The sequence below is a fragment of the Zingiber officinale genome, chromosome 7B, assembly GCF_018446385.1.
Source record: "Zingiber officinale cultivar Zhangliang chromosome 7B, Zo_v1.1, whole genome shotgun sequence".
NCBI classification, from domain to species: domain Eukaryota; kingdom Viridiplantae; phylum Streptophyta; class Magnoliopsida; order Zingiberales; family Zingiberaceae; genus Zingiber; species Zingiber officinale.
Genome location: NC_055999.1, coordinates 22,765,399 through 22,909,577, shown reverse-complemented (window position 1 = coordinate 22,909,577; position 144,179 = coordinate 22,765,399). Strand labels below are relative to the sequence as shown.

The following is a 144,179-nucleotide window of genomic DNA, read 5'->3' as shown; positions in this document are numbered from 1 at the left end:
GTCAACAAGGTTGTTGACTTGCCAGACTGGTCCAGGCGCCCGGACCAGAAAGTTTATCACTTCGCCAACTATCGCGATCCGTTGTGATGTGGATAAAGCTCTGATCTCATGGCCAGGAGCCCAGAACCCTTCCAGGCGCCTCGATCAGAGCTATAAATACAACTCTGATCTCGTTAGCTAAACATAACACTTGTAAATGATTCTTCTTCTATTTAGTTTTGTAATTGAGTGTTTAACTGTTGTAAGAGGCTTCTTCTCCTGAAAGAGATTTATAGTGAGCTTTCAACATTTTGGATTAGCAATCCCCTGATTGCAAAACAAGTAAATCTCGGTGCCTCTTTTATTTTGTTAATTAGCTTTTTAATTCTTTTGTACAAATGTTTATTTTAATCAATCTATAAGTTTTGAGAAACGTATTTTTTATTTGTTATTATACAGGGTAATTCACCCCCCCCCCTCTTGTCGTCCGCAAGGGACCAACAAATAGTATCAGAGCAAGGACGCTTCAAAAGAACTAACCGTCAACTGAAGCACAAGAAATGACCGCAGCTAGCATCTACCCACCAGTGTTCGAGGGGAGTTCGCATTTTGAGACGTAGAATGGAGGTATACTTTAAAAACGATTTCAATATTTTACTAACGATTAAGTACGGTTTTGATATGCCCAAAAGCGAAGAAGGAAAAGAATTTGAGGAGTATCGATGGACTGAGAAGCAACGCAACGATTTTATGGCAAATGGTAAGGCTGAGTTCCACTTTCTGAGCGTTCTGCCTACTCAGGATCTCGACAAAATCGGAAACTACAAGAGTGCAAAAGAACTTTAGAAAAAGTTCTGGAAGCTCTATGAAGAACCAAAAGAAGCTGAATCCAACTCTTCGATGGACACCGAGTTGTTGTTAGAAGAATCTAAGACCTAGGAAATTGCCGGAATAACACTTATAGTCGAATACCTACTTGAAAGGAAAGAAAGCTCATCCGAGACGAGCATCGATGAAGGGGGAGAGTCTTCGGAAGAAAACAGCGATGAGGGGGAGCATCTATCGACGAAAAATGATATGGTAAGTCAAGTATGTAAACTTCCTCCAAATCAATTGTCTGAGTGCATTAAAATGATAAGTAGATCGTTGTGTAACACCAAATCTAAGTATGTAAAATCAAAGAAAGAATATGTATGCCTAAAAGAAGAAATTGAGAAATTAATATATGAAAAATAAAATTGAAAGATAAAATTAAAATGCTAGAAAAAGATAATTTATGCTCAAATCTTTCACATGCTCTAGAAAGAAATTTCAAATATCATCGAAAACTTAACTAGTATTTTAGATACCATAAAGGTCAAATTGCAAAAGTAGAAAGATAATCTATTCCTAGAAATTTTTTGATTAATCTGGTTGGAAGAAACCTGCATTGGGTTCCAAAATCATGCCTAAATTAAATTTTTACGCATGCCCTATTTTTTAATTGAATTAAAGTTTTTTGTCTAATGTTTTCAAATAAATTTCTTTGTATGATTTCTATTAAAAATTAATTAGATATTATTTTTTTAAGAAAGGTAATTTCATCTCTTATCTATAGATTTTTTTTAGAATTTTCTATTTATTATATTATTTTGTATAAATTTTCTAACAAAAATAATATTCTTCAATTTAAAAATATTTTTCAAAGTTATCATTGTGCACTTTATTTTTTTTGTGAACTCTTATCATGTTATCGATCAAAGAATTTTTTTTTTTGAATTTTTTTAACCATTGTATTATTTTTCTATGATTTTTTCTACAAAAGTTATATCTTAAATATTAAAAATTTAATTTTCATTCAATTTTTAAAAAATAATTTTTCTGTAAAAATACTTGCTCTATTACATTTTCAAAAATATTTTCACGATTTTTTGAGCCTAGAAACTATTTTTAAACATTTTTTTTTAAAAAATTAACTTTTTGTAGAAGATAAATTATTGCTTAAATCAAATCCATAATTTTATGAAAATTCTTTTCACAACTTTGATTATGTCAGTTTTACCGCTATAAAAATTTTCAGAATTTTTTCATAATTAAAAATATTTTTCAAATTAATTTTTCTAAAATTAGTTTATAAATTGTAAACATCCAGATTTTTTGAAATTTAAACTTCATAATTTTTTGGATGATAGTCATTATAGTATTATCCCTTAGACTCTATTTTAAATTTACTTCAAGTTATGTTCACAGCTTACCCCTATTTTTAATGTGATCAAAGGGGGAAAATTAGATGTTAAGTTTAGGGGAGGGTATATTTTTTTTTTATTTTTGCTCATTTTTTCTTTAATGCAAAATATGTGCTTGCCATTTTTACTCTTATTTGTGTTTTAGTTTACCCTAACTTAAGTTGCTCACATCAAAAAAGGAGAGATTGTAAGTACCCCGTGGTAGTTTTGATGTGATGAACCAAGTCAAGTTAGGTCCTGTTATATTTTGATGCCCTGTGTCTGAGTGTGCAGAAACTTAGGAGCACAGGAGGTCGAGTGAAAGACACAGCTAGCAAGAAGGATGACACGGGAGAGAGTCGACATGCTCGGTGCATTTGAGGGACGAGACAATACGGAAGAGTACGCTGGCAAACAACAAGGAGGCGCACGGTGTTTCTGAGGGATGAGAAGCCGGAGTGAAAGGTTGTTCGAGAAGGCCAGAAAATAGATTCGGGTGGACCCTATTCCGGATGGCCGAAATCACCCAAGCGAACGGAGCCAGAGCGAACAGAGCTGAAGCGAACGAAGCTGGAACAGGAGGCAGTCAACAAGGTTGTTGACTTGTCAGACTAGTTCGAGCGTCTAGAACTGATCCCAGCGCTCATACCAGAAAGTTTATCTCTTCGCCAATTGTTGAGATATGTTACAATGTGGATAAAGTTTTATCTACGCCTAGGTGCCCGGAACCCTTCTACGCGCCCCGATCAGGTTTATAAATAAAGCCCTGATCCCAGTAGCTAAATAGAACACTTGTAAACAATTCTTCTTTTGTTTAGTTTTATAATTGAGTGTTTTAACTGCTGTAAGAGGCTTCTGTTGGTGCGGTTAGCACTAACTGTCTAACTCAATTTTTGATGAATGACAAATTAGGTTAAGTTAGGTTTGTCATTGTCTAACACTCTGATCGAGTGTACAGGAGAAGTCCAGACAGGTCGACGGGCTGACCGGATGTCTGGCACGAAACCCAGCTAGGTCGACGGGTTGACCGGATAGCTAGCATGAAGTCCAAATTGGTCAAAGGGCTAACCGGACATTTGGCACGAAGTTCAGCTAGGTCGATGAGCTGACCAGATAGCTGGCATGAAGTCCAGACGGGTCGAAGAGCTGACCGGACGTCTGGCAGGTAAGTAAAGGTAAGTCACTAGAGGGGAGTGACTGTGAGGACGCGTTCCCGGGAAGGGAACTTAGGCGCCGATCCGACTTAGAACCATTTCGGAACTCTAAGTCGAGATCTTGACTAGATTTCGATCTCGGAGAGACAAAATCTAATTCATACTCTTTATGTTAAAATTATAAACTGTGCTAATACTTTGTTTTGCAGGATATACATTATATATTTGCCTCGGACTAACCTTGTCTTGCAGGAGAAGGAGTTTCTGGAGAAAGGTGGTCCGGGTGCCCGGAGGTAAATTTTATCCTAATCACGACGTCGACACGCAGAGCTCGCTGGTTGGGCCTGCTACGTCACACCAGGGCGCCCAGAAGGGATCCGGGGCGCCCCGGGCCTCCTATATAAGGAGGGTTAAAGGTGGAGCTCAAGAAACAACTCAGAATTGACAATCTGCTTCCTCGTGCTCCTGCGACGCTGTGATCTTCGACAAGCTTTATTTTTCTGTTCTAATTCTTTTTATTGTCGGTAATTTTCTTTATTAGCAATCTTGTACTGAATTTGTAATCTATATTCGAATTGCTAGTGAATTTTTCAACGAAAGTACTCAACGAGTACGGGCCTTGGAGTAGGAGTTGACACAGGCTCCGAACCAAGTAAAAAGGTTCTGTGTTAGCGTTGCATTTACTTTTCCGTTGTGTTCACTCTTTTCGAAAGATTTCGATATTCACCCCCTCTCTATCGACTTTCACGATCCAACAAGTGGTATCAGAGCAGGTACCGCTCTGATTTAGTGTAACTACCAATCAGACAAGGGGGTGATCTGTTTTAAAAAAAATTTTCTTTCAGATTTCAATTTTTCGTATAATTCCAAACTGGTATTATTACCTTTTTGGAAATTTCTTTCCGTTGTAATTAAATCTAAATTGGTGCAACACCAATTTAGTTATTTTTTTTTATTTCTTCCAGCACTACTAATCCAAGACCAAGTCTTGGAACCACTCTTGTTTGTTCTCCTGTGTGCAGATTAAAATGTCGCAGCTTGAGGGCTTCAGCACAGTGCGACCTCCCCTGTTCAACGGGGATGATTTCCTGTACTGGAAGAAGCGGATGGAGGTGTATCTCAATATGGATTTTGACCAGTGGCTTAGCGTCACAAAAGCCTACAAACCGCCAGTTGATAACTCCAGAAATCTGCTTGATCCAGAACAATGGACGACAGACATAAAGAAGAAAGCGTTTACGGGAAACAAGGCGATCAACACGTTACAATGCGGATTGACAAGGGAAGAGTTGAACCGGGTAGAACCGTACCAGAACGCTAAAGAGTTATGGGACAAATTGATCGAGCTGAACGGATTGTTGGTGCGGTTAGTACTAACGGTCGAACCCAGGTTTTGATGAATGCCAAAGGGGGAGGGATAGGTGGTTAAGTTAGTGCAACAAAAATATCAAATTTAAAATCTAACTTAAAAAAACCCTATAAATGCTTGTTTTTACTTGCATATTTTTTCACCAACTTAACCAGGTTGTCATTCCATCAGAAAAGGAGAGATTGTTGGTGCGGTTAGCACTAACGGTCTAACTCAGGTTTTGATGAATGACAAATTAGGTTAAGTTAGGTTTGTCATTGTCTAACACTCTGATCGAGTGTGTAGGTGAAGTCCAAACAGGTCGACGGGCTGACCGGATGTCTGGCACGAAGCCCAGCTAGGTCGACGGGCTGACCGGGTAGCTGGCACGAAGTCCAAATGGGTCGAAGGGTTGACCGAACATTTGGCACGAAGTCCAGCTAGGTTGACGAGCTGACCGGATAGCTGGCACGAAGTCCAGACGGGTCGAAGGGCTGACCGGACGTCTGGCAGGTAAGTAAAGGTAAGTCACTGGAGGGGAGTGACTGTGAGGACGGGTTCCCGGGAAGGGAACTTAGGCACCGATCCAACTTAGAACCATTTCGGAACTCTAAGTCGAGATTTTGACTAGATTCCGGTTTCGGAGAGAAGGAATCTAATTCATACTCTTTATGTTAAAATTATAAACTATGCTAATACTTTGTTTTGCAGGATATACATTATATATTTGCCTCGGACTAACCTTGTTTTGCAGGAGAAGGAGTTTCTGGAGAAAAGTGGTCCGGGTGCCCGGAGGTAAATTTTATCCTGATCGAGGCGTCGACACGTGGAGCTCGCTGGTTGGGCTTGCTATGTCACACCAGGGCACCCGGAAGGGATCCGGGGCGCCCCGAGCCTCCTATATAAGGAGGGTCAAAGGCGGAGCTCAAGAAACAACTCAGAATTGACAATCTGCTTCCTCGTGCTCCTGCGACACTGTGATCTCCAACAAACTTTCCTTTTATGTTCTAATTCTTTTTATTGTCGGTAATTTTCTTTATTAGCAATCTTGTACTGAATTTGTAATCTATATTCGAATTGCTAGTGGATTTTTCAACGAAAGTACTCAACGAGTACGGGCCTTGGAGTAGGAGTCGACACAGGCTCCGAACCAAGTAAAAAAGTTATGTGTTAGCGTTGCATTTACTTTTCTGCTGTGCTCACTCTTTTCGAAAGATTTCAATATTCACCCCCCCCCTCTATCGACTTTCACGATCCAACAACTCCTCCACCTGAAGGAGATTTATAGTGAGCTTTCAACGTCTTGGATTAGCAATCCCCTAATTGCAAACTAAGTAAATCTCGGGGCGTCTTTATTTTGTTAATTAGCTTCTTAATTCTTTTGTACAAGTATTTATTTTAATCAAGTTGTAAAGTTTCAAGAAAGGTATTTTTTTGTTTGTTATTTTCCAAGGTAATTCACCTCCCTTCCCTCTTGTCAACCACAAGGGACCAACAAATTGAACAAGGGGTTGCTTAACTTGGGTTGCTCACATAAAAAAGGGGGAGATTATTGGAACCCCAGGTTGTTTTGATTTGATCAAATAAATTAAGTTAGGTCCTGTGGTGTTTTGACCCTATGTCTAAGTGTGAAGGAACTTAGGAGCACAGGAAGTCGACCGGAAGACGCATCTAGCGAGAAGGGTGGCACGGGAGAGAGAGCCGATGGGCTCGGTGCGTCTGAGGGACGAGTTGCTGCGAAAGAGTACACCAGCGAACGAGAAGGGAGTGTTGGAATGTATACTAAAAGCCTAACTTTTGTAAACATTTATTTTGAAATAAAAGAATCATATTTGGTCAATATCTACATTTATTTGTTAAATGTAATTGTCCAATTAATTTATATAGTAGATAACATGGAGCGTGGTGTCACACTCAGAAGATCATGTTATCGGTTCTTTATAAATTATAAACAGTTGCTCACGACTAAGATGGAAAGGAACAAACCATCGGAATAGTCGTAGTGTAATTAAGTATTAGTTTATCTTGATTAATAAATTACACTGGTACACTCTAAGTGTATTGAGTAGGACCATTTAGGTCAGTTCTTTTTATACTGACTTAATAAAAGAACTAGACCTTAGTTATTATGGAAGTGTGTGCTCTTAATCCTAATATAATAATAAGCACATATATTTAATATTTATTTCTTTGACTTATCAAAGGGTGAGGTTTAGCTTGATAAATCAATATGCCTGATAAGTTGGAAAATAATATTACTTATAGTGTGTGTTGTTGATTATAGAAGGAATCTGTGTTAGTTATCTAGGTTGAGAATGTCCCCAAGAGGAGCTCATAAGGATTGCCATGTTAAACCCTGCAAGTGGACTTAGTCCGACATGACAATGAAGTTGAATGGTACTACTCTTGGAACTAGATATTAATTAAGTGAGTTGTCAGTAACTTACTTAATTAGTGGACATTCGTAATCTTAAACACAGGGAGACTAACACACTCATGATAAGAAGGAACCATAATGTAATTTGGGATTGGTGCGGTAGTGCGATAATAACTCTCTAGTGGAATGAGTTATTATCGATGAACTTGAGTTGTATGTTTAGGGCGAGCACGGGATACTCAAGCTCATCAGAAGGCCAAAATCAATTTCTCCTCTAGGTCTCTGTCATAGCCTCAAGTCCATCCAAATGTAAGGCTCTTCTTGGTGTCCAAGAAGTGGGCCGGTCCAATGCTTGGTGACCAAGCAAGGGCCGACCACATCCTCTTCTATAGGGGCCGGCCCTTTGCTTGGTGACCAAGCATGAAGGGGCCGACCACAATAAATAAAAAAGGGAGGGTTGTTTTGAATTTTTAAAATCTTCTCTTTGTAGAAAACTATAAGTTTTAAAAGAGAGATTTTAATTTTCAAAACTTTTCTTATTTGAATTAGGCCACATGTTTTAATAGAGAGTTTTAAAAGTTTTAAAACTTTCCTTTTTTAACGATCCTCATGGTTTAAGGAAAAAAAAGAAGATAAGTTTTAAAATTAAAATTTTCTATCATCATGTTAAAAAAAGGAAATTTTATAAGAGTAGTTTTAAATTTTAAAACATGGTTTTAATTTTTAGAACTTTCCTTTTTTAACTCCTACTTTAGGAAAGAGAGCTTGTAAATTTTATAAGAGGATTCCTCTTGTAAAATTTTAAAAACTATATTTCCTTTTTCCCTTGATGAGGTGGCCGGCCACCTTGCTTGGTGCCCAAGCAAGCGGCCGACCATAATTAAAAATAAAAATCATCACAAAAATTAATGTTGGTGATTGATTCAATCAAGAGGAAAGAAAAAGAAAAATAAAAAGGAAAAAGGAAAAACTAGAGGATGATTTTATTTTTTGTAAAAAGTTTTTCCTTATTTTCCTTGGGCAAGTAATATAAAATAAGGGGTGAGGGGGCTTCATGAGACATAACTCTTATTCTTTTGCTTGGAGACCCTCTTGGTGTGGCCGACCCTCTCCCTTCTCATTTCCCTTTTGCTCTCTTCTCCTTGGTGGTGGTGGTGGCCGGATTTTAGAAGAAGAGGAAGAAGCTTTTGGGTGGTGTTCATCTTGGAGGATCGTCGCCCACACGACGTCCAAGGCGAGGCGAGGAATACGACAGAAGATCTCAAGGTCATTAGTTTACAAAGAGAAGGTATAACTAGTAGTTTTCTTCCACATCATACTAGTTATTTTCTTTGTAAGAATTCTAAATACAAGAGGCAATTAGATCTAGTTTATCGAATTTATTTTTCGAGTTTGTGTTTTCTTCTTTTTTGAATTTGTGATTCGATTGTTCTTTTTGGTTAACCTAGAGTTATTTAAGGAAATTAAATATTAGCTTTCCTTAAAAGGCTTTGTCTAGGCGCAGTGGTGGTTGCTCCCATATCCAAGAAGGTCATGTGCCTCGCCATGCAGTCCTGGAAGCTAATTTTAGAAATTAATATTTAATGGAATTAATAACATAGGTGGATTTGAATCAATAGTGTTAAGTTTCGCTTGCGGTTCAAATCTAAACCATTAAGAACAGATAAGTTAAATTTGGAATCAATGATGTTAAGTTCCGTCTGCGATTCCTAATTTAACTTCTAAATAACACAATAGGTTATTTAAGGAAAGGTTCGACACTTGTACAAAAATTTTTTTTACAGTGGAACCGGTACGTTTTTCCTAGGACTAACCAACAATTGATATCAGAGCTAGGGTATCCTCTATGTGTTTAGAATTCAAATAGGTTATGCACATGTCATGCATAATTTAGGCGGGATAGTAGTAGGATGTGCTAACTCTTTGGTTGCAGGCTCCAACTATTATGGCTTATAGATGTTGTGTGTGATTGGACCCTTGGACATGTCAAGGGCATTATTTTGTGTGCATGATTGTATGTATTAAATACAGCAGGAGCTGTATTATTTTTAGAATTTTATTTTTTTTGATCTAGAATACATGTACATTCCCTCGTGGAATATATGATCGATATATGTAAAATTCTATTTTTGTCGTAGATCGGATTCTTGCGAGGCGTGGTACTTTTGGAGCACCAGAGGCACAGCGGAATAAGAAGCAAGATGGATGCGACGACTCGACCCGATGGCGGTGGCTAAAGATGGCAGCAGCTAGGTGTTGGTTAGTCCTAAGAAAATCGTACCGGTTCCACTGTACAAAAATTTTTGTACAAGTGTCGAACCTTTCCTTAAATAACCTATTGTGTTCTTTAGAAGTTAAATTAGGAATCGCAGACTGAACTTAACATCATTGATTCCAAATTTAACTTATCTGTTCTTAATGGTTTAGATTTGAATCGCAAGCGGAACTTAACACTATTGATTCAAATCTACCTAAGTTATTAATTCCATAAATATTAATTTCTAAAATTGGCTTCCAGGACTGCATGGCGAGGCACATGACCTTCTTGGATATGGGAGCAACCACCACCGCCTAGGCAAAGCCTTTTAAGGAAAGCTAATATTTATTTCCTTAAATAACTCTAGGTTAACCAAAAAGAACAATCGAATCACAAATTCAAAAAAGAAGAAAACACAAACTCGAAAAAACTATTTCGAAAACTCTAGAATCATATGCCTCTTGTGTTTGGTATTTCCATAAATAACTATACAAAGAAAACTAGTATGATGCAGAAAATAATTACTAGTTATACCTTTCTTTGTAAGCAAAATAACCTCTTGATCTTCTACCGTATTCCTCTTTTTATCTCGGACGTTGTGTGGGCAACGATCTTCCGAGACAAGAACCACCAAGCTCCTTCTTCACCAAGCTAGATTCGGCCACCAAGAATTCTCCATGAGAAGTAGAGGTCCGGCCACCACCACCAAGCTCTAAGAGATGCAAGAAACAAAACCTCCTTTCTCTCCTTCTCCTAGCTTGAACCGGCCACCATCAAGAGCTCCAAGAGGGGATAAAACCGACCACTAGAGAAGAAGAGAAGAGGACAGGGAGAGCCTCTAAGGGCCGACCACACCAAGGAGAAAAAGAGAGGAAGAAAAGAATAGAGTTGTTAGCCATGAAGGCACCTCTACCCCCTCTTTTATATTCCTTGGTCTTGGCAAATAAGGAAATTTTAATAAAAACTTCCTTAATTCCTTTGCCATGAAAAATAAATTTTAATTGATTTAAAATTAATTCCTTTTTCAATTTCAATGGCCGACCACTTATTTCCCCAAAACAAGGAGAGTTTTAATTAAAACAAAAATTAAAACTTCCTAATTTATTTTCAGAAATTTATAAAAAATTTCTCCAATAATTTTTCTCTTCATGGTGGATTATAAAAAGGAAATTTTATAAATTAAAATCTTTCTTTTAAACATGTGGATAATTTTCAAAAAGGAAAGTTATCTCTAAAAATTAAAATCTCTTTTCAATCTACAAATAAGGAAAGATATCAAATCTTTTCTTAATCTTTTGTAGAAACTAATAAAAGAGAATATTTAATTTTTAAACTCTCTTTTAAATCATGAACATGGTTAAAAAGGAAAGCTTTCTTAAAATTTAAAATCCACCTTTTAATCTACAAATAAGGAAAGATTTTAAATCTTTTCTTAAACTTTTGTAGAAAGCTATAAAAGGAAAGATTTAAATTTTTAACTCTCTTTTAAAACCATGGAATCCACATAAGAAAAAATTTATAAATAAAATCCTTTTTAATATGATGTGGCCGACCACATCATGCTTGGACTCCAAGCATTGGCCGGCCACCAACTTGGCTCAACCTTTGGGTCTTGGTCGGCCCTAGCTTGGGTTCCAAGTTAGCTTGGCCGGCCCTTATAGGTTGGGTAAGAAAGTGAGTATGTGGTGGGTATAAATCTCTATATACAAGAGGCTACGATAGGGACCGAGAGGAGGAATTGGTTTTGGTCTCCCGATGAAATTAAGCTTCCCATGTTCGCCCCGAACACACAACTTAATTCCATCAATAATAATTCATTCCACTAAAGAACTATTATTGAACTACCGCACCAATCCCAAATTACATTTTTGGGCTCCTTCTTATTATGAGTGTGTTAGTCTCCCTGTGTTTAAGATGTCGAATGTCCACTAATTAAGTGAGTTACTGACAACTCATTTAATTAATATCTTAGTCCAAGAGTAGTACCACTCAATCTTATCGTCATGTCGGACTAAGTCCACCTGCAGGGTTTAACATGACAATCCTTATGAGCTCCTCTTGGGGACATTATCAACCTAAATCACTAGGACACAGTTTCCTTCTATAATCAACAACACACACTATAAGTTATATCATTTCCCAACTTATCGGGCTTATTGATTTATCGAACTAAATCTCACCCATTGATAAATTAAAGAAATAAATATCAAATATATATGCTTATTATTATATTAGGATTAAGAGCACACACTTCCATAATAACTGATGTCTTTGTTCCTTTATAAAGTCAGTATAAAAGAAACGACCTCTAAATGGTCCTGCTCAATACACTCTAAGTGTACTAGTGTAATTATATAGTTAAGATAAACTAATACCTAATTACACTACGACCTTCCAATGGTTTGTTCCTTTCCATCTTGGTCGTGAGCTACTGTTTTTAATTTATAAAGAACCGATAACACGATCTTCTGTGTGTGACACCACACACTATGTTATCTACAATATAAATTAATTGGACATCTACATTTGGTATATATAAATGTAGACACTTGACCAATGTGATTCTTATAAATGTTTATACAAAAGCTAGGCTTTTAGTATACACTCCAACACTAGGGTTGGAGCACATGGAGGACAGTAACAAAAAAAGGTCATAATAGTTGGAAAATAATTTCCATATTTATTGCTTTTATTTACTGTGATGTGTGTGTATGCATGTGATGTATGCTAGCATAGGTTAAAATCCTCATTTTTAAATAACTAAGTGGGAGAGGGATTTTAATAAATCCCATGGTCTCCATTACTGGTTTGTAAGTGATGCAATAAGCTTGCGTGTTGGCTCTGAGTGCCTCCCTCCACAACGGATGGGTTTGTTGCGGATCACTAGATCAAATTTCTTTAATGGATGGTTATAGGAAATTATTTAGGAGCGTGTGATCTTCTCCAACTGAAGGGGCACAATCCTATGGACTTAGTATCAAGTAATGGTATACACTTAGATGCATTCAATAGTATCCTCCCCAACAGAGTCACTGCTATTGTATTGTGTGACCAAAGTGAAACCAACTATTAATTTTATTTGTCATAAAGTTAGGATGACAAGATAATAAAATTAATGGGTTACACCCTCTTACAAATGTTGAATTTGTATACGTCCACACTAACGTGGCATGCAATATTCACGGTGATTTGAGGTGTTGGTTAATTTAAAATAGTATTGTTTGAGGAATCAATATTATTCTAAATTTAGAGTCTTGACCAAAGTTTATTTTTGTGATTCTTAGGATAACTTTCAACCCACTGGTCATTATACTGAAAGAGAACAAACTTACTGGTCCCAACTATATTGATTGGAAAATAAACCTGGACATTGTTCTTACTGCTGAAAGCTATAAGTTTGTACTGACTGAGGTTTGCCCTGATGCACCTGACGGTGACTCTACCCAGAGGAGATTGAGTATCATAAGAAATGGGTAAAATTTGATGAGATGACGCGGTGTTACATTTTGGCATCAATGTCAAATGTATTACAACATCAGCATCAAGATTTACCAACAGCTTGTGATATAATGAACAATCTCAAAGAACTCTTTGGGCACCAAAGTCGGACTGCTAGGCAAGAGGCAATGAGAAAGCTAATGACAGCCACCATGTCTGAGGGGACACCCGTAAGGGATCATATCCTCAAAATGATGGCTTATCTGAATGAAATACAAGTCCTTGGAGGAGAAATCGATGGGGAAACCCAGATCGATATAATCCTCCAAACGCTACCCAGAAGTTTTGAGCAGTTCCGCCTGAACTATAACATGAACAAAAGAGAATATACGTTGGCGGAACTTCTGACAGAACTACAGGCAGCAGAAGGAATATTTCGTCACAGTTCTCAGATTCATTATGCTGAAAATAGTTCTACTTCTAAGTCGAAAGGCAAGAATAAGAAGAAACAGGTCTTTTCAGCAAAGAAAGTGAATAAACCTCAGGGACAAAAGGCTGGAATGAAGAAGCCGAAGGGCAATTGCTTCATCTACAAGCAGTCAAGACATTGGAAGGCGGACTGTCCTCGTAGGAATCAGAATAATAAAGGTATATCTCATGCTCTAGTAGTTGAAACATGTTTAACGGTGTTATCTACCAGTACCTGGTATGTAGATATGGGAGCCACTGATCATGTCTGTAATTCTTTGCAGGGGTTCTAGGAAACCTGACGACTATTTGAAGGAGAGATAACCGTCTACATGGGTAATGCTACTAAGGTGGCGGCTGTTGCAGTGGGAGACGTCTATTTATCTTTTGATAGGAATAAAAATTTGATTTTAAGAAATTGTCTTTATGTACCCAATTTTAAAAAGAATTTAATTTCAGTTTCTAAATTGTATTTGGATGGATATTCAGTTTCCTTTAATAACTAATCTTGTCCGAGCGCTGAGTCGACGGACACTGGGGGCGTGGCACTCTCCGCTATCTCCGACTAGTGATGTGGATCTCCGGCAAACCTGCAAAGAAGCCGAGCCGGGAGGGGTTTCCCGGTGATGACCCTCCGACGCTCAAGTCAGGCAGTGAAGAAGGAGAGGAGCAAAGTAACACTACTGTGGCTACAGTGATGAGAATCGCATACCTCCGTCGAAATTCGGGGGTCCTTATATAGGACCCCGGGGAGGCGTGGGCACGCTTCTCGATGCGTACACGCTTCCCCAAACATACCTTAGTAGGGTTGTGTCAGAAAAGCATGCCTGACGCCATTCCGCAATCGTCCGAGCATATCCCTGAGGTGACGGTGGAAACTTCCACCGTACGATACTCTGTCCGCTCCGGCCGCCGACCATGCTGTTTGTCGGCGGTAAATGTCTCGAGGACGATGTTACCAGCTGTCCCTTTTGTCCCTTTGCGCCTCTTGCCTGTTCCCGGGCCGAGCGGACCAGTCGCTCGGCGCTCATGTTCTCCGGGAATGCGCATACCTCAGACCTGGCGGGGAAGCCCTGCTCATGTGCTCGGATGGGATTGTGCCTTATTGTCCTGTGGCTCGGCCGAGCGGCCTATCCGCTCGGCCCAGAGACTCTTTCACCTTGAGCATCGGAAACCTGACTCCTGGCCGGGCTGTCTTTCGTCCGGCCTGTGAGACTCCTGGCCGGATGTTCGGTCGGCCGGATGCTCGGTCGACCTGCCAGTCCACTCGGCATGACCTCTATCCGCTCGACGCGACCTTGGGTTTGACCCTCTTGACCATTGACCTCCACGTGTCATTGACCTCCCGCCAACGAGGGTCCCCCATTCTTACCACCGGATCACATGCCTCCCCCTCAAGTCTAGTCAAAGGAGGCGCTAAGTCCGACTGACTGGACGATGAGTTTGGTCAAGCGACAGCCATCCTGCCACTCCCGAAAGTGTGCCTCCGCTCAGCCACTATTGGGTCGAATAGCGCCGATCGGCTAATTGTCGAGGGCTGCCCAACTTGCCTGTCGACGGCCTGTGATGATGTCCGTGGGATCTTCTCGGAATATGTGCAAATCTCCGCCATTATGGTTGAGCACGCAGGTTCTGCCTCGTGATGGGGCTCATTAAATGCCCTCCTCTGACCGAGTGCCACGTGGCGCATGCGACGTGGCGCTGTTGACATCATCGTACGGTCGCCGCCTTACGCCCGATGCGACGTTCATCAGTTTGAAACGGACGGTTGAATGCGGGCCTCGGGTTATGCGACCTGCATCCGAAGGCTCGGGCGGATCGAGCCCATCCTTATAAAGCTCTCGTCGCCTTCTTCCGCCACACTTTCATCGTCGCGTGCTCAGAAGCCTTTTCCTGCGCTCCTTGCTCCGGTGACCTCATTCCTCGGCTCTTCGGCGATCCCTTGCCCTCTTCTTTCGATCCTCATCTTTTCTGTAAGGTTCTCTGCCTTTCTCTCTTCGGTTCTGTGTTTTCTTTGCGTTCTTTGCCGCGTTCTCGCCTTTTGGTCACTGTTCCGTTCATCTCCCTCGAGCCCTTGTGTTTTCTCCCGATTTCTGCCTCCTCCACTATTCCGGCGATGGCCAGCTCTTCCCAGCCCGCGGACCTTGCTCCCGGCCCATGGTATACTACCATGGAGTCGTGGTTCGATCGGCGTGATGCCGAGAGCCTGATTAACACTTTTGGCATCCCTTCTGATTTCGAACTGATTTTACCTTCGCCTTCCGCTCGGCCGCACAAACCTCCGCGTGACGCTTTTGTCTTTTCCGCGACCAATTCACAACCGGTCTGTGATTTCCTCTCCACCCCTTCATCGTTGAAGTTTGCGACTTCTTTGGCATTCCGCTCGCCCAGTTGGTTCCCAACACTTTTCGCCTTCTGTGCGGAGTTGTGGTATTATTTAAGATACACAACATTCCCCTCCGCCCGAAAGTCTTCTATTATTTCTACTATCCCAAGCAGTCTGAGCCGGGCACTTATTTGTTTCAGGCTCGGCCTGGTTTGGTCTTTTTAGATAAACTGCCCTCTTCCAACAAACATTGGAAAGAGAACTACTTTTTTCTTCGTATCCCCGGTCGGCTTCCTTTCCGGGCCAAATGGCAGGTCGGACCGCCCACCTCCCCCGAACTGAAGAGGTATAAAACCAGACCGGATTATCTTCAGGCAGCCAATATGCTCGCCGGTCTGAAGCTTGACATCAACAAGCTTCTTCCTGAAGGCGTGATGTATATGTTTGGCTTGAGTCCGAGATGGACCCCCCTCCCGAGCAGCTTTGGTAAGAAATTTACTTGTGCATTTGCCTTGAGTTCTAACTGATTTTCTTCTCTTTTCCTTGCAGCGAACATCGCAATGGAGTCTGTACTGTTCGGGATCTTGAAGAGAAAAGCGGCGGCGCTCGAGGCGGCCGTTGCCAAGGAAATGGAGCAGTTGGGCCTCGCTCCGATCGGCTCTCACGAGGGTGAGAGTGAAGCAAATGCAGGGGAGTCGGCCGCTCAGGCTTCGCCTGCGGAAGCGACGGGTGGTGCAACTTCCAGCAAGGGCCCTTCCGTTCGGGAGGATGACTCTGAGCCGGACGACGAACTCCCCCTCAACCAGAAGAGACGGCGTGTTGAGATGTCACTCCGTTCAACCACCTCCACAGTGCAAGCGTCCGAGCGGACGGGCACCGCATCTCCCCACGGCAAAGCGCCATCGGTCGAGGCGCTCTCCTCCGACCGGACCCCCTCCCAACTGGATCCGCCTGCGGACCCCATCAAAGCGGTGCCGGTCAGCTCTCTTCCTCCCGTACCCCGCCGAGTCCGCCGCTCGGGCATTCTGTCCTCGATGTCCAACCCGGCCTCCGATCCCTCGGCGTCCGCTCACACGACTCCGGGCCAACGCCGCACTATTAAGGCCACCCTGCACCTCCCCACTGAGACGTTTATGGCCGAGTCAGATCAGCCGACGACTCCTGAACACATGATCACTATCAAGGGGCCCCTTGCTGAGATGTGGGTGGACGCCTGAGCCCGTGTTGCCATGATACTGCTCGACAAACTGGCTGACATGTTGGTTGCTACTTGGAAAACCTAGAGGTTCCATTGTACAAAAATTTTGTACAAAGGTCTGAACCTTTTCCTAGCTACCATGTGTTCTTTTAAATTAAATTTTGGATCGCCTGCGGAACTTAACACGTTTGATCCAAAACTTAATCTATTTATTCTTTTAGGTTTTGACTTGGATCTCCTGCGGAACTTAACACGTTCGACCCAAATCACCTTAAGTTATTAATTCCATTAAATATTAATTTCCATAATTGGTTCCCAGTACTGACATGGCGAGGCACACGGCCTTCTTGGATATGGGAGCAACCACCACCGACTAGACAAAACCTTTTATAGAAATCTAATATTTAATTTCCTAAAATAACTTTAGGTTAACCAAAAAGAACAATCAAATCACAAGGAAAAGAAAAAACAAAAGAACACAACATCGAAAAACATATTCGAAATTCTAGAACGTAAGCCTCTTGTATTTGGTATTATTTCCATAAATAACTAGCATGATGCGGAAAGAAAAATTACTAGTTATACCTTATAGAAAAACCTCTTGATCTTCTACCGTATTCCTCTTCTAACCTCGGACGTTGTGTGGGCAACGATCTTCTGAGATGAGAAACCACCAACCACCTTCTTCTCCTCCTAGCTAGGTTCGGCCATAAAAAAAGAAGCTTCACCAAGGACGAAGAATAAAACACCAACCAAGCTCCAAGGGATACAAGCTTTCTCTCCTTCTTCTTCTTCTTCTCCAAGTAGTATCCGACCACCACAAGAACCCCAAGCAAGAGATAGGTTTCGGCCACCACAAAAGAGGAAGAAAGGAAGAGGATGGTCGGCCACAATAATTTTCTTCAAGGATGAAGAATTTCGGCCACCACCAATGCTCCAAGGGATGCTAGAGACGAGACTTGCTTTCTCTCCTTCTTCTCCTTCCTTGATCCGGCCACAAACAAAAGCTCCACCAAGAAGATAGGTTTCGGCCAACAAGAGGAGAAGAGAGAAAGGGAAGGGCCGGCCACCACACCAAGGAAAAAAGGGAGGAAAAATAATAGAGGTTGTTACCAAGAAGGCACCCTCACCTCTTCTTTTATATTCCTTGGCCTAGGCAAATTAGGAAATTTAATTACAAAATTTCCTTAATTCTTTTGCCATGTAAAGAAAAATTATGTTAATTAAAACAATTTTCTTCTTTTAAAAACAATGGCCGACCACTTTAAAAATAAAACAAGGAGAGTTTTAATTAATTAAAACTTCCTAATTTGTCTCCGAAATTTTATAAAAATTTCTCCAATAATTTTATCCCTTTTATAATTGGTTTATAAAAGAAATTTCTATAATTTTAATTTTTCAACATGTGAATAATTTATAAAGAAGAGAAATAAAATATCCTTTCTAATCTACAAATAAGGAAAGAGATTTAATCTCTTTCTTTAATCTTGTAGAGACTTATAAAAGAGATATTTTAATTTTAATCTCTTCAATAAATTATATCTTTCACATAAGAAAATTTTAAAATTAAAATTCTTTTTAAATTAAATAGGGCCGGCCACCTAAGCTTGGGTTCAAGCTAGGGCCGGCCACCCATGAACCAATGGTTTGGCTGGCCCTAGCTTGATCCTCAAGCTAGCTTGGCCGGCCCCTATAACATGGGTATGAAGGTGGGTATAGGTGGGTATAGTACTCTATAAATAAGAGGCTACGATAGGGATCGAGAGGAGGAATTGGTTTTGGTCTCCCGATAAAATTAAGCATCCCGTGTTCGCCCCGAACACACAACTTAATTTTATCAATAATAATTCATTCCACTAGAGAACTATTATTGAACTACCGCACCAATCCCAAATTACATTTTTGGGCTCCTTCTTATTATGAGTGTGTTAGTCTCCCTGTGTTTAAGATATCGAATGTCCACTAATTAAGTGAGTTACTGACAACTCATTTAATTAATATCTAAGTCCAAGAGTAGTACCACTCAACCTTATTATCATGTCGGACTAAGTCCACCTGCAGGGTTTAACATGACAATCCTTATGAGCTCCTCTTGAGGACATTATCAACCTAGTATCTCTAGGACACAGTTTCCTTCTATAATCAACAACGCACACTATAAGTGATATCATTTCCCAACTTATCGGGCTTATTGATTTATCGAACTAAATCTCACCCATTGATAAATTAAAGAAATAAATATCAAATATATGTGCTTGTTATTATATTAGGATTAAGAGTACACACTTCCATAATAACCGAGGTCTTTGTTTCTTTATAAAGCCAGTATAAAAGAAACGACCTCAAATGGTCCTACTCAATATACTCTAAGTGTACTAGTGTAATTATATAGTTAAGATAAACTAATACCTAATTACACTACGACCTTCCAATGGTTTGTTCCTTTCCATTATGGTCGTGAGTTACTATTTATAATTTATAAGGTACTGATAACATGATCCTCTGTGTGTGACACCACACACCATGTTATCTACAATATAAATTAATTGAACAACTACATTTATCATAAATGTAGACATTTGACCAATGTGATTCTTATTTCTAGATAAATGTTTATACCAAAAGCTAGGCTTTTAGTATACACTCTAACAATCTCCCACTTATACTAAAAGACTAAGCTGCTATATCTGCTACCATACATCTGATTCCTAATCCTTCAATATGCCCATCAAAAGCTCTTTCCTTAAGGACCTCAGTGGAAGGATCAATAGGTCATCACCTGATGCAATCTAGGCAGCAACAACTTCTCCTCGTTTATACGATTTCTCGTATTGGGTGGTACTTGCGCTCTATTGTGTTTACTTGCCTTATAGACTTATGGTTTCTTCGAGTTTGCTACTGCACCAACATTATTACAATAAATTGTAATAATCTTTGGATAAACCAGAAATCATATCTAAGTCTATCTTGAGGTTATTGAGTCATACAGCTTTTAATGGCTACCTCAGAGGCTTGCCATATTCTAAGCTTCTATGGTGGAGTCCAGAAAAAACACCTATGCTTATCACTCTTCCATAGTTATGACTTTACCTCCTAAAATAAACACAAAACCCCGAGATTGACTTATTATTGTCCCTATCCGATTGGAGGTCAAAATCCATACAACCCATAGGAACCAAATTAACTGCCTTGTAAGCTAGCATGTAATCTTTAGTGCCTCTAAGGTACTTTAATATATGCTTTACTGCAGTCCAATGTCCTTGTCTAGGGTTACTTTGATATCTGCTAACTATGCCCTTGGCAAAACATATTTCTGTTCTTGTGCATAGCATACATTAGGTTGTCTAACTGCCGAAGCATAAAGAACTGCCTACATGTCCTCAATCTCCTTTGATGTCATCGGAGACATCTCTTTAGATAAAGACACTTCATGCTTAAAAGGTAAGAAACCTTTCTAGGAATTTTGCATGCTTAAAACGAGCAAGGATTTTTCCGATGTATCAAGCTTGGGATAAATATATTTTTTCTTGCGATCCCTTATTACTTTGATCTCAAAAATATATACATTCTCCCAAGTCCTTTTTATTTGGACAACCATACCCTTACTTCTGACAACATTTTGATATTGTTTCCAACTACCAAAAATGTTATCTCCGTATAGTACAAGAAATACCACCACGTTTCCATCACATCTTTTGTATACACAAGACTTTATCCGTTTACTCAATAAATCTATAGGTCTGGATTACTTTGATAAACTGGATGTTCCAAGACCTTGAAGCTTTGTATCAGTCCATAGACTGATTGAGCTTGCACACAAGAGGCTCTTAGCACTTTGCAATGAACCCTTCTGGTTGCTTTATATGGATGCTTTCTTCAAGACTTCCATTAAGGAATGTTGTCTTGATATCCACTTGCCAAATAGATAAAAGAATCCGGATAGACTTAAGCATGACTACCAGTGAAAAAGGTTTCCTTTTTCATCAAGCCTTGCTTTGAAGGTTTCTACCTTCCTGTCTATCCCTCTTTTTCTATTATAGACCTTTTACACCCAAAGGCTTTTACACCACTTGGTGGTTCTACAAGCTTCCAGATTTAATTAGAATACATATATTCTAATTTTATTATTCATTACTCTTTGCCAAGATGCTTCATATTTATCTTGGAGTGCTTCGTCATATGTCCGGAAATCAAGTTCATGTCCTTCAGGGATCGAGTTCAAAAACTCTCCCAAAACATGAATCTTTTAAGGTTGCTTAACAACCCTCCCACTATGACAAGGCATTTTCTGCAATTGTGTATCATTTGTGATACGTGTTGCAGTTTTCTTGTGGTATCTCATCTTGTACAATTGGTACTAGATTGGACATGTCTTTTATTATTTCCTTAAGAACAAATTTACTTATGAGCATGTGGTTCATTATATAGTCCTTTTCTAAAATCAGTCATTGATGCTATCAATGACCTTCTGATTTTTAAGACTATAAACTTACTTTTGTTTATCTAGGATAACTTACAAACAAGTGAACTCCTATCCAACTTATCATTATCTCTCTTTAACATATGTGTTGGATTACCCGAATCCGAATATGCTTCAAAATAGGCTTACGCCTATTCAGCAATTCTATATGAGTAGACAGTTATGACTTGGAAGGCACTATGTTCACTTTCATTTTCAGAGTTTATCCTTAAAACAAATTTGGTAATTTTCTGAATAACTCATCATCTATCTAATTATTCCATAAGAGTTCTTTACCTTCTTTCTACTACACCATTCTGTTGGGGTGTACCAGATGCAGTTAGTTAGGATTGAAAACCAACTTCTGATAAGTGACTCCTAAAATCTCTCAAGAGGTACTTGCCACTACGATCTTCCATAGTGACTTTTTACTTTATTCCTCCGCATCAACCTTGTACTCTTTGAACTAATCAAAGTACTTAGTCTTGCGGTACATTAAGTAAATTTATTTATATCTTGAATAGTTGTCTATAAATTAGACAAAATATTCAAACACTACCTCTTGTCTGGATAGTCATAGGATCACACAAATCAGAATGAACCGATTTCAACATATCTTTGACTCCATACCCCTAGGACTTAAAAGCTTCTTGGTTATTTTTCTTCCAAGTAAGACTCGCAGGTTGGAAAGATTTCCACTACTAATGAGCCCAAAAGTTCATCAGCTACCAATGAATCCTACTCAAGTATAACCTAGCTTTAGATGCCAAAGATATAATTGGTTCATTTCCGAAGGTTGATTTCTCTTAAAATTAGAAGATGTGTTACTAATTTGCATCGTGGGAGTTATTGGATTATAAATTGTCAACCATCATACCAGAATAGATAACTTTCCTATTTTTCTTGATAACAACTTTGTTATCAAAATAGACACAATATCTATAATAGTTTAGAAACTGAAATCAGGTTCTTTCTAAACTTGGTACGTAAAGACAATTACTTAAAATCCATATTATATTCTTATCAAAGGATAAACATCTCCCACTGCAACAGCTACCACTTTTACAGTAGTGCCCATGTGGACGGTGATTTACCTTTCATTTAGTTGTCGGGTTTCCTGGAACCCTGCAATGAATTGCAGACATGATTAATGGCATCTTGTATCTACACTCCAGGTTCTGGTAGATAACACCACTAGACATGTTTCAACTAATGAATTAAATACACCTAAATTGTTCTTAGTTCTAAGAAGACAGTCTACCTTAATGTCCAAGTCCTATTTCCAATCATTACAATTTGGGACTACTAAGTCTTTTTCTATAGTATGACTACTAGGGATTGACAAACATCCTAAGAATCACAAAAATATTTGGTCAAGATCAACTCCTTAAAATCTCTATGAATTTTGTGTATACAAAATCGAAGAGGAGATTTTATTCATTAATTTTATTATCTCGTCAACTTTACTTTATGAATAGTTAATAGTTGATCAAATATTTGGTCAAAAACTTTTGAATTTTAAAAAAAATATTGATTCCTCAAACAATATTATTTAAATTCACCAACACCTCAAACACCGTGAATTTTGCATGCCACGTTAGTGTGGACGTATACAAATTCAACATTTGTAAAAGGAGGGTTCTACCCATTAACTATCTTGTCAACGTATCTTTATGACAAATAAAATTATCTCAAACACCGTTAATTTTGTATGCCACGTTAGTGTGGACGTATACAAAATCAATCATTTGTAAGAGAGGTTTTAACCCTTTAATTTTATTATCTTGTCAACCTAGTTTTATGACAAATTAATAGTTGGTTTCATTTGGTCACACAAATAATGGCAGTGACTCCGATGGGGAGGATACTATTAGATGTGTCTAAGTGTATACCATTATTTGACACTAAGTCCATTAATAAGATTATGCCCCTTCCGTTGGGGAAGATCACACGCTCTTAATTAACTTCCTATAGTCATCCAAAAATGGAAGTCGGTTCTAGTGATCCACAAACAAGCTCATCCGTTATGGAGGAAGGCACTCAGAGCCAACGCGCAAGCTTGTTTGCATCACTTACAAACCAGTAATGGAGACCATGGGATTTATTTAAAAATCCCTCTCCCACTTAGTTATTTATAAATGAGGAATTTTAACTATGCTAGCCTACTAGTCATGTATACTAACATGCACACACAGCACAATATAAAAGAAATAAATAGAAAATCTAATTTTCAACTATTATGGCTTTTATCTCTAGTTGTCCTCCGTGTGTTGTCATCCCAAGCTGCTGCCATATTTGGCCACCGCCACCGGGTCTAGCTGTCGCATCCATCTTGCTCCTAGTTCCGCTGCGCCTCTGGTCCTTAGAAGGTTCCACGCTTTGCAAGATTCGATCCGCGACATAAATAGAATTTTACATTTTGATCCTATATTCCATAAAAGGAATGTACATGTATCTAGATCAAAAATAAAATCCTAATTAAACTAAATACAGCTCCTGCTGTATTTTAATACAATCATGCACACACATATAAATGCCCTTGACATGTCCAAGGGTCCAATCACACATAATAATTAAAAGCCATAATAGTTGGATCCTGCATCCACAAAGTTAGCACGTCCTACTATTAACCTGCCTAAATTATGTATGACATGTGCATAATTAACCTAATACCAAATACACAGAGGCAAAACCCTAGCTCTGATACCAATTGTTGGTTGCTACTCGGAAAACCTAGAGGTTCCATTGTACAAAAATTTTGTACAAAGGTCTGAACCTTTTCCTAGCTACCATGTGTTCTTTTAAATTAAATTTTGGATCGCCTGCGGAACTTAACACGTTTGATCCAAAACTTAATCTATTTGTTCTTTTAGGTTTTGACTTGGATCTCCTGTGGAACTTAACACGTTCGACCCAAATCACCTTAAGTTATTAATTCCATTAAATATTAATTTCCATAATTGGTTCCCAGTACTGACATGGCGAGGCACACGGCCTTCTTGGATATGGGAGCAACCACCACCGACTAGACAAAACCTTTTATAGAAATCTAATATTTAATTTCCTAAAATAACTTTAGGTTAACCAAAAAGAACAATCAAATCACAAGGAACAGACAAAACAAAAGAACACAACCTCGAAAAACATATTCGAAATTCTAGAACGTAAGCCTCTTGTATTTGGTATTATTTCCATAAATAACTAGCATGATGCGGAAAGAAAAATTACTAGTTATACCTTATAGAAAAACCTCTTGATCTTCTACCGTATTCCTCTTCTAACCTCGGACGTTGTGTGGGCAACGATCTTCCGAGATGAGAAACCACCAACCACCTTCTTCTCCTCCTAGCTAGGTTCGGCCATAAAAAAGAAGCTTCACCAAGGACGAAGAATAAAACACCAACCAAGCTACAAGCTTTCTCTCCTTCTTCTTCTTCTTCTCCAAGTAGTATCCGACCACCACAAGAACCCCAAGCAAGAGATAGGTTTCGGCCACCACAAAAGAGGAAGAAAGGAAGAGGATGGTCGGCCACAATAATTTTCTTCAAGGATGAAGAATTTCGGCCACCACCAATGCTCCAAGGGATGCTAGAGACGAGACTTGCTTTCTCTCCTTCTTCTCCTTCCTTGATCCGGCCACAAACAAAAGCTCCACCAAGAAGATAGGTTTCGGCCAACAAGAGGAGAAGAGAGAAAGGGAAGGGCCGGCCACCACACCAAGGAAAAAAGGGAGGAAAAATAATAGAGGTTGTTACCAAGAAGGCACCCTCACCTCTTCTTTTATATTCCTTGGCCTAGGCAAATTAGGAAATTTAATTACAAAATTTCCTTAATTCTTTTGCCATGTAAATAAAAATTATGTTAATTAAAACAATTTTCTTCTTTTAAAAACAATGGCCGGCCACTTTAAAAAAACAAAACAAGGAGAGTTTTAATTAATTAAAACTTCCTAATTTGTCTCCAGAAATTTTATAAAAAATTTCTCCAATAATTTTTATCCCTTTTATGATTGGTTTATAAAAAGAAATTTCTATAATTTTAATTTTTCAACATGTGAATAATTTATAAAGAAGAGAAATAAAATATCCTTTCTAATCTACAAATAAGGAAAGAGATTTAATCTCTTTCTTTAATCTTTTGTAGAGACTTATAAAAGAGATATTTTAATTTTTAATCTCTTCAATAAATTATATCTTTCACATAAGAAAATTTTAAAATTAAAATTCTTTTTAAATTAAATAGGGCCGGCCACCTAAGCTTGGGTTCAAGCTAGGGTCGGCCACCCATGAACCAATGGTTTGGCCGGCCCTAGCTTGATCCTCAAATAAATGTTTATTTCTAGATAAATGTTTATACCAAAAGCTGTCCTCGATGTCCAACCCGGCCTCCGATCCCTCGGCGTCCGCTCACACGACTCCGGGCCAGCGCCGCACTATTAAGGCCACCCTGCACCTCCCCACTGAGACGTTTATGGCCGAGTCAGATCAGCCGACGACTCCTGAACACATGATCACTATCAAGGGGCCCCTTGCTGAGATGTGGGTGGACGCCTGAGCCCGTGTTGCCATGATACCGCTCGACAAACTGGCTGACAGCCATATGCAGCAGTCCACAGGGGTAAGCCTCATTTCTGCTCTTTTATGTAGTCTTCCCGGTCAGCGTTTTAACACTTCTGTGTACATCAAAGATGGGTGGAAAACATCGCTGTCGCCAACCGCTTGCCCATGGTGGAGGAGGAGCTGAAGAGACTGAAGAGTCCGGGCGGCCCGTCTTCTTCTCAGGGCCATTCCTATGCCGAGCTGCAAAAGGAGCTGGCCAAGACCAAGGAGCAGCTAGAGGCCGAGCGGAAGAAGACGGCCGACCAGGCATACATTCTTGACCAGCTTGAAAAGTAGGTCAAAACTTATGACCGCAAGATAGAACTAGCAACCACTCGGAAGAATACCGCTATCTCCAATTTGGAAGCGAAGAATGTGGAGGCCCGCGCCCTAGAACAGTGGGTAAAGGAGTTGGCGGATCTGCTGGACCGCGAAAAGAAGGGTCGCTCGGTCGAGGCGACGGCTCTCAAGGACGATTTGAAGGCCTTGCAGGAGACTCTTGATGCTTCCCGCACCGCCTTCAAGGAGTACCAGGAGGCAGAACCAGGCCGTGTCGCCACCTTGAGGCAGAAGTACATCTGCTCGGCGGAATTTGTTGAGAAGGTCTGCGATCGGATGGTCATTGCCTTCGAGTTGGCCATCACCGCCACGACGGACTATCTGAAGTCCAAGGGTCAGCTCCCTGAATCCGTGGTCATCCCTGCTACGGAGCATGCGGTGCTTCTCACCACCATTCCGAAGCATGTTTTCGATTATCTTGAATGAAGTGTTTTCTGTACTCCACCCGATCGGCGAACTTATAACTGTAATTTTGGAATGCCAATTTTTGCTCTGTTATCTTGAATGAAGTGTTTCTTATAACTGCACCGCTCGGTCGAATGACCTTCATTCCGCATGGAACTTCTGTTAGTTTTTTGTTGAAGTGTTTTTCTCAACTGCGCCGTTTAGTCGAACGACCTTCCATTCCGTTAGCTTTTCGCTGGTCGGCGCAAGTAGGCGCACGCCATTTTTTATTCTTGTCCTTAGGATCAAGGCTCGCTGATCATCGGCCCTAGACGTTGGGCCTTAGTATATCTGCGCGACGCTGTCCCGTCTGGGAGGTTTATAGTCGCCGGTTCAACTCTAGAGTTTAACGTCGTCACTCGACGGTCTTCCGACCGGGGGTTTATAGTCGTCGGTCCGACTTTAGAGTTTAACGTCGCCGCTCGACGGTCTTCGGACGGGGGGTTTATAGTCGTCGGTCCGACTCTAGAGTTTAACGTCACCGCTCGACGGTCTTCGGGCCGGGGGGTTTATAGTCACCGGTTCGACTCTAGAGTTTAACGTCGTCGCTCGACGGTCTTCGGGTCGAGGGTTTATAGTCGCCGGTCCGACTCTAGAGTTTAACGTCGCCGCTCGACGATCTTCGGGCCGGGGGGTTTATAGTCGCCGGTCCGACTCTAGAGTTTAACGTCGTCGCTCGACGGTCTTCCGACCGGGGGTTTATAGTCGCCGGTCCGACTCTAGAGTTTAACGTCGCCGCTCGACGGTCTTCGGGCCGGGGGGTTTATAGTCGCCGGTCCGACTCTAGAGTTTAACGTCGCCGCTCGACGGTCTTCGGGCCGGGGGGTTTATAGTCGCCGGTTCTACTCTAGAGTTTAACGTCACTACTCGACGGTCTTCGGACCAGGGGGTTTATAGTCGCCGGTTCGACTCTAGAGTTTAACGTCGCTGCTCGACGGTCTTCGGGTCGGGGGGTTTATAGTCGCCGGTTCGACTCTAGAGTTTAACATCGCTGCTCGACGGTCTTCGGGCCGGGGAGTTTATAGTCGCCGGTTCGACTCTAGAGTTTAACGTCATCGCTCGACGGTCTTCATGGAGTTTTGCCATTCGGCGACAAATGCTCATATCCTTTGTCTTTTTTAATTTTTTACTCCTGCAGCCAAAGGATACAGACGAACAAGGCATACATGAGATAAACTACACCGGCGCACCTTTTACCCCGCTCGGTACGGCTGGAGATGGTTTGAGCTCCACGGTCGTTCTAGCCGTCGTCCGTCCTCATCTTCCAGATAGTATGCACCCGATCGAAGCTTCTCGACGACTCTGAAGGGCCCCGCCCAGGGAGCTGCCATCTTACTTACATCTCTGACCGGCTTCACCTTCTTCCATACTAGGTCGCCGACCTGGAATGCTCTGGGAATTACACGTCTGTTGTAATTCTGCTTCATTCTTTGCTGGTACGCCATCAGCCGAACGGCTGCTTTAGCTCGTGTTTTGTCAACTAGGTCCAACTCCAGCTGTCTTCGCTCGGCGTTGTCCCCATCGTAGTTCCGGATCCGATCAGACTTGACTCCGATCTCGATTGGGACGACCGCCTCGCCCCCATATACCAAGTGGAACGGTGTTACCCCCGTTCCTCTTTTGGGGTTGTGCGAATGGCCCATAGCACGCCGGGTAGCTCGTCCACTCAGCTTCCTCCCATGTGATCGAGCCGAACCCGAAGTATTCGCAGGATCTCCCAATTGGCTACTTCGGCTTGACCATTGCTCTGAGGATACGCCACGGAAGTGAAGTGTTATTCGATGTCGTATTCTTTGCACCATTCTCCGAGCTCCTGACCAACGAATTACCGCCCGTTATCCGAAATGAGCCGACGAGGAATGCCAAACTGACAAATTATATGCTGCCAGATGAACTTTTTGACCATCTGCTCGGTTATTTTGGCCAGTGGTTCGGCTTCGACCCACTTGGAGAAATAGTCGACCGCCACTAATAAAAACTTTTGTTGCCCGGTCGCCATAGGAAAAGGCCCCACTGAATCCATACCCCACTGGTCGAATGGGCAGGACACAGTAGACGCCTTCATCTTCTCCGTTGGCCTATGGGAGAAGCTGTGGAACCTCTGACAGGAAAGACAGGTAGCGACGGTCCGAGCGGCGTCTTCCTGTAGAGTTGGCCAGAAGTATCCGGCTAGCAGGATCTTCCTAGCCAACGATCGCCCACCCGGATGGCCTCCGCAGGATCCTTGATGTACTTCCTGGAGAATATATTCTGCGTCTTCCGAGCTGACACATTTCAGCAGCGGGCGGGAGAACGCCTTTTTGTAAAGTTGGTCCCCAATGAGTGTGAGCTGGCCGTCTCTCCTCCTCAGTAGCTGGGCTTCCTCCCGATCGGACGGCGTGGCCTCCGAACGTAAAAATTCTATAATGGTTGTTCTCCAATCGCTCGGGAATATGAGGCCTTCCATCCGGTCAATGTGCGCCACTAAGGACACCTGCTCAATTGGTTGTTGGATGACGATCGGTGATATTGAGCTAGCGAGCTTGGCTAATTCATCCGCTGACTGGTTCTCGGCTCGGGGGATCTTCTGTATAACAACCTCGGTGAAGTTAGTTCTGAGCTTTTCAAAGGCCTCCACGTAAAGTCGGAGCCTTGCGCTGTTTATCTCGAAGGACCCCGAGAGTTGCTGAGCGGCCAACTGGGAGTCAGAGTACAGTATCACCCGGTGGGCTCCCACATGTTGCGCGGCCTGTAGGCCGGCTATGAGGGCCTCATATTCCGCCTCGTTATTTGCCGCCCGATAATCTAGACGGACGAATAGGTGCATCCGCTCCTCTTTAGGAGAAAGTAGTAAAATACCTATTCTGCTCCCGAGCCGAGTGGACGATCCGTCCACGAATACTTTCCACAAAGCTTCGGGCTCGGGATTCTGTACCTCAATTACAAAATCTGCCAAGTACTGCGCCTTGATCGCCGAGCGGGGTTGATATTGGATGTCGAATTCACTGAGCTCTATTGTCCACTTAATGAGCCGTCCGGACACCTCAGGGTTTAGGAGTACTCTTCCCAGCGGGCTGTTTGTCATAACGATGATAGTATGCGCCAAGAAATCCGGACGGAGCCTCTGTGCGGCCAGGACTAGGGCAGACGCGAGCTTCTCAAGACCAGTATAGCGGGACTCAGCATCTTTTAAGATATGGCTCAAGAAATACACTGGCTGCTCCTCTCCACCTCCCTTTACCAGTGCCGAGCCGACAGCATGCTCGGTTGATGACAGGTATATACGGAGTGGCTCACCCACGTTTGGTTTAGCCAGTATAGGTAGTGAGTTAAGATAGGCTTTTAGCTCTTCGAATGCCCGATCACACTCCTGATCCCACTGGAACTTGGTGGCCCGGCGCAGGATCTTGAAAAATGGCAAGCTCCGGTCGGCTATCTTAGAGATGAATCTTGACAACGTCGTTATCCCGCCAGTGAGGCGTTGCACTTCCCTCAGATTCTTGGGAGGCGGCATGTCTTGCAATGCTTTCACCTTGCTAGGGTTTGCCTCTATGCCCCGCTCGGTCACGATATATCCCAAGAAGCGCCCGCCTTTTACTCCGAACAGACATTTTTGGGGGTTCAACTTGACTCCATACCTCCTCAGTGTTCGGAAGGTTTCCTCTATGTCTGTACAAAGATCGGCCGCTCGGAGTGACTTGATTAGTATATCATCCACGTAGACTTCCAGGTTGCGCCCGATCTACTCCCGGAATACTTTGTTCATCAGTCGTTGGTAGGTAGCCCCAGCGTTCTTGAGTTCGAACGGCATCACGTTGTAGCAGTAGGTGTCGTCCGCAGTAACGAAGCTCACTTTATCCTGATCCTCCTGAGCGAGCGACACTTGGTGGTAGCCCTGGTAGGCATCCAGCATGCATATCAGCTCGCACCCCGAGGTAGAGTCTACCAGCTGATCGATCCGGGGCAGAGGGTAAAAATCCTTTGGGCATGCCTTGTTTAGATCCTGGAAGTCGATGCAGACTCTCCATTTGTTGCCTGGCTTGGAGACCAGCACCACATTGCCGAGCCAGCTCGGGAATTGCACCTCCCGTATGTGGCCGACCTCCAGCAGTTTCTCAACTTCAGCTCGAATAATTACATTTTGTTCAGCGCTGAAGTCCCTCTTCCTCTGCTTCACCGGCCGAGCGTCTGGTCGGACGTGGAGTTCATGCTGCGCTACGCTCGGCGAGACCCCCGGCAGTTCATGAGTTGACCAAGCAAAGACATCGCAGTTTCGCTGGAGACATCCGATCAGCTCCTCCTTCTGGCCTGCCTCCAGGTCGGATGCTATGAAGGTCGTGGCCTCCGGTCGGGTAGGGTGGATCTGTACCTCCTCCTTTTCTTCATAACCTAGAGAAGGTGGCTTTTCGGTTATAGCGTTTACCTCGACTCGTGGCACTTTCCGAGCGGATTTAGCCTTGGCTCGGACCATCTCTACGTAGCATCGCCGGGCTGCCAGTTGATCCCCTCGGACTTCTCCAACTTGGTCTTCTACTGGAAACTTGATTTTTCTGGCAGAAGGTGGAGACGGCCGCTCGGAACTCGTTGAGGGTCGGTCGCCCCAAGATCACATTGTACGCGGAGGGAGCGTTGACTACGATGAAGTTAGAAGTCCGCGTTCTTCTGAACGGCTCCTCTCCTAGCGAAATAGCCAACCGGACCTGTCCGACCAGCAAAACTTCATTACCGGTGAACTCGTAGAGGGGGGTTGTCATCGGCAGCAACTCGGCTCTGTCGATTTGCAATTGGTCGAAGGCCTTCTGGAAGATTATGTTGACCGAGCTGCCTGTATCAATAAAGATGCGGTGAATGGTGTAGTTAGCTATTACCGCTCGGATGATGAGGGTGTCATCATGTGGGACTTCGACTCTCTCGAGGTCCCTAGGCCCAAAGTTGATCTCGGGCTCATTCGTCTGCTCCTGACTGCAGTCAACTGCATGGATCGTGAGCTACCTTGCATGCGCCTTGCGTGCCCTGTTGGAGTCGCCTCCGGTCGGTCCTCCGGCGATGATGTTGATTTCACCCCTCGACGCATTGCCTCTATTCTCCTCCTCCCGAGCGGATGGTCGGGGTTGTTCATGCGATGCCCGAGGAATGGCCCTGTGTTGCTGGTTATGCTGCCGCTCGGGAGATCTCCTTTCTGTACGTCGGCCAGGACTTTGGTGCTGACGTCGTCGATTCGGCGAAGGTTATCGACGATGATAGCTCCTTGGTGTAGGATGAGTGATTGGGGGGAGGCTCCGATAGTCGCGGGTGTTGTGAGTGTTGGTTGCTACTCGGAAAACCTATAGGTTCCACTGTACAAAAATTTTGTACTAAGGTCTGAACCTTTTCCTAGCTATCATGTGTTCTTTTAAATTAAATTTTGGATCGCCTGCGGAACTTAACACGTTTGATCCAAAACTTAATCTATTTGTTCTTTTAGGTTTTGACTTGGATCTCCTGCGGAACTTAACACGTTCGACCCAAGTCTCCTTAAGTTATTAATTCCATTAAATATTAATTTCCATAAAAGGTTCCCAGTACTGACGTGGCGAGGCACATGGCCTTCTTGGATATGGGAGCAACCACCACCGACTAGACAAAACCTTTAATAGAAAGCTAATATTTAATTTCCTAAAATAACTTTAGGTTAACCAAAAAGAACAATCAAATCACAAGGAAAAGAAAGAAACAAAAGAACACAACTTCGAAAAACATATTCGAAATTCTAGAACGTAAGCCTCTTGTATTTGGTATTATTTCCATAAATAACTAGCATGATGCGGAAAAGGAAAAACTACTAGTTATACCTTCTAGAAAGACCTCTTGATCTTCTACCGTATTCCTCTTCTAACCTCGAACGTTGTGTGGGCAACGATCTTCCGAGACGAGAAACCACCAATCACCTTCTTCTCCTCCTAGCTAGGTTCGGCCAACAAAGAGGAAGCTTCACCAAGGAAGAAAATCAAAACACTAACCAAGCTCCAAGAGATGCTAGCTTTTTCTCCTTCTTCTTCTTCTTCTTCTCTGAGTAGTATCCGGCCACCACAAGAGCTCCAAGGGAGAGGGAGAGGTTCGGCCACCACAAGAAGAAGAGAGGGAGAGGATGGCCGGCCACACCAAGGAACAAGAGAGGGAGAGGAATAATAGATGTTGTGTCTTGTGAAGGCACCCTCACCCCTTCTTTTATATTCCTTGGCCTAGGCAAATTAGGAAATTTAATTACAATAAATTTTCCTTAATTTCCTTGACATGATTTAATTGAGAGAAATAAAATAAAATTTCCCCAATTAATTTCAAGTGGCCGGCCACATCATTGGAAAACAAAAGAGGACAAGTTTTAATAAACAATTAAAACTTCCTAATTTGTTTCCGGAAATTTTTAAAAAATAAAATTTCTCTTTAAAATCTCTTCATGGTTGATAAAAGGAAATTTCTATAATTTTAATTTTATCAACATGTGAATAATTTTTAAAGAAAAAATAAAACATCTATCCAATCTACAAATAAGGAAAGAGATCTAATCTCTTTCTTTAATCTTTTGTAGATCTTTTACAAGAGAGATATTTTAATTTTAATTCTCTTTAAAATATATCTTCCACATAATAATAAAAATTAAAATTAAATTTCTTTTTAATTTTATTTGGCCGGCCCTACTAGCTTGGGTTCGGGCCGGCCACCCAATTTTATACCTAGGCCGGCCCTAGCTTATTCCCAAGCTAGCTTGGCCGGCCCCTATTGGGTGGGTATAGAAGGTGGGTATAGGTGGGTATAGAACTCTATAAATAAGAGGCTACGATAGGGACCGAGAGGAGGAATTGGTTTTGGTCTCCCGATAAAATTAAGCATCCCGTGTCGCCCCGAACACACAACTTAATTTTATCAATGATAATTCATTCCACTAGAGAACTATCATTGAACTACCAATCCCAAATTACATTTTTGGGCTCCTACTTATTATGAGTGTGTTAGTCTCCCTGTGTTTAAGATATCGAATGTCCACTAATTAAGTGAGTTACTGACAACTCATTTAATTAATGTCTAAGTCCAAGAGTAGTACCACTCAACCTTATCGTCATGTCGGACTAAGTCCACCTGCAGGGTTTAACATGACAATCCTTATGAGCTCCTCTTGGGGACATTATCAACCTAGTATCTCTAGGCCACAGCTTCCTTCTATAATCAACAACACACTATAAGTGATATCATTTCCCAATTTATCGGGCTTATTGATTCATCGAACTAAATCTCACCCATTGATAAATTAAAGAAATAAATATCAAATATATGTGCTTGTTATTATATTAGGATTAAGAGCACACACTTCCATAATAACCGAGGTCTTTGTTCCTTTATAAAGTCAGTATAAAAGAAACGACCTCAAATGGTCCTACTCAATACACTCTGAGTGTACTAGTGTAATTATATAGTCAAGATAGACTAATACCTAATTACACTACGACCTTCTAATGGTTTGTTCCTTTCCATTCTGGTCGTGAGCTACTGTTTATAATTTATAAGGTACTGATAACATCATCTTCTGTATGTGACACCACATACTATGTTATCTACAATATAAATTAAATGAACAACTACAAACAAATGTAGATAATTAGACCAAATGTGATTCTTTATTCATAATGAATGTTTACAAAGCTTAGGCTTTCAGTATACACTCCTACAATCTCCCACTTATACTAATGACTAAGCTGTCATATCTTCTACCATACATCTGATTCCCATTCCCTCCACATGCCGATCGAAAGCTTTCGCCGGAAGGCCTTAGTGAAAGGATCTGCCAGGTTATCTGCTGATGCAATCTTGGCGATGACAACTTCTCCTCGCTTCACGATATCTCGTATCAGGTGGTACTTGCGCTCTATATGTTTACTTGCCTTATGGGCTCGTGGTTCCTTCGAGTTTGCAACTGCACCACTATTATCACAATAAATTGTGATGATTTTGGGCAAACCAGGAATCACATCTAAGTCCATTAGAAAATTCTTGAGCCATACTGCTTCTTTAGCTGCCTCAGAGGCTGCTACATACTCAGCTTCCATGGTTGAGTCCGAAACGCATTTCTACTTAACACTCCTCTATGAAATGGCTCCACCTCCTAAAGTAAACACATAGCCTGATGTAGACTTACTGTTATCCCTATCTGATTGGAAATCTGAATCCGTGTAACCCACAGGGAGCAGATCGTCTGCTTGGTAAACTAGCATATAATCTCTAGTCCTTCTCAGGTACTTTAATATATGCTTTACCGCAGTCCAATGTCCTTGTCCAGGGTTACTCTGATATCTGCTGACCATGCCCACGGTAAAACAGATATCGTGTCTCGTATATAGCATTGCATACATTAGGCTTCCCACACCGAAGCATAAGGAACTGCTTTCATGTCCTCTATCTCTTTTGATGTCTTTGGAGACATCTCTTTAGATAAAGCTACTCCATGTCTAAAAGGTAAGAAACCTTTCTTGGAATCCTGCATGCTAAAACGAGCAAGGATTGTATCTATATATGAAGCTTGGGATAGACACAACATTCTTTTCTTGCGATCCCTTATAACTTTGATCCCAAGAATGTGTGCACATTCTCCTAAGTCCTTCATATCAAATTGTTTGGACAACCATACCCTTACGTCTGATAATACCTTGACATTATTGCCAATTAACAAAATATCATCTACGTATAGTACAAGAAATACCACCACGTTTCCGTTACACTTCTTATATACACAAGACTCATCCGGACTTTGAATAAATCCATATGACTGGATTACTTCATTAAACCGGATGTTCCAAGACCTTGAAGCTTGCTTCAGTCCATAAATGGACCGATTGAGCTTGCACACTAGATGCTCTTTGCCTTTTCAATGAACCCTTCGTTGCTTCATATGGATGTTCTCTTCAAGACTTCCATTAAGGAAAGTCGTCTTGACATCCATTTGCCAAATCTCATAATCCATATGAGCAACAATGGATAAGAGTATCCGGATAGACTTAAGCATGGCTCGTGAAAAGGTCTCCTCATAATCGATTCCCTCTTTTGAGTGTACCCTTTGCAACAAGCCTAGCTTTGAAGGTTTCTACCTTCCGTCTTCCCTCTTTTCCTTTGTAGATCCACTTGCATCCAACGGCTTTTACACCATCGTGGTTCTAAGCTCCTGACCTTATTAGAGTACATAGACTCTATTTGAATTCATTACCTTTTGCCAAGATACTGCATCTATATCTTGGAGTGCTTCATATGTTCGAGGTTCATGTTTACCCGGGATCAAGTCCGAAGACTCTCCCAAAAACATGAATCTCTCAGACTGCCTAACAACCCTCCCACTACGACGAGGCACTGTCTGTGATTGTGTATCATGTGTGACACGTGTTGCAGTTTCTTGTGGTAATTCATCTTGTACTGTTGGTACTAAAGTAGACGTGTTCTCTCTAAGTTCTTCTAAAATAACTTTACTACTGGGCTTGTGATCCATTATATAGTCTTCTTCTAAAAACTGGGCATTGGTGCTAACAATGACCTTCTGGTCTTTAGGACTATAAAATAAACCTCCTTTCGTTCCTTTGGGATATCCCACAAACACTCGAACTTCTGTACGAGATTCTAACTTATCAACATCGTTTCACATGTCTTGGACTACCCAAATCCGAATATGTCTTAGACGGGTTTTGCCCATTCCACAATTCTATGGGAGTAGAAGAACTGATTTAGAAGGTACTAAGTTGAGAACGTATACTGCTGTTCAGAGCATATCCCCAAACGAATTTGGTAATTCCGAATAACTCATCATTGATCTAACCATCTCCATAAGAGTCCTATTCCTTCGCTCGCTACACCATTCTATTGGGGTGTTCCAGTGCGAACAATTGGGATTGAATCCGGCCTCCGATAAGTAATTCCTAAACTCTCCTAAGAGGTATTCGCCACCACGATCGATCGTAGTGTCTTGATACTTTACCTAATCGTTTTTCCACATCGACCTTGTATTCTTTGAACTTATCAAAGCACCGGACTTATGACGCATTAGGTAAATGTATCCGTATCTTGAATAATCGCCTATGAAAGAGACAAAATATTCAAAACCTCCTCTTGCATGGACGGACATAGGACCACACAAATCGAGTGAACCAATTCTAACACTTCTTTGGCTCTATACCCTTGGCCTTGAACGGCCTCTTGGTCATTTTACCTTCTAAGCAAGATTCACAAGTTGGAAAATTTTCCAACTCTAATGAACTTAAAGTCCATCGGCTATAAGCCTCTGAATCCTACTTAAGTTAATATGACCAAGCCTTAGATGCCAAAGATATGCTTGGTTCATTTCTAAAGGTTCTTTTCTCTTATTAGAATTAGAAGATGAATTATAAATTTCCATGTTTTGCTTTGTGGAAGAATTTGATTTAAAATATACAAATTGCCAACTAATGCACTAGCAGATAATCACTTTATTTCTTTTAATAACTACATCATTACTGAATAAACTGAATATCCATCTAAAAATAGTTTAGAAACCGAAATTAAATTCTTTCTAAAACGGGTACATAAAGATAATTTCTTAAAATCAAATTTCTATTTCTACTAAAAGATAAGTAGGCGTCTCCCACTCGCAACAACTGCCACCTTAGTAGCATTGCCCATGTAGACGGTAATCTCCCCTTCGAGATAGTCGTCGGGTTTCTCGAACCCCTGCAAGGTGCGAGACATGATCATGGCTCCAGATCACACACCAGTCTTGGTAGATAACACCGCTAAACATGTTTCAACAACTAGAGCATGAGATATACCTTTGTTTTGGTTCTTACGAGGACGATCCGCCTTCCAATGCCCTGACTGCTTGCGGATGAAGCACTTGCCCTTCGACTTCTTCTCCAACTTTAAATCCCATACTCCGAGATTTATTCACTTTCTTTGTTGAACCGACTTGTTTCTTCTTCTTCTTTCCCTCGGTTTAGAAGTAGAACCATTTTCAACATAGTGAATTTGAGAATTGTGACGAAATAATCCTTCTGAAGTTCTATCGGTAGTTCCCCTAATGAATAAATCCTCTTATTCATATTATAGTTCAAACGGAACTGCTCAAAATCTAGGTAGCGTTTGGAGGATCATATCGATCCGGGTTTCCCATCAATTTCTCCTCCAAGGATCCGTATCTCGTTCGGATAAGCCATCATGTTTAGGATATGATCCCTTACGAGTACCCTCTGCATGGTGGCCATCATTATCTTTCTCATAGCTTCTTGTCTAGAAGCCCTATCCCTGATGACCAAAGAGTTCCTTGAGATTGTTCATAATATCATAGCATTGGTAAATCTTTATGCTGATGTTGTAATATATTTGACATTGAAGCCAAAATGTAACACCGCGCCATCTCATCTGCCTTTACCCATCTCTTATGATATTCAATCTCCTCTTGGGTAGATTCACCAGTGGGTGCATCAGGACAAGGTTCAGTCAGTACAAATTTATAGCTTTCAGCAGTCAGAACAATATCCAGGTTTCTTTTCCAATCTATGTAATTTGGTCCAGTAAGTCTATTTTGTTGAAGTATGATGGACAGTGGGTTGAAAGTCATCCTAAGAATCACAAATAACTTTTGGTCAGAACTCTAAATTTAGAATAATATTGATTCCTCAAACAATACTATTTTAAATTAACCAACACCTCATAACACCGTGAATTTTGTATGCCACGTTAGTGTGGACGTATACAATTTCAACATTTGTAAAAGGAGGGTTTTAACCCATTAATTTTATTATCTTGTCAACCTAACTTTTTGACAAATAAAATTAATAGTTGGTATTATTTGGTCACACAAATAATAACAGTGACTCCGTTGGGGAGGATACTATTAGATGTGTCTAAGTGTACACCATTACTTGACACTAAGTCCATTAATAAGATTATGCCCCTTCCGTTGGGGAAGATCACACGCTCTTGATTAACTTCCTATAGTCATCGAAAAATGGAAGTCTGTTCTAGTGATCCGCAAACAAGCTCATCCGTTATGGAGGAAGGCACTCAGAGCCAACGCGCAAGCTTGTTTGCATCACTTACAAACCAGTAATGGAGACCATGGGATTTACTTAAAAATCCCTCTCCCACTTAGTTATTTATAAATGAGGAATTTTAACTATGCTAGCCTACTAAACTTGTAAACTAACATGCACACACAGCACAATATAAAAGCAATAAATAGAAAATCTAATTTTCAACTATTATGGCTTTTATCTTTAATTGTCTTCCGTGTGTTGTCATCCGAAGCTGCTGCCATATTTGGCCACCGCCACCGGGTCTAACTATCGCATCCATCTTGCTCCTAGTTCCGCTGCGCCTCTGGTCCTTAGAAGGTTCCACGCTTTGCAAGATTCGATCCGCGACATAAATAGAATTTTACATTTTTGATCCTATATTCCATAAAAGGAATGTACATGTATCTAGATCAAAAATAAAATCCTAATAAAACTAAATACAGCTCCTGCTGTATTTTAATACAATCATGCACACACATATAAATGCACTTGACATGTCCAAGGGTTCAATCACACACATAATAACTAAAAGTCATAATAGTTGGATCCTGCATCCATAGAGTTAGCACATCCTACTATTAACCTGCCTAAATTATGTATGACATGTGCATAATTAAACTAAATACCAAATACACAGAGGCAAAACCCTAGCTCTGATACCAATTGTTGGTTGCTACTCGGAAAACCTATAGGTTCCACTGTACAAAAATTTTGTACAAAGGTCTGAACCTTTTCCTAGCTACCATGTGTTCTTTTAAATTAAATTTTGGATCGCCTGCGGAACTTAACACGTTTGATCCAAAACTTAATCTATTTGTTTTTTTAGGTTTTGACTTGGATCTCCTGCGGAACTTAACACGTTCGGCCCAAGTCTCCTTAAGTTATTAATTCCATTAAATATTAATTTCCATAAAAGGTTCCCAGTACTGACGTGGCGAGGCACATGGCCTTCTTGGATATGGGAGCAACCACCACCGACTAGACAAAACCTTTAATAGAAAGCTAATATTTAATTTCCTAAAATAACTTTAGGTTAACCAAAAAGAACAATCAAATCACAAGGAAAAGAAAGAAACAAAGAACACAACTTGAAAACATATTGAAATTCTAGAACGTAAGACTCTTGTATTTGGTATTATTTCCATAAATAACTAGCATGATGCGGAAAAGGAAAAACTACTAGTTATACCTTCTAGAAAGACCTCTTGATCTTCTACCGTATTCCTCTTCTAACCTCGAACGTTGTGTGGGCAACGATCTTCCGAGATGAGAAACCACCAATCACCTTCTTCTCCTCCTAGCTAGGTTCGGCCAACAAAGAGGAAGCTTCACCAAGGAAGAAAATCAAAACACTAACCAAGCTCCAAGAGATGCTAGCTTTTTCTCCTTCTTCTTCTTCTTCTTCTCTGAGTAGTATCCGGCCACCACAAGAGCTCCAAGGGAGAGGGAGAGGTTCGGCCACCACAAGAAGAAGAGAGGGAGAGGATGGCCGGCCACACCAAGGAACAAGAGAGGGAGAGGAATAATAGATGTTGTGTCTTGTGAAGGCACCCTCACCCCTTCTTTTATATTCCTTGGCCTAGGCAAATTAGGAAATTTAATTACAATAAATTTTCCTTAATTTCCTTGACATGATTTAATTGAGAGAAATAAAATAAAATTTCCCCAATTAATTTCAAGTGGCCGGCCACATCATTGGAAAACAAAAGAGGACAAGTTTTAATCAACAATTAAAACTTCCTAATTTGTTTCCGGAAATTTTAAAAAATAAAATTTCTCTTTAAAATCTCTTCATGGTTGATAAAAGGAAATTTCTATAATTTTAATTTTATCAACATGTGAATAATTTTTAAAGAAAAAATAAAACATCTATCCAATCTACAAATAAGGAAAGAGATCTAATCTCTTTCTTTAATCTTTTGTAGATCTTTTACAAGAGAGATATTTTAATTTTAATTCTCTTTAAAATATATCTTCCACATAATAATAAAAATTAAAATTAAATTTCTTTTTAATTTTATTTGGCCGGCCCTACTAGCTTGGGTTCAAGCTAGGGGCCACCCATGGCCGGCCCTAGCTTGTTCCCAAGCTAGCTTGGCCGGCCCCTATTGGGTGGGTATAGAATGTGGGTATAGGTGGGTATAGAACTCTATAAATAAGAGGCTACGATAGGGACCGAGAGGAGGAATTGGTTTTGGTCTCCCGATAAAATTAAGCATCCCGTGTTCGCCCCGAACACACAACTTAATTTTATCAATGATAATTCATTCCACTAGAGAACTATCATTGAACTACCGCACCAATCCCAAATTACATTTTTGGGCTCCTTCTTATTATGAGTGTGTTAGTCTCCCTGTGTTTAAGATATCGAATGTCCACTAATTAAGTGAGTTACTGACAACTCATTTAATTAATGTCTAAGTCCAAGAGTAGTACCACTCAACCTTATCGTCATGTCGGACTAAGTCCACCTGCAGGGTTTAACATGACAATCCTTATGAGCTCCTCTTGGGGACATTATCAACCTAGTATCTCTAGGACACAGTTTCCTTCTATAATCAACAACACACACTATAAGTGATATCATTTCCCAATTTATCGGGCTTATTGATTCATCGAACTAAATCTCACCCATTGATAAATTAAAGAAATAAATATCAAATATATGTGCTTGTTATTATATTAGGATTAAGAGCACACACTTCCATAATAACCGAGGTTTTTGTTCCTTTATAAAGTCAGTATAAAAGAAACGACCTCAAATGGTCCTACTCAATACACTCTGAGTGTACTAGTGTAATTATATAGTCAAGATAGACTAATACCTAATTACACTACGACCTTCTAATGGTTTGTTCCTTTCCATTCTGGTCGTGAGCTACTGTTTATAATTTATAAGGTACTGATAACATCATCTTCTGTATGTGACACCACATACTATGTTATCTACAATATAAATTAAATGAACAACTACAAACAAATGTAGATAATTAGACCAAATATGATTCTTTATTCATAATGAATGTTTACAAAGCTTAGGCTTTCAGTATACACTCCAACAGTGAGTTGCTGACTGATGGAGCGAACAAAACATGGGAGTCCATATCTTCCCTTTCGGTTTAGGCTGATCGACCGCTACTTGTTGGACGGCGTGCGACCTCTGATGAGGACGGGCTACCTCCGCGCGGGGTCCTCTCGGTGGTTGATAATTGGAAGGCGGCTTCCGCTCGGCAAGAGCTGCTGGCTCGGATGGTGCTTCCTTTTTCCTTGCCATCTGAGCTTCCTCCACGTTGATGTACTCGTTGGCCTTGTTCAACATATGGTCATAGCTGCGGGGCGGATTTCTGATGAATAAACAGAAGAAATCACCGTCCACAAGCCCCTGTGTGAACGCATTCATCATAGTTTCTGAAGTGACCGTCGGTATATCCATGGTCACCTGGTTGAAATGCTGGATGTAGGCTTGGAGCGACTCCTTCAAGCCTTGTTTGATGGCGAACAGACTGACGCTGGTCTTCTGGTAGCGCCTGCTGCTCGCAAAGTGATGTAGGAAGGCCGTGCGGAACTCTTTGAAACTCGTGATGGATCCGTTCGGTAGCCTCCGGAACCATCGTTGTGCCGATCCAGAAAGGATGGTAAGGAACACCCGGCACTTTACACCATCTGTATATTGATGCAAAGTGGTTGTGTTGTTGAACTTACCCAGATGGTCGTCCGGTTCGGTGGTCCCGTTGTATTCCCCGATCGCCGGGGGCGCGTAATGCCTTGGTAGTGGGTCGCGCAGGATGGCCTCGGAGAATTGTCTATTGATCCGCTCGGGAGACAAGTCCGTCCGTGGCGCCTTGCCCTTCCTTGCGTCGCGGAGGGGCGCCTCATCGGACAAAGAGCCCCGGTTGAGGTTGGCTTGCGCGACTTCCGAGGGCGTTTGGAATAAAGCCCGATGGAATGGTATCGGGGCGGGCAGGGCCTCCACTTGAGTGCCAGTCGACCCTTTGTTCTGACCCCATATTGAGAGCTGCTCCGGCCGGTCATCTGGTGCCGCCCGACCGCCTGACGCCGACGTTGCCTGTTGCGCTATCCGATCAGCTTGAGTCTTCTGCTGTTGCTCGACTATCTTGGCCGCCCGCGCTTGGATGAGCGCGTCTAATTCTTCGGGAGAGAGGGTTACCATGAGTTGGCGTCCAGCTTCTTCCATCGTCTCTGCTCGAATTCAGGAACGTTCCCATAGACGGCGCCAATTTGATCCTGTCCGAGCGCTGAGTCGACGGACACTAGGGACGTGGCACTCTCCGCTGTCTCCCACTGGTGATGTGGATCTCCGGTGAACCTGCAAAGAAGTCGAGCCGGGAGGGGTTTCCTGGCGACGAACCTCCGACCTTCAAGTCAAGCAGTGAAGAAGGAGAGGAACAAAGTAACGCTACTGTGGCTACAGTGATGAGAATCGCATACCTCCGTCAAAGTCCGGGGGTCCTTATATAGGACCCCGGGGAGGTGTGGGCATGCTTCTTGATGCGTACACGCTTCCCCAAACATACCTCAGTAGGGTTGTGTCAGAAAAGCATGTCTGACGCCATTCTGTAATCGTCCGAGCATATCCCTGAGGTGACGGTGGAAACTTCCACCGTACGATACTCTGTCCGCTCCGGCCGCCGACCATGCTGTTTGTTGGCGGCAAATGTCTCGAGAACGATGTTACCAGCTGTCCCTTTTGTCCCTTTGCGCCTCTTGCCTGTTCCCGGGCCGAGCGGACCAGTCGCTCGGCGCTCATTTCCTCCGGGAATGCGCATACCTCGGACCTGGCGGGGAAGCCCTGCTCATGTGCTCGGATGGGATTGCGCCTTATTGTCCTGTGGCTCGGTCGAGCGGCCTGTCCGCTCAGCCCAGAGACTCTTTCACCTTGAGCATCAAAAACCCGACTCCTGGTCGGGCTGTCTTTCCTCCGGCCTGTGAGACTCCTGGCCGGATGTTCGGTCGGCCGGATGCTCGGTCGGCCCGCCAGTCCGCTCGGCATGACCTCTATCCGCTCGGCGCGACCTTGGGGTTGACCCTCTTAACCATTGACCTCCCGCCAACGAGGGTCGCCCATCTTTACCACCGGATCAGTAACAATGTAGTTATAAAGAGAAATAAGGTGATTATCTGTTCTGGTGCATTGGTAGGTAATTTATATATTTTAAATCCAATTTCTCCCACAAAGCAAAATATGGAAATTAATAACACATCTTCTAACTCTAATAAGAGAAAAGAACCTTCGGAAATGAACCAAACATATCTTTGGCATCTAAGGCTTGGTCATATTAACTTAAGTAGGATTCAAAGGCTTGTAGCCGATGGACTCTTGGGTTCATTAAAGTTGAAAAACTTTCCAACATGTGAATCCTGCTTGGAAGGTAAAATGACCAAGAGACCTTTTAAGGCCAAGAGGTATAGAGCCAAAAATACGTTAGAATTGGTTCATTCTGATTTGTGTGGTCCTATGTCTATCCAGGCAAGAGGTGGTTATGAATACTTCGTCTCCTTTATAGACGATTATTCAAAATACGGATACATTTACCTGATGCGCCGCAAGTCTGAATGCTTTGACAAGTTCAAAGAATATAGGGCTGATGTGGAGAAACGTCTTGGTAAAAGTATCAAGACACTATGGTCTGACCGTGGTGGCGAATACCTCTTTGGAGAGTTTAGGAATTACTTATCAGAAGTCGGGATTCAATCCCAATTGTCTACACCTGGTACACCCCAATAGAATCGTATGGCAGAATGAAGGAATAGGACTCTTATGGAAATGGTTAGATCGATGATGAGTTATTCAGAATTACCAAATTCATTTTGGGGATATGCCCTGGAAATAACAGTGTATATTCTGAATATGGTACCTTCTAAAATAGTTCCTTCTACTCCCATAGAATTATGGAATGGGCGTAAGCCTAGTCTGAATCATATCCGGATATGGGGTAGTCCAGCATATGTGCTGAAGGGAGATACTGACAAGTTGGAATCACGTACAGAAGTTTATCTGTTTGTGGGATATCCTAAGGGAACGAAAAGTGGTTTATTTTATAATCCTAAAAATCATAAGATCATTGTTAGCACCAATGCTCGATTTTTAGAAGAAGATTATGTAATGAACCATAAGCACATGAGTGAAATAGTTCTAGAAGAAATAAGAGAGGACACGTCTACTTTAATACCAACAGTACAAGATGAAGTACCACGAGAAACTGCAACACGTGTCACACATGATACACAACCATAGACAGTGTCTCGTTGTAGTGGGAGGGTTGTAAGGCGGCCTGAGAGATTCATGTTTTTGGGAGAGTCTTCGGACTTGATCTCGGGTAAACATGAACCTGATCCCAGGGCATATGACGAAACACTCCAAGATATAGATGCAGTATCTTGGCAAAAGGCAATGAATTCAGAAATAGAATCTATGTATTCTAATAAGGTTTGGGAGCTTGTAGAACCACCTGATGGTGTAAAAGTCGTTGGATGCAAGTGGATCTACAAAAGGAAAAGAGGGACAGACGAGAAGGTAGAAACCTTCAAAGAAAGGCTTGTTGCGAAAGGGTATGCTCAGAAAGAGGGAATCGATTATGAGGAGACTTTTTCGCCGGTAGCCATGCTTAAGTCTATCCGGATACTCTTATGCATTGCCGCTCATATGGATTATGAGATTTGACAAATGGATGTCAAGATAGCATTCCTTAACGGAAGTTTTGAAGAAAACATCCATATGAAGCAACCAGAGGGATTCATTGAAAAAGGCAAAGAGCATCTAGTGTGCAAGCTCAATCAGTCCATTTATGGACTGAAGCAAGCTTCAAGATCTTGGAACATTCGGTTTAATGAAGTAATCCAGTCATATGGATTTATTCAGTGTCCGGATGAGTCTTGTGTATACAAGAAGTGTAACGAAAATATGGTGGTATTTCTTGTACTATACGTAGATGATATTTTGTTAATTGGCAACAATACCAAGGTATTATCGGACGTAAGGGTATGATTGTCCAAACAGTTTGATATGGAGGACTTAGGAGAATGTGCACACATTCTTAAGATCAAAGTTATAAGGGATCGCAAGAAAAGAATGTTGTGTCTATCCCAAGCTTTATATATAGATACAATCCTTGCTCGTTTTAGCATGCAAAACTCCAAGAAAGGTTTCTTACCTTTCAGGCTTGGAGTAGCCTTATCTAAAGAGATGTCTCCGAAGACATCAAAGGAGATAGAGGACATGAAGGCAGTTCCTTATGCTTCGGCTGTAGGAAGCCTTATGTATGCAATGCTGTGTACGAGACCTAATATCTGTTTTACTGTGGGCATGGTTAGCAGATATCAGAGCAACCCTGGACAAGGACATTGGACTGATGTGAAGCATATATTAAAGTACCTGAGAAGGACTAGAGATTATATGCTAGTCTATCAAGCAGACGATTTGCTCCCTGTGGGTTACACGGATTCGGACTTCCAATCAGATAGGGACAATAGTAAGTCTACGTCAGGCTATGTGTTTACTCTAGAAGGTGGAGCCATTGCATAGAGGAGTGTTAAGCAGAAATGCGTCTCGAACTCAACCATGGAAGCTGAGTATGTGGCAGCCTCTGAGGCAGCCAAAGAGGTTGTATGGCTCAGGAACTTTCTAATGGACTTAGATGTGATTCTTGGTTTGCCCAAGATCATCACAATTTATAGTGATAATAGCGGTGCAGTTGCAAACTTGAAGGAACCACGAGCCCATAAAGCAAGTAAACATATAGAGCGCAAGTACCACCTGATACGAGACATCAAGCGAGGAGAAGTTGTCGTCACCAAGATTGCATCAGCAGATAACCTGGCAGATCCTTTCACTAAGGCCCTTCCGGCGAAAGCTTTTAATCGGCATGTGGAGGGAATGGGAATCAGATATATGGCAACAGATATGGCAGCTTAGTCTTTTAGTATAAGTGGGAGATTGTTGGAATGTATACTAAAAGCCTAGCTTTTGTAAACATTTATTTTGAAATTAAAGAATCATATTTGGTCAATATCTATATTTATTTGTTAAATGTAATTGTTCAATTAATTTATATAGTAGATAACATGGAGCGTGGTGTCACACTCAGAAGATCATGTTATCAGTTCTTTATAAATTATAAACAGTTGCTCACGACTAAGATGGAAAGGAACAAACCATCGGAATAGTCGTAGTGTAATTAAGTATTAGTTTATCTTGATTAATAAATTACACTGGTACACTCTAAGTGTATTGAGTAGGACCATTTAGGTAAGTTCTTTTTGTACTGACTTAATAAAAGAACTAGACCTTAGTTATTATGGAAGTGTGTGCTCTTAATCCTAATATAATAATAAGCACATATATTTAATATTTATTTCTTTGACTTATCAAAGGGTGAGGTTTAGCTCGATAAATTAATATGCCCGATAAGTTGGGAAATAATATTACTTATAGTGTGTGTTGTTGATTATAGAAGGAATCTGTGTTAGTTATCTAGGTTGAGAATGTCCCCAAGAGGAGCTCATAAGGATTGTCATGTTAAACCCTGCAGGTGGACTTAGTCCGACATGACAATGAAGTTGAGTGGTACTACTCTTGGAGCTAGATATTAATTAAGTGAGTTGTCAGTAACTTACTTTATTAGTGGACATTCGTAATCTTAAACACAGGGAGACTAACACACTCATGATAAGAAGGAGCTCATAATGTAATTTGGGATTGGTGCGGTAGTGCGATAATAAATCTCTAGTGGAATGAGTTATTATCGATGAACTTGAGTTGTATGTTCGGGGCGAGCACGGGATACTCAAGCTCATCGGAAGGTCAAAACCAATTTCTCCTCTAGGTCCCTGTCGTAGCCTCATTATAGCCTCAAGTCCATCCAAATGTAAGGCTCTTCTTGGTGTCCAAGAAGTGGGCCGGTTTAATGCTTGGTGACCAAGCAAGGGTCGGCCACATCCTCTTCTATAGAGGCCGACCCTTTGCTTGGTGACCAAGCATGAAGGGGTCGACCACAATAAATCAAAAAGGGAGAGTTGTTTTAAATTTTTAAAATCTTCTCTTTGTAGAAAACTATAAGTTTTAAAAGAGAGATTTTAATTTTCAAAACTTTCCTTATTTGAATTAGGTCATATGTTTTAATAGAGAGTTTTAAAAGTTTTAAAACTTTCCTTTTTTAACCATCCTCATGGTTTAAGAAAAAAAAGGAAGATAAGTTTTAAAATTAAAATTTTCTATCATCATGTTAAAAAAAGGAAATTTTATAAGAGTAGTTTTAAATTTTAAAACATGGTTTTAATTTTTAGAACTTTCCTTTTTTAACTCCTACTTTAGGAAAGAGAGCTTGTAAATTTTATAAGAGGATTTCTTCTTGTAAAATTTTAAAAATTATATTTCCTTTTTCCCTTGATGAGGTGGTCGGCCACCTTGCTTGGTGCCCAAGCAAGGGGCCGGCCATAATTAAAAATAAAAACCATCACAAAAATTAATGTTGGTGATTGATTCAATCAAGAGGAAAGAAAAGGAAAAAGGAAAAACTAGAGGATGATTTTATTTTTTGTAAAAAGTTTTTCTTTATTTGCCTTGGGCAAGTAATATAAAAGAAGGGGTGAGGGGGCTTCATGAGACATAACTCTTATTCTTTTGCTTGGAGACCCTCTTGGTGTGGTCGACCCTCTCCCTTCTCTTTTCCCTTTTGTTCTCTTCTCCTTGGTGGTGGTGGTGGATGGATTTTAGAAGAAGAGGAAGAAGCTTTTGGGTGGTGTTCATCTTGGAGGATCGTCGCCCACACGATGTCCAAGGCGAGGCGAGGAATACGGAAGAAGATCTCAAGGTCATTAGCTTACAAAGAGAAGGTATAACTAGTAGTTTTCTTCCGCATCATACTAGTTATTTTCTTTATAAGAATTCTAAATACAAGAGGCAATTAGATCTAGTTTATCAAATTTATTTTTCGAGTTTGTGTTTTCTGTTGGTGCGGGAAGCATCCGACGCTCGAACTCGTGTTTTGATAATGGCAAAGAATTCAAAGTTAAGATGTTTTGTAGTCTAACAAGTCTACTTAAGAATTTCAGGAAAGTCCTAGCTGCGGTTAGGCAAAAGGTAAAACCTTAGGGAGTGGTAACCCTAGGTCATAGGGGGTGGTAACCCTATGCGGAAAGTCTTGGTAGGTCGATGTCTTCAGGCAAAAGTCCTAGGGGGCGATAACCCTAGGTGGAAACTCCTGGTGTCGCGAACCAGGTGAAAGACTGGACTAGCCGGGGAAGCGGATGTCCAGCAGAAAGTCCGGAAGCATCGAGTGCTGAGCAAAAGTCCAGTCGATCTGGAGGTAGGCGTCGGGTCGACCTAGGGTTTTCGGTTCGAAACCCGAAGTCGACTCGGACAGTCCGGAGACTGCCTATACTTCATTTATCATGTTTATTGTGCTAACTTTGTATTGCAGGATATTGTTTGGGGCTAACGTATCTTGCGGTGCAAAGGAGCAACCTAAAGCCATGAGTGTCCGAGGCGCCTCCATGGAGCTTGGAGGCGCCTCGGGCACCCGAGGGTTCATGGAGGCGCCTTGGAAGGCGCCTTGAGCAGGTATAAGGCGCCTCAAGAAGTTCGACCAGTTCAGATCTGATCCACGCGGAAGACTAGGCAGCAGAGGCCTTCAAGGCGCCTTGAACACCCTTTATAAGGGGGTTTCACCAGCATCTCAATTAATCAAGTTCTGAGCTTTCCTTCTTCAAGGTGCTGCTAACAAAGTCATTTGCTGCAACATTCCGACGACCCGGAGCTTCGTTTTTCTCTTCTTTAAGTTGTCGGTATAAAGTTATTCTAATTGTTGTTGCATTTGTAATTTGTAATTCTTATCGAGCTTATAGTTGTTGCCCACCGGAAGCGATCAAGGATCGCGGGCCTTCGAGTAGGAGTCGCCTTAGGCTCCGAACGAAGTAAATCCCTTTGTGTCTTTGTCTTTTATTTTATTCCGCTGCATTTTAATTACTCCGATAGTTTTCCGATAATCGAACAAATAGCCACGAGCGCTATTCACCCCCCCCCCTCTAGCGCGTCTCGATCCAACAATTGGTATCAGAGCGGGGTTGTTTTGAATCGGTGCAACCACCATTCAAAACAGTTTTTTTCGTGGCTTTGTTCGGAGTCAATTAGAATTTAGCCACATAGCTATATTCTAATTTTTTTTTTCAAATCGAAGTTGCTCAAAGTTGGTCAATACGACTTGGGCTCGTTTTTTTTTCCTTTTTTCCTACCCGCACTACTAATCCAAGACTCAGTCTTGGAATAGATCTTGTTGTTTCTGTTTCTGTAGATCTAAATGGCCCAACAGGAAGGATATAGCACCGTTCGTCCCCCACTATTTTCCGGAGAAGACTTCTAAAGATCCAGTTCGACACCTGGATGATCGTTAAAACAGGACTGCAACTACCAACTGATACAGACGGTAAGCCTACATCCTGTGAGAACTGGGAGCCAACATTTATCAAAAAGGTGGAAGCAGACGCCAAAGCCACCTGCACCATTCAGTGCGGTCTTACCAAAGAAGAGCTCAACAGAGTCGGTCCATTCTCCTCCACAAAAGAGCTATGGGAGAAACTGATCGAACTTCACGAAGGCACCTCGGAAACCAAGGTAAGTAAGCGTGATTTGTTACTAAATAAACTATACAATTTGAAAATGCAGGAAGGCGAGACGGCAAGCTCTTTGCACGCCCGAATTCAAGATATCCTGAATTCTCTACATGGAATCGGGCAGAAGGTAGAAAACAGAGATATAATAAGGTATGCTCTTAACTCATTTCCTAGGAGCTCATTGTGGCCATCAATGGTAGATGCCTACAAAGTCTCTAAGGATTTGTCTTCCTTAAAATTAGACGAATTATTTAGTGAATTTGAACTCCATGAACAAACTAATGCACAGCCATCCGAGAAGGGCAATGCTTTGGTTGCAGGTACAAGTCGAACAAGGGAATCAAGAGTACGGCGAAAGATTGAATCGGAATCAGAAGACGAACCCGACTCAGAAGATTCAAAGGATGAACTAACCAGCGAACTAGTGAATCTCGTGAAGAAGCTCTACAAAAAGAAGAAGGGATTCAACAAGAAAGATCTAAAGAAGGCAGTTCAATCCAAGGAGGCTCAACAGAACTCAAAGGCAAAGTTTGAAGTCACTTGCTACGGGTGCAACCAAAAGGGGCATATAAAAGCCAACTGCCCCAATCAAAAGGAAGCCAAGAAGCAAAGAAGAAAGAAGGCCCTAAAGGCAACCTGGGACGAATCTTCTTCGGAGGACGAAGACGACGAACTCGACCAAACGAGTTTACTCGCATTGATGGCCCGGGACCAGATCATCGAATCCGAGAGCGAATCAGAAGCCGACTCCGAGCAAAGCAACGGATCCGCATCCGTTTCCGAAGGGCCAGACTCAGCTGTAAGTATTCTTAGGCTTAATAATTTAGTCAATTATTTACTTCGCAAATTTGAAAATTAAGTCACTTTTAAAAGAAGTAACCATTCTTAAAGGAGTAACTAACTCAAAATCTTTAACTGAAGATTCAACTCAAGTACAACAACTTGAGAAAGAAAATTCAAATCTGAAAAATCAGTTAAGTGATTTAAAAATTACTTTAGAAAAGTTCTCTCTGGGCTCCAAGAATTTGGATCTAATTCTTGGGACACAAAGAGCCATCTACAATAGAACTGGGCTAGGATATAAAAGTAAAAAGAAATATAAATCTTATTTATCCTTAATAAACAAACAAAGTAGTAAATCAGTCCAAGCATGGGTCCCCAAGTCCAAATTGATAAATCAAATTGGACTTGGCCAATACTGGGTTCCGAAGGATCAAATATACTACCTCGACAGACCATATCGAGGCCGTGATCCAGGGAAAGCTAAAATGAAAACGATCTTAATTCAAAATTCAAAATTAAATTAAAAATTCGAAATTAAATTAAAAATTCAAAATTAAATTACAAATTCAAAATTTAAAATTCGAAATTAAATTAAAAATTAAAAATTAAAAATTAAAAATAAAAAATTAAAAATTAAAAATTAAAAATTAAAAATACAAATTCAAAATTCAAAATTCAAAATTCAAAATACAAATACAAATTCAAAATCAAAATTTAAAATTAAAAATCAAATTCAAAATTTAAAATTCGAAATTAAATTCAAAATTCAAAATTAAATTACAAATTCAAAATTTAAAATTAAAAATCAAATTCAAAATTTAAAATTCGAAATTAAATTAAAAATTCAAAATTAAATTACAAATTCAAAATTCAACAAGTCGAAATTATGAAAATGAAAAGTAGATGGAGGATCCAAACTAGCTGGCACCTCCAACTGAACTATCCGACAGGGTAACTGAACCTAATTTACCCGGAATGGGTAAAACAAGAATAGATTACCCGGCAGGGTAATTAAGGTTAGATTAAAACGGGATAAGTTTAACTTGAACCACAGTACTGGTGAAGTTTTTGGATGATAGTACGTTAGGGAAGCTTGGGCATCGCATGTCTAGGGTGCATTTGACCAAGTGGAACTGACCGAAGCTACCCTTAAATGGATCCTAACTAGTTAGACCAAGTTTTAGTATTAAGTTCAATGGGTAGGACTATTTGGAAAACCTCGAAGGCATGGTTACTTTAATGAGCTCCTTGTGACTCACCATAGCCCAGAAGTTTATCCAAAGAATGCTTACTTGTTGAACCCAAAGCTAAACCTGAATCTAACACAAGACTAAACCAAACCCTTAAATTTAACCTCAATTCATCTCACAATAATTATAGGATTCCCTGATTAAGAATTTAGATTGGGTGAGATGACTAAGTAATTAAAACCAAACTGATAATTAATTTAAATTATTTTAAACTTAAATTTCAAAAAAACTTAAATTTCAAAAAAACTTAAATTTCAAAATTATTTTTAAAAAAACTAAAATTTCAAAATTATTTTAAAAACTAAAATTTCAAAATTATTTAAAAAAAACTAAAATTTTAAAATTATTTTAAAAAACTAAAATTTCAAAATTATTTTAAAAACTAAAATTTCAAAATTATTTTAAAAAAAACAAAAAACTTAAATTTCAAAATTATTTTAAAAACTTAAATTTCAAAATTATTTAAAAAAAAAAATTTCAAAATTATTTTAAAAACTAAAATTTCAAAATTATTTTAAAAACTAAAATTTCAAAATTATTTTAAACTAAAATTTCAAAATTATTTTAAAAACTAAAATTTCAAAATTATTTTAAAAACTTAAATTTCAAAATTATTTTAAAAACTAAAATTTCAAAATTATTTCAAAAAACTTAAATTTCAAAATTATTTTAAAAACTTAAATTTCAAAATTATTTCAAAAACTTAAATTACAAAATTATTTTAAACTTAAATTTCAAAATTATTTTAAACTTATTTTAAAACTTAAATTTCAAAATTATTTTAAAAACTTAAATTTCAAAATTATTTCAAAAACTTAAATTTCAAAATTATTTCAAAAAACTTAAATTTCAAAATTATTTTAAAAACTTAAATTTCAAAATTATTTCAAAAACTTAAATTATAAAATTATTTTAAACTTAAATTTCAAAATTATTTTAAACTTATTTTAAAACTTAAATTTCAAAATTATTTCAAAAACTTAACTTTCAAAATTATTTCAAAAAAAAAACTTAAATTACAAAATTATTTTAAAAACTTAAATTTCAAAACTATTTCAAAAACTAAAATTTCAAAATTATTTTAAATTTCAAAATTATTTCAAAAACTAATCTATAAGAAATTTGTTAATTATAAAAAAAAATTAAAAAAAAATATTTGGACACGTAGAATTCGAAGGCGCCTTCATCTAAGAGGAGGCGCCCTCAATCAGCGGCGGGAAATTTCCCGCCGCCCACTTAAGGCGCCTTAATAAGCCCTTAAGGCGCCTCCGAAGGCGCCCTAAAGGGATCAGGAGGTGCCTTAAAATCTTTCTTTTGTCACGAACAGAAGCATTGTTGCTTCCGTTCGTGTTTCGCCGCAAGCCGCCGATTACTTCGGATTCTTCCCAACCAAGGTGCCTTCTACCTCTTTTCTTCCCTTTCATTCCTAGCTATGCCTCCTAGGTACAATCTAAATCCTTCTTCAATTGCTTAAATCCTATATTCTTGCTAGTTTTGCAATTTTTCTTGCATTATGTCAAAAATAGGAAGCGTCGTATTGTGGATACCACACCAGCAAGGGCCCCTTCCACGGACCCGAGATTCCCCTCGGAACAGCATAGGATAGATTTCTCTAGGTTTACCTTTGAGTCAATCAAACCTAGATATATTGGTAGGGAGTTTTTGTCACAAAATTGTCAACCCACTATCCAAATGATAACCCATTATCATTTAGATAAACTGGTTGATTGCACCACGACTGTCAATCAAGACCTATGTGCCCAGTTCTATCACAACCTTGAAAAGGTTGATGATAGAACTTATACCACCAGGGTAGGAGGTACTGACATTCAGTTCACTCCATCACTACTTCGCACTAACCTAGAGATTAGGGAGTCTGAGTGTACATTTTTATGTTATCCGAGTAGGCCCCTACCTTTTGGTGCCCCCTATTCCCACGTTACATTAGACGACATTTATATGCATTTCTATGGGGAGGAGAGACCCTTAGGCCTGACTGAGTTCAGATCCACTCTTCTTCGGGTTCAGGATTATGCTATGTACAGAGTCCTGACAGCCTATATTCTACCCTTATCAACTCGGGATGTCTCGACGATGCGACCGTCCCACTCGTTTTTCTTGTACGCCCTCACCCATCACCTGGATATAGACATAGCCCTCCATATGTTTCATAATATTATCCTTGCATCTAACACAGTCACATCTGGAGTAATTCATATGCCTTATTGTCTTATCCTGACCCAGATATTCTCCAGCTCTAGGATAGACATTACTAGAGGGGTTCTCATCCCACTTACCCTCTATGATGAGGTCGGTCAGCGTAGCCTTAGATTAGCAGGGGCAGAGATCACTGCCGAGGGGATTCTGGCCTGGAAGGGCCGAGATGAGGAGTGGCCAGATTTTCTGGCAGAGGACTTCTTCACAGATCCTTCCACCTCTGCCGGACCCTCCTCCTCAGCCGGGCCGTCATCTTCAGCACCACTCTCTGTCGAGGATAGACTCACTCGACTTGAGATCCAGTCCACACAGACGCGACGAGCTGTGTTAGACAATCATCATTTTCTTCGGACTATACGATCTGAGATAGTTGCTGGATTCGCATCTCTTCGAGGGGAGCTTCGCCGACAGGGACAGCCTCAGCCGCCACCTGAGCAGCACCTAGCCGATCCTCCAGCCGACGATCCACCTGCTTGATTCTATCTTTTCACTTGCCTTGACATATTATTGACATCTGGGATCTTTCTGTTACTCAGCTTTTGATGTATATCTTGGATGTTTTAAATAGATTAGACTTATTATTACTCAGTTTTAGGTGTTATGTTCTATTTTTTTTTTCAAATTCTAGAAAAAACAGTTTTCAAAACTCCAATTTTTTCCTAGATTTTAAAATTCTGGAATTAACCTAGGTTTCCCCCCTAGATATCATGTTCCCCTAGAATTAAGTCAGAGCATCTCACAAGCACCTAGGTTTACCTTGATTGTGATTGACAAACATAGAACGGCGTGAGATGCATAGGGTATAGCCTGGACTCAAGAATGCTTATATCTGTGCATCAATATGAGTTTGGGCGTTAAATATGCAATAAACATTAATCAAGTTAAATTCTCCAGCTCTAGTCAAGTCTATCTGGACCAAAATAATTTAACTTGACTAACCTAGTGAAAGCTACTGTCCTGTAGACAATCAGCAAGTAACTAAAGGCTAGACAGTTGGTAAAGAACACTCTTTTTTTTTTAAAGCATATTTTGTTCTTTATGGCTCTGATACCTAGTAAATCAATCTAGTAAACATGACTTATGCTTGGACCTAAACTTAAATAAATAAATAACCTTATCCTAAAACTTAAACTAAGTTCCAATTGACCTTAACTTTCACACCCTATTGAACATAGCTAAACTGTTGACCTTAATTATGTACAACTCAATCAAATATCTATAATTGCCCATTTTTGAGTTATGGCAAAGGGGGAGAGTAGCAAAAGTAAAAATGTGAACATAAATTCAAGTTAAAATTAAAAAATTAGGGAGGCAAAAGTTAAGGGGGAGCAAAAGTTAAGGGGGAGCATATAGGGCAAACTTGCTTTAGTTACCTTGTTCATCTATACTTAGCATATTTGCCTGTGCTAAAGATGTCTATCTATTCGTTTATTTACTTAACTTTGAATTTGAGTTGCCATAATCAAAAAGGGGGAGATTGTTGGTGCAGGAAGCATCCGACGATCGAACTCGTGTTTTGATAATGACAAAGAATTCAAAGTTAAGATGTTTTGTAGTCTAACAAGTCTACTTAAGAATTTCAGGAAAGTCCTAGCTGCGGTTAGGCAAAAGGTAAAACCCTAGGGAGTGGTAACCCTATGTCATAGGGGGTGGTAACCCTATGCGGAAAGTCTAGGTAGGTCGATGTCTTCAGGCAAAAGTCCTAGGGGGCGGTAACCCTAGGTGGAAAGTCCTGGTGTCGCGAACTAGGTGAAAGACTGGACTAGCCGGGGAAGCGGATGTCCAGCAGAAAGTCCGGAAGCATCGAGTGCTGAGCCAAAGTCCAGTCGATCTGGAGGATCGACTGGCAACAGGTAAATCTCCTGAGTGGAGTAGGTGAGGACGTGTTCCCCGTAGAGGGAACAGTAGGCGTCGGGTCGACCTAGGGTTTCCGGTCGGAAACCCGAAGTCAGACTCGGACAGTCCAGAGATTGTCTATACTTCATTTATCATGTTTATTGTGCTAACTTTGTATTGCAGGATATTGTTTGGGACTAACGTATCTTGCAGGTGCAAAGGAGCAACCTAAAGCCTCGGATGAACAGTGTCCGAGGCGCCTCCATGGAGCTTGGAGGCGCCTCGGGTGCAAAAGCTGAGCTGGCTGCGAAAGTTCATCGAAGGCGCCTTGAAGGGAGTATAAGGCGCCTTGGAAGGCGCCTTGAGCAGGGTATAAGGCGCCTCCAAGGGATGAAGTTCGACCAGTTCAGATCTGATCCACGCGGAAGACTAGGCAGCATGGAGGCGCCTTGAACAGCCTTCAAGGCGCCTTGAACACCCTTTATAAGGGGGTTTCGACCAGCATCTCAATTAATCAAGTTCTGAGCTTTCCTTCTTCAAGGTGCTGCTAACAAAGTCATTTCGAAGTGCTGCTGCAACATTCCGACGACCCGGAGCTTCGTTTTTCTCTTCTTTAAGTTGTCGGTATAAAGTTATTCTAATTGTTGTTGCATTTGTAATTTGTAATTCTTATCGAGCTTATAGTTGTTGCCCACCGGAAGCGATCAAGGATCGCGGGCCTTCGAGTAGGAGTCGCCTTAGGCTCCGAACGAAGTAAATCCCTTTGTGTCTTTGTCTTTTATTTTATTCCACTGCATTTTAATTACTCCGATAGTTTTCCGATAATCGAACAAATAGCCACGAGCGCTATTCACCCCCCCCCCCCCTCTAGCGCGTCTCGATCCAACATTTTCTTCTTTTTCGAATTTGTGATTTGATTGTTCTTTTTGGTTAACCTAGAGTTATTTAAGGAAATTAAATATTAGCTTTCCTTAAAAAGCTTTATCTAGGCGGTGGTGGTTGCTCCCATATCCAAGAAGGTCATGTGCCTCGCCATGCAATCGTAGAAGCTAATTTTGGAAATTAATATTTAATAGAATTAATAACATAGGTGGATTTGAATCAATAGTGTTAAGTTCCGCTTGTGATTCTGTAATACCCCGGTTCTGAGATTCTGGTTAAGTATGGCTTAAAAGGTTAGATGGTACTATCCATATCACCAAGGTGCACCTTCCTTTTCGGAAGCCCAAACTCAAAGAACTCCAAAGTTAAGCGTGCTTGGCTGGGAGAAATCTAAGGATGGGTGACCTCCTGGGAAGTTTTCCAGGGTGCGTGCGAGTGAGGACAAAGCACGCTGAAAGGACCTCCGGTGGTCTGTGGAGCTAGTCGTCAACCCAATGGGCAATTGTGGTGGCGTTCCCGGTTCGGTTCGGTGGGGCCCGCCCGGGCCGGGGCGTTACAGATTCAAATCTAAACCATTAATAACAGATAAGTTAAATTTGAAATCAATGATGTTAAGTTCCGTCTGCGATTCCTAATTTAACTTTTAAAGAACACAATAGGTTATTTAAGGAAAGGTTCGACACTTGTACAAAAAATTTTGTACAGTGGAACCGGTACGTTTTTCCTAGGACTAACCAACAAGGAACGTGCGGTGTTTCCGAGGGACGAGAAGCTGGAGCGGAAGATTGCTCGAGGAGCAAGAGACACACCCAGCTAGAAGGTCAACATGAGAGAGAGCCGACGAGCTCGGTGCGTCCGAGGGACGAACAGCTGCGAATGAGTACGCTGGCTGACGAGAAGGAAGCACGTGACAATTCCGAGGGAAGAGAAGCCGGAGAGGAAGCCTGCTCGAGGAGAAAGTCGAAATTGGGTTCGGGTGAGCCTTATTTCGGTTGGCCAAAATCACCCAAGCGAGCGGAGCGAAAGATCTGGACTGAGGTGAGCAGAACCAGAGCAGAGAGTCCTGACCGTAAAAAGTCAACAAAGTTGACTTTAAGGTTCGGGGGCCCGGAATCAATCCGAGTGCCCGGAATACGACTTTGACCAGATCACATTTGACTGTGATCCGTTACGAAGGGGATAAAGTTTTATCCCCTTCTAGATGCCTGGAACCCTCCAGGTGCCCTGACTAAGGCTATAAATACAGCCTTGGTTTAGAAGTTTTTTAACGACAAGCAATTTGATATTCAACACTTGTACGCTTCTCTTGTTTAGTTTAGCTTCTCATTTTCTGTGCTTGAATGCTGTAAGAGGCTTCTCCGCCTGAAGGAAATCTTTATTGCGCTTCAACTTCCTTGGATTAACAACCTCCCCGGTTGTAACCAAGTAAATCCTGTGAGCCTCTTCTTTTAGCTTATTTAATTATTTATGCAAGTGTTTGTTTAAGTTATAAATCTGAGAAGGGTATTGTTTTTAATTTGTGCAGGGCTATTCAACCCCCCTTCTAGCCAGCCACCAAGGGTCCAACAGTATCTACAACTTCGTAACTGCTACAATGATCTGATCCAACAACATTATAGCAACTACGAACATTGTAGTAGCTATCGAATCGTAGCTGCTACAACATAGTTAGACCATAACTTTGTAGCATCTATGATTTTGTAACAACTACATCATTATATCTAGTAGTGATAATATAATTATAAATTATATATTGTTTGTAAATAGTTTTTTATTATTTCTTTTTCATAACTCACTTTATTTATTTTCAGGGATTCATCAATTTCTATCGATATAACATCATTGTGAGTCAAACACAAAATGTATAGGTGGCTATACTGTATTACAATACAACACAAATTGAAATTAATATTATAGCAGAGAAGGAAGATGGATCTTTGCATCATCTAGATAAGGGCATGATTTAGAAGAGGATGGAGATTATTTTAACTTTGCGTCCCTAGAAGATGAATACCAGCTTGTATTTCAGCAACAAGAAAATGGTTACTCAAACACTAATGATTTCTAGGCATCTAATGTTGAGATGAAAACTTTAATGTGAATGAGTCAAACCTAATTCAGATGATGATCCAACCTAATATAGTCAAGGATACTATCATAATTGATTTAGCTGGCACAAATGAGTAGAGTAGTGGCAAATCACCAAAAGATGGACAAGTGTTCTCTGATGGAAAAATGTTTAGAAGAGTTTGATGTCATGAATCCTAAGTGCACGATTTGTCATCAAATAATAAAATATCAAGCCATAGGGACTGTTGTTTAAGCCCTAACTGAGTTCACAAAGCTAGTTATCTAGAAAGTCGAAAGTGTGTATGAGCTTGAGAGATTGAGAGAGAAAGAGAGAGAGAGAGTTGAGAGAGCAAGAGGGAAATATTTGAGAAAGGACCTAGAGAAGAGGAAGTCAAGGAAAAGCTAGTGGTCAAAGGAAGAGATTGGATTGGAGAAACAATTCAAGAACTTCGATTTCTCTACGACGCTAGTTGACGTCATAAGTATTGTTCACTTTCCTACCTTTATATTTACTTGCTTGAAGGGATTCCTATCCAAATTACTTATATGAATCCGGGAGGATTATACCGGAGTGTCTACAATAAATTCAACATGATTAAGCAAAGTGGTAATGCTAGAAAGTCCATTTAAATGGTTACCTTTGTTACATAAGTTCCCATGGCCATACAATTTAGATTACTCACTTTACTTCGTAACATCACATTAGTACAAACCCATTATTCTCTAGTAAGTTAATTTCTTGTAGAGAATCAGCCCCCTTTCAAGGTGATGACTCTAGAAAGTCTGTTTAAAAGGTTACCCCTTGTCACATTAGGTCTCATGATCATATAATTTAGAGCATCTACTCTAAATGGTGACTAGTCCTCCACATCCTATTTCATTCAACACACAAATACAATTAAGCAAGAACAAGAAGTAAACATGTTATAGAATAGAGAAAAGAATAAATACATAGTTCATACATCAACAAATACATCATAACTACTTTCTACTCCTAGAATCTAGAGAATTACTCCATGAGAAGGAAATACAATCAAAATACATCAAAGAAAACATTATACTACTCAAAATATGAAATTGAGAGAGCAGAATGCTTATCCATGGATTTTCCGTGTTGATGGAAGTGTTTTCGAGATCCAACGATGGACAGATCATCTTAATGGATGATAATGGTTGTTTTAGGGTTTCCTATAGAAGGAGAAAATTCTCTCCGAGAAAGGGCAGAGCCCCTAGTCCAAGATGGCTCAAGCGAGGATTTCCTTAATCCTTTTATATCTTCCCCCAACATTTCAGATCTGCTAGATTCACTAGGCTCCTCCAAAATGGGGTTTTCACCCATTAGACCTAATTTTCTTGGGTTGCACTCTAAAGAAAACTTTTAGATCTTGAAATTAGTTATAGTTTGATAGGTCGCATGCTTCATGGCTCAAACTGAGTCGAAAGTTATAGTCATTTGAAGTTCGGTCTGCAGTTTGAATCGGAGGCTAACACGGTCGTGACTAAAAGGCACGGCTAGGCCATGCTCGGCTCTGAAAAAAAAAGGAAATTAGACATGGTTGTGCCTAGGGCACAGGGAGGTCGTGTGAGGGGTTATAGACTTCATTTTTGCTCCATTTTGCATCAAATTTCATCTGTAGGAATACGCTCATGTCACAGGACACGACCATGACATGTGTTAGTTAGAGCCCTAGAGTCAATTATTTTATGATTGTATTATGGACTTATTGTATCATATTCTTATATATAAATAAAGGCATTTGTTTTGGTTATTATACTTACTTGTATTAGTGCCAAATAAACTAAGTATAATAGCGTCCTTGAGTAGAAGGTTCTCACCTATATCAATCGGTTAGTTGAACCGATAGTGAGATGATATAGGGAATACTACTCTTAATCATTCCTAGTCGAGTATTAATATTCAGGGAGAATGTTAATGCAATAAGACTAGCATGTAGGTCAACTCGATGACTTGATCTCACAAGTCATGGATATAGAGATATCAAGTTGACACATGATTATGCATTGGAGAATGTATAATGAATGACCCGCCATGAGAAAGTATCATGGATCTGTTAGCTAGAGCCCTAGAGCCAATCATTTGATGATTGTATTTTTGGACTTGTTGTATCATATTCTATATAAATAAAGGCATTTGGTTTTTGGTTATTATACTTACTTGTATTGGTGCCAAATAAACTAAGTATAATAACGTCCTTGAGTAGAAGGTTCTTACCTATATCAATCGATTGGTTGAATCGATAGTGAAATGATATAGGGAACACTACTCTTAATCATTACTAGTCGAGTATTAACATTTAGGGGCAATGTTAATGCAATAAGACTAGCATGTAGGTCAACTCGATGACTTGATCTCACAAGTCATGGATATAGAGATATCAAGTTGACACATGGGTATGTATTAGAGAATGTATACTGAATGACCCTCCATGAGAAAGTATCATGGATCGTTATATGAGTGTCATATACTTTCTCATGTGACTATTAGTATGACTACTAGTCCTTAGACCTGAAGTCACCATGGTTTCCTACATAAGGAGTTATGTACTTTGGTTTCGTTAAACGTCACCCGTAACTGGGTGGACTATAAAGGCGATTACTGGGTATGTAATGAATTATGCAGAGGGATGTGAGTGATGTAGATGAGATCTATCCCTCCTATATGACGGGAGTGACATCGATATTCTTGATAGAGTGAGACCACGAAGTGCATGGCCATGCCCAAATAAGTTAATATAGGATATTGAGCTCATTTGATTTAGTGAGTCTACTTGGAGTTCAAGATTTAGATTGGTTAGAGGATGACACGGTCTATGCCTCATATTGATCAATCTAGATGTCTAGGATAAAAGAACACTTGTCATATTTTGTGAGGAGTCACAATTAGTAGTCACAGGGTGATGTTGGATCTCAACATTCTTGTAACTTGGGTAGTAATGATGTGTTGCTAGATACTGCTCATTACTTATGCTCCTAAATAGGTTTAGGGGCATTGCTAACGTTACAAGAACCTATAGGGTCACACACTAAGGACAATTAGATGGAGATTAGGTTCATATGATGAACCAAGAGGATTAGATTCATTTGATGAATCAAATTGGATTAAGAGTAATCCTAATTGGGATAACTTGAGTTGGACTCAAGTTGATTCATGTGTTCAATGAGTCTGATTTAGATTATGACTCATTGAATCAATTTAATTAAATGAATTAGATTCATTATATTAAATTGGCTTGAATTAAATGGTTGGATTAGATCAACCATGAGAGAGATTAAGTCAAGTTTGACTTGACTTGAGAGGAAGAGAAAGAGTCAAGTTTGACTTGACTTTCCGCCACATCATTAGTGAGTTGGCAAGATGTGAACCAATGATGATGCTCCACATCATCATGATTAATTAAGTGAGATGCCACCTCATGGAGGTTACAATTCTTCACTTTAATGGCTACACATTAATTGCACTTAATGCAAAATGGGAGTTACATTCTTTTGAATGTGGCCGGCCACTATGGTGTGGTGTGGAATGAATTTTCATTCATATGTGCATTCACTCTTTCTTCTTCCTCTCAAGCTCTCCCTCTCCCTCTTCTCCTCTCTTGCCGTGACCTATCAAGGTGCTAGCACACCTTCGTTTAGGTCTTCTCCACCTAATTAGTTCATGTGGATACTTCTAGAGGAGTATCTATTTTGATACTCTTGAGATCCGGCACCGTTTGGACGAGCGGGAACGCGAAGGGCTTCGCTTCAAAGGTATAACCCTTTTTCCATGTAGATCTAGGAGTAGATCTCGGTAGAAACTTGTATTCGTAGTTTTTTGAATTTCTTTGCACGGATCTGTTGGAAAACGCGGTTTTCGCGGCCCGAAAAACCCAACAGTGGTATCAGAGCCACGTGCGAAGACGAATATGAGTTTATTTTGTGTTTTATGAAAACTTTTCAGTTCTGTAATATTCTGTAAATTTAGGTTTTTATAGTTTTTATGGGTAATTTTCTCGTAGAAGCGAAGCACAAGTGTTTCGGCGCTTGTAGGCTTCCGCTACCGGGAAGATTTTTCCAAAACGGCCAAGTTTCGCCCCAAAACTTTTTGGGACAGCGGGCTAAGGCGCTGTTAGATCGCAATGGAACCCTCGCGATGGTTAGATCGCGGGTAGGGGCGCTGCCCCTGGCCCCGCAAGGGGATTCGTTCCGCGATTGCGCCCGAAAATCGCTAAACGGAACCGCCGGGAAATTATACTCGTAAAAATTGTAAAAATTATAGAAAAATTACAGAAAATTATAGAAATATATAATTTTGAATTATATATTATTTTTGTGATAGTCATGGCCCAAAGACCCAATTCGATTGGATAATTCGTGTTGTAATTCATAATACGGCCTGCGTGCCGTGATGTGATGTGCGTGTTGTATTTTATTTTTTTTTGCGACCTGCGCGTCGTGCCTTTCTCCTTTATTCTTGTTGTAAATTAGATTTAGACTCGAATGTAACTCGAGTTTCAAAATGTAATGTAAATTTTGAAGCGGTGGAAGGTCCACTCGAGACGGAGTTACGAGGAGGGCGCGAGCAACACGAGGTGGTTAACGAAAGGAGCTTGAGAAGCTGTTGACCTTAAGTTGACCATCCGATCTTCTCATTGGCTTGAGAAGATCGTAGTAGGGCCATGACATAATCACTATTTAATTAATTTCTTTTGTGTGTATGTGATTCATGCTAGTTAATTAAGTAATTAATTAGTGCCTAACGATTAGATTAGATCTAAGTCGTGCACATGATGCACCCTTCGATTAGATTAGATCTATCGAGTATATGATACGCATCATTGTTTAGATTAGATCTAAATCGCGTCAACTCGTAATGCCTACCATGCCGTGATACCTACCACTACCTCGATCGCATGTTGTTGTTGAATCTGCCAAAGCAGAGCAACACATACTATCTTGGTAGGGTACGAAGGGATAATTTTGGTCCCGCCTATCAATGCATGGGTGAGTACAACTCAATTAGATTGAGTAACTAGTGAACTCAATTGGATCGAGTTTAACTATAGGCATTATCCAATGGTTGGTAGATAGGTCAAAATCACGTTTATATTAACTCTTGGGCGTATTAGCCAAAGCTAACTCGAGTTTTAATATAAATGCAGATTTTGATCCTATAAACAAGAGTTGCATAGAGATGTAATTGGTAATCGTTACCTACCGATCATACTAAGTCTTGGGCGTATTAGCCAAAGCTAACTCAAGGGTTAGTATGATGTGGATCTTGTCCCACATGAATTATAGAATTCAGTGGGAGCATCATTTAGTTAAAGGCCTAATTAAATGATTAAGAATATGATACTTATTTCTGCATTTATTTCTGTTGTAGATTACCATGACGTCGAATACGAACACCTTCTCCCTGCGATCTGTTCTCGAGAAGGACAAGCTCAACGGAGCAAACTTCCTGGACTGGTACAGGAACCTGAGAATAGTTCTCACCCGAGAACATAAACTGTACGTTCTGGAGCAGCCCATTCCGGAGGCTCCTCCTGCCACTGCCCCGCGAGCTGACCGAGATGCTTTCAAGAAGCATCAAGATGACGCATTAGATGTGTCTTGTCTAATGCTCGCGACCATGAACTCTGAGCTTCAGAAGCAACACGAGTTAATGGGCACTTACGATATGGTTGAACATCTTCGTCAACTGTATCAAGGTCAAGCGAGGCATGAGAGATTTGAGATCTCAAGGGCACTGTTTCAGTGCAAGATGTCAGACGGGGCTCCTGTAGGCCCATATGTACTCAAAATGATTGGGTACATAGAGAACCTACAAAGGTTGGGGTTCCCACTTGGCCAAGAGCTGGCCACTGACCTGATCTTGCAATCCTTGCCGGATAGCTATAGTCAGTTCGTTCTAAACTACAATATGAACGAAATTGACAAGCCACTGCCCGAGCTGCTTAGCATGTTAAGAACTGCTGAGCTGAACCTTAAGAAGGCTAAGCCCAACACTGTTCTGATGGTTCAGAAACATAAGGGCAAGGGCAAGCCCAAAGGCAAGGGAAAGTCCCAAGCCAAGGGCAAAGGCAAGGCACTGAAGCCTAAAGGAGGGGTCACCAAGGATGCTACCTGCTTCCACTGCGGTCAGACCGGGCACTGGAAGAGGAACTGCAAGGTATACTTGGAGGATCTTAAGAAGAAGCGAAGTGAGACTTCTACTTCAGGTATATATGTTATAGAAGTCAATCTATCTATTTCTACATCATGGGTATTAGATACTGGATGTACTTCTCACATGTGCAGGCGCTGAGAAATAGCAGGGCATTGACAAAGGGCGAGGTGGACCTACGAGTAGGCAATGGAGCACGGGTTGCTGCTGTTGCTGTAGGGACTTACTTTCTATCTCTGCCCTCTGGGCTTGTACTAGAGTTAGTCGATTGTTGTTATGTGCCTGCATTAACTAAGAACATTATATCAGTTTCTTGTTTGGACAAGAAAGGTTTCTCGTTTACAATAAAGAATAAATGTTGTTCTGTCTATTTAAACGATATGTTCTATTGTAGTGCACCTCTGATAAACGGACTCTATATTCTAGACCTTGAGAGCCCTATCTATAACATAAATACCAAGAGGTTCAAGTCAAATGACATGAACCAAACCTACCTCTGGCACTGTCGCTTAGGTCATATAAATGACAAGCGCTTATCCCAGCTCCATAAGGATGGTTTGCTGGACTCATTTGATTTTGAATCATATGAGACGTGCGAGTCATGCCTACGAGGCAAGATAACCAAGACTCCCTTTAGTGGGCACAGCGAGAGAGCGACTGATTTGTTAGGACTTATACATAGTGATGTATGTGGCCCTTTCAATGTCGCTGCTAGAGGTGGTTATAGGTACTTCATCACATTTACTGATGACTTCAGTAGATATGGTTATGTGTACTTGATGATACATAAGTCTGAATCCTTTGAAAAGTTCAAAGAATTCAAGAATGAAGTACAGAACCAGCTTGGCAAGAGTATTAAGATACTTCGATCAGATCGAGGTGGAGAATACCTTAGCCAAGAGTTTCGTGACTACCTAGCTGAGTGTGGGATTCTATCCCAACTCACTCCTCCTGGAACACCACAGTGGAATAGTGTATCCGAAAGGAGGAATCGTACCCTATTAGATATGATACGATATATGATGAGTCACACAGATCTTCCGACATACCTTTGGGGCTATGCTCTAGACACGACAGCTTTTATACTCAACCGAGTTCCATCCAAGGACGTGATAAAGAAACCATATAGGATATGGACTGGGAGAGATGCCCAGGTGTCTTTTATGAGGATTTGGGGTTGTGAGGCTTACGTTCGACGTCAAGTCTCAGACAAATTAGGACTCAAATCCGACAAGTGCTACTTTATTGGATATCCCAAGGAAACTAAGGGATATTACTTCTACATTCCCAGTCAACACAAGATAGTTGCGGCAAAGACTGGAGTCTTTCTAGAAAGGGACTTTGTTTCTAGAAAGACTAGTGGGAGTACATTCTATCTCGAAGAAGTTCAAGATGCGAATAATAGCACTGAAGACTCGATAGAAGTTGAACTGGAACCACAAAGTGTTGTGGATGATGTTGTTCCACAAACAGTTGAGGAACAACAACCAGTTCAAGTAGATAGTGTACGTCGTCAGCCTGAGAGATACTCATTTCTCTTGCCTGACCATGATGACGTTGTGCTCATAGATGATGAGCCTACCACCTATCAGGAACCTGTGATGAGACCAAATTCCGAGAAATGGCTAGAAGCTATGAGATCCGAGATGGAATCCATGTACACCAACCAAGTATAGACTTTGGTTGATCCACTTGAAGGGGTAAAACCCATTGGGTGTAAGTGGGTCTTTAAGAGAAAGACTTCCATGGATGGACTTATCTATAAGGGTCGCTTGGTAGCTAAAGGTTTCAAGCAGATTCATGGTATTGACTATGATGAAACCTTTTCTCCAGTAGCGATGTTTAAGTCCATTCGGATCATGCTTGCTATTGCAGCCTACCATGACTATGAGATATGGCAGATGGATGTCAAAACCACGTTTCTGAATGGAAACCTACTCGAGGATGTGTACATGACACAACCTAAGGGTTTTGTAGATCCACAGCATACTAGCAGAGTATGCAAGCTCCATTTATGGACTAAAGCAAGCTTCTCGGAGCTGGAATCTTCGATTCGATGATGCAATCAAACAGTTTGGTTTCATCAAGAACGAAGATGAACCTTGTGTCTACAAGAAGGTTGTAGGGGATATAGTTGTCTTCCTCATATTGTATGTGGATGACATACTACTCATTGGGAAGGATATCCCTTTGCTTCAGTCTGTCAAGACCTGGCTAGGGAGTTGCTTCTCAATGAAGGACTTAGGTGAGGCATCCCGCATTCTAGGGATACAGATCTATAGAGATAGATCTAAGAGATTGCTTGGCCTAAGTCAGAGTACATATATTGACAAGGTACTCCTTCGGTTTGCCATGCAGAACTCCAAGAAGGGATTTCTGCCGATGTCACATGGTGTGAGTCTTTCGAAGACTCAAGGTCCCTCTTCTAGAGAGGAGAGAGACCGCATGGATCAGATCCCTTATGCCTCAGCCATAGGATCTATCATGTACGCCATGCTATGTACTCGACCTGATGTCTCGTATGCTTTGAGCATGATGAGTAGACACCAGTCTGATCCAGGTAAAAGTCACTAGATAGCGGTCAAGAATATTCTTAAGTACTTAAGAAGGACTAAAGAATATTTCTTGATATATGGAGGCAATGACGAGCTAGCTGTAAAGGGTTACAGTGATGCTAGCTTTCATACCGACCGGGATGATTATCGATCGCAGTCAGGGTTCGTATTTTGTATTAATGGTGGTGCTATGAGCTGAAAGAGTTCGAAGCAGGACACAATAGCTGGTTCTACGACAGAGGCCGAGTACATTGCTGCATCGGAGGCAGCAAAGGAGGCAGTTTAGATCCACAAGTTCATCACTGAACTTGGAGTGGTTCCCAGTATCGCTGATCCTATTGAGCTCTATTGTGACAACAATGGAGCTATAGCACAGGCGAAGAAACCTCGCTCACACCAGCGGACCAAACACATACTACGACGCTTCCATCTCATTCGAGAGATTATCGAGAGAGGAGATGTGAAGATATGCAGAGTACCTACAGAGGCTAACATCGCAGATCCCTTGACCAAGGCTTTGGCACAGAGGAAGCATGATGGTCACACTAGGTCATTGAGGCTTAGAGCCTACACTGATTGACACTAGTGCTAGTGGGAGATTATTAGTTAGAGCCCTAGAGCCAATCATTTGATGATTGTATTATGGACTTATTGTATCATATTCTTATATATAAATAAAGGCATCTGTTTTGATTATTATACTTACTTGTATCGGTGCCAAATAAACTAAGTATAATAGCGTCCTTGAGTAGAAGGTTCTCACCTATATCAATCGGTTAGTTGAACCGATAGTGAGATGATATAGGGAACACTACTCTTAATCATTCCTAGTCGAGTATTAACATTCAGGGACAATGTTAATGCAATAAGACTAGCATGTAGGTCAACTCGATGACTTGATCTCACAAGTCATGGATATAGAGATATCAAGTTGACACATGGGTATGCATTGGAGAATGTATACTGAATGACCCACCATGAGAAAGTATCATGGATCGTTATATGAGTGTCATATACTTTCTCATGTAGCTATTAGTATGACTACTAGTCCTAGACCTGAAGTCACCATGGATCCCTACATAAGGAGTTATGTACTTTGGTTTCGTCAAACGTCACCCGTAACTGGGTGGACTATAAAGGCGATTACTGGGTATGTAACGAATTATGTAGAGGGATGTGAGTAATGTAGATGGGATCTATCCCTCCTATATGATGGGAGCGACATCGAGATTCTTGATAGAGTGAGACCACGAAGTGCATGACCATGCCCAAATGAGTCAATATGAGATATTAAGCTCATTTGATTTAGTGAGTCTACTTGGAATTCTAGATTTAGATTGGTCAGAGGATGACACGGTCTATGCCTCACATTGATCAATCTAGATGTCTAGGATAGAAGTACACTTGTCATATATTGTGAGGAGTCACAATTAGTAGTCACAAGGTGAAGTTGGATCTCAACATTCTTGTAACTTGGGTAGTAATGATGTGTTGCTAGATACCGCTCATTACTTATGCTCCTAAATAGGTTTAGAGGCATTGCCAACGTTACAAGAACCTATAGGATCACACACTAAGGACAATTAGATGGAGATTAGGTTCATATGATGAACCAAGAGGATTAGATTCATGTGATGAATCAAATTGGATTAAGAGTAATCCTAATTGGGCTAATTGAGTTGGACTCAAGTTGATTCATGTGTTCAATGAGTCTAATTTAGATTATGACTCATTGAATCAATTTAATTAAATGAATTAGATTCATTATATTAAATTGGCTTGAATTAAATGGTTGGATTAGATCAACCATGAGAGAGATTAAGTCAAGTTTGACTTGACTTGAGAGGAAGAGGAAGAGTCAAGTTTGACTTGACTTTATGCCACATCATTTGTGACTTGGCATTAAGTGGCCAATGATGAGGTGTCACATCATCATGTTTAGCACATGTGTGTGCCACCTCATGGAGGTTACAAATCTCTTTAATGGCCACACTTAATGCAAAAATGGGGGTTACAACTCCATGAATGTGGCCGGCCACTTTTGATGGGAAAGAATGAATTTTTCATTCAATGGTATTCATTCACATCTTCTTCCTCCTAGTGCTCTCTCTTCTTGCTCTTCCTCTCCTCATCTTGCCGAACCCTACTAAGGTGCTAGCACACTTTAGTTTGGTGATCTCCTTCTTGTGTTCATGTGGATACTTCTAGAGGGTTGTCTACTTTGACAATCTCGAGATCCGGCAAACCGTTGGACTAGCGAGATAGCGAAGGGCATCGCATCGAGGGTAACGCTCTTATCTAGTGTAGATCTAGAGTTTGTAAACTCGTACTCGTATTTTGTTTTTCATTTTTCTTCACACGGATCTATGTGGCGGGGGTTTCGAGGTTTCCACGACTCGAAAAAGCGGTTTTCGCGGGCCGAAAAACTCATCATAGATTTAAGCTTCAATATGATGATCTTTTAAACATCTTTTTCTTCCCGTATGACCCGTGTTCGAAACAATGATGAACTTGGGGATGAGGCACGATTGTGCCTAGGAGGCACGATCGGGATGTATCGGCCTTGGCAGGATATTGGAGCTTAGGCATGACCGAGCCATGTTTGGATCAGTAGGAAGCCAGGGATGAGGCACGACCAGCCCGTGTTGAGTGTTATTTGCTTTGTTTTTGCTCTATTCTTCATTAAATTCGGTCGTAGAAACATGCCCACGTCATGGGACACGACCAGAGCATGTTCTATGCTCTAACTCCACATTCTAAGGGTTTTATGCTCCAAGTTGGCTCCATTTTCACATCCTATCAACAAAAATATAATCAAAAAAGTAAAGTAATGAAAACAAATATAAATGAGATGTTTATGCAAAATATGTCCATGCAATGACACAAAACGTATGCAAAATGATATAAACACACTCATCAAAGTTCTAGAAGACTATGTGATATATAAAAACTTTGAGATCATACACAAAGCAAAAGGAAGTTATAAAATGAAATCTATTTGTAAGGTTCAACATTATGCTTGGAGAATTGTTACTAGAGGGCCTACAAATTTTTGGATCACTATGTTTGATAAATTACAGACATGCTCATTATCTATGAGGAAAAGTAGAGACCACAAAAGTGCACTAATTCTTGGGTTGCTGGTGAGATTCAAGAACAAGTCATGATTAGTGAGAAGTACATTCGAATAATGATTATAATAGACATTTAAAAAAAGATTTGAAGTGACAATATCATATTAGAAAGCATTGAGAGGTAAACTTCAAGCAATGATTAATGCAGATGGGGATTATGCTGAATTATACATTAATCTATATGAATTTACTAGAGAATTAGATAATCAGACAATGGTGCATGTAAGATCTACACATGATGGTCACTTTTAGCGTGTCTTTTGGTCTATTGGGGTATGTATGCATACATTTGTTGAATATTTACGCCAAGTTATGGGTATTATTGTTTGTTACCTTACAAGGAAGTATCTTAGGCTAAGGTCTCATGCATTTTCTAAACATCAATTTGATCTCCATATCAAATTGTGTTTTTAACCTTAAATCAATTTCATTGATAATAAATGCAAGAAATGATGACATGGCATAAAATGATATCATACATAATAACATGTGCCAATGTCATGATGTCATGACATAAAGTATGAAACTTAAATAAAACATGACATATAAATAACCTAAGCATTATCATGACATTTTAAATGATCATAAAATAAACATGATGTCATGACATGGCATATGGCAAACAATATATGGCAAATAGCACATAAAGGTATAGAAAATACCTAATTCTAGCCTTAGTTGCCATTTTTGATAATTTTGACCATTTTGCCATAATTTCTATATTCCTAAGTGTAATAGACCTAAAATCATATCCTCAAGACTTTTAGATCACTATGTGCCAACTAGATTGATTCTAGAAAATTCCTCAAATGTGGTTGGCACATTCTAATCACCTTAGGAATAATATTCACTTTCATTTTCAAGGCTTGATTGCACCTTGAAAATTCCTAAAGTGCCACCTTTTGCTATGATTAGGTTAACTACCTATTCAAGTAAGGTTGGCACACCCTAACTCATCTAGCGTGATGAAATCACGCTCCTAGGAACCCAATACCTATTGGAGCTCATTAGGTTCACTAAGTATTCACTAGGGATGACTTCCCTAGCAACCCTTCTAATGACCCTCCTAGGCTTTGAAGCCTTGGTCATTTGGGACTCATCAAGATCAACCCTAGAGGTGACTCCCCTTGTGACCTTGGTGATGGTCTTCCTAGCCCTAGATTTTGTTCCATAATCGAATGGAACATTGTGATAAGTGGGCTTGACCATTTGGGACTTAGGTTTGTGACCCAAACCTTTCTTGTCCTTGGACATTGGTTTTTGACCCTTAAACTCTAGAGATGACTTCTCCAAGTTATTAAGGGTCTTTTCTAAAGAGTCAAATCTTGATCTCAAGACTTGATTCTCCTTTTCTAATACCTCAAGTTTTAACTTGTCATTTGTCTTTGAGGTATTCCTAGGCATATGTCTAGATGATTTGGGATTTCTACCTAGATTTTCCTTAACCTTAGATGAGGTAATTCTAGGGTTAGCATTTCTAGAATTGTCCTTACCTAGGCTAACATGTTTGGCACCTAAGCACATGTATCGATTTCTATTGTTGTCATGCCTATCTTTATTGACAATTGCAACAAAACTACTATTAACATGTGTCTTATTCAAATTGCAAGAATGTGCCTTAAAGGTTACCTTAGGGTTTGCCTTAGCTCCCCCTATCGATGTGCTCGGTCTCTTGTCCTTGTGAGATTGCCTCCCCCTCGGACATTGGCTCCTATAGTGTCCCCTTCGCTTGCATTGGAAGCACACCACGTGCTCCTTACCCTTGCGTATCGGGACTCCGGATTTCTTGACCTTTGGCGCCGGTGGAGTCTTCCTAATCCTCTTTGGACATTTACTCTTGTAATGCCCAAATTCCCTACACTCAAAGCACATTATATGTAATTTACTTGAAGGTAAATTGCTTGAGTTACCTAGGGTTGAGGATGGTTGTATGCTTTCTTCTTCATCCCTTCCGGAAGTAGAGGTTTCTTCTTCTTGCTCCAATCTTGAAGAAGAACTCTCCTCCTCCTCTTCCATAGATGTTGAGTAGCCCTCAACTTCTAATTCCTTACCTCCATGATGTGAGCTACTTGGCTCACTTGACTCCTCTTCATGACTTGAATTGGAGCTCTCCTCATGGAACTTAGCCAAGTTGTTCCACAACTCCTTGGCATTGCTTTATCCACCTATCTTACACAAGATATCACTAGGTAATGAAAATTCAAGGATTTTCGTTACCTCATCGTTGATTGTGAATTGGTGGATTTGTTCTTTCGTCCACTTCTTTTTCTTGAGAAGTTCTCCCTTTCTATCCACCGGAGGAATAAAATCTACTTGTACACAATTTCAATTTGGTAGGTTAGTCATAAGAAAATACTTCATTCTTACCTTCCAATACGCGAAGTCGCAGCACTCGTAGAAGGGTGGAATCGTGATGTCTTCTTCGAGTCGATCCATTCTCTAGCTTGTGCTCCCCCGAGTGTTAATCCGACGAAGAGCAACCTCGCTCTGATACCACTTGTTAGGATCCTTCGTACGGAGGCTAGAGAGGGGGTGTGAATAGCCGACCCCAAATCGTCGTTTCTTTCTACAAAACGTGTTAGCGCAGCGGAAATAAACACAAGAAACGAAAACAAGAAGATCAAACCTCAACGTGTCGATGTAACGAGGTTCGGAGATGATACTCCTACTCCTCGGTGTGTCCGTAAGGTGGACGAAGCCTACCAATCCGTCGGTGGATGAGTCCCCGGAGAACCGGCTAATAACTACTCCTTGTGGGTGGAGAAACCTCGCCACAATACTTGTAACAACAAGAAAGGAGTACAACAGATACAAGAAAGCAAAAGACAATATGAAACACTTGCTTGCCTTTCTTGTTGACTGGAGTGGAGAAGCAGCAACCTCACACCAGCAGCAGCTGACGAGAATCCAGTCGAGAAGCTCACGCAAAGCTTCAACAGCGGGGAGCTCAGCAAAGCTCTGATAGCAGGTAAGAGCAGAAGCTCTAGAGCACCAGAACAGAAGTTCTAAGAAAAGAAACGGAAGAAGTAACCTCGAACAGTAGCTCCTCAACCCTTTTATAACCTGCGAAGAAGACACACAAGAAACTAGCCGTTGCTACGCAACGGCTAGGATGTGGACCGATCAGGCCCTTCCCTGATCGGTCCACAAGGGTCCTGATCGGTCACAAGACCGATCAGGCCCTTCCCTGATCGGTCATGGACCGATCAGGTCCTTCCCTGATCGGTCCCATGACCGATCAGGACCTTTCCCTCCCGAAGGTGATCTCCTTCTGACCGTCTCCTGATCGGTCTGCTGACCGATCAGGAACTTCGCATACTGCTACTGATCGATCACTGATCGGTCTGCTGACCGATCAGATAAGAAACAAAATGCTTCTGTTTGGTTACTGATCGGTCACCAGACCGATCAGATAACCCAGCGTATCACTGGATCGGTCACCAGACCGATCCAGGTCTAGAGCTCCCAGCCCTAAACCCTACTTGGTCCTGAGAACGAGCTACCGAGCCCTCTCCGACCACAGTCCGGAGAACGAGCTACCGAGCCCTCTCCGACTTTGTATGCCAAGCTTCCATACTTGGACTTTTCCCGTGCCAAGCTCCCTGCTTGGACTTTTCCCGTGCCAAGCTCCCTGCTTGGATTTTTACCCGTGCCAAGTCTCCATACTTGGACTTTACCCGTGCCAAGTCTCCATACTTGGACTTTTCACCAGATGTTTGGTCAACCTTGACTCATCTGGATTCCCCTTGCCTGGCTTCACTCACCAGGACTTCCATACTGCCTAACTTCACTCACTAGGACTTTCCGAACTGCCTGGCTTCACTCACCAGGACTTTTCCAACTGTCTGGCTTCACTCACCAGGACTTTCCCACTGCCTGGCTTCACTCACCAGGACTTCCACTTTCACCTAGCTTTACTCACTAGGATTTTCACCTAGCTTCACTCACCAGGATTTCCCGACTGCCTGGCTTCACTCACCAGGACTCTCCTGAATGCCTGGCTTCACTCACCAGGACTTTCCCAACTGCCTGGCTTCCCTCACCAGGACTTTCCGAACTGCCTAACATCCCAGTTAGGACTTCCCAGTCAAGTATCCGGTCAACCTTGACCTACTTGACTCTTCTTCATCCACCCTGATCAGACCCTGATCAGTATCTCTCCGCATGGACAACTGCAACTGCATTGTCCATGTCTACATATCTTTCTGTATTGTCAAACATCGAAACCATGACCAAGGTTTACGCTTGGTTAACTAGGTCAACCTTGACCTACTGGAAATTACACCAACAATCTCCCCCTTTTTGATGTTTGACAATACCTTTAAGTTAGGCTAATCCAATAGCCTCAACTTTCTTCATGCCACTAGGTAATGAAACATAAGTTACAACCTTACATTCTCCTTCTAAGAAGGCAACCTCCTTCTTAGATAATGAAGGCCTAACTTAAACCCTTCATTCTCCCCCTATTGACACACATCAACAAACTCTCCCCCTGAAGAGTAAGTTATCGTTGTTCACAACTTCACTCGTCGTGATCAACAAACTCTCCCACTAACTCCAATGTTCTTCCTTGAACATTCTCTAGACATTCTTCTCCTTTTTGACACACATCAAAAGGAGTGAATCAAGGTCAAGAGTTTCTCCCTAATGAAAGTCGCATACCTTTCATTTGAAACCCTTAATTTCCCCCTTGATACTAAATTCAACAATCAACTTAGTGATAATCCCATATCACTCAAGTCTTTAGGAGTAAAAACTCCCCCTAAAAGTCAACTCCCCCTTGACTAATAGGTAAAACTCCCCCTAAAGGTCAACTCCCCCTTGACCATTGCACCAACAATGTCTTGGAGAGTTCCAAACCTTTAGAAATCCAAAACACCAACTTCCACAGCTGCAATTTCAGACAAACAGTCGAAATTCAGCAAGTTGGCACGCCCTGATCGGTCACTGGACCGATCAGGCTTCCTCTGGATCGGTCCAGTGACCGATCCACACAGACCTGGACCGATCAGGGAACCTCCTGATCGGTCCACAACCTCTGATTTCTGATTTCTGAAATTTTCTTCTCCCGAAATTCAGAAACCTCTAGAAAATCACAGAAAATTTCAAAAATTATAAAATTTTGAGGATACATTCCTCATAACATATACTATCATGGAAAATAATTTTCGATGAAAATAACTTCCATTTTCAAATCTTGATACAAAGTTCGAAAAACTTTGAGATAGTTCAAGTTTAACTCAACTTTGTATCAACTTTCTCAATGATGAAGGCTATTACTAGAAAAGCTTCATCAAGGTTTTTCAAATCAATTATAAAATGATTTTAAACCATTTAATTTAGGACCACAATCTTAGGGCTAAATGTACATGACTTGTACACAAGCTTTCCCTATGATCCCCAAATTAGAATTAGACTCATCTAGGTACAAGAACTATGCACCTTGTTCCTAACTCATCATCCTAATATCTCACACACATCTAAGGTGTATCAAACACATCCAAGTCAATTTTGATGTGAGATATGGGTTTAGGTTATCTTAGGCTAAGGTCTCATGCATTTTCTAAACATCAATTTGATCTCCATATCAAATTGTGTTTTTAACCTTAAATCAATTTCATTGATAATAAATGCAAGAAATGATGACATGGCATAAAATGATATCATACATAATAACATGTGCCAATGTCATAATGTCATGGCATAAAGTATGAAACTTAAATAAAACATGACATATAAATAACCTAAGCATTATCATGACATTTTAAATGATCATAAAATAAACATGATGTCATGACATGGCATATGGCAAACAATATATGGCAAATAGCACATAAAGGTATAGAAAATACCTAATTCTAGCCTTAGTTGCCATTTTTGATAATTTTGACCATTTTGCCATAATTTCTATATTCCTAAGTGTAATAGACCTAAAATCATATCCTCAAGACTTTTAGATCACTATGTGCCAACTAGATTGATTCTAGAAAATTCCTCAAATGTGGTTGGCACATTCTAATCACCTTAGGAATAATATTCACTTTCATTTTCAAGGCTTGATTGCACCTTGAAAATTCCTAAAGTGCCACCTTTTGCCATGATTAGGTTAACTACCTATTCAAGTAAGGTTGGCACACCCTAACTCATCTAGCATGATGAAATCACGCTCCTAGGAACCCAATACCTATTGGAGCTCATTGGGTTCACTAAGTATTCACTAGAGATGACTTCCCTAGCAACCCTTCTAATGACCCTCCTAGGCTTTGAAGCCTTGGTCATTTGGGACTCATCAAGATCAACCCTAGAGGTGACTCCCCTTGTGACCTTGGTGATGGTCTTCCTAGCCCTAGATTTTGTTCCATAATCGAATGGAACATTGTGATAAGTGGGCTTGACCATTTGGGACTTAGGTTTGTGACACAAACCTTTCTTGTCCTTGGACATTGGTTTTTGACCCTTAAACTCTAGAGATGACTTCTCCAAGTTCTTAAGGGTCTTTTCTAAAGAGTCAAGTCTTGATCTCAAGACTTGATTCTCCTTTTCTAATACCTCAAGTTTTAACTTGTCATTTGTCTTTGAGGTATTCCTAGGCATATGTCTAGATGATTTGGGATTTCTACCTAGGTTTTCCTTAACCTTAGATGAGGTAATTCTAGGGTTAGCATTTCTAGAATTGTCCTTACCTAGGCTAACATGTTTGGCACCTAAGCACATGTATCGATTTCTATTGTTGTCATGCCTATCTTTATTGACAATTGCAACAAAACTACTATTAACATGTGTCTTATTCAAATTGCAAGAATGTGCCTTAAAGGTTACCTTAGGGTTTGCCTTAGCTCCCCCTATCGATGTGCTCGGTCTCTTGTCCTTGTGAGATTGCCTCCCCCTCGGACATTGGCTCCTATAGTGTCCCCTTCGCTTGCATTGGAAGCACACCACGTGCTCCTTACCCTTGCGTATCGGGACTCCGGATTTCTTGACCTTTGGCGCCGGTGGAGTCTTCCTAATCCTCTTTGGACATTTACTCTTGTAATGCCCAAATTCCCTACACTCAAAGCACATTATATGTAATTTACTTGAAGGTAAATTGCTTGAGTTACCTAGGGTTGAGGATGGTTGTATGCTTTCTTCTTCATCCCTTCCGGAAGTAGAGGTTTCTTCTTCTTGCTCCAATCTTGAAGAAGAACTCTCCTCCTCCTCTTCCATAGATGTTGAGTAGCCCTCAACTTCTAATTCCTTACCTCCATGATGTGAGCTACTTGGCTCACTTGACTCCTCTTCATGACTTGAATTGGAGCTCTCCTCATGGAACTTAGCCAAGTTGTTCCACAACTCCTTGGCATTGCTGTATCCACCTATCTTACACAAGATATCACTAGGTAATGAAAATTCAAGGATTTTCGTTACCTCATCGTTGATTGTGAATTGGTGGATTTGTTCTTTCGTCCACTTCTTTTTCTTGAGAAGTTCTCCCTTTCTATCCACCGGAGGAATAAAACCTACTTGTACACAATTACAATTTGCTAGGTTAGTCATAAGAAAATACTTCATTCTTACCTTCCAATACGCGAAGTCGCAGCACTCGTAGAAGGGTGGAATCGTGATGTCTTCTCCGAGTCGATCCATTCTCTAGCTTGTGCTCCCCCGGGTGTTAATCCGACGAAGAGCAACCTCGCTCTGATACCACTTGTCAGGATCCTTCGTACGGAGGCTAGAGAGGGGGTGTGAATAGCCGACCCCAAATCGTCGTTTCTTTCTACAAAACGTGTTAGCGCAACGGAAATAAACACAAGAAACGAAAACAAGAAGATCAAACCTCAACGCGTCGATGTAACGAGGTTCGGAGATGATACTCCTACTCCTCTGCGTGTCCGTTAGGTGGACGAAGCCTACCAATCCGTCGGTGGATGAGTCCCCGGAGAACCGGCTAATAACTACTCCTTGTGGGTGGAGAAACCTCGCTACAATACTTGTAACAACAAGAAAGGAGTACAACAGATACAAGAAAGCAAAAGACAATATGAAACACTTGCTTGCCTTTCTTGTTGACTGGAGTGGAGAAGCAGCAACCTCACACCAGCAGCAGCTCACGCAAAGCTTCAGCAGCGAGGAGCTCAGCAAAGCTCTGATAGTAGGTAAGAGCAGAAGCTCTAGAGCACCAGAACAGAAGTTCTAAGAAAAGAAACGGAAGAAGTAACCTCGAACAGTAGCTCCTCAACCCTTTTATAACCTGCGAAGAAGACACACAAGAAACTAGCCGTTGCTACGCAACGGCTAGGATGTGGACCGATCAGGCCCTTCCCTGATCGGTCCACAAGGGTCCTGATCGGTCACAAGACCGATCAGGCCCTTCCCTGATCGGTCATGGACCGATCAGGTCCTTCCCTGATCGGTCCCATGACCGATCAGGACCTTTCCCTCCCGAAGGTGATCTCCTTCTGACCGTCTCCTGATCGGTCTGCTGACCGATCAGGAACTTCGCATACTGCTACTGATCGATCACTGATCGGTCTGCTGATCGATCACTGATCGGTCTGCTGATCGATCACTGATCGGTCTGCTGATCGATCACTGATCGGTCTGCTGACCGATCAGATAAGAAACAGAATGCTTCTGTTTGGTTACTGATCGGTCACCAGACCGATCAGATAACCCAGCATATCACTGGATCGGTCACCAGACCGATCCAGGTCTAGAGCTCCCAGCCCTAAACCCTACTTGGTCCTGAGAACGAGCTATCGAGCCCTCTCCGACCACAGTCCGGAGAACGAGCTACCGAGCCTTCTCCGACTTCGTATGCCAAGCTTCCATACTTGGACTTTTCCCGTGCCAAGCTCCCTGCTTGGACTTTTCCCGTGCCAAGCTCCCTGCTTGGATTTTTACCCGTGCCAAGTCTCCATACTTGGACTTTACCCGTGCCAAGTCTCCATACTTGGACTTTTCACCAGATGTTTGGTCAACCTTGACTCATCTGGATTCCCCTTGCCTGGCTTCACTCACCAGGACTTCCATACTGCCTAGCTTCACTCACTAGGACTTTCTGAACTGCCTGGCTTCACTCACCAGGACTTTTCCAACTGCCTAGCTTCACTCACCAGGACTTTCCCACTGCCTGGCTTCACTCACCAGGACTTCCACTTTCACCTAGCTTCACTCACTAGGATTTTCACCTGGCTTCACTCACCAGGATTTCCCGACTGCCTGGCTTCACTCACCAGGACTCTCCTGAATGCCTAGCTTCACTCACCAAGACTTTCCCAACTGTCTGGCTTCCCTCACCAGGACTTTCCGAACTGCCTAACATCCCAGTTAGGACTTCCCAGTCAAGTATCCGGTCAACCTTGACCTACTTGACTCTTCTTCATCCACCCTGATCAGACCCTGATCAGTATCTCTCCGCATGGACAACTGCAACTGCATTGTCCATGTCTACATATCTTTCTGTATTGTCAAACATCGAAACCATGACCAAGGTTTACGCTTGGTCAACTAGGTCAACCTTGACCTACTGGAAATTGCACCAACAACATTAACCTCTATCACTTATTCAGTTTGGTAAGTGTGGCGTAGGTCTTTTCCAATCTTTGGAGGGCAACCTTCAACTCGCTCACAGCTTGATCCTGCTATTACTTCAAGGTTTTTACTTGTGCCAAAACTAGATGCAGTTGAATATCCTACCTAAGGCACTACTTATATTGGCAGATTAGGATGTAAGTTCATGTGAGTGATTTCTGTAGTTTTTTGTCAAATACACAAGGAAAAGGGATTGCTCGGAGTTAAAATATCACCTGACAATCTAAGGATCTATTGATGTGAAGACCCTGTCAAGATGTTCAGAGATAGGGAGAGCGAAGAATCTGGACCCGAAAAAGGGTTGGTTTCCGGCAAGACAAACACACCATGATCTATAAAGTTTCTTACGCCATGATATGAAAGTGAAGGGTCAACATACCCTAGGAGGTCATCTTTATAATTGTGTGATATCATCAATTCTAGAGTTAAAGCCAATTAAATGCAATGGAGTAGTTGGTGAAATTTAATTTGGGGAGTTGAAACATCAATTCCAGAGTTATAGCATAGCTCATTGATAGACATGCAAGAGTATACAAGCAGGAAAAGAGTTAAAGACATTTTACTAGTTGAGGGTTTATATTTGTTTAGTTACTACATGTGACAGAATCATTCAAACAAGGAGATATCAAACATGCATTGTAGTAGTTACGGAATCGTAGCTGCTATAATGTGTTTGAACAATTGTAGTCCATGTTGTAGCAGCTATGTTTTCATAGCTATTACAACGTCAACACTATGTTGTAGTAGCTACGAAACCATAGCTGCTATAATGTGATTGAACAAGTTAAGACCACATTCTAGTAGCTACGAATTTGTAGCTACTACATGTCAAACCAGTGTTGTAGTAGTTATGGAACCGTAGTTGTTACAACGTGACTGAACAAGTCAAGACCGCATTGTAGTAGCTATAATTTTGTAACTGCTACAACTTCAAATTTGTGTTACAGTAGTTACGGTTCAGTAGATGCTACAACAAATGATGCCTTGTGAAATCTAAAAGTGTATTACTTATAATTCTCTAGAATTGTATAAACAATACTCTCTAAAATTGAAAATAATACTGAAGTGAAACACTAATAAAAAGTTCAATTAAATTTAATACAGCCAAAGCAATATCATAACAACAACTACAAACTATTTTTTTTTTTACAAACATACATTTTGAAATTATCATTGATTATTTGAAATGATATGTTCAAATTGTCCTGCTAGTTTTTGTCTATCATAATTTTATATTCAACCTTAAATCTATAAGCCTTCTTTTCAATTTATTTGAATTCAGTTGATCTAGGAAATATTAAACTTTCGGCATAGAGCATCATAAAAATAATACAATCTAACATATAAGATAAAAAAAAATTTAACTTGTAAGAATCTAATTGCAATCAATAATATGAACATAAACAAATACTGATAAGATTCAGATTTTGCAAAGGGGCGCCCTTTCGATTTTTGCTGATATAAATATATGATGGGTGACTAGCTTGAGATAGTGAAAACAAAGAGATCTGATGGGCGACGAAATGATCTCTAGCGATGGGCGATGGGCGATGACATGCTCTAGCAAGTGGCGACATCAACCTCTAGGCTCTAGTGGTCAATGACAAGAAGCTATGACGAGGGGCAAGATTGAACTCGTGCTTCAATGACAAGCTCGAGTGGGCAGTGTCAAGAGCTCAAGTGGATGACGGTAGCGAGCTCAGATGAGAGGCCGAGCTTAGTAGACAAGTGGTAGGGATGATGGGTAATTTAAAGATACATGATTCTATTTCAAAAAAAAAATAGAGAGTTCTCTAGGTCTATCAGCCGATTTTATCTAAAAGTGGTTGATGGACCTAAAGAACTCTGAATCAACCCAAACCAAGACCTTTATACTTGTATAAGTCTCCTTAATACATTTATACCCTCAAATATCAATTTTGCATACTATATTTAGAATGGTAATTTTTTTAACTTGTTTTTGATTGAGTTACTACTACCAATTGTAGCAATTGATTCAGAATGGTGTTGTGCCCGTGAATATGTTCCACCAATCGATTGGTAACAGTAACTCGATCAAAAATGAGTTTAAAAAAAAATACTCTTCTCATATAGTGTATCACATGGATATTTGAGGACATGGATGAATTAAAAAGACTTAGACGAGTAGATCGGTCTTAGTTTGAAGTGATTCGGAATTGTCCATTAGTCACTTTTGGAAAAGAAAAAAAATAGCTGATGGACCTACATTATTCAAAAAATTAAAAATTTGATATTATCCAATAAAGAAGAGTCCTAGGAAGTCATTTGTGATGTCGGTTACTGAATATCATCATCATACCACTTATAATAAATAATGAACATTCAATATAATTTTTTATGTCAAGAACAAGTTAAAAAAATACTACTCTCAATATAATTTTCAAATTGATATTTGAGGATATAGATGTATTAAGGAAACTTAGACGAGTATATTGGTCTTGATTTGGAGTGATTCATAATTCTCTATGTCCATCAACCAATTTAGTCTGAAAGTGATTGATGAACCTAGAGAACTTTGAATCACTCCAAACCCAAACTTTTGTATTCGTCTGTCTCCTTAATACATTTATGTCCTCAAACATTAATTTGGCACACTATATTGCAAGTAATGATTTTTTCAACTCGTTTCCAATCGATTGGTGGAATGCTACATGCCCCCAAAATCATTCTAAATCGATTAGTAAATCTGTCAATCGATTGGGAACGGTAAGACGGGTAAAAGGAAAAATAACTACATTGAATTTTGTTATTTTCAAACTTAGGTGCGTAATTTAAATATTCCGGAACTTCATCTACCTGGTTCGATAAATTGCTAGAAAAAACATCTTTTATGATTATAAAAATATTAAGTGGCATTTTAATTTGGTTATCGCAAGGAAAGTTTTTTTTTTTATTATTTAATGTGTTCGTCTCTGATTTTAAAGACCCACCCATCGAAGTTTGAATCGTTATTCCATAACCGTCACGTCTTCTTAAGAAGACCTAACCACTGGTTCTGTCAACTACTTCTTCCTCTAAATTGATTGATCTCCCTCCTCTAGACCAGTGCTCCGAAACCCTAGCATTAGATCCCCAACCTTTTCTTCGTCCCTCACCATAACCATGAGTGAATTCAATCCCACTCTTGGAATCTGCGAAGAGATGCAGCCCCAGCATGCGAAAGGCTCGGATTTGGAGGTCGGCAGGCTACGTGCACTCTCCTCTAACATGACCCAAGAGCCGGGAGCTCCGATAGGTCTTCATCAAGAAGGTTTACTTTATTCTCACCCTCCAATTGGCGTTGACTGTTGAAATCAATAGGTAGATGAAAGAAATACTATAAAACTTTTTGATAATCTTATTACTAAAGTCAATAGACTTATTTATACAAATTGTCCAACATAATAATGGAAAGATTAAATAAGGCATACAATCATAATAATTATAAACATAGTAATATAATAGACTTGGAAATATTATTTTTCCGATTTAATTCATGTCGATCTTGATTGTGTGTCAAATATAATAAATCTCAATTGATTGAAATCAATTAAAGATTATTTCCATTATTATCATTACTGACGACGACTGTCGCCATCATGGTTATCTTGGTTAAACTCGTCTCCCATATCTTCGTCTCCTCTGGTGCTGGTTTGGCCCGTTTGGGGATCTACATCTTTCTCTCGATCCTTCCTTTGATCTGTAGGGTAATTTTCCGTCTTCTTTCCTTTTCCTCAAATCTTTCTTGGTTATCGATTCATGTTCCATTTTATTGTTTGTCTCTTCTATGTGCTGCAGTTTTGTGCCCTTTATATTACACAATCTATCAGAGATATTTGAGGAATTAGCTGAAATGAAAGTACAACTTCAACTTATTTGTGAGAGTAGCCTGAGCGAATAATCTCAACTGCCAAGCAGGATGCTGCTTGGGATAACTCGGTTGTCTTGTATAGCTAACCACTGAGTCTGAATACAAAGTGGTCGAGTCTGAGTGCTAAGAAACTAGTGGTCGAGTGGCAGAGCGGTCTGGTCGAGGCCTGCTTTCTAATAGTTCCCTTAAAACATATTTGTCCTCTTCCGGCTATGCTTCGAGATTATGATTGGGGCGTCCATTCTCCAAGATACAACAGTAAAACCACGGATACAACCAAGCACTAGTTGTTCGCGACGAACTGAGAAAGTACCCGATTGCTATCACGGGCAAACCACTAAGTGAAAAATGCACAGCGGAGAAAAAGTTTGAGGTACGAAGGTGGATAGAGATTCTTTCGCTTTAGCATTTTGTGTCCCGTATGCTCAAGATCACAGTCTATCTTTATATAGGAGCACAACCAAGGATAATGATAGTCGTTGGCCATTAATTGTCAACTGTTACCTTCTTGAGCAGCAAGTAAAAAGAATTCATGTGGAAAAATATTAGTTGTTCCATTTGGACAAATTTTATCCCGATCGATCTGACATGCACCTAGATTTGCACCCCCTACGCATCTACACGTGAGAAAATTTCTCCTCATATATTTATTCACATCATACATATATGTGAGTCAATATAAATCAATTAATATATCTTGAAATTCTCAGACTGAAGTCTCATTTATAATGAAGTATTTTTTCTTTTCATCTCTTTTTCATATGTGAGTCTAATTCACATGTATTCAACACTTTGTAGATATACCAAGAACGGCATTTCAATTTTCTTCTTCTTGGGCTGTTTACGGTGTCAACCAGCTTCGCCGTCGGGATGACTCGCGCATCCACAAATGGTATCTTCTTGTCTCTTTGCCCTATTGCAAGAAATTAATATATGACTATCTCATGGATTAAAATATACGATTTAGGCATTTTTAATATTATTTTGTGGGAAATGGAAAGTTCTGCATAACATTGCGGTCTTGGCATCATTAATAGTTCTTTAAACTGGAACTTCTTCTATGAGGGGAAGGAAAGTAAGTAACAAAATAAAGGTCGAAACTACTTCGTGATCATGGTATTTTCATTGTTCCATATGCAAGGATGATTTTTCTTAAACTTGTTATTAGATAATTGAGATCAATGTCTACATTTTCAGAAGAAAAAATAGGATGGGAAGGCCTTCTTATATTCTTTGGACTACTATTAATTAAATGGCTAAATTCGACAGGAAGGATGTTTCTTCTTCTCTAACTGCATCTATTCACTTACAGTTGGAGGTGAAATCTCATAATTAAATTTTGTTTGAGGAGATTGTTAAAACTGCTTATTTAGAGATGTTTGCACCCCGAGTTGCTTTGTTTATGAGCAAAGTTCCTTTGAAAGAAAAAAAAAATGTTGGTATAACTTGCTGGACAGTGGGAAAGCGACCATTTATTTTGATTGGAATTTGTCTTTCTCTTTCTTAAGATTTTATTGGTTAAATATTAGCCTTGTTTTCATGAGAAAATTCTGGACTGTTATTTTAATAAATCTCAGCACATCTGCAATACTGAATTAGTAGTTAATCCTCTTTCATGCACCCTTGAGTATGCATATATTGTACTTCAGGGTGTAGAGTACATCATGAACATATGATATCTTTGATGTAATGATAAAAAATCGATTTTTAGAAAATGATGACCTATGATTTATTCCATCGTACATCTAATATCTATGTATCTGTATTTACCTAAGTTAGCGGATCTATCATTAAGTATGCATATATTGCTTTGTGAATAGTAGTTAGAAGGAAATACTGAGAGGAATATTAGAAATCAACTTCGTTGATACTTACTCTATTTTCCCTTGTCTAGCTTTCTATAATCCATCATGCAGCATGAATTTAGAAAAAAACAACAACAAAAGAATCAAATGTTAGTACTTTAGTTTATAAGAATATAGAACTTGATGAGCTTTTTTTGCATTCCTCATTCAATTAGAAGACTTGATATTAGACTGAGCCATATACTCTTTCAAACAGGAAAAGTCATTTTGGAAGCTGCTATTCTCACAGCAGTAGTGGTGCTTAGTCTCACTCTGTACACATTCTGGGCTGCAAGGAGGGGCCACGACTTGAACTTTCTTGGTCCATTTCTGTTTGCTGCTCTCTGGGTAGTGCTGGTTTTTGCTCTCATCCAGGTCATCCATGCTATCTTGCTTTTTTAGCTCTTCCATTTAGCTGAATGAATAAAACTTCAAAGACTTATGATGCATCGTGGTTTTATCCAGACTCTATTTCCACTTGGGAAATTGTCCACGATGATATACGGCGGACCGGCAGCAATGGTATTCTCTGACTACATTGTATACGACACTAACAATCTAATCAAACGCTATAGCTATGATCAATATATCTGGGCAGCTATTTCGTTGTATCTGGACATCCTCAATTTATTCCTCTCGTTACTCACTTTGTTCAGGGCTGCTGATAGTTGAAAGTATAGTTCATCAAACAAGTGATATATAGTAACTTGATACATTTTCTCTCAGTTTGATTTTCTTTTTTTTTTTCTTTTTTTTTTAACCTTGATACACGCGTACAATGTCAAGTTCAAGTACCTTGGATAATTTATATTTCTATCTTGGAAACCAGGTCATCTAAAAGTAGTTGTTGGCTCTCGCACTGCTGGTCTGTCAATTATACAACTGAGCACTTTCCCTCCGGAAATTGGGGTATTATTTCTTAATTTCAAATAGTGAAAATATGTAAAAATCGACTGTTTTTTCACTTTGTTTAATAAAAGTAAAAAAACAACAACAGAGAATAAACAAAATTACTAACAAAATAGAATCTTAATGCAATCTCACATCCATCCTGCGTGATGTGAGATATAATGTCCTCTCAAGATCATCTAGTCTAGTGACTAACTCATGAAATAATATTGTCATGATATCTGAGATTTGTATCTCAACATAATCAAGTTAAATATTTTACTAATGCGTCAATCACTATTTCAAAAATTAATAATTATATATAATTTATCTTCTCTATGTTAATCCAGAAATGAATTGACAGAAATATTGAGACAAACAGTAATATCATATGAGATAGAATAGCCCAGCTCACATGTCACTGTCACGCGTGCACCAACTTCATTCTCTGCCTAACATGACATTCTCACGAGCTAAAGCGACGTCCTAACAAGAAAGCCACAGCTGCCTTAACGAATTATCGCATCCAAAGATAATGGATGCGTAGATAACATCCAAAGAAAGGGAACTATCGCATCTCTCATCTCTCGACTTGTGCACCGTGGCAACAAATTTCCACCACATGACTGATAAAATCATCTCAGATCATCACTATGGAACACCAAATCAAATGCAAGGATAAAAAGAACATTCTGCAGGAGTTACATGGTAGAAACTAGTTCAATTTGATGATTTTCCTGTTTGAAAAAAAGTAATGTTCATCTTTTGCATCTCATCGGATGGTGGTGTAAATCTTTAAATCAATGATCTTCTATCTTTTTTAAGTCTTTCATATTGGTTGTATCCACCCTGCAAACACCACGCCAACAAAAAAACAGATCAGTCTCTGCCATAAAACATGGAATTTCTTTGCCCAAAAAAAAACTTGTGCACTGTAAAATTGGACTCTAGACCTGCGTGATCTGGCAAAGACATACTGTAGAGATGTGGTGATCTCAAAACTTTATACAGACCAAGAAGATGATAAATTATTATACCGATACCAAATAGAATTTAAGCATATCCAAAAATGATGTGCAGTATGTCAGCTAGAATTGACAGTGAAGCTTGAGCTTGTTAGTTAAATGTTTTGCTGGGGCTCTCAATCAATAAGCCATCAAATATGACCTAGAGCCTCTAGGTCAACATAAAATGTTAAGCAATATGGTCGCGAAAAGTATGCTTAATTACGATGCCAAGGTTACAAGTACTACTAAACTATAAATCTGTAATGTGATCTTAATCTAAAAACAAAATGTGAATTGTAATCAACACTATAGACCGACAAAGTTGGTAAAGATTAGCACATTAAATTTACGATTTTTGTAGAATGAGAAGTTATTTAAGGGATCTAGTGGCTAGTACATAAACAAACTGAAATAATTGAGTCTTTAAATTGTTAACAATAGTTTCAATATTGCTGAATATATGATTTGAAACCTTGTGTCATGCTAGATGGCATGGTTGAAATGTACAGTTCAGATAAATTTCTTCTATGTCGCTCGTACTGAACATGCTAATGATTAGCATACTACGCCATCAGCCAACAAGCTTTGACACTTATCAACATGTATCAAGATTGAGTTCATGCAATATTTATTATTTTTTTAGCTTGTGTCCCCATAATGAAAGAGGAATTGAATGTCTCAACACATTTTAGAGAAATGATACGCTGAGTGAATCCGGAGCACGAAATGCTCAGGGAATGACTCAGCACTTCCTACGTGGAAAAAAAAAAAAGAAATAAAAAAATCAATACGGAGCAAACAGGCAAGCTTTTGCCCTAAATCCCGCGGCTTCTCTTTCCCCTCCACCTGCGACGCGATTTTCGGCTCGACTTCTCCCTTCTCCTCCTCCTCCACCCACGACGACGGCCAGCTACTCCACGCTGGAAGCTCCTCGAAGCTTCTCAAAGCCAAGCATCTCCACGCGGCGAAGCTCCAAGCTTCTCCACGCTGTGAAGCCCTAAATCTCCTCCACGCGACGAAGCTCCAAGCTCCTCCATGTTGTGAAGCTCCTCGAAGCTTCTCCTCCACGCGACGAAGCTCCAAGCTCCTCCACGCTGTGAAGCTCCTCGAAGCTTCTCGAAGCCCTAAATCTCCTCCACGCGGCGAAGCTCCAAGCTCCTCCACGCTGTGAAGCTCCTCCGCTAGTGAAGCTCCACCACCAAACATCCACCAGAGAAGCTACTCCTGGCAGTATCTCGCTCTTCCTCTTGCCCTTTCCATTCTGGTAACTCACAGTATCTACTCCTGGCAGTATCTTGTGTTTTAGTTAAATGTATAGGAAGCTCATAAACTTTCTTGTCTATTTTTGATGAACCAACATGGATGGATAGACATAGCAGAATTTATTACCTTTAAGATTTCTTCCTATGCAAAGAGTTTCCAATGTATAGGAAGTGGATTCACTCACTGTATCTTCTCTTGTATTTTAGTTAAATTTCATGATTCATTATCCTGCTTAAAGGGGTACCTTGATTGATGCTTTGTTGTTTCTTGACAAATCTGACATCAATAATGCGTGTTGTTTATTCCTTGCTATTTTGTAAGTTATGTGTATTCATAACAGCAAAAGAAACATATTGAATTATTTATTTATGTATGTTCCTTGTTATGTTCTCATTTCAGTTTTTTTTCCTAATGATGTTCTTAAACATTTATTTGTGCTATTATTTATTTATGTTTGCCAATAACTATTTAGTTTGAATTTAGGTTGTAAAATTGTTATGGAGCAAGAACTATTAATTGAGGGTGATGTGCAAGTGTTGGGTGATTCGTCAAGCTCAAATACACTTGATACTCCACAAGTTGGGATGTATTTTTCATCTGAAGAAGAAGTCCGTGCTTTTTACAAATCATATGCCCAAGGTCTTGGTTTTGGTATTTCAAAGTTGGGTTCCAAAAAAGGAGATGATGGCCAGATAAAGTATTTTTCATTCGGATGCTCTAAAAATGGTAAGACCGTTCCTAAAGTGAAAAATTCCTTTTATCCTAGAGCTTGTAGCAAAACGGATTGCAAAGCAAAGATTAATATTACAGTTCAGAATGATGAATTATGTGTCATTACTAGTATTCAACTAGAACATAATCATGCATTAAGTCCAAGGAAGTCAAGACATTTCAGATGCAATAAAGTGTTAGATTCCCAAACTAAGAGGAAATTAGAGTTGAATGATCAAGCAGGAATAACTTTGAGTAAAAATTTTCAATCATTTGTTGTTGAAGCTGGTGGTTATGAAAATTTATCATTTGATGAGAGAAAGTGTAGAAATTATGTGGCTGAAGCACGAAGATTAAGGCTTGGGAATGGTGATGCAGAAGCCTTGAATAATTACTTTTGTCGTATGCAAAGTAGAAATTCAAATTTCTTTTATGTAATTGATGTAGATGAAGATTCTCGCATCAGAAATATATTTTGGGCTGATGCAAGATGTAGGGTTGCATGTGATTCTTTTTCTGATGTTGTTACATTTGATACCACATATCTTACCGCTCCGTTTGTTGGAGTAAATCATCATGGTGAATCCATATTACTTGGTTGTGGTTTGATATCTAAAGAAAATTCAGAAACTTTCATTTGGTTATTTAAATCATGGTTGGCATGCATGAGAGGAAGAGCTCCACGAGCTATTATTACGGATCAATGCAAAGCCATGGAAATTGCAATTCTTGAGGTATTTCCAGACTCTCATCATCGTTTATGTCTTTGGCATATTATGAAAAAACTTCCAGCTAAGTTTAGTAGTCATGCCAACTATAAGTTGATAAAGAGAAACTTGAAGAATATTGTTTATAATTCTTTGACAACTACAGAATGTGATAGCAACAGGACAAAATTTATCAAAGAATTTAACTTGGAGAAAAATGATTGGTTGAATTCTTTATATGAAATTCGTCATAAGTGGATGCCTGTGTATGTGAAAGATAAATTTTGGGCAGGAATGTCGACAAGTCAAAGAAGTGAAAGTATGAATGCTTTTTTTGATGATTATGTTCATTCAAAAACAACTTTGAAGCAGTTTGTTGAACAATATGACAATGCTTTGAAAAGCAAGATTGAAAAGGAAGATAATTCTGATTTTGCTTCTTTTAATTCAATAATTCCGGTCATCAGTGGCAATCCAATTGAAAAGCAGTTTCAAAGTGTTTACACTAACAAGATATTTAAGTTGTTTCAAAATGAACTACGAGGTTTGATGTTTTGTAATACTTCATTTGTGAAGGAAGAAGGATCAACATTGTTTTTTGAGGTGATGGAAACTGTATATGGAAAAGATGGAACAACTCCAAAAGAGATTTCCTTTTGGGTACAATATAGTGAGTTACAATGTCAGATGAAGTGTTTGTGTCGTCTCTTTGAGTTTCGTGGAATTGTTTGTAGACATTTGATGTCTGTTCTGGTAAAAAGAAAAGTCACTACAGTTCCAGAACATTATATTTTAGAACGATGGCGTAAAGACATTAAACGTGGATATCAAGGAATCACTAATATTTATGATGATTCTTGTCAGCATGCAGAAGAAAGACGAAGATATAATAATCTTCAACCATTGTTACAGGAAGTGGGACAACTTGGGTCAAAAAATGATGAGAGGTGCTTTGTTTTAATAGGGATATTAAAAGAAGCAAAAAAAAGATTTATGGATACCAACATTGGTGATTCATTGGATGGTGATCATGATAGCAACATAATACATGAGGAATCAAGAAATGAGAGCAAAAAGTTTCATAGTCCACTGAAAGTAAGGTCTCGTGGGCGTCCACCGACAAAAAGAAAACAATAAAAAATTGAGCAAATTGAGAAAAGGGCAAAGGCAAAGTCTCAAAAAAAGGTTTGGTTTGTATATTTGGATATAATTGTTACTTTGGTGTTATGTTATGTTGCTAATTTGTATAAGTACATTTGTCTACAGGGTTCTACAATTGATAGAAAGCAAGATGAGTTATCAAACATTGAACAAATTGATAAATTTTCAGGTTTGCTTGTAGATTCTTCATTTATTGTATTTTCAGTTTTTTTGTTAAATCTAAGTGATGATTTTGTTCTTATAGAGAGTCAGAGATTGTGTAGATTGGATAAAGAACTGCTGGTTCCTAATGATATTATTCAGGTATCCTTATTGCTTCTTTCACTTTAATGTTTGACATATTACCATCGTAGCCCTTCTATTACCGGTAACTATCATGTAACTTCATTCTTTGTATCAAAATTTGTATTTTCTATGTAACATTTGGTTTGGAAAGAAAATGGTCTAAGTGTGTGGACATATGTGCAGACAATGGAGAGAACAAGGTCTTTTGAGAAACCTATTGATTTGTTACAAATGCATGCTGATTTGTTCAAGGTATCTTCTCTTATCCAGGAAGATACAAATTTTGGAAAAGATTTTTTTCACAATCCTTGGCTTGATGGTAGATGCTCATGATTCTCTGTTTGTTCCAGGAAGGCGAGAGTGCAAAGATGAATTTTGAGATTAATGATTATCCAGGATATGGAGATGAAGTATTTCATGAAGGCAAGAGTTAAAATAATGCTACCAGAATGTAATAGAAGATTGTAATGCAATTGAACTTTTAAATTTTGTGTATTACTTGAATTGTTGTCTTATTACTGAACTTCAAACACTTTGATTTTCTTATGGGCTATGTTGCACGGACACCTGCAGGTTTTTTTTTTTCAAGTATCGGACACGGACACGACACGGATACGGACACGACACGCAAATGCGCGTGTCGGATACGGCAAAATCCGTGTCATTGCCTTTTTTAGAGTTTGACCAGCCGGATACGGTTAGGATACGGCTAGGACACGGATGGGACACGTTTTCGAATATATTTGGGCTCAAATGTAAAAAACCTAAAAATTATAAGGCTCAAATTGAAAAATAATAAATTTATAAGGATTGATTAATAAATTAATTAAAATGAATTTACATAACAAAACCCTAAATTCCTCCCGATTATTTCCTCCCGACTCTCGCCGCTGCAAACCTTCGCCGCTGCTCTGCTCTCGCCGCTTCTCTTCTCGCCTCGCTTCGCCTGCTCTGCTCGCCTCGCCAGAGTCGCCATTATTCTGCTCACCTCGCCACTGATCTGCTCGCATCTGCTCGCCGTGCTCGCATTTGCTCGCCTCGTCACTACTCGCTGCCGCCCTCTATTTTCTGGCAAGTTTCCCTTTCTATTTTTTCTTCTGAAATCACGGTTCTGAACTTGTTTTTTTGTTTTTTCGCTTTTCTTTCATCTGAAAAAAAGGAACTACCGAACTGCACATCCATGAGACCTTTCTCATAGCAGTTTTAACACTGCACATTGTAGTTGCACTGCACATTTTGGTTAGGGCTTCCTGTACAGTGTGCAAATAGTGCAATGGTCCATAGAACAACACTTTTTTAATTTGTTGGAAACTGGAAAATCTATTGATCAATATGTTTATGTTATTTCTCCAGCCTATTTGCTATGGAAAGTTTTCAAAATGAGAGTGGACAGGAGGATATTGATGATTATTCTCCTCTGTGGAAATTTGTAACCAAGGTGGAAAAGGGAGTTGGAGGAGGAAATGTCACTTGGTCATGCAATATATGTACTAAAGTGTGCAAAGGATCATATTCGAGGGTGAAAGCACATCTGTTAAAACAAAAAGGGGCTGGAATTGCTGGTTGTACAGCTGTTACAATGGATCAAATGAAGCGCATGCAACAACTTGTGGATGATGCAGAATTGAGAAAGAAGAATTCTAAACCGAAAGAAGTTTCGTTGCCTTCGTCATCTGTATCATCAAACATGGCTTCAAAATCATCATTTAGTGGTCCTGGTCCTTTGCAAAATGATGATCCAACTCTAACAAAGAAGAGGAAAGGACAACTTGGCCCTCTTGAAAAAGCTTTTAACTTGAATGCTAGAGATGAGCTCCACTCTGAAATTGCAAGGCTCTTTTACACTGGGGGATTATCTTTCAATATTGTTAGGAATCCTCATTATGTTCGTGCTTTCAGTTTGGCTACTCAACGAACGATTCCGGGTTATCTTCCACCTGGATACAATTTATTGAGAACTTCACTTCTTCAAAAAGAAAAAGCTCATATTGAAAAGTTGTTGGAGCCAACAAAAACTGCTTGGAAACAAAAGGGGGTTAGTATTTGTAGTGATGGGTGGTCGGATGTGCAAAGAAGACCGCTAATTAATATCATAGCCGTGTGTGAAAGTGGTCCTATGTTTTTGAAGGCTATAAATTGTGAAGGCCAGTACAAGGATAAAATTTTCATCTCTAAGTTGCTCATTAATGTTATAAATGAAGTGGGACATCAGAATGTTGTCCAAGTAGTCACCGATAATGCTCCTGTTTGCAAAGCTGGGTTACTCGTTGAGGCAAAGTATCCACACATATTTTGGACTCCTTGTGTTGTGCACACATTGAATCTTGCTTTGAAGAATATTTGTGCACCAACTGACTCTCTACAAAACAAAGAAGTCTTTGATGAGTGCAAGTGGATAGCAGAAGTAGCAAATGATGCTTCAATGATCAAGAATTTTATCCTGAATCACAATATGAGACTATCGATGTTCAACGATAACTCAAACTTGAAGATGCTATCACTTGCAGATACTCGATTTGCTTCCACGATCATTATGCTTAAAAGGTTCAGACAAATCAAGAAATGTCTTGAAAACATGGTGATTAGTGAAAGATAGGATGTGTACAAGGAGGAGGATGTAGTGAAGGCTAGAGTAGTGAAATACAAGATATTGGATGATCAATTTTGGGAAAAGATTGATTATATACTTGCTTTCACAAGTCCGATTTATGAGATGCTAAGGAAAGCAGACACTGATCAACCTTATCTTCATTTAGTCTATGAGTGGTGGGATGAAATGATAGAGAAAATGAGAGTTGCTATCTCAAAGGGGGCTCATAGTGAAGATTCAAAGTTTTATGAGGTTGTTCATAATATTCTGGTAGAGCGATGGAATAAAAGCAATACACCTCTACATTGTTTGGCGCATTCTTTGAATCCAAGGTAAAGCTCTAAAAAATTTTAACTTTCTAAGTTTTAGCAAATTAGAAATATTAGTTTGTGAATGATGTTAAACTATCAATCTTTTTATATAGGTATTATAGCCATGAGTGGCTCCAAGAATCTCCTAATCGTCTTCCTCCTCATAGGGACATCGAAGTTTCAAGGGAAAGGAAAAAGTGCATTGAAAGATATTACTCCAATTCATCCGAACGAAGAAGTGTCAATGAGGAGTTTGCCTCTTTTTCAGCTGCCATTGATGATTTTTCTGATAATGATGCAATGCGTGATCGAGGTTTAATGTCTCCAACTAAGTGGTGGGTTATCCATGGTGCTTCTACACCAACTCTTCAAAGTTTAGCTTTAAAGCTACTTGGACAACCATCTTCTTCTTCTTGTTGTGAGAGAAATTGGAGCACCTACAGTTTCATACACTCATTGAAGAGGAACAAGATAATACCACAAAGAGCGGAAGATTTGGTGTATGTTCACTATAATCTTCGTCTTTTATCTAGGAGGAGTCCACATTATAATGAAGGAGAAAGTAAGATGTGGGATGTTGGAGCAGATGGATTTGATTCTATGGACATGGAGGGTGCTTTTATCCTTGAAATTGCCAATTTATCCCTTGATGAACCTGAGTTGGAGTCAGTCTTGTTTACTGACGAAGGTGGTGTTGGTGATGATACAGATATGGATGTTTGATTTTGTTACTTGTTTAAGATGGATTTGGTGTTTTATATTTTGTTATGTTTACTTTTTGTTTGTAATGGATATTATGATTGATGTAATGTGGTTTCTATTGTAGGATTTTTAATTTTTTTATATTATATATATATATATATATATAATATTTATATATTTTAATAATCGCCGTATCTTAGCCGTATCGTGTCTTATATTTTCAAAAAATTTCGTATCGCCGTATCCGTGTCGTGTCCGATACGATACCCGTACCCGTATCCATGCTACACAGCTTATGGGGATTTTGTCTTAGTTATTTTGTATCTTCAGAGTTGGACTGTTGTTGGTCACCCTCCCTTGAAGTAATTGTAGAAGTTATATTGTGTTATTGCTCTGCCACATATAATTCTCATATATTGCTCGGTAATTGTAGAAGTTATATTGTTTGGCTTGATCGTGAATCTCCTCAATGGAGTTTTTGCTCTTCAATGGAGTTTTTGCTCTAGATCAGGAAGGCTTTAGGGTTTAGGGCTGGGAAGCTCTAAATCCACATGAGTATTGGATCGGTCTGCTGACCGATCCAGTGATACTGTGGTTATCTGATCGGTCTGGTGACCGATCAGTAACCAAACAGTAGATTTCTGTGGGTTATCTGATCGGTCTGGTGACCGGTCAGTAACCAAACAGTAGTCCACTGTAAGTTATCTGATCGGTCTGTAGACCGATCAGATAGCGATGGGATTCAGAGAACAATAGGGGGATCGGTCTGTGGACCGATCCACCTATAGGCTGATCGGTCTACTGACCGATCAGGCTTAGAAACCAACGTGAGTTGGGGATCGGTCTGGGGACCGATCAGCCTAGGGCCTGATCGGTCCCATGACCGATCAGAGACCTTGAGGACCGATCAGGGTGGAGCCTGATCGGTCCAGGCCTAGTGTTCTCCATATTGATTTTTTTTATTTCTTTTTTTTTCCACGTAGGAAGTGCTGAGTCATTCCCTGAGCATTTCGTGCTCCAGATTCACTCAGCGTATCATTTCTCCACATTTTACCATATGTTGAGTCATGTCAACTATCAATATGGTATTAATATAATAATATTTAATTCAATCAATATCCAATTGCTAATCCTAAAAAAATACTATGTTTAAGGTAATAAAGGAGTAAAATTCATCTAAATTTACCACATCGTGCTTTGATGTGTACCAAACCATATTGAATATATTGTAGTCAGGGACCAAAACTCGGCAATGAGTGATTTTGTTGTTAGATATGTTGTTACTAAAGTAGTTGTACACCAGATTCTTATCTAGACAAACCTAATATTGCATACATATGTAATTTAGGTTTTGGATTTTGACCTATTCTTTTCTTTATAATTAACACTTGGTATAGCATCCATTAAAAACACTAAATGATGGTCTCAAGTTCAGATGAAAAAAAGCTGAGGATTGAGTTAGGTTGCCAGCGAACATCAAGCAGAGACAAATATTCTATATGAATAGATACATCAAATTATAGCACCCGTTAATCTTGTGGTCATTTGGGCACTACAGTCATAGCACATGGCTTTTTTTTTTCATAATTTATAATAGCAATAGAAAACCTGTCTGTCTGAGTGAGTGTATACTCAAAAGATATCTGTTTATTCACTTATGTCTTTCTCAAAAAATAAATCATGGAAGACAATGTAGGTTTCCATCAGCAAAAGATCTGATTGATTAGAGATTGATGCAGTTTAATTATTCAATTAAAGTTTCTACTATGTCAATAATTGAACCAAAAGTTAGGTAATTTAGGGGAAAAAATTGTACAATATGACATGTACACTCACGTTGTTCCATAAAGTGAAATCTTCTGAAGTTTTGTGACATCGCCACCACCTTGGTTGTCCTCGATAAAAATTGTTAAGCTGGTGAAATATTGTGCAAATTAGTAACATAAAGACATTTACTTGCACATTTGAAGAATGTTGTAGTTAATAAAAAAAAATTATATATTGCATTTACCTGCAAACATTTTGAAACTTGACGTACTTCAATGTAACAGGCTTCCCCTGAAATTTCAACATATGAAGCATAACTATTAACCGTATGTACAGGAAAAGCAATATAGCTGCAAAATCTTAACAGATTAACACAAAAGAATTTACAGCACAGAGACACAACAAGAAAGAATATGTGCTTCACCTTAAGATTGTCAGCTGATATATTGAAGGAGTCACTTGGTGGATCATTAACATTACTGCAATATTATAAATTGTTAACCAAATAATGCAGGATTATAGGAAAATTCCTAATGATCTGCTAATCTTGATAACAAGGATATATCAGTTACACAAAGTACCTGAAGCCCATGTGTTCTTTGTTTGCAAAGAGTTTTACTGTCCTAGGACCTGATGAAGTGATGATTAAGAGAAGAGTTTGGGCATGTCAAAAAGTTCAAGAGAGGAAAAAACAACTAAAAGAAATCCAACATTTATAGCAACGTGAGACCATGTTTAACTTCTCGTGCATTAAAATTGTGACACTTGGATAACATATATGAAACATATGGTGGCATGCTTTTTGAAGAAAAAAAATGGACTGCACCATTATCTATAATAAGGTTAAATAATCATACAGATGTTTTGTCATTTAATACGTTAAGTAATTTAAAAAGGATACCTAGATTAGCAGATTAGGACACAAACAGTGACACAGACATTGAAAGAAGTTTCAAGACGCTTGTATAAAATACACTTAGAATGAATCTTGCCGCAGTACAAAGTATGTCAAGATAAGTTTCACTGAACAGGTCAGGTAGAATGCTTATTCACAATCTTACAGTGTGCAACTTGTAAGCATCTTTTAGTTTCGTATTGACATAATCTTCAGATGAACAACGAGTTGGAATCAGGAGTTGTCTGAGTAGCAACAGATGGCATTCTAAAAGGAAGACAAAAAACAAAAAGGTATAGCACCTTCCTCTTCCGGGCCAGTGATTACAGCCGAGTGCAGCTTAACCACTTGGGTGAAAGGAATGTAAATCAAAAGCTGTTCATCAGCGTCACTCTCCAGATGCAAACCATCATCATCCCTATAACCCTAATTTTGACAGAGAAGCAAAATAAATAAAAATCATTCATTCGACGGAAACTATGGCCTCGTTTATGCTGCGACTACGAAAAATATCTGCCACACACGACGATCACCTGCTTCAAAGCGTTGGCAATCGGATTTTTCCCTATCTGATTGAGGCACTCGACGCCGCTCCAATCGACGAAATCAACGAGATCCACCTTTAACAATAATGGGGAAAGAAACATAGGAGAGGGGGGAGTTTAAGATAATGAACCAGGAGAAGAATTAGGGTTCTGAGAGAGTTACCTGTCCCCGTGGAATCACTGACGAAGACATCGCCGAGAAGGAAGAAAGAAGAAAGGTATCGAACAGAATAGAAGACGAGGAGGAGCAGGGGGCGAAAAAAAATAGGGCATATTTGCCTTCCGAAATTACCCAACTGCTCTCAGTATTATTAAAATTCAAAATAACGTTTTATTAAAAATATATATCTCTCGGTATTTTCCCTAAATCCACTTCTATTTTTCGATTCATTTTATTTTAACTATAACTGCTCTAAAAGGAATGTCACTTATGAATTAAAAAGATTCGCGGATCACTATAATTTTTTTTGTTTATTGAATAAAATCTCGAATTAGTATATCAGCAATAGAACAAATTTCTCATAAAAAAAATTTAAATGAATTAAGATAGCGAACATCTAATCAGGTATAAATTTGAGCAGCATTGTATTTAAATATATAGATACAGGATCAGCTACGATCAAATTCAAGTATGTCGAATAATGTTCAAAAAGTTAAAGGCTGTTATTGTCAGTTTCTGTTATCAACAAATCGAGCTCTATAAATTTTGTGGTTGTGTAAGTTTATGAAATAATCTACTATTTTCTACTCTCATTTTCTGTTTTTTTTTCATTTACATTTCCAAAACTATGATCTATAGTACCCACTGACGTAAAGCAACAGTAAAATACTTGGATTAAAAATAATATGATAAAAAATTTGAATCCAAAATGAGACTGATACTCTGAAAATCGACTTCTAATGTATATAAATTGCTCTAAATTTAGCCGATAGATAATTCAAGAGATGATGAAATATAAAAACAAACATCTCGATAGTCCTGTAAGTATGCAGTGATAAAACATCCACCTGCCTACCTGGTGAATTTGCTGCCACATCTCCATTTGATATCAACAGCATGTCACCGAGAAAGAAAGAGATTATGCATTATCCTGAACTAATTCAAGAAATTTCACATCCATGAAGTTTCTCCAAGCATTTGCACAGGAAAATTTCACATTCTGGCAAGAAAATGATATATAGAGAGGAAGGGGTGCTAAAACAGCTAGAAATAGTATTCAAATTGTCAGAAGGTAGTACATGCAGGTTTAAGAAACATTATCTACTCAACACTAGTTCTAAACATACTCATACTAAACCATCAGCCTATCAAGCTATTTGATATTACAGAACTGGAACAAAATCACCTGAGACCTAGCATCAAAACTTCAGTTAGACGAGCACATTCAGTTGGATTTCTATGTTACATTGCAGTTTCTTTGAAGCTCTTGGTCAGCCATATTGCCGTTTCCCTTGGAGAGACTTTCCCTGGACCGAACGGCTTCAGCAAGACACCCAACTCATCGTACCTCTCCTGTTGCAACAGCTGAGCACTGAATTCAAGCAATCCCTCCAGTGCTTCCGCCCTTTGCTGGTACGATGAAGGGTCAAACCTCCGCTGCCTTGATTCTGATGATCCACGGCTAGAAGCATCTGCTGCAACTGTTGGATTTTGATCTGAAGAATCACTTCCATTGTCGCCTTCAGTTCGGTAAATTTGGATAGTGCATTTGTCCTTTGTGATAGAACGGTCTCCATAATGTGGGGTCGCTGAGGAGGAGCCATGAGCTGATAATTTGGGTATTGGTAGCAAGGGATCTTCAAATGAAGCTAATGGAAATTCTGCAATTCTATCTATTCGAGGGGAGTTGACTGAGACATCAGGGGAGTCAACATGGTGGAGAACACCAAAAATGGATTTAGAAGTTTCAAAAGTAGGCAAAGGAAGGGATGCCCTTCGAGAAGCTTGACTAATTCTATCAGCATGAGTTTGTGATCCAAGCTGCATTAAGAATCCAAATATTAGTCATGAGTGATGATCTTGTGCACCAAGAATTATAGTGGCATCGATGCACAGAGATTTTGGATAAATAACATCTTCTATGTAATTCAAAGCATTTGGACTAGCTTATGGTGAACTTTAAATAGGCACAATATATAAAAATCAATTTCATAGGCAACATGATAATATGGAATCTTTTGTTTAACAGAATAGCAACCACAATGCCGTTGCTTTACATATCCCAAAATGAAATCTTAATGCTTGTGATTCAGAGATGATCATCTCAGAAAACAAAATGATTGTGCTTATTGGGAAATGCAATCCAGCAAAACGATGTAAAAGTTGGTGTCTATTGATAAAATCAAGCAGAAAAGGATATGAATATTCTATATTTTAAACATCCAAATCAAGATCTAATAAGTAGATCCTTATTATGTTAAATATAAGAAACACAAAAGCAGTGTGATGGCCATACCGACTCGCGTCTTGATTTGGCGTGCAATGATTTTGAGGGTTCCATCCATGTACTAGGAGACATGAATGTTTTAAATGTTTCTTTGGGGCTCTTCAAAGTACCTGAGTGCTCACTGGTTGTTTTGTCACTACCCATCTCCCCGACTTGACTGCTGCCAAGTGAAAGATTCTTTATCTTCTGGTTTTGACAATTTGGAAAATCTTTAATAGTCCGAGTTGAACTTATAGCCATGAGTTTCAAGATCCTCTCATTGCCTAAAGACTTTCTTTTTTCCTTATCCGTGCAAATAAGATCATCTTCATCATCTTGAAATCTGATTTTCCTTACGGGATTATATGGAGCTTGGTTAATAGGAAGCATATTCCTTGAAAGATTGCATTTTAGGTTGACTTGAAGCACATAAGGTTGAAGATGTGGATGTTTTAGCAATTCTGCAGCCTGTTGATTTATACTCATCTAATGGACTATGAAAAGAATTACAAAATAAAATATAGAATTAAAGAGGAACATCCAAATTTTGCTCTTTTTTTGTCAAAATACATACACTTGGCCTGTATTCAGGACTTTTTCTGAGCATGCTTCTGATAAGTCCCCTACTGCACACAATAACCAAGAAATGTCATCATAAATTGGATTAGTTAATGTGTCTAGCTAACCAAATAAGAGAGGAGCTGATGCTCACAATGCACCAGAATATGAACTTGGTAGAGGAGCCACTATGGACTTGCTGATTTTGTTTATCAAAGCCTGCATATCCTACTTGAACAAAAATGACAAGACATGAAACAAATTTACATGTTATTGTCAGTAGAATTGGAGGGTCAGTTTTATAACATTTAAAAAATAAAGAATTGCAAACTGAATTCCTTCATTTTAGTTCTGTTAAATGTTAACCACATCCTAATATCATCAAGGCCCAAGATACAAAGAAACATTTTGCAAAGAAGAATTGTAATCCTGTTTAAATATTACACATTGCAATACAGCATACAAGATCTTTCGGTATCAAGGCATATGATAATCATCAACAAGGATATTCCTTAGCAGCAATCTAATGAATAATGAAATCTACTAAAAGATGTTCATAAATCTATCCAAAATGAGACATCTAATCAAGCAACTGTTTGGAGTTAAAAAAATATCCGGATACGGAATAGGGACATAAGAGCATACAAACTTGAATTTCAAATCTGTTTCTTCTGCAATAATGGCACTAAATTTTCATTTCATGTTATGTAAAGTTAAGCATCCACCAAGGTTAAACTAACACAAATGCAGGATTGTGACCATAATAAGAGCAAAACCAAGAAAGAGACCAAGATTTTAAAAGTTACAATCTCCTCTTCCCTACTTGGCTACTTGGACTCTTCTTTTTCTTTGTGGTAACAGGAAGCTCATGTGTGTGATCATATAATGGAATTATCAATACATTAAAAACTAATGGTAGTGAAAGGCAGCATTTACAGAAATGATAAAGACTGGCAATCATGATATCATGTAAAAAATGGTACAATAGACACAAGTCAGATCATACTGAGAAATAAAAAATAAAATAAATTGGCAATCTGACTACAGAGTCCTAGCCCTCTGAGTAAATTCCAACCATACAAATCTAGGTGATATAATCCCAAATTTAAAACTCTGTTAAAAGAGCTAAACCGGTTTATTCAGTGATAGACAAAAACAAATAATCAATGAACAATTGTAAATAATAGAGAAGGTCTTTTGTCCTAAAACTGAATTCAAATACTAACTACCTATAAACCCAATGAAAAAGCAATAGAATTGTAGATTGTTAAAACTCACAAAAGCTTTGAATGCGGGCTTGAGAGCAGTCATCTCATAGATACAGCAACCTAAAAAAGGAACTTGAATTCATAGGAAATACAAGAAATCTGCTAATTATAACACAGTAAGAAAAGCAAAAGGAACTTTACCTAGAGACCAAATATCAGACTTGGAACCATAAGGAATATCAGCTAGAAGTTCAGGGCACATATAACTAGGTGTTCCTACAACCTGCATCAGGACCCAAAGCCTCTCGACAATAAAGAATATGAAAAATATTTTAAGATTCTTTCTTAACAATCATCTTTAAAACTTACAGAGCAAGCCAAATCATCTGAAGATAAAATTTTAGCAAGCCCAAAATCACCTGTTGATAACTCAATTGAGAATATCATGTCAGCTACATCCTGTTGATGACCATAAAATTTTATACAAAACTGAAAATTTTGACACAAAATGGAAGAACGTACCTAGCCGTATGTTTTGATCCTTTGTAAGGAATATATTTGAACACTATAATCCAGTAGAAAGAGACAGTTATTAAGCATAGAACTTACCATCAATTTGACCAAATACATAGGTGATATTTAGTTACCATGATAATGCAACTTACTTTTACATCACGGTGTAGAATATGATTGTTGTGCAAGTAATCAAGAGCCATAAGGAGTTGGACAAGCCATTTACACAGCTTCTGTTTGAGTACAGCAGAATAAATTGAAGATGATAAAGGAGAAAATGAAAAAATGAGAACAAATAATGAAAAGATATGCTAGAATACTATATATGGTTACTAAGATCAATTACCTCCTCAGGAAAAAGATGTCCACTGGCCTTCTTTATGGCTTCAGCCCTGTAACATCAAAAGATATAATATACATATCTAAATCTCAGCGTAAATGAATCTATAGGTCCTAGATTACACTTCAAACAAAACTTACATATCACCTCCCTCACAATAGCCTATAACAATACATACATAACAACCCTGAAAGAAAACCAATACAGATTCATTATGAGATAGCAAACCACATAGCTAGTTAGTCGGCAAATGATGTATCCAGAAATTAATACAGGGAGCATAACAACAATAGTTCACAGAAAACAGCATGTGCACAAATTGAAAGTTGGAAAAAGTTGTATACAAAATTCAAATCAATAACAAAAAATTTGGTGATGAAAAATCCAGTAGGATTCTTTTGAAATGTTCACAGCTTTCCCACCTTAAAATCAAAAGGAACACAAGTATATGCAAATTGAGAAACCATTATCTCCTAATTCAAATGAAAAGCAACAAGAATTTAAATTCCAGGGAATCAAGTTTAGAGATCTTCATTGGGTGAATAGTATCCTTGGCGCGCAGCACTGAGTTTGTTATTGACGTATAACATACAAAGTTTTGTAAACAACAGAATCTGTAAATCCTAATCATCTCAGACATGTGAACCCTTTCCTAATCCTATCTGGAGCTACTGTATGGGAATAAAACCAAAGAAGCCATTGTGGTTTTGCCACGCCAATTTCCTTCTCTTCTAAGCTAGACAACTGTCAGAAGCAAATGTCATACTGCTTGGTCAGAAATAAGAAAAATCATATGAAGAATTAAATCTTCACAGAAGGAAGAGCATATCAATACAGAAAAAGACGATCACATCAAAAGAGATGTCACACCATAGATATATTATACATCGTCGTCAAAGAGTAACAGAAAATAAACTAGGAAATCGTGCAGTCATAAAACATCCATTTACAATCTACATGCTGAAACAGAAAAGAAACTTATCATAATAAATCAAGGGGAAGTAAACTTTTGGAAACCTTTTCAACCCAGGAATCTTTATAATCCACAATAAATGGGCTTCTTACTTTTGAAATTAGCTCCATCTGCAATAGTGGCAAAGATAAACAAAATGAATAAATAGCACGGAAACACTATCCATAACACATGCTATTACGAGCATATGAACAAGATGGCTATTGACTTTTTATTCTATATAGGTGAGGTAGCAAGCAAATGAAGCCACCATAAAGAACAAATTTTAACTTGAGATAGCTATCATTTGAGTATCCACATTCAGTTATCAAATGACAGTCAACATTTAAACCTGGCATACCCACGAGTTCCAGAAAAATTATTTTAAAGGCATACCACAAGATCTGAAGAAAACAAATGTCGTGTACAGCATCATAATGAATGAAGAAGGCTCAAACTTGAAGATATCAATTATCTATGGGGTTAGGGGTCTAATAATTTCTAAATAGTGATCCAGTTTCAATGCAATAGCCATCACAATTCTAAATGAGTCATCAAAGGAAAATAGTCTGATAGTATGCAAATTTTGCTGAAGATTAGGATACAGGCTCAGCCATGAATATGCTCAACATGAGCCAAGTAAAAGTGCTCACTTCCAGATGAGCTGACCGACGGGACCTGTTGGTTTGGCGTGCCAAGCGTATCTTTTTCAAGACATACCTGTAGTATAAATGGAAAGACTGAGATAGAACTCAAGAAATGAGTCAGACAAGAGAAAGGAAGAGAATGATATGGAGATAGAGCAAGCAAAGAACTACAACAGCAGAAAAGATAGATCGCAGCCCTCACCTCTTGTTCTCGACCTTATGCTTCACCAGTAGAGCTGACCCAAATGCACCTTTCCCTATCTGCTCCAAAACCTCATACTGCTCCATTTCACAACCAATCTTCACCCAGGTCATCTATATTAACACGACGCTTTTCTCCTAAGATGCGGTGAAATCAAACCTTTCCTTACCAAACTGCAACCAAACATTCCAAGAAACCCTATGTTATAGACTCATACATCATAAACGAATTTAATGTGCTAACGAGAACCAATAAAAGCAGAGATCAAAAACCGACCCGAATGTGGGATTCTTAGCAAATCGAGAAGGGTAACAGAAAGGGAAAAAAGCCTCCCACACAAAATGTGCAACGGAAGGACACATATCAAAGCTCTAACAAGCATTTCTACCAACGATTAGCAAAGAACGTGGAGCACGGAAGGAACGTTGTTACCTGCATTGTTCGTGGCGGATCGAGTTGGATCTCAGTCAAGAACAAGCATTCATCACTGAAACCCTCGAAAGAAACAGATAGAAGTAGAAGTTCTCACACTACCTTGTGCTTCGTCAGTACCATCTTCTCCTCCGCCTCCTCGTCGCCATTTGAGGCCCGCTTCACTACGCGCAGTACAAGAACGGAAGGGGGGAGAGAGAGAGAGAGAGAGGCGGCAAAGTGAGATGAGAGCAGGAGACCGTACCCAGATTTCAAAGTCTCGCCTTTTCTTCTTCTCCTACCCTTTCTTTTCTGCTTTGCCTTCATTTTTATTTATTTATTTCTCTCTCTTCTCTCTTCTCTCTTCTCTCTTCTCTCTTCCGACACGGAGAGAGCAGTGGTAAGAGCTCTGCTTCGCGTCCAGGTATAAGTCACGACTCGGAGAGGATGACGTGGCGCGTTTCCACCAAAGGGAGGACCGGCGGAACGCTAGAATCTTTACCTAAGTCGTAACTTAAATCGTGTCACTAGTCACGAGCGCGCCGAAACAGGAAAATACAACATCTAGTTCAACACGCCCTGTATCTTAATCCACCAATCAAATTTCGCGGAAAGGTCTACGACTGCCGGGCCCCATACTAGATGTGCACGTTGCTGACTCCTATTGGTTCTCTTACTGCGCAGCACCAAGGTCCCCGCCTGGAGATCCAGTCACCGTCAAAGGGCACTGGTCATTTAGCTCCCTCGCTCACTTCTTCCACTTAGTTTACTGCTGCTTCAGTTTGTTATGTAATTAATGTCTCTTTATTATATGCAATTCTTGAGATCCGGTCATGAAACAGTGAACTCGGAGTTCGAGCAGCTCAAATTAGTGTTCTTGGTCAAACAGGTTGTGGTTTAGAGTGCATTCTCAGTGCTTTAAGTTCTCTTTTTAGTTCTATGACCATACTTCTACACACACTAGCATTTCAGATAAATTACGATATTTAGTGCCACAGGATCCTAAATCCCCGTGGCAGTAATGACTTCATCTCCGAAGCATACATGAAGAGCAGTAAATCGTTGTTTCTTCTTCGTTTACTTTCACTTAAAAAACGAGAACAGAGCAGAGCAGAGCGCAGAGCAGCAATGTCTGCTAAAGGAGGAACCTGCTCTCGCCCAAAGGCTGAAGCGCCATTTCCACATCCATTGACAACTCCTCCATGACTGCCAGAGAATCTGCTAACGTCCAGCGGCAGAACATAAGCAAGTGCTCGGTGCTCCGGCTTTAAGGCCGGTAACTTCTCCACTCTTTTACTTTTCTGGCTCACTTCTTTTTACAGTGTTTTACTGGCCCAGCGCCCTAGAAAAGCTATGATGGATGGATAGGGGCGGTGATCTTTTGACCTGGTGCAGGGAGCGAAGCGTAAGTGCTTCTTCCGTGACTGCCCCGCTGAATCAGACTGTTTTTATTTAGTTCCCCACTCGTGGCAGAGCGAGGACTGAGCGAGGAGGGAATCTTCCGGGGCTAGTGGTCCGGTGCCATCTCTTGTTACTCTGTTTTGCCCTCATCTTGCAGTGCATCTCCAGCTTTTGAACAACAGCTACAGAACAAATGAACGTCTTTAATAAGAAAATGAAGCCACCACTTTAATGAAACGTCTTTGTCCATTTCTGTCGACCATGCATCCTATGCTACAATGTTGAAAGACTCGGTGACGCAAGTAAATGTTGTGGTTTAACTTCACACTGTCGATGATGCAGACTGCAACAGTAGACGTGTGATGGACAGATACCGGAGAACCCTAGTGAATTAGGCCTCTGTATACCTTCTAGTTAGATTCTTTAGCCCCAGCAGACTTCTTAATCAAAACTAATGGTGTATCTCTCTGTTTCCTGCTCTTCACAAAATTAGATGGTCTCCCAAATAGCCACGATCCGATGGCTTGAAAGATAACACATATTAGGGATTGATTGGCTTTACCATGGTCATTTCAACGCTCAAATCAATTACTAGTAATAAGGATGTAGAATTTGTGGGATGCAAAATTAGAAGAAGAGGAAGAAGAACTAAAAACAATGAGAAGTTCGTGCAAGAAGAAATTTATACCTATGATCTATCCTCTTCATGTTTATATAATTGTCAGAAAAATATTTCTACATCAGATATCACGTGCTCCTCCATTCTCCTCGTATGAGTTAGTAAAGAAATTAGATCTGACAATTATTAGTTATCTCTCCATTGATCAAGTGGCACATATTCGGACAAAGGTAATCAGGGTATCAAATTCGAAAGTCGTTAACTACTTCATTCGTTAAGTACCATGTATTCATAGGAAAGCTATTACGGAATCAGATCTGACATTCACTATGAACTCCATTCAAAAGGCATCATGTACCTCTCGACAAATGATCAGGAAATCAAAGCCCGATGCCCAGTAAAATTTGATATCCAAGCACTAAAGTCAGGTGTTCGGTAGAAGCTAATATTTGAGCCTTAAGGTAGGTGCTTGATGGAAATTGTTATATGAGCACTAAAGCAAAATACTCAATGGAAGGCATTATATGAGTACCGAGACAGGTGCTCGATAGAAGTTATTATCTGAGCACTGAGGTAAGTGCTCCGTATAAGTCATTATCTGAGAACTAAGATAGGGGCTCAGTAGAAACTGTCACTGAGATATGTGCTCGATAGAAGTCATTATCTAAGAGTTAAGATAAGTGCTCAAGAGAAACTGAGCATTGAAACATGTCTCAGTGGAAATCTTTATTCAATTGAAGAAAAAAAATGATTATACTTATTTCATACGTTCTTTATAGTCTCTCCCCAGATTATGTGAAGAGAGATCAATCATAGAGTCAACTTATAGATAACCGCAAAGTGGCTAGCTAGAGGATGGGAGAAATTTTTTCCACCCGAGAGTATGTGCCCGTCGGGAATTTATCATTTGTCTCATTATAATAAATTTGTCATTCTCTAACCAACTGAGCACCTCTGTGAAGACGAAAGATTTTATCTGAGCACACAAGCAAAGTGCTCGAGAAATAATCAGGTACCATCAAAAACCATAAAAGTTCCTGTAATCCTCGTTTGTGCCCTTAGCCACAGTGAACAAGGAACACATTGTCTACAGTAAAACCATAAAAACTCTAGTAATCTACGTTTGTGTCCTTAGCCACAATAAACAAGGAACACATTGTCTACAATTTCCTAAGCTTGAGTAGTTCAACTCAAGCCATGCATATGGTATGTGATTCCGTATGAAAACTGAGTAGATGGGCAACCGGTGAGATGGTAGGAGTGTTCACAGGAAAGACTTCGACCTAGAATCTATGGACCTTGAGGTAGAAGTTGCAGACCTACGTACACTACAGACAGAGCTAACGGAAACGTTAGAGTGAGAACCAGGGAGAGGGTCTCTAGCGTAGGCACTCCAACACTCAAGTCAGAATAGTAGCCAAGCAAAAATGGAGAAGAAGATAAACAGTGGAACAATATTATGGATGCATGTGCACGTGTATGCGTGCAGATGCTTATGCGAATACGTGAGCGTACCTAGCCAACAGAGAGGATCCTCTTTTTATATCACCTCTTATAACCTTCGTAATAATGAGGCGACAGAGAATTGTAAGTACCCCGTGATGATCTTGATGTGATCAACTAAGCCAAGTTAGGTCATGTTGTTATTTTGATGTCCTGTGTCTAAGTGTGCAGGAATTTAGGAGCACAGGAAGTCGAGCAAAAGACCCAGATAGCAAGAAGGACAACACGGAAGAGAGCCGACGAGGCTCGGTGCCTCCGAGGGATGAGGTATTGCGAGAGAGTATGTAAGCATACGAGAAAGAGACGCGCGACGTTTTCGAGGGACGAGAAGTTGGAGCGGAAGGTTGCTTGCGAAGGTCGAAAAATGGGTTCAATTGAGTCCTATTCCGGATGATTGAAATCACCCAATCGAGCGAAGCTAGAGTCAGAGCCTGGACCAAAAAGTCAACACAAAGGTTGACTTTAGTCCGAGCGCTCGGACCAGGAATTTTATCAAAACTTGGCGTGGTATGATCCGTTACGAAGAGAATAAAATTCTATCCACGTCCAAGCGCTTGGAACCCTTCCAGGTGCCCTGATTAGAGCTATAAATACAACCCTAATCCCAGTAACTTAAAATATCACTTGTAAAACGACTTCTATTCTTGTTCTACTACTTTTGTAAGCTATCAACAGTGTAAAGAGGATACTCCACCTAAAGGAGATTTGAGTGAACTTCATTTGTCTAGGATTAGCAATTCTCTTGTCTCTACTTTTTAATTTATGCATTTACGTTTTGTTACTATATTAGTGTGTTCTTAATTTAGTTTGATACGTTGAGAAAGGTTGATTTTGATTTTCAAGGCAATTCACCTCCTCTTGCCGGTCGTTAGGGGACCAACAATTGGTATTAGAGTTAGGACGCTTTAGAAGGGCTAATCGCCAACAGAAGCAAAATCAATGGCCAGACCAAGCCTCATCCCACCAAAGTTCGAGGGATCGTTTGCATACTGGAAATGCCAAATGGAGGTATTCCTAAAAACCAACTTTGAAATTTTTTAAATAATTTAGTATGATTTTACAGTTCCAAAAGATGAACAGGGCATAGAGAAAGAAGAATACCTATGGACAAAGAAGGAACAAAGTGATTTCGTAACCAACAGTAGAGCGGAATATCACTTATTAAGTGTATTACCGTCTCAAGAAGTAAATCGCATTGGAAGTTACATATCGGCAAAAGACCTCTACGAAGGAACATCCGAAGCAAAATTAGCACAACAGGACATTATTCGGAACAAAATAACGAACATCCGTCTAGAAAAGGTGAGAAGGTAGCTGAACTACACATGAAAATCAAGGAGCTAATCACCGGACTAGTCAACCTCGACGAAACGGTAATCAACTGGGACTCTGTACGCTACGCACTCAACGCTTTTCTCAGGACTCCAGAATGGATCTCGATAATCGACACATACTACATATCGAAGAACCTGGAGGTAAGTACACTAGAGGGACTCTTTTCTACCTTAGAATTACATGAAACTATATGTGCAAGTACTGTTGGAGTGTATACTGAGAGCCTAAGCTTTGTAAACATTCATTATGAATAAAGAATCACATTTGGTCTAATTATATACATTTGTTTGTAGTTGTTCATTTAATTTATATTGTAGATAACATAGTATGTGGTGTCACATACAGAAGATGATGTTATCGGTACCTTATAAATTATAAACAGTAGCTCACGACCAGAATGGAAAGGAACAAACTATTAGAAAGTCGTAGTGTAATTAGGTATTAGTTTATCTTGACTATATAATTACACTAGTACACTCAGAGTGTATTGAGTAGGACCATTTGAGGTCGTTCCTTTTATACTGACTTTATAAAGGAACAAAGACCTTAGTTATTATGGAAGTGTGTGCTCTTAATCCTAATATAATAACAAGCACATATGTTTGATATTTATTTCTTTAATTTATCAATGGGTGAGATTTAGTTCGATGAATCAATAAACCCGATAAATTGGAAAATGGTATCACTCATAGTGTGTGTTGTTGATTATAGAAGGAAACTGTGTCCTAGTGATACTAGGTTGATAATGTCCTCAAGAGGAGCTCATAAAGATTGTCATGTTAAACCCTCGCAGTGGACTTAGTCCGACATGATAATAAGGTTGAGTGGTACTACTCTTGGACTTAGATATTAATTAAATGAGTTGTCGAGAACTCACTTAATTAGTGGACATTCGATATCTTAAACACAGGAGACTAACACACTCATAATAAGAAGGAGCCCAAAATGTAATTTGGGATTGGTGCGGTAGTTCAATGATAGTTCTCTAGTGGAATGAATTATCATTGATAAAATTAAGTTGTGTGTTGGGGAACACGGGATGCTTAATTTTATCGGGAGACCAAACCAATTCCTCCTCTCGGTCCCTATCGTAGCCTCTTATTTATAGAGTACTATACCCACCTATACCCACCTTCTACACCCACCCAAAGGGGGCCGGCCAAGCTAGCTTGGGAATCAAGCTAGGGCCGGCCTAGGTGGCTGGCCCTAGCTTGAACCCAAGCTAGTAGGGCCGCCAAATAAAATTAAAAAGAAATTTAATTTTAATTTTTATTATTATGTGGAAGATATATTTTAAAGAGAATTAAAATTAAAATATCTCTCTTATAAAAATCTACAAAGATTAAAGAAAGAGATTAGATCTCTTTCCTTATTTGTAGATTGGAGAGATGTTTTATTTTCTCTTTAAAATTATTCACATGTTAATAAAATTAAAATTATAGATATTCCTTTTATTAACCATGAAGAGATTTTAAAGAGAAATTTTATTTTTAAAATTTCCGGAAACAAATTAGGAAGTTTTAATTGTTGATTGAAACTTGTCCTATTTGCCTTCCAATGATGTGGCCATTACAAATTAATTGGGAAATTTTATTTTATTTCTCTCAATTAAATCATGTCAAGGAAATTAAGGAAAATTTATTTCCTAATTTGCCTAGGCCAAGGAATATAAAAGAAGGGTGAGGGTGCCTTCACAAGACACAACCTCTATTGTTTCTCTCCCTTTTTCCGTGGTGTGGCCGACCATTACCTCTCCCTCTCTTCCTCTTGTGGTGGCCGAACTTCTCTCCCTTGGAGTTCTTGTTGTGGCCGGATACTACTCGGAGAAGAAGAAGAAGAAGGAGAGAAAGCTAGCATCTCTTGGAGCTTGGTTAGTATTTTGTTTTTCCTCCTTGGTGAAGTTTCCCTTTGTGGCCGAACCTTGCTTGGAGGAGAAGAAGGTGGTTGGTGGTTTCTCATCTTGGAAGATCGTTGCCCACACAACGTCCGAGGTTAGAAGAGGAATACGGTAGAAGATCAAGAGGTTTTTCTACAAGGTATAACTAGTAATTTCTATTTCCGCATCATGCTAGTTATTTATGGAAATAATACCAAATACAAGAGGCTTACGTTCTAGTATTTCGAAGTTGTGTTCTTTTGTTTCTTTCTTTTCCTTGTGATTTGATTGTTCTCTTTGGTTAACCTAAAGTTATTTTAGGAAATTAAATATTAGCTTTCTATTAAAGGTTTTGTCTAGTCGGTGGTGGTTGCTCCCATATCCAAGAAGGCCATGTGCCTCGCCACGTCAGTACTGGGAACCTTTTATGGAAATTGATATTTAATGGAATTAATAACTTAAGGAGACTTGGGTCGAACGTGTTAAGTTCCGCAGGAGATCCAAGTCAAAACCTAAAAGAACAAATAGATTAAGTTTTGGATCAAACGTGTTAAGTTCCGCAGGAGATCCAAAATTTAATTTAAAAGAACACATGGTAGCTAGGAAAAGGTTCAGACCTTTGTACAAAATGTTTGTACAGTGGAACCTATAGGCTTTCCGAGTAGCAACCAACAATTGGTATCAGAGCTAGGGTTTTGCCTCTGTGTATTTGGTATTTAGTTTAATTATGCACATGTCATACATAATTTAGGCAGGATAATAGTAGGATGTGCTAACTTTGTGGATGCAGGATCCAACTATTATGGCTTTTAGTTAATTATGTGTGTGATTGGACCCTTGGACATGTCAAGGGCAATTTATATGTGTGTGCATGATTGTATTAAAATACAGCAGGAGCTGTATTTAGTTTTATTAGGATTTTATTTTTGATCTAGATACATGTACATTCCTTTTATGGAATATAGGATCAAAATGTAAAATTCTATTTATGTCATGGATCGAATCTTGCAAAGCGTGGAACCTTCTAAGGACCAGAGGCGCAGCGGAGCAAGATGGATGCGACAGATAGACCCGGTGGCGGTGGCCAAATATGGCAGCTTCGGATGACAACACACGGAGGACAATTAAAGATAAAAGCCATAATAGTTGAAAATTAGATTTTCTATTTATTGCTTTTATATTGTCGTGTGTGCATGTTAGTTTACAAGTTTAGTAGGCTAGCATAGTTAAAATTCCTCATTTATAAATAACTAAGTGGGAGAGGGATTTTTAAGTAAATCCCATGGTCTCCATTACTGGTTTGTAAGTGATGCAAACAAGCTTGCGCGTTGGCTCTGAGTGCCTTCCTCCATTACGGATGAGCTTGTTTGCGGATCACTAGAACAGACTTCCATTTTTGGATGACTATAGGAAGTTAATTAAGAGCGTGTGATCTTCCCCAACGGAAGGGGCATAATCTTATTAATGGACTTAGTGTCAAGTAATGGTGTACACTTAGACACATCTAATAGTATCCTCCCCAACGGAGTCACTGCTATTATTTGTGTGACCAAATAATACCAACTATTAATTTTATTTGTCAAAAAGTTAGGTTGACAAGATAATAAAATTAATGGGTTAAAACCCTCCTTTTACAAATGTTGAATTTGTATACGTCCACACTAACGTGGCATACAAAATTCACGGTGTTTTAAGGTGTTGGTTAATTTAAAATAGTATTGTTTGAGGAATCAATATTATTCTAAATTTAGAGTTCTGACCAAAAGTTATTTGTGATTCTTAGGATGACTTTCAACCCACTGTCCATCATACTTCAACAAAATAGACTTATTGGACCAAATTACATAGATTGGAAAAGAAACCTGGACATTGTTCTTACTGCTGAAAGCTATAAATTTGTACTGACTGAGCATTGCCCTGATGCACCCACTGGTGAATCTACCCAAGAGGAGATTGAATATCATAGGAAATGGGTAAAAGCAGATGAGATGGCGCGGTGTTACATTTTGGCTTCAATGTCAAATGTATTGCAACATCAACATAAAGATTTACCAACAGCTTATGATATTATGAACAATCTCAAGGAACTCTTTGGTCATCAGGATAGGGCTTCTAGACAAGAAGCTATGAGAAAGATAATGACAGCCACCATTGAAGAGGGTTATCCTGTATGGGATTATATCCTAAACATGATGGCTTATCTGAACGAAATACGGATCCTTGGAGGAGAAATTGATGGGGAAACCCAGATCGATATGATCCTCCAAACCCTACCTAGAAGTTTTGAGCAGTTCCGCCTGAACTATAATATGAATAAAAGGATTTATTCATTAGGGGAACTACTGACAGAACTTCAAGCAGCAGAAGGGTTATTTCGTCACAATGCTCAAATTCACTATGTTGAAAATGGTTCTACTTCTAAACCGAAAGGTAAGAAGAAGAAGAAACAAAATGGTTCAGCAAAGAAAGTGAATAAATCTCAGAGTACGGGATTTAAAGCTGGAATGAAGAAGCCGAAGGGCAGGACATTGGAAGGCGGACTGTCCTCGTAAGAACCAAAACAAAGGTATATCTCATACTCTAGTTGTTGAAACATGTTTAGCGGTGTTATCTACCAGCACCTGGTGTGTAGATACGGGAGCCACTGATCATGTCTGCAATTCCTTGCAGGGGTTCCAGGAAACCCGACGACTATCTGAAGGGGAGATTACTGTCTACATGGGCAATGCTACTAAGGTGGCAGCTGTTGCAGTGGGAGACGTCTACTTATCTTTTAGTAGAAATAGAAATTTGGTTTTAAGAAATTGTCTTTATGTACCCAGTTTTAGAAAGAATTTAATTTCAGTTTCTAAACTGTTTTTAGATGGATATTCAGTTTCTTTCAGTAACGATGTAGTTATTAAAAGAAATAAAGTGATTATCTGCTCTGGTGCATTAGTTGGCAATTTGTATATTTTAAATCCAAATTCTTCCACAAAGCAAAACATGGAAATTTATAATTCATCTTCTAATTCTAATAAGAGAAAAGAACCTTCAGAAATGAATCAAGCATATCTTTGGCATCTAAGGCTTGGTCATATTAACTTAAGTAGGATTCAGAGGCTTATAGCCGATGGACTTTTAAGTTCATTAGAGTTGGAAAATTTTCCAACTTGTGAATCTTGCTTAGAAGGTAAAATGACCAAGAGGCCATTCAAGGCCAAGGGGTATAGAGCCAAAGAAGTGTTAGAGTTGGTTCACTCTGATTTGTGTGGTCCTATGTCTGTCCAGGCAAGAGGAGGTTTTGAATATTTTGTCTCTTTCATAGACGATTATTCAAGATATGGATACATTTACCTAATGCGCCGCAAGTCCGAGTGCTTTGATAAGTTCAAAGAATACAAGGCTGATGTGGAGAAACGACTAGGTAAAAGTATCAAGACACTACGGTCAGATCGTGGTGGCGAATACCTCTTAGGAGAGTTTAGGAATTACTTATCAGAGGCCGGGATTCAATCCCAATTATCTGCACCTGGAACACCCCAACAGAATGGTGTAGCAGAACGAAGGAATAGGACTCTTATGGAGATGGTTAGATCAATGATGAGTTATTCAGAATTACCAAATTCGTTTTGGGGATATGCTCTGGAAACAGCAGTATACGTTCTGAACTTAGTACCTTCTAAATCAGTTTCTTCTACTCCCATAGAATTGTGGAATGGGCGAAAACCCAGTCTAAGACATATTCGGATATGGGGTAGTCCAGCACATGTGCTGAAACCAGATGCTGATAAGTTAGAATCTCGTACAGAAGTTCGCGTGTTTGTAGGATATCCCAAAGGAACGAAAGGTGGTTTATTTTATAGTCCTAAAGACCAGAAGGTCATTGTTAGCACCAATGCCCAGTTTTTAGAAGAGGACTATATAATGGATCACAAGCCCAGTAGTAAAATTGTTTTAGAAGAACTTAGAGAGGACATGTCTACTTCAGTACCAACAGTACAAGATGAAGTACCACAAGAGACTGCAACACGTGTCACACATGATACACAACCACGGAGTGCCTCGTCAGAGTGGGAGGGTTGTAATGCAACCTGAAGATTCATGTTTTGGGAGAGTCTTGGACTTGATCCCGGTAAACATGAACCCGATCATCATATGACTAAGCACTCCAAGATATAGATGCAAGATCTTGGCAAAAGGCAATGAATTCGAAATAGAGTCCATGTACTCTAATAAGGTCTGGAGCTTGTAGAACCACCGATGGTGTAAAAGCCGTTGGATGCAAGTGGATCTACAAAAGGAAAAGAGGGATGACGGAAGGTAGAAACCTTCAAAGCTAGGCTTGTTGCGAAAGGGTACACTCAGAAAGAGGGAATCGATTATGAGGAAACCTTTTCACCGGTAGCCATGCTTAAGTCTATCCGGATACTCTTATCCATTACTGCTCATATGGATTATGAGATTTGGCAAATGGATGTCAAGACAGCTTTCCTTAATGGAAGTCTTGAAGAGAACATCCATATGAAGCAACCGAAGGATTTCTTGAAAAAGGCAAAGAGCATCTAGTATGCAAGCTCAATCGGTCCATTTATGGACTAAAGCAAGCTTCAAGGTCTTGGAACATCCGGTTTAATGAAGTAATCCAGTCATATGGATTTATTCAAAGTCCGGATGAGTCTTGTGTATATAAGAAGTGTAACGGAAACGTGGTGGTATTTCTTGTACTATACGTAGATGATATTTTGTTAGTTGGCAACAATGTCAAGGTATTATCGCGTAAGGGTATGGTTGTCCAAACAATTTGATATGAAGGACTTAGGAGAATGTGCACACATTCTTGGGATCAAAGTTATAAGGGATCGCAAGAAAAGAATGTTGTGTCTATCCCAAGCTTCATATAGATACAATCCTTGCTCGTTTTAGCATGCAAGACTCAAGAAAGGTTTCTTACCTTTTAGACATGGAGTAGCTCTATCTAAAGAGATGTCTCCAAAGACATCAAAAGAGATAGAGGACATGAAAGCGATTCCTTATGCTTCGTGGAGGAAGCCTAATGTATGCTATGCTATATACGAGACTCGATATTTTTGCCGTGGGCATGGTCAGCAGATATCGAGTAACCTCGACAAGGACATTGGATGCGGTAAAGCATATATTAAAGTACACGAGAAGGACTAGGGATTATATGCTAGTTTACCAAGCGGATGATTTGCTCCCTGTGGGTTACACTGATTCGATTTCCAATCGATAGGGATAACAGTAAGTCTACATCGGGCTATGTGTTTACTTTAGGAGGTGGAGCCATTTCATGGAGGAGTGTTAAGCGAAATGCGTTTTGGACTCAACCATGGAAGTCGAGTATGTAGCAGCCTCGAGGCGTAAAGAAGCAGTATGGCTCGGGAACTTTCTAATGGACTTAGATGTGATTCTGGTTTGCCCAAGATCATCACAATTTATTGTGATAATAGCGATGCAATTGCAAACTCGAAGGAACCACGAGCTCATAAGGCGAGTAAACATATAGAGCGCAAGTACCACCGATACGAGATATCGTAAGCGAGGAGAAGTTGTCATCGCCAAGATTGCATCAGCGGATAACCTGGCAGATCCTTTCACTAAGGCCCTTCCGGCGAAAGCTTTCGATCGGCATGTGGAGGGAATGAGAATCAGATGTATGGTAGAAGATATGGCAGCTTAGTCATTAGTATAAGTGGGAGATTGTTGGAGTGTATACTGAGAGCCTAAGCTTTGTAAACATTCATTATGAATAAAGAATCACATTTGGTCTAATTATATACATTTGTTTGTAGTTGTTCATTTAATTTATATTGTAGATAACATAGTATGTGGTGTCACATACAGAAGATGATGTTATCGGTACCTTATAAATTATAAACAGTAGCTCACGACCAGAATGGAAAGGAACAAACCATTAGAAAGTCGTAGTGTAATTAGGTATTAGTTTATCTTGACTATATAATTACACTAGTACACTCAGAGTGTATTGAGTAGGACCATTTGAGGTCGTTCCTTTTATACTGACTTTATAAAGGAACAAAGACCTTAGTTATTATGGAAGTGTGTGCTCTTAATCCTAATATAATAACAAGCACATATGTTTGATATTTATTTCTTTAATTTATCAATGGGTGAGATTTAGTTCGATGAATCAATAAACCCGATAAATTGGGAAATGGTATCACTCATAGTGTGTGTTGTTGATTATAGAAGGAAACCGTGTCCTAGTGATACTAGGTTGATAATGTCCTCAAGAGGAGCTCATAAAGATTGTCATGTTAAACCTGCAGTGGACTTAGTCCGACATGATAATAAGGTTGAGTGGTACTACTCTTGGACTTAGATATTAATTAAATGAGTTGTCGGTAACTCACTTAATTAGTGGACATTCGATATCTTAAACAGGAGACTAACACACTCATAATAAGAAGGAGCCCAAAATGTAATTTGGGATTGGTGCGGTAGTTCAATGATAGTTCTCTAGTGGAATGAATTATCATTGATAAAATTAAGTTGTGTGTTCGGGCGAACACGGGATGCTTAATTTTATCGGAGACCAAAACCAATTCCTCCTCTCGGTCCCTATCGTAGCCTCTTATTTATAGAGTACTATACCCACCTATACCCACCTTCTACACCCACCCAAGGGGCCGGCCAAGCTAGCTTGGGAATCAAGCTAGGCGGCCTAGGTATGATTTTGGGTGGCGGCCCTAGCTTGAACCCAAGCTAGTAGGGCCGGCCAAATAAAATTAAAAAGAAATTTAATTTTAAATTTTATTATTATGTGGAAGATATATTTTAAAGAGAATTAAAATTAAAATATCTCTCTTATAAAAATCTACAAAGATTAAAGAAAGAGATTAGATCTCTTTCCTTATTTGTAGATTGGAGAGATGTTTTATTTTCTCTTTAAAATTATTCACATGTTAATAAAATTAAAATTATAGATATTTCCTTTTATTAACCATGAAGAGATTTTAAAGAGAAATTTTATTTTTAAAATTTCCGGAAACAAATTAGGAAGTTTTAATTGTTGATTGAAACTTGTCCTATTTTGCCTTCCAATGATGTGGCCGGCCACACAAATTAATTGGGAAATTTTATTTTATTTCTCTCAATTAAATCATGTCAAGGAAATTAAGGAAAATTTATTTCCTAATTTGCCTAGGCAAGGAATATAAAAGAAGGGTGAGGTGCCTTCACAAGACACAACCTCTATTGTTTTCTCTCTTTTCCTTGGTGTTGTGGGCGGCCATCCTCTCCTCTCTTCCTCTTGTGGTGGCCGAACTTCTCCCTCTCCCTTGGAGTTCTTGTGGTGGCGGATACTACTCGGAGAAGAAGAAGAAGGAGAGAAAGCTAGCATCTCTTGGAGCTTGGTTAGTATTTTGTTTTTCCTCCTTGGTGAAGTTTCCTTTGTGGCCGAACCTTGCTTGGAGGAGAAGAAGGTGGTTGGTGGTTTCTCATCTTGGAAGATCGTTGCCCACACAACGTCCGAGGTTAGAAGAGGAATACGGTAGAAGATCAAGAGGTTTTTCTACAAGGTATAACTAGTAATTTCTATTTCGCATCATGCTAGTTATTTATGGAAATAATACCAAATACAAGAGGCTTACGTTCTAGTATTTGAATATGGTTTTCGAAGTTGTGTTCTTTTGTTTCTTTCTTTTCCTTGTGATTTGATTGTTCTCTTTGGTTAACCTAAAGTTATTTTAGGAAATTAAATATTAGCTTTCTATTAAAGGTTTTGTCTAGTCGGTGGTGGTTGCTCCCATATCCAAGAAGGCCATGTGCCTCGCCACGTCAGTACTGGGAACCTTTTATGGAAATTGATATTTAATGGAATTAATAACTTAAGGAGACTTGGGTCGAACGTGTTAAGTTCCGCAGGAGATCCAAGTCAAAACCTAAAAGAACAAATAGATTAAGTTTTGGATCAAACGTGTTAAGTTCCGCAGGAGATCCAAAATTTAATTTAAAAGAACACATGGTAGCTAGGAAAAGGTTCAGACCTTTGTACAAATTTTTGTACAGTGGAACCTATAGGCTTTCCGAGTAGCAACCAACAAGTACAACAAACGAATCAAGCCAGAATCTGACACTAAAAGTCACAAAAAGGGATGAACCCGAGTCAGACTCAGATTTGGAAGAAGACCAAGAAGTTTACATGGTAAGGAAATTTAGAAAATTGTTTAGATCTAGCAAATTTAAAAAAATGCAGAACAAGAAAAATCTAAGAAATAGAAAAAAGATTCGATGCTATATGTGTCAAAAAGGACACATAAAGGAGGACTGCCCGAAACTCAAAAAAGGAAAAAGATAAGAGGTCTAAGCAAAACAAGCACAAGAATCTGCACGCTTATAACTCGCAACTAGGGCGAGAGTCTGGGACAGCAGATCGGATGGTCGCTGGGCGTGTGAGACATGCATGCTTGTAACTCGCAATTGGGGCGAGAGTCTGAGGCAACCGATCGGATGGTCGTTGGGTGCATGAGTCATGCATGCTTATAACTCGCAGCTGGAGTGAGAGTCTGGGACATCCGAGAAGATTATCATTGGACGCGTGAGCCATACACACTTATAACTCACAGATGGGACAAGATTCAGGGACAACCGACCGAATGGTCATTAGGCGCGTGAGCCATGCACGCTTATAACTCATAGTTGGGACGAGAGTTTAGGACAACCAACCGGATGGTCGTTGGGCGCATGAGCCATGCACGCTTATAACTCTCAATTAAGGTAAGAGTTTAGGACAACCGATGGGACGGTTGTTGGGCGTATGAGCCATGTATGCTTATAACTTACAACTAAGGCGAGAGTCTAGGACAACCGACCGGATGGTTAATGGGCGCGTGAGCCATGTACGCTTATAACTTGCAGCTGATGTGAGAGTCTGGGACTACCCACCAGATGGTCGTTGGGCACGTGAGTCATGCACAATTATAACTCACAGTTGGGGCGAGAGTCTGAGACAACTGATCGGATGGTCACTAAGCGCGTGAGTCATGCACGCTTATAACTCACAGCTAGGGCAAGAGTTTAGGACAATCGGCCGGATGGTCATTGGCGTATGAGTTATACACGCTTATAACTCACAGCTAAGGCGAGAATTTGGGACAACTAACTAGATGATCGTTGGGAACGTGAGCCATGTACACTTATAACTCGTAGTTGAGGCGTGAGAAAAAACTCACTTATAACTCGGTCGGGCGGTATGAGAGTTTAGGACATAGGCGTGAGAGTAAGCTCACTTATAACTAGGTTGAGCGGTACGAGAGTCTAAAACATAAGCGCAAGGATAAACTCATTTATAACTTGGTCAAGTGGTGTGAGAGTTTGGGACATAGGCGTGAGCGCAAACTTACTTATTACTCGGTTGGGCATCGCGAGAGTCTGGGATTAAACCTCGGAGATTAGAGGCACGACGTTGGAGGTGCGATGTATGACCCGAATGCCTTGGAGAGTAGAGGCATGACGTTGGAGGCACGGGGTATTATCCGAATGCCTTAGAGAGTGAAGGTACAATGTATAACCCGAATACCTTGGAGTTTGGAGGCACGGTGCATGGCCCGAATGCCTTGGAGCTAGGAGGCACGACGTTGGATTCGAATGCCTTGGAGCTGGGAGGCACGGTGTTGGACCCGAATGTTGGTGTGGGTAGCACTAACGGTCTAACCTAGGTTTTGATGAATGACAAATAGGTTAAGTTAGTTTTGTTGTTGTCTGACACTTTGATCGAGTGTGCAGGAGAAGTCCAGACAGGTCGACGGGCTGACCGGATGTCTGGCACGAAGTCCAGCTAGGTTGACGGGCTGACCGGATAGCTGGCGAGAAGTCCAAGCGGGTCGACGGGCTGACCGGACGCTTGGTGAGAAGTCCAAGCGGGTCGACGGGCTGACCGGACGCTTGGCGAGAAGTCCAGACGGGTCGACGGGCTGACCGGACGTCTGGCAGGTAAGTGAGGTAAGTCACTGGAGGGGAGTGACTGCGAGGACGCGTTCCCGGGAAGGGAACATTAGGCGTTGATCCGGCTTATATCCATTTCGGATATCTAAGTCGAGATCGTGACTAGATTCCGGTCTCGGAAAGACGGAATCTAAGTCATACTATTTGTGCTAACAATCTATCTTGCAGGATATATATTGCCTCGGACTAACTTTGTTTTACAGGAAAAGGGAGTTTTCTGGAACAAGGTGGTCCGGGCGCCCGGAGGGGATCCGGGCGCCCGGAAGGCAAATTATATCCAGCCAAGTCGTCGCCACGTGGAGCATCACGGTTTGAGCTGCTACGTCACATTCCAGGCGCCCGGAGCAACATATAAAAGAAGCCCCAGGCAGGAGCTTCAGATAATCAATCATCAATCTGAGAACTCTTCTACTGCTGGTCCTGCTGCTCTGCTGCGACGCCAACAAAGCTCCGACAAAGTGCTCCTTCGGTTTTTAGTTAATTTCTTTGTCGGTATTACTTTGTTTCATTAGCATTTCCTGTATTCATCTTGTAATTATATTCGAATTGCTAGTGATTGCCCAACGAAAGTGGTCAAGGACCACGGGCCTTCGAGTAGGAGTCGTCATAGGCTCCGAACGAAGTAAAAACAACTGTGTTCATTTACTTTTCCGCTGCGTATTTTTACTCGACTTTTCGAATCGATATTCACCCCCCTTCTATCGAACGATCACAGTCCTACAAGTGGTATCAGAGCAGGTACCGCTCTGATTTGGTGCAACCACCAATCAGACTGGGGGTGAAATTTTTTCTTTTTTTGTTTTCAGTTCGACGCTTAATTCTAAAACTGGTGTATCATTACTTTAATATTTTTCTTAATTAATCTAAATTGGTGCAACACGAATCTAGATTTTTTCTTCTACTTATCTCTCTTCCCGCACTACTAATCCAAGACCAAGTCTTGGGATTTTTTTGTTTCTTCTCTTTCGTCTGTGCGCAGGACTAAAATGTCTCAGACAGAAGGATTCAGCACAGTACGACCTCCACTCTTCAACGGGGACGATTTTCCGTACTGGAAAAAGCGGATGGAGGTTTACCTCAAAACAGACTTCGACCAGTGGATGAGCATTACGAGACCCTACAAAATTCCAGTGGACAACTCTGGGAATCTACTGGATCCTGAAGACTGGACAGCAGACTTGATAAAAAGGCATCAACAGAAAATAAAACAATCAACACTCTACAGTGCGGATTGACAAGAGAAGAACTGAACAGAGTCGGTCCACACAAAAACGCTAAATTGATCGAGCTGCACGAGGGAACGAGCGACGCCAAGGTAACCAAACGAGACCTGCTCTTAAATAAAATTTTTAATATAAAAATGCAGGAAGGTGAAACGGCGAATCAGCTCCACGCGAGGATCAAGGACATCCTCAACGGGCTTCATGCGATAGGCCACCAGATGGAAAATAGAGACTTAATAAGGTACGTATTAAATGCTTTTCCACGTAATAGTTTGTGGGCATCAATAGTGGATGCCTACAAAATTTCTAAAAATCTTTCTAAGTTAAAGTTAGATGAGCTTTTCTGTGAATTAAAATTACATGAACAAACTAATGCTGGAGCCGAGAAAGGCATAGCTTTATTTGCAGGTTCCACCAAAGAAAAGAAAAGCAAGCCTGAATTTGAAGAAGATTCCGACCAAGATTCTGAAGACGAAGAACACCTGGTGAACTTGGTAAGAAAAATGTTCACCAGGAGAAAAAGGAGCTTCAGCAAAAAGGACCTTCAAAAGATCAGTTCTCCCTCAGAACAAAAGAACGTGACTTGCTACGGCTGCAATAAAAAGGGACACTACAAGAACGAATGCCCAAAACTGAAGTTTGACAAACCAAAGCCAACCAAAAAGAAGGCACTCAAAGCAAGGTGGGACGACTCCTCGGACGAATCGGAGGAAGAAGAGCAGAAACATCAGAGTCACCTCGCACTGATGGCCCGCGAAGATGAAACAGAAGACGAGTCGGAAGATGAAGACGGGTATGAACCCGAAACAAGCCACGAGTCCGTACTCGTTTCCGAAGGCCCGAATGAGGTATATTTTAATTTAAACAATTTTTTTTTAAAATTATTTCATGTCTAAATAGTAAATTAATTAAAATAGAAAATGAAAACAAATCACTTCTTGAGGAAAATCAAAACCTCAAGGAACAAATCAAAAATTCAAATCCAACTCAAGATCTAACACTTGAGGAGGATAATTTATCACTAAAAAATGAGATTAACAATTTAAAAGAAATGTTAGAAAAATTCACAACAAGATCAAAAAATCTAGACTTAATCCTAAATAATCAAAAAGCATGCTATAATAAAACCGGACTAGGATATAAGTCGAATTCAAATAAAACCTTCGAATCATTGATAACCCAACACAAATCAACCAATCTAGCATGGGTTCCGAAAGCGTGCTTGACCACGCAAGTAGGACTCAATTAATATTATATACCTAAAGAAAAAATACATTATATAAAATCGAATAAACCAAACCAAAATCCAAAATACAAACCTAAATCAAATTCAAAATCTAAACACTTTAAAAATCAACAAAATTATCACCAAGTTAACCATAACTATAAAAAGAATCGACACAAACCTAAAACAAAAATTTAAATTAATGGCCAATAATTCAGGGGGAGGCTCCAGAATAGCTGGCACCTCCAAAACTAACTTACCCGACAGGGTAACCCAAAACAAACTAACCCGGCAGGGTAATTAGGATTAGAGACCAAGTCTAACTTGAATCATGGTATTGGTGAAATTTTTGGATGATAGTACGTTAGGGAAGCTTGGGCATCGCATGTCTAGAAAGATATGGCTTCGATCTGGTGCATTTGTCCAAGTGAAACTGACCGAAGCTACCCTTAAATAGATCCTAATCAGTTAGACCAAGATTTAGTACTAAGCTCCGTGGATAGGACTATTCGGAAAATCTCGAAAGGTTGGTTACTTCTAATGACGTCCATGTGACTCACAAAGCTTAGAAGTTTATCCGAAAAATGCCTATTTGTGGAGACCAAAGCTAAATCTGAATCTAACACAAGTTAAACCAAAACTCCATAAGTAAAAATCTAATTTCATCTCACAAAATCGTAGGATTCCCTGATTGATAATATAGATCGGGTGAGATGAATAAGGTTTCAAAATTTTAATTTTTTTTTAAACTTAAAAATTAATTTCAAAATTTTAATTTTAAACTTAAAAAATTAATTTCAAAATTTTAATTTTAAACTTAAAAATTAATTTCAAAATTTTAATTTTAAACTTAAAAATTAATTTCAAAATTTTAATTTTAAACTTAAAAATTAATGTCAAAATTTTAATTTTAAACTTAAAAATTAATTTCAAAATTTTAATTTTAAACTTAAAAATGAATTTCAAAATTTTAATTTTTTTTAAACTTAAAAATTAATTTCAAAATTTCAATTTTAAACTTAAAAATGAATTTCAAAATTTTTAATTTTTTTTTTAAACTTAAAAATTAATTTCAAAATTTTTTTTAAACCTAAAAATTAATTTCAAAATTTTAATTTTAAACTTAAAAATTAATTTCAAAATTTTAATTTTAAACTTAAAAAATTAATTTCAAAATTTTAATTTTAAACTTAAAAATTAATTTCAAAATTTTAATTTTAAACTTAAAAAATTAATTTCAAAATTTTAATTTTAAACTTAAAAAATTAATTTCAAAATTTTAATTTTAAATTTAAAAATTAATTTCAAAATTTTAATTTTAAACTTAAAAATTAATTTCAAAATTTTAATTTTAAACTTAAAAATTAATTTCAAAATTTTAATTTTAAACTTAAAAATTAAATTCAAAATTTTAATTTTAAACTTAAAAAATTAATTTCAAAATTTCAATTTTAAACTAAAAAATTAATTTCAAAATTTTAATTTTAAACTTAAAAATTAATTTCAAAATTTTAATTTTAAACTTAAAAATTAATTTCAAAATTTTAATTTTAAACTTAAAAAATTAATTTCAAAATTTCAATTTTAAACTTAAGAATTAATTTCAAAATTTTAATTTTAAACTTAAGAATTAATTTCAAAATTTTAATTTTAAACTTAAGAATTAATTTCAAAATTTTAATTTTAAACTTAAAAATTAATTTCAAAAATTCTAATTTTAAAACTTAAAAAATGAATTTCAAAATTTTAATTTTAAACTTAAAAATTAATTTTAATTTCAAAATTTTAATTTTAAAAACTATTTCAAAATTTTAAAACTTAACCTAAAAAAAAAAAAAAAGGGTCAAAAACCAGGGGCGGGCGCCCCTGGTATTCCCCTCCGGGGCGCCCGGAAGGGGATCCGGGCGCCCCGCCCTAAATCAACCCGGGGCGCCCTGAAGGGATCCGAGCTCCCGGAGTCCCCTATAAATAAGGGGCAGCTATACTACAAGAAAAAAGCTAAACAACAACGCTTTTTTGGCGTTGTCGTATGTACTTAAAAAGTGATGTTGTAGATGGTGTTGTAGAAAGTCATATCAAAGACAACGCTTTAAAAGCGTTGTGGTTGGTCACAAAGACAACGCTTTTTAAGCGTTGTCTTTTCGTTCTTAAAAAGCGTTGTTATAGATGCTGTTGTAAAAATGCACATATCAAAGACAACGCTTTAAAAGCGTTGTGGTTGGTCACAAAGACAACGCTTTTTAAGCGTTGTCTATTCGTTCTTAAAAAGCGTTGTTAAAGATGCTGTTGTAAAAATGCCCATATCAAAGACAACGCTTTAAAAGCGTTGTGGTTGGTCTCAAAGACATTATTTTTTAAGCGTTGTCTTTTATTACTTAAAAACGTTGTCTTTTTAAATTTATAAAAAATAGTGTTTTCTTTAAATAGCAAAATTATAAAAATACTCAAAATTTACATATAATTGAATATCCACAACCACAATCATTTTTATAAGAAGACTATTTAACAAATAAATAAAACTTTATATTATACAAACAAAATGTATACATATTGATCCACAAATTAAATTTGTATCATACAAGTTATCCTTAACTTCATGACAATAATTTTTCAAACACACAAGTTTTACAAAACCTCATCATTGACTAACCCCTGTTGTTGGTGTCCATCGCATGGAATTGCTTCTTTAAGTCCAAGAATCTCTTCTTCTGAAAGGCTTTCACTATCACTCTTAGAGCCATCTTCTTCAACTTGTCATCAGCACACCGGATTGTAGGCAATCAAGAAATTTTGTATGAAAACTTTCATACATGTAAATCTCGTACTAAATAATATGTCAATGTTATATATACATGTAATTCATACCGTAAGTGTGTTTATATATATCGTAACTGACAAGTTTTCTTTAGGGCCAACTTCTACTCAAGCTCTTTAAACACTGCATCAAAATAAAAAAATTGGCATTAGTTCTGTGCTAAATGAAAATCATATTTAAAGGAAAAAGCGGGAGTGCTGTAGATGGATATATTAACCAAGCATATTAATGTTTGACCTGTCTTTACAAGTTCTAAGCATATATATTAACCAAGCGAGAGTGCTAGCTGTAGACTCCGAACCAAGTAAAAATAAACTATGTTAGCAATTGTTTTTACTTAACTTATATTCTGCTGCATTTTACTCAATTGTTTTTAAACGAACGTGAAAAAGCAACGAGTGCTATTGACATTAATTTTGAACTAGAATTAATTTTGAACTAGAATTTCTGTAATAGAATCTAACTTAAGTTATACCATGAGATTGACAATTATTTACACAATTGAGCTGAAGCAAGGTAAAAGTTCAACTTGACATGACACATTCACAGTCCCAAAATCGAGGACGACATTCTATTCCCTTCCAACACCCATGCGTCATGGAAATATATATATTAACAAACTGTAGACATTATCCTACTATCAAATTCTCAGAAGTCAGAAGTTGGCAATGGAAATGTGAATGCAGTTCAATTTATGAATAGCTAATGATCAACTAAGTTGATTTTGGTTAGCTTTCCAGCGAGAGCTTGAATAAGAAATCGCATGCAGTGTACAAGATTCTTAGTTCACGAAATTCCATAAAAACGGGTTAATTATAACAACATTAACTACCCATATTAAAAGATATATTGCATCTTTCAAAATAGGTTCACAAGAAACAAATCATCTAAAGAGGTCAATGCATGAAAACAAAATTCAAACAGCACACACCTAAGTTCGCTAACCATTGAACCAAGTGTACAATAAGCAAGTGGATTACATTTGTTATTTCAATTTTTATTCAAAAATACGATAATGATGAATAAGGAGAAATGAATGAAGTGTTGATAAAGATTTACAACTAGGCTTTTTTACCAAAAAAAAACTTTTAATTAAATGGATTTGCCTCGTACAGTAAAAAAAATCTTATTAAAAGGTTTTTCAAAAATAATCTTAACCATGGTAAATTACATTCACAATAACTTTCTAAATAATGAAAGTATGATACCTGATCCTCAAGGAATAATCTTGGCGGAGTACACCATGCACCGCGATGGAATTGATTGAAAGAACTGGTGCTGCTTAGTCCAGTAAAAGAGCTCACTTGGGACATTTGCGGACTTTGCTGCCCACCAACAGCAAGTTGCTCCTGCTCCTGATCTTGCTTCCTCAAAGCAATAATGTAATCATAGGTGCTGATTCCCTGTAAGCGCATCCATGTAGAGTAGCATGAGCTAGTTAAAGTGTCAATTTTCTCCAGAATTGATGAATAAACAACACCATATCGTTCAAATTCTACTATTTGTTTTCCACTATGGAAAATCTATCAGTTAAATAACAAGCTGTAATAGTTCAGTTGGATAATAAGTTTCAGTAATGCTCAGTGTATGGATGAATGCAAAGAATTTGAAAATATAAAAGATATATTCCTTGAAATAGAGATATTTGACCGGATACATAGGTTTGTTTTATATAAATGTAGGAGTTGTGTAACTGGTAGTGTTTGCTGTGTCACAAGTAGAAATATGAAAGTAGTGTACCTTTTTTATTAAAAGAATATGGAAGAAGAAAAGTTGTGCAACTGGAAGAGTAGCAACCATGGCTAATAAAGTGCACACAGCCTGCATTATAGAGACATTATCAAATTAGTATCAGAACCTTGAAAAATCCTCATTATGATGTGTGATTTTCATTCATTTTCTCTTCTGAGTACTCACCACCACAATGATAAAGGGTGCCAAGGAAAAGCTACTACCCAGCTTTGAAACAATTTCAGCAGAAAATCTCCTTCTCTCAACAAAACACAGTATCAGCACAAGCATCCCAACAGCCCACTGCAGAATAAGCTGGCCCAAGGTGCACAAAGCATGGAGACCAATCAATAGTCAATCAGAATGAAAAGGACCTGACATAAAATGCATTCTATGTATCAGGTCCTTCACGTACTAAGAAAATAGTATCTTCTAAGTTGATGCACACAGATGATAAATCTACACTAAGAAAATAGTGTCAATCACTATGCATGATTAATGAATACAACTATTGGAATGGTAGGAAATATTTGTGCTTACCAAGAGAAGAGCAAACACCATGAGGATGAAGAACCTTTTGTAATTTTTTCTTCCTATGCAGTTATTGATCCACTACAAGGAAAGATGAATACTGCATATTACTACAAGATAACAAAACATATAAGGTTGTGAATGGAGAAAACCCTCACCCTGCAATGATGATCAAAGCCATCAACGCATTTGTCACAGACTCTACAATGCTTACTATATTTTAGAACCTGCAATACAAACAGATAGAAATCATTAGAGAAAAACCAAGTTAATATAAAGCACATAAGAACTTTATTTTCTTGAAAAGATTGTGTGGCTCATCGTAAATGAGATCTCTATCACCTTTCTCCCTAATAACCAATATTCTGAATTATCCATCTTTTATGGTTATGCATTTGTCCAAAGGCCATCTGATCAAGCAATCAAAAAAAGTAAATTACTCATCTTACTGTCCTATTCTTTTTAAGACATCCTACCACACCACATGAGAAGCACCCACATTGTTTTGGTTAGCCTAGAAATTTGCAACTTATCACCTCGAATCCCAACGGTGGCATCACTCTGAATTATTGCACAACTTCTCCATCCATAGCAATCCAAACACCAGAACACGAAATGGCGAAGAAATATTACCTTAGTTAAGATGGAAGATTAAAAGTATTGATCAGGAAGAGACCAACAACTTTAGAAGCCTCGAAGTTTTAAATTTTGTCCATGCTGGTTGGCACAGGGAAAAAAATTCATTCCATCTGCCAACTGGCACACGAAAAAGAACAAAACTACTGGTATGCTCCTATGAACTGCACCACCGCTTGCCGCCTTTAACACCTCATGTGTTCCTCTTTGTCGGTTGAAACCTACTATGTCACCTCATTGCCAATTGAAACCCACTGCATCCCCTCACGAGCAGTCTTCTGAACAGCCACCCACCGGATGAGGCCAATAGCTTTGAATGCCTTAAACACATCAAGCAAGGAATATAGAACAATCTGCTTGAACACTAATACTTTGGTTCATGTTCAAGCAAGAGGATAACAATCTCATCGACAGTTAGTATTTCCTTTTAATATAGAACACTAAAAAGAAGGAATATCAATGATGAAACAACCCTGAAAATGCGTGCTACCGTGAGCAATCTGCTTGAACAAGGTAATCATGCAGCGTTGGAACTCTGTCGTGAGCATCAAAGACCAAATATTACCAAATATTAAGATCACTGACAAACCAAATAATACCTTATTTTTAACAGCTATCTAGAGGATCTGGCTTTTTGACTTGAAGCTGGTTCAAAGAAGACAAATCAAATATACAAATACTAAGATGAAAGCATAATGAAGTAGTTAACTTTTTCTACTTTACCTGATTATAAGATCTACAGCTTCTTGCTCAGTATATTGCTGCACGAGTAATTATTAGAAAAACAAACCCAATAGTGGAACAAAAGCTTGATAAAGAAACTAGATAATTTACACTGACAGAACTTTACAGAATAACATATAATACAGTGCTTTGTACTTGCATATTAATCCAGAAAACATCCTTTCACCTAAGTGACAATTTTTCCAAAACATCATCATTCACAAAACATCATCATTCACTAAAAATTTTCACAAGTTTTTAAACTTCAGTGACAACTTTTCTTTGGGGTCAATTGCTCAAGGTCGATCTGGTAACTATGCACTGCATCAAAAAATTGGCATTAACTATGATTCCACCAACAAACCCACCATTCCATGAACTTAAATCTAAATAGAATTATGGCAACTATCATTCCATACCTATTCATAAATATGATCTTGTATGCACTCCGCCAACTCGGACCGAACCTCATCAATTTGTTCACGAGAGTACCCTTTTTTTGTGAACTGTGAGCATACACAATTTATGTTAATGGAAAAATAATCAACACTGATCACTTTGCAATTTTAAATAGTTTATGTCAAATAATTTGAGATAAGCTAAATAATGTTACTATTGATTGCAGCGAATCTCTCTCAATAGTCTCAACTTCTTCAATAATTTCTCTCATAAAGCGCATCACAAAAAAACCACATTGTTTCGCATCCGGTTGTTGAGGAGCCTATATATAGTAATTAGAGTCAAATTGTTAATGAAAATTATACACATTACAATATATGTTAAACAAAAGTACACATACCTTAACTACTTCCCACTTAACATTTTTCCTACCTTTCCTTCCCTTGGTTGAATTAAACAATTTTAAGGCCCTTCATACGTTAAGAATATTTGTTAAATAAGATTTTTATTATAATAAATATTTACTAAAAGAAATCTGAACTCACATTTCCATTACGTATTTTGAATCATCATCGCGAATGTGGCAACTTAGGGAATCCAGCAGGTAAATAGCATCCTTGTAAGGTTCAATAACACTAAGATTCCAATGGAAACTAGGCAAATACATAGGATTAGATCATAAAATTGAATAAATTATCGAAAGGAAGCAATTGAAAGTGATGTTTTACTTCTTGCTTACCCGACATTACATGGCACTAACACTAGTTGATCTGTTGATGCACTTGTCAGCTTATCTGCTAAAAGAGTTGCCCTTTGATTCAGGGTTTCAAGCTTAACTGATTTGTCTTGTGCCGTTTTTGCCAGATATGGGAGTTTGTGAGGATTCATAAATCTGAATTTCTTTGTCTTGGTATCTTTCACCATCTTTTTATACAGACACCTATCATTGCAAAGAAAAAAATATTTAGATACTAAATAATAAAATTTAGATACAAAACACTCATAATAAGTTGGAAAAAATAATGATCACTCATAACACTAAGTTATGGTTGATGATAGTAACATCCATACATGAGAACTTACTATGAACAGTCTTGCATATTAAACATACCAGAAATGTATACATGCAAATTCTTTTATTTCTTGAGGACAAGCACATTTAAGATACTTAAAAATATACAAGAAAAAAGATATGAGCAAAGTACTTCCTGTCTAGAAGAACAAATGGCAGAAGGCAAACATTAAGGGCCGGTTGAAAATGAATGAGCTATATTTATGTAAAGTGTACCACATCAATTGATATTAGTAAACCTCTCAATAGAAATGATGAACTATTAACTTAATGAGAATAACATGGTATGAGAAAATTACTAGAAGTTGAATTTTCAAGAGTAAACTTGTTCACACAACAATATTAGTAAACTTCTTGCAGTTCAAATCAGGGATTTTCTGTCTTGCTAGATATTAGAATTTCCCAGCAAACATAAAGCAATGCAGTAATTTCCCAGCATAAGTAAAGCAATGCAGTTGCAACCGAGAAAATAATATTTAGATACTAAATAATAAAATTTACTAACAAAACAATCATGTGGATTAAAAAATAATGATCACTCATAATAAGTTGGTGAAATTGTAACAATAAACCATAATAAGTTGCTAAAATTGGGAAGCAAACATGTGATGAAAAAGTTGTTGAAATTGCTTAAATAAACTTACTTACCATATGTAGGCAACGATCAAATTTCCTGAAATTGCCTCCAAATGATACAAAGAATTGATGTCCTCAAGGTCAAGAAAAAGTTCACAATCTTCATCAAACACTTCATTATCTAAGCACATTGATATACATTTTCCTCCATCTAGAGCATGCTTACTGTAACAATATAACATATGTAATGATCTTGGGACACTTGTTGACAAAGTAGGTTTTGATTTTTTTCGTTCAAACTTCTTCCTTCTAGGCTTCTAATAATTTCAAATATAAACAAGTTAGATAGCTAGGTTGAATAATAATAAAGTGGCAATATAATTAGAAATATAATAATAAAGTGACAATATAATTAGAAATATAATATCTCATATACCTCATCTTGCTTCACAATCTGCTGTTCAGGCCAAGCCACAACAGTTCCTATGGCATCACCAATTACTTCACATTCACTTGGAATTGGATATGGCAAAGGAGCGGATTTGTCCACTGCTTGATCAATGGAGACTCGAATGCAATTCTTGGGAAATGGAATACCATGAAGCATTTTTTCCATGCCATTGAAACAAACAATTGTACCATATGCAAGCAATATTTGAGCAAGATTCCAATGTCAATGCAACTGATTGACCCTAAAATATTAAAAACAACATGTTGATTATATTTAGTTTATAATGCTATAATAATAATGAATATCACTATAACTTGTATTTTACCTGTAAAACTTCGTCTTTACCCACAATCTGTACGTCATCTTCTTCAATATTCTTCTGATGAAACTTCACCGAGCAACTGCCTTTGTCATCAATTGAATTGTCCCATGCACCCCTTTTATGCATTAATGCTTCAAGTTTTTGGATGCGTACATCTTGTTCTAAAATTTGCATCTTCGCCTCCTTCAGCTCCCTTTTATGCTCAGCGATTATATCTAGGGTAACATCATATTTCTTCCTTGTTCTACCAACATTGAAATAGATTGTTGGGTTGATATGACCTCCGATACCCCGGACACGCCTGGAATATTCCCGAGTTTCAAGTGCCTTGGTAAGAATATCCTCTTTTGCTCCTTCGCATTGCAACTTACCCTCCCTCTTTTGTTGTATATATTCATCCTGTAATGCAACATTAAAAGAATTATCATTACTTTACCAAGGATAATTACCAAGGATATGCAATATTGGTTTAAAAAATACTGATGTCCAGGTCGGTTCTTCCCGTGATAGCTCAAGTCAAGTGCTTAGTAAGTCATATTGAACAAATATGAAGTTGACTTTGAAATATTTTTTCCTTTTTTGGCATTCAATCATATATTTACTTCTGCACAGTTCTAAAAAAGGCACATATTTGATTGAGCAATTGACTACAAGTTTAATAAAATGACAAAATTTTAATAAATTTTCACTACACAAACCCATAAAGAGAGGACCACCACATAATTGAAGCTAATTGTCTGGAGTTGCAGGAAAGAATAATCAAAAGTAAACCTGCTAAATGTGTATACAAATTAAAGAGTTCATTTTAATATATCGTTTCTTATTAACTTATTAATTGAGTTGTGCCTCATGCACTTATGTCCTTGTATGCAGTGTTATTCCGAAGTCTTTGATGCTAAAGGAGGTGAGTTAGTTCTCTGAAGCTCCCTCTCTTTCTTTTATACAAATTAACAATGAATGTGAATGAAAAGCACTGTTTGTTCTTTTGTTGCTGTTACCTGTAGTTAACTGGCGGGCCAGTAGGAGAAGTTAGGGAAGTATCGGACATGCATGAAATGTAATGTAAGTCCAAACAAACAAATTTTGTTTATCTTAAGTCCTTTATCTTATCTCAATTTTGTAATGTTAGGCGGGCCGGTAGACCAAACAAACTTCTCCTTCAGTCCTTTATCTTATCTCAATTTTGTTTCTTCTTCTGGATCTAATTTTTGCTTATAGAATTAGCTTTTTGTGAAATGTAATGTAAGTGCATGCGTATCACACCTTCCATTTTCTATAAGCATATAATATAATAATAAGATCGGTATTAAAATAGGAGATAATGAGTTATTTATAAGGAAATGTAGATGAGAATATTAGGATGAATATGTGGACATATGACAATGAAAAATATAAGACATGAGAATAATCAAAGTTATACTTATCAAGAAAAAACTGAAAAATAAATTTAAGATGAAAATATGTACGTAAACAATTAATAAATAAACGATGTGAAATTATAAAAGTTATACACATTTAGCAATGGTTGTTATATATTCTTTAATCTATATTTCCTAAGTGGGAAAACATAATAGAAGCTTCAGAGCAGTGGTCTGGGGAACAACTTTACTGGCCCTTGGGTTACTGAAGCTTACAAATTTCTTACTGCCAAGAACGTTTCAAACCTGGTTGATTTATCTGCATCTGTTCTATAGAAACTCTAGCTATCACCTCTAAGTTCTCAATGCATTCACCATTAATTGATTGCAGCAAAAGAAAACCACTGCATGTAATAGACTTTTCGACTTGATCTCTTCTCCAAGTAAGAACATTTCAAACCTAGATACCTAGTAAATCCACATCTGTTCTATATAAACCCGTCACCTCTAAGCTCTCAATGCATTCATTCACCATTTACTTCCTCAATACATGCTCTAGTACTGAGAATTCAAGCTATGCAAGGAATGGCTGTTAAACTCCTCATTGCACTGCTTGCCTTGGCTTCCTCACGCAAAGGGTATGCATGCATGCAACTTTACTCTCGAAAACTAGAAGATATATTGAAGTCATTATCAGAAGAACATGAAAATTTACTTACAATCTTGTGTACTGTGTCCACCAAATCTTCACCTTCAAACTCTCCTCCTTTGTTGGCGCGTCCTTTCTTCCACATAATAGCTCTATTGATGTCATTATCATCACATAATTCAGTCCCCTACAACAAAGAAAAATCAAATAACAAATGTGAAATAATTTAATGTGAATCAATTAGAGGGTTCTTAGAGGAAATATATTTTAAAAATACTTACAATTTCTTCAGCAAAGCGTGCATACCCTTTGCGTGAGAGTCGATGAGGATATCTATTTTTTTTCCTTCGCTCTTTTTGTTGATCACTGAGTTTCTAGTTATTTCAAACAGGCGACATATCAAATTTGAATAATACATAATGAATTATGATCGAATAGTTTCAAAAGAAAAAATTTAGAATCTTACAATGAAATCTTCAGAAATGCGACTAATGACAAACGCACGCCAATCTTCTCTTGTAATTTCAAAGCCAATAGGTGGCTCATTCAACTCCTCAGGTTTGTCACGCGCTTAAAATAAATTTTTGGGTGAGATGGGTCTTGTATTGCCTCCACTTACTGTTTGCAGACCTCAAACATCCCTTTTTCCACTTTGAGTCAACATTATAAATCAATCGTACATCAAATAAGTGGAAAACATTAATAAGATTAATTAAGACAAACATAAAATATATCTATCATTAGTAGTGAAATATTATAATTGTTAAAACATGCTAACTTGCTTACATTGACTGATTCCCATATTAATTCTTTGACAGCAATTGGGACTTGCTTCCATGTCTTGTATTTAATATTAACCTTTTGCCGAGCCAAGACACCAATGTAACTTTGCATGGCTACAGCAGCTGGTCCTATCGGTTGTCCAAAATTATTGAATGACACCTCATTTCTAATACCTTGCATTCTTTGCTTTGTAATCTTATCCAACTGTGTGCGACCTCTAGAAGTTCTTGAGGAGATAGTGTCTTTGGAATCCAACACTTTATCACCCTCGCAACTCTCTTCACGGGCAACTGTAATGACTTCTTTACCCTTGTCCAACTTTGCAAGTTGCCCTATTCTCTTACTCTTTCTAGTAGAATCCATTGATCTGTAACAACTTAGACTGATCAACATAAGTTTAGTTAGAAACATGCATAAACTCACAGCAAGATGATATATTTACACCAACAAATTCACAACAGTATGAAAAAAAATAAAAGATAAAAGCAGAAACTTGCAATAACATCACAACATATCTGATTCGAATTAAAGTGAGGAATATAACATATTAATATTGTCCACAAATTCATCCTCATAGGTAAATTGTTTACACACTTATAATCAAAAGCAAAAATTCAGCAATTAAATATTGTCAATCCAACTTCCATCACAGTCTTCACGAATACATGGTGGTTCATTATCATCTTCTCCGTCAATATCCATTGATGGTAACCCCCTACTAAAACATTGATAGTGGATAGCAGTGTCCTCTAACTCTTCGCCCTTTAGGTATTCAAAGTAGTCTCTGTTTGGTGTTGCAAGTACAACACTCCATAAAGGATCTTCAGGATCTTCAATGTAAAATACTTGCTTTGCTTGGCTTGCCAGGATAAAAGCGTCAGATTTGAATCCAAGTCTATTGAGGTTTACCAATGTGAAACCAAGATCATCTACTTTAATGCCGTTATTATGCTCCACCCAATTACATTTAAACATTGGAAGTTGAAATTTATGGTAATCAACTACCCATATTTCTTCTATAACTCCATAAAAAACCATATCTGACACAATAGGATTTTTATCCTTTGCACTTGCAACTTGCATTGTCTTTGCAACTAAGCTGACTCCGGAGTTTTGAACAACTCGTATAGCATCACGCTCTTTTGTAGCATAAGTAACCCCATCAATCAAATAGCTAGAGTATTTTAGTACTTGCTTGTTAGGCCCGCGAGCTATCCACATCAATCTTTCTGAAACTTGATGAGTGGAATGGTCAACTACATCAGCAACCTAAATTTTTTATGCAATAAATATTTAATTATGCATAAATATGAAAATGAATGTATGCCAATATGTAATACTAAAGAAACTTACACGATCACGCAACCAAGTAATAAACGTTCGATTATGCTCATCTTGTAACCACTTCTTGGACTTAGCCTTACGAGGAAATCTTGCATTCAAATACGTCATGTGTTCCCTAATCAAATTATTTGGTATAAATAAACCAACAGAATGTAAGCAAACCACATTAAAATATTAATAAGTTAGATACATTACTCGATATAGAGATCAATCTCAGCATCATTTGCCAATACATAACGATGTGCTTGCGTCAACTCATCGTGAGTAGTGGAGTAGACTACTGCACCTGATAAAGGCTTAGTAAGTTCTATTTGTCGATGACTTGATGGGATCCCAATTGTGTGCACACTAGACAGATAGTCTGAGCAAAATTCAACGACCTCTTCAGCAATATAAGATTCAGCCATACACCCTTCAGGTCGATTGCGATTTCGCACATAACCTTTCAAAATCTTCATGTATCTTTCAAATGGATACATATACCTATACCAAACCGGTCCACACAGTTTCACCTCCCGCACAAGATGAACACTTAAATGAATCATTATATCAAAAAATGAAGGGGGAAATACTTTTCAAGTAAACACAATATTGTCACAATCTCTCTTTGCATATCATCCATCCTTGAAACATCTATCACTTTATTACATAACACATTGAAGAAGAAACACAAGCGAGTGATAGTGTCTCTAACATGTTTGGGCAAAACACCACGTATCGCAACAGGAAGCAATTGTTGCATTAAAGCGTGGTAGTCGTGTGACTTAAGGCCAATAAGTTTTAAGTCCTTCAATGACACGAGGTTTTTAACATTAGATGAGTAACATGATGGAAGTTGTATTCCAAACAAAGAATTCAAAATTTTCCTTTTCTCATCCTTACTAAGTGTATAACAGGCTGCTGGCAAAAATGTTTTCTTCTCCCCCATCCTTGGTGCCAAATCTGTCCTGACATTCATTTCCAAAAGGTCTAATCTCGCTGCTACTCCATCCTTTGTTTTTCCTGGAATATCAAGTAACGTTCCGATAAGACTTTCACAAATATTCTTTTCAATGTGCATCACATCAAGAACATGTCGAATGTATAAATGTTTCCAATACTAAAGTTCAAAGAAAATTGATTTTTTTTTCCAGCATGATTTTACATCATCATTCGACTGAGACTTTCTACTCATTTTTCCCCAATGACAATTAATTCTTTCAACTCTTTCAAAAACTTCATCGCCACTTAATGGTTTTGGAGCAGGGTTAAATTCTTGGTTCCCATTAAATGCCTTCCGTTGCCTTCGATAAGGATGAGTTGCAGGTAGAAACCTTCTATGACCTGTATAAGACATTTTCCTACTATGCTTCAACCTTGTTGAATAGGTATCTTCACCACAAATAGGACATGCATGATATCCTTTCACAATGCATCCTGACATGTTCCCATATGCAGGAAAATCATTGATCGTCCATAATAAGATAGCCCTAAGCATAAAAGTTTCTTGGCGATATGCATCATATGCTTCGACACCTATATCCCATAAGCATTTTAAGTCATCAATTAGAGGTGCTAAGTAAACATCAATATCATTTCCACTGTTTGGGACCAGAAATTAACAATGTGAGCATCATAAATTTTCTCTTCATACACAACCATGGAGGAAGATTATAAGTAATCATTAAAACTGGCCAACAACTATATGCAGAACTCATTAAACCATGAGGATTCATCCCATCAGCTGATATAGCCAATCTGAGATTTCTTGCCTCAATACCAAAATCTGGCCATTTGCGATCAACTATTTTCCAAGAAGGTGTATCAGCTGGATGGCGTAAATATCCATCACAAAGTCTTTTTTCGGCATGCCAAGTCAACTCCTTAGATATCTCTTTATTCCGAAACATTCTTTGAAATCTTGGAATAGGGGGGAAGTACCACAAAACCTTGGCAGGAATTCCTTCATTTATCATATTTTTTTTCCCAACTTCCACCTTGACATCCCGCAAGTAGGGCAATTAGTTAAATCCTCATACTCCTTCGGTATAAGATACAATCATTAGGACAAGCGTGAATTTTTACATAATCCATCCCTAATGCAGATAAGCTTTTCTTTGCATCATACAGAGATAAAGGCAATTTATTGTCATCTGGAAGTATTTCTCCTAACAAACTGAGTAGGTCAGTGAAACTTTTATCACTCCAACTATATTTGGCCTTCAAGTTGAATAATTTCACAATTGCAGATAACCTTGTAAATTTAGTGCATCCCGGATATAAAGGTGTCTCGGCATCTTCAAGAAGCTTATTGAATTGGGTTGGATTCTCAGCATAACTATCATATGCATCATGAACCATATTTATTGGTTCCTCACGAACATATTCATTTGGCCCTACTTGGTCACTTTCATTTTGTGAAATCCCTATCGTAGATCTTTCGCCGTGCCATATCCATGTATGATATGTCATATCTATACCGTTACAATACAGATGTGCCCTGATAGTTTGTATATTTTTCTTCTTTAGATTGCCACATTTTGCACATGGGCAAGATATTCCCATATTCGGATCATTAGTGTTTTCCATTGCAAATTGCAAGAAAGACTCAACTCCATTCTCATATTCACGTGATAGTCTATCCTTTGACATCCAATCTTTGTCCATTCTTTATAACTAATCAATCAACAATGAGCTAATACCTAAAAATATTAACACAAACAATAGTGTGAAACTATAACAAAATATTTAAACAATTAATCAAAATTGTATTTCTACCTGAAAATTTTTGACCATACAGGTTTCTCATCAAAATGCAATCCCAATAGCAATTTTCTCACTTGGGGAGATAACCTAGTTATCTATATTATCCATATGTACATGTTTGTTAGAGTCTACGTATAGGTAGTTAGGTACTTTTGCCTTGGTATAAATTGTAGAGTCATATAATATTGGAGCATTCACCAAAACATATTCTCTATTGAAACATGTTAACCTTTAGTTGAAAAATGAAACCATTCCAGGAAAATGCTTGAATTATAACTTATAATAAGCAACTTTGTTTCTTTAGCACTTGAGAATCTGCAACTTCCTCAAAGGGACATCAACATAAGCAACTCAATGCAATAGTGCATGATGTATTAAATCATACTTAAGCCATTAAGCTCTTAGAAGGCAAGTGACATAAATATAACAATAGTAGTTGATATAAATTCAACAAACTGAGTAGGCACAAGTCACTGCCCAGAATTAAGATGAGATAATGCAGAACACAAGTTTTAGATACAATAAAAATGAGAGATATTCTCTGCGCATTAAGGGTACACAATAAAAATAATAGTAGAATAACACTAGAGATTGATTAATTTCAAGCTGCACATTATACCTGACGACAAATTAAAGAAAGGCTGGAATGTGAATAATATCTGCAACTTGGCCAACAGCTTCACACTGAATTTGAGAAAAAAGGATATCATGTTATATGCTTCATGCTATTTTTAAGGATTAATACCTACTGCCAAAGTCTATAGCTAAACGTTTAAAAATTCCAGATTAAATCATGAGAAAATACAATCAGGGGAGGGGGAAAATTGATGCAGTATGAATCCGGCAAAATGGCTAGTTCGGAAAATAATCAAAAATAAACAAAATCTTATTCTAGAGGGATGGAAGAAATTTTACCTTTCTTTCTTCCGTTCCTCCTACTCTCGAATCTGCTCTGCGAGGAAGGAACTAAGATCGAAGGGTTCAGAGGAGTTGAGGAGCCGTGAGAAGATTAGGAAGGATAAGCTGACTTTGATTGAGGAGATGGGGAAATGCGAGATTAGGGATCTCGACTTGGAGGAGTTGGGCCGGCGTGAGGAGTTTTGCGTGAGGAGTTTGGGTCGAGATTAGGGTTCAGAGGAGATCACGCGGCAAGGAGAGGAGAAGGCGCTCGTGGAGAGGAGAAGGCGCTCGTGGAGAGGAGTGGAGAGGAGAAGGCGCTCGTGGAGAGGAGAAGGAGAGGAGAAGGCACTCGTGGAGACGCCATTACGAAGGGATGAGAGAGCGAAGTCGAGAACGAGCAGTGAAGGTAAGGAAGAGCAGAGAGAGGGAGGAACAGTGAGGGCAAGAGCAAAGATATCGAGGAGCCGGATCGAAGAACCGCGTGGCAGTGCTACGGCTCCGTCGGATAGTAGAAGAAATTGAGGGATCTCGGCTCCGTCGCCTCCGCCGTGAGAAGATTAGGAAGGGTAAGCTGACTTTGATTGAGGAGATGGGGAAATGCGAGATTAGGGATCTCGACTTGGAGGAGTTGGGCCGGCGTGAGGAGTTTTGCGTGAGGAGTTTGGGTCGAGATTAGGGTTCAGAGGAGATCACGCGGCAAGGAGAGGAGAAGGCGCTCGTGGAGAGGAGAAGGAGAGGAGAAGGCGCTCGTGGAGAGGAGAAGGAGAGGAGAAGGCACTCGTGGAGAGGAGTGGAGAGGAGTGGAGAGGAGTGGTGAGGAGAAGGCGCGCGCGCGTTGAGGGTTTAGAGTTTAGCAAAGCGAGGGCTGCGAATTTATTTTAAGTGAGTTTAGGGGAAACATACACAACACTTTAAAAAACGTTTTTTAAAAAAATGTTGTCTTTGACCATAAACAACAACACTAAAGACAACACTTCATTAAAAACCGTTGTCTTTAGTAAAAAGTAAATACCATAGACAACGCTTTTCACTAAAAGCGTTGTAAAACAAAGAACGACAACGTTTTTATTAAAAAGCGTTGTCTATTGGGTGTTGTTGAATGCAAAAATTCTTGTAGCTAGCAGGCGCCCCCAACCTTTGCCCCACCAATTCTCACTTTTGCCAAGGTTCACTCCGAACCTCAGTGCGAAAGTACTTTAAATCTTCTTGTGGTGAAGACGCTGTTGCGATTCAACCGAGGTCGTCAGATCTATATCTTATCGATGGCTCCTCGGTAAATCTTCTTCCCCTATTTGAAAATTTATTTGAAGTTATCTTTGAAACCTTTCTTAGAATATTTTTTTAAAAACAGTAGGAAACGAACAAATACTGGTGCTGGACCCTCTAATGCTAGCACTGACCCTATGTTTCCCACAGATGAACTAAGGATTAAGTTTGAGTCAACCGTTTACAAGGGCATTAGGACTGC

The 144,179-nt window shown here is 39.1% G+C and overlaps 4 protein-coding genes and 1 pseudogene across 6 annotated transcripts; 2 read left to right on the top strand and 3 right to left on the bottom strand.

Annotated features, from left to right (window-relative positions):
• The first annotated feature begins 25,579 nt into the window (after positions 1-25,579).
• Positions 25,580-87,111, top strand: LOC122004244 (annotated as a pseudogene).
• Positions 87,112-87,954: 843 nt separating this feature from the next.
• Positions 87,955-100,330, bottom strand: LOC122004243 (PITH domain-containing protein At3g04780-like). Its single transcript, XM_042559163.1, has 9 exons — positions 100,239-100,330; positions 99,435-99,570; positions 99,260-99,346; positions 99,029-99,152; positions 98,413-98,461; positions 98,256-98,310; positions 98,076-98,122; positions 97,901-97,978; positions 87,955-88,176 (listed from the first exon to the last, which is right to left on the bottom strand). Exons 1-9 carry the CDS (start codon positions 100,328-100,330, stop codon positions 88,128-88,130), a joined length of 717 nt encoding a protein of 238 aa, XP_042415097.1. The 3' UTR covers positions 87,955-88,127.
• Positions 93,793-95,930, top strand: LOC122005528. Its single transcript, XM_042560588.1, has 2 exons — positions 93,793-95,383; positions 95,476-95,930. Exon 1 carries the CDS (start codon positions 93,825-93,827, stop codon positions 95,055-95,057), a length of 1,233 nt encoding a protein of 410 aa, XP_042416522.1. The 5' UTR covers positions 93,793-93,824; the 3' UTR covers positions 95,058-95,383; positions 95,476-95,930.
• A 99-nt stretch (positions 100,331-100,429) lies between the features above and the next one.
• Positions 100,430-106,914, bottom strand: LOC122005527 (serine/threonine-protein kinase Nek2-like). Of its 3 annotated transcripts, XM_042560587.1 has the most exons (16): positions 106,652-106,914; positions 106,394-106,549; positions 106,118-106,290; positions 105,922-105,988; positions 105,334-105,399; positions 104,457-104,503; positions 104,323-104,368; positions 104,129-104,209; positions 103,986-104,028; positions 103,833-103,882; positions 103,665-103,746; positions 103,534-103,583; positions 102,410-102,483; positions 102,272-102,323; positions 101,728-102,165; positions 100,430-101,252 (listed from the first exon to the last, which is right to left on the bottom strand). In XM_042560587.1, exons 3-16 carry the CDS (start codon positions 106,228-106,230, stop codon positions 100,674-100,676), a joined length of 1,788 nt encoding a protein of 595 aa, XP_042416521.1. In that variant the 5' UTR covers positions 106,231-106,290; positions 106,394-106,549; positions 106,652-106,914; the 3' UTR covers positions 100,430-100,673. The 3 variants fall into 3 exon arrangements, with proteins under 3 accessions (XP_042416521.1, XP_042416519.1, XP_042416520.1); XM_042560585.1 differs by lacking the exon at positions 106,394-106,549 and having other exon boundaries at positions 106,550-106,914; XM_042560586.1 differs by lacking the exon at positions 106,394-106,549 and having other exon boundaries at positions 106,652-106,913.
• Positions 106,915-110,965: 4,051 nt separating this feature from the next.
• LOC122004242 (probable protein S-acyltransferase 22) lies at positions 110,966-130,847 on the bottom strand. Its single transcript, XM_042559162.1, has 5 exons — positions 130,763-130,847; positions 130,409-130,537; positions 130,232-130,312; positions 129,700-129,894; positions 110,966-111,040 (listed from the first exon to the last, which is right to left on the bottom strand). Exons 1-5 carry the CDS (start codon positions 130,781-130,783, stop codon positions 110,966-110,968), a joined length of 501 nt encoding a protein of 166 aa, XP_042415096.1. The 5' UTR covers positions 130,784-130,847.
• Between the last annotated feature and the right edge of the window lie 13,332 nt (positions 130,848-144,179).

What these genes read in the sequence shown, in the direction of transcription:
- LOC122005528 (XM_042560588.1), top strand. Translation starts at nt 93,825, where the DNA reads ATGGAAAGTTTTCAAAATGAGAGTGGACAGGAGGATATTGATGATTAT.
- LOC122004243 (XM_042559163.1), bottom strand. Translation starts at nt 100,330, where the DNA reads ATGCTGTTGATATCAAATGGAGATGTGGCAGCAAATTCACCAGGTAGG. An exon ending in AAAGAACACATGGGCTTCAG is followed by an intron (nt 98,311 to 98,412) that starts GTACTTTGTGTA and finishes ATAATATTGCAG; the next exon opens with TAATGTTAATGATCCACCAA. An exon ending in ATTTCACTTTATGGAACAAC is followed by an intron (nt 88,177 to 97,900) that starts GTGAGTGTACAT and finishes TGGTGTTTGCAG; the next exon opens with GGTGGATACAACCAATATGA.
- LOC122005527 (XM_042560585.1), bottom strand. Translation starts at nt 106,230, where the DNA reads ATGACCTGGGTGAAGATTGGTTGTGAAATGGAGCAGTATGAGGTTTTG. An exon ending in CATAAGGTCGAGAACAAGAG is followed by an intron (nt 105,989 to 106,117) that starts GTGAGGGCTGCG and finishes TTTATACTACAG; the next exon opens with GTATGTCTTGAAAAAGATAC. An exon ending in AGCCCGCATTCAAAGCTTTT is followed by an intron (nt 102,484 to 103,533) that starts GTGAGTTTTAAC and finishes TTGTTCAAGTAG; the next exon opens with GATATGCAGGCTTTGATAAA.
- LOC122004242 (XM_042559162.1), bottom strand. Translation starts at nt 130,783, where the DNA reads ATGGTGTTTGCTCTTCTCTTG. An exon ending in TGGTGTTTGCTCTTCTCTTG is followed by an intron (nt 130,538 to 130,762) that starts GTAAGCACAAAT and finishes ACCTTGGGCCAG; the next exon opens with CTTATTCTGCAGTGGGCTGT. An exon ending in ATATTCTTTTAATAAAAAAG is followed by an intron (nt 129,895 to 130,231) that starts GTACACTACTTT and finishes ATGCGCTTACAG; the next exon opens with GGAATCAGCACCTATGATTA.